Genomic DNA, 138,929 nt, shown 5'->3' on the forward strand with positions numbered 1-138,929 from the left:
GTGGAGAAGGAGGACAGTTTACTAACAAATAAGTGGTGTACAGTAATAATCCTGGTCGGTTTGATGACTTTAAAGACAGACTAACGAATGATTTAGTGTCTTTGCCCCTAGCCCATCCCTTTGGCTCAAAATTGAGCTTTTCTAAAATGTTACGAGAGCTTGACGGCAATCTTCTGCTCCTTCTTCATCATCCTCTGAGCCTCTTTCTCCATCTTCTTCCTTTGCTGCTCCATGGACCGCTTTTCTCTCTCAGCCATCTTCTGTTGTCTGGTAAATAAAAAGCAAGACAAATGTACGTTTGCAAGCCATGTCATTACAGCGCACATCAATGGAAGCTAGGTCAGCTGGGAGTGGGGAAAATAAAATCTTGTTCCTTGCTCTTACATGTCGATATAATGGCACACACTGTCACCTGCTGGCCATCATGTGAATCTACACTCCTTGAATAGAAACGCGAAAATGAGCTTCATGAGATTTTCTTTATTATCATTGGTATGGTGGCAAGGAAGCCTATTTCAAGTGTTCTTTATAATTTCTACTTTTCTGTGGGAAGAAGAGCAGACCTGCAGCTCTGGATGCTATAATTATGTTACACTGATCCTTAAACTGTATGTTTGCAGACTGATTTATGCGAATTCAGTGCTTTAAAGGGTTAGTTAGGATTCACCAAAGCCACACAATAACACACCTAACCAACTGAGGCAGTGGTAGACCAGCAACTCTCGTGGTAAAATGAAAAGTTTGAAAGACAGTGACATAGCTGCTTCAGCTCCCATCAGAAAGGGCTGTCTGATGGCAGAGTAGTCAAAATATAATATAACATACATTTAATCAAATGTTGATATTTTTAGGTGAATTTGTGGCTAACATACATTTTGCTGCTGCCTCCAGTCTATAGCACTACATTGCCGAGCTTCCTACATGGTTACTCCTGCTGCATCTCCAAACTGGGGCTGTGCCAACTATCTACTATACATCTACATCTACTATGGGTAATAACCAAATAAGACCCTCATACAACCCCACTTTAACAAATCCAAACTATCCCTTCAGTAGATTTAATTTTTCCCTTCCTCCTCCATACAACTTACATGCAATGCACTTGTTCTTATAACAGTTTTAGAACTGGGTGGTGTATTATTAATGATGAACTGAAAAATCCAGAAAAACTGGTGCTAGTGTGTACACAGCAGCATTCTTCAGATATTACCTGAGAACCTCCTCCGCCTCCCAGGCAGCGTCAGACTCGTCCTCCCAAGCATTTGTGTCCTCCTGCCAGTTGTCCATTTCTCCAAGTTCAGCCTGTACAAAATGATTTAAAAAAAACAAAAAAAAAAACAGGAATTTCTCTTTACTAGACAATTATTTTGGCTCTCCCCTTTAGCTTTACCAGAATAATTGCATGGAGGACACTGTACAATTCATATTGTAGCATCCCTACTAGTTTCCAGTTCAGTGTCTAGTTTTGTTAATTAACCCTTAACTGCAATAGTTGCAATAACTATTGACCCTTTTTTTTTTTTTTTTTTTTTTTTTTACACACACATCTCTGGTCCATTAAACGAGTATATTAGATTTGTCATTTACTATGGCCTGACAATATCTGAACATGAAACCAGAATTGAGTCTGGACAGATAGGCTGAATAAAAAGTGATATGAAGGCCGAAGGCTCACTTTGTCACTCAAGTCTTGCTTTTTGCAAATTTAACAAAGTTCTTTACACAACAAGTTTTACTTGTCTGCATTTTTACACTAAGATTGGGGACTCTACACATTGTCTATTTCAATCCATTTCTCATCTCTTTTTTTATTTTCCAGCCATTCTTACTTTCTGGATTTGCTGTCTAATTTGATGATATTTCCACATGCACATATATTATATGATGTTATTGTACAAAATGCATGGTATAAAGCTGTTACTTACTGAGGGTGGACTGAAGGTCATCATATCCTGAGAGGCTGCCAGTCTGCTGGAGAAACCTGCTGAGCCATCAGGCACAGAGTAGTTCAAAGGCTCCCTTTTCTTCAGCAATATCTGCAACATAGGAGCAAGAGAAACAGGGCCTGAAGCACTTTGTGAATACCAATGTAGGCACAGATTAAGTGTTTTTTTATGTTAAAATTCAACTGCATTCAAGCTAATTGCACTGTAATTATATCTGCCATTGACAATTGACTATTCGGACGCACCATTTTGTGCATTATGTTATGCTCTAATTTACATTATATGTATGCAATGTACATACATTATAGGCATTTCAAGTAAACCTTTGCCTGGAAAGACAAGCAAAGACAGGAGCATTGCAATAAGTGAGCCCACTTTCCTATTACACTGACGATTTGTTGACTCATCTGTTGTTATTTATTGGTATAAACTGATATTTCAATCAAGGTTTGATGAACAGAAAGAAGTTAAGTGCATTGTAGTCACAGCCATATTATTATTATATCATCTATCATAGCAGGAACATTTTAGTTTACCATTTGAATGTTTATTAATATATAAAAAAATAACCAACACTTTGGGAAATCAGGCTACTTTCTGTCTTATCGAGAGGTTTGTGAGTGAGCTGAAATTCATTTTATCATTGTGTTAACTACAGAGACATAGCAGAGGTGTGTGTTTGATGAATATTGGAAACAGGAGGACATAACTAGTCAAGGTATGTCAAAAACACCTTCAAACAACTCAAAAAAACCTATTTACACATTGTGTGTGTGTATGTATCGTAAGATTTCTCAAAATAGAAACACCACACTGCAGTTTCACAAAGATTAACCTTTAGAAATAATCATTTCAAACAGCAAATGGGTAGGTCACCACCTTGGATAAAGAATTTCCTGTGAGAAACACTGCACTGCTAGAAAGCTTAGCCCTTATAGTTGAGATCATTGTCTTAAGTTAGGGCAAACACAGCAAGGACTAGTGTCTGTACTGAATGTGCAGAGATTAAATTGATATTACCTAAATAGACAGCAAACAAACACATTTCCCAAAATGTCCTAGCATTCCTTTAATTAAATTATTAATCTCTTTAGAGATGCAATGCAATGCCAGAGACATGTAACAAATGTCATCAACTTGAAAAAAATCTATTCAGAATGTTCAGAATGTCAATAATTGTGCAGATGCTTGGTAGTGGATTAGCTGCACCGTCTGTAGACATACCTTCTGTGTTTTTCTGATGGTGGGAGCCATGTCTTTGAAGTAGTCAGGCTCTTCATCTACCTCATTGGGTGAAGGGGAAACGTTTCCATTGCCACCTTCAATCTTAATACTCGTAGGAGCCTCTTCATCCCAAGAGCTCCATTCTTCAATCTCTGGCTGTGCAGACAAGACAGTAAAATACTATTTGAACTCAAATATATACACATGAAACTCAAAGTGGGTGTTTGTGTAGTTTATCTGCATAAGCAAACACATTAAAGTTAAGTGTTCGAATAGTAAACACTAGGCTCAGAGCATCTCAGGGCGGGTGCTGTTAATTAAGGCACTACTGACCTGTTTTGGTACAGATGATGAAAAATCCACTGTTGTTGGGAGAGTTATTTGATCACCACTGAGCTTGCGGCCCCTTCCACTCCTGCAGAGCAATACAATAAAATAAGACAATTAAATAGCAGCAACTTATGGAACGCAGATAATAAACACTACTGTCAGCTCTTCTTATTGAAGAGATATTGATCTGCTGCCAATTACATTTTCTTGTAGCATCACAGATGTACGCGCCTTACAACAGGAATTGAGACCATTTCTGAATCACTAGATTCCAATGGTGCCATGCATCTGATCCACCAAAGCAATGATCTGGTTTGTTTTTCACCACCACAAACCATGGTGGGTGGTACTGAGCATGATGCACAAGTACTACAAACTCATTTAAATAAACAGCTACTCAGTAGTGGATCACAAAGCAACGTGCCATTATATTGACAAGATCTTCATCAAAGACAACAGCATGCATCAGGGGTACTGGGCATTGCTCTTTAGCAGCGTTCGGTTGCTCACCTGCATATCAACCTTTTAAAGAAAGAAAGTAAGCTGGCTAGACATGTGCAGATCTTGAAAAGACGGAACTGAGTGATGGCCATGATGAAACTGAACTGGTGGGAAAGAACAGACACAATATTAGCATTTGGATTTACAATGATGCACATGTGTGTTTCATTCTCCGAGCCGTGACACTAGCCTCTTATGAAAATGCTACACTTCTTGTGGGTAAACGGATACACTTCCAAGAGCTTGTACGCTAATTTTAATACACCATTAAACCAACCAACATCAATAAATGCAACTCTACTGGTGGCTTTAACATTATACCTGTGATTAATACGTTATTCCCAATATAGATCAAAAAGCTCGAGCTAAGGTTAACATTAACTATATAATACAAAAGATCCCATTATATTGGATTAATCAACGCAACCAAATAATGTCTTCACATTAGCTTTTTGCACCTTTTACCTTTCATACAAATAGATAGTCACCTTGCAAGATGTCAATACACCGTATGCAGAGCAGCTGCTTTCTTCTTGTACGGCAGAAGAGACAAGTTCATTTATTTGCTAACCGTTGCTTGCTAGCTTAGCCCACAGGAAAACATGACATTTCTGAATCCTTTAATTGCCTCCGCAAGACGACACATTGGCAGTGACGAATTATATCGCTGTCATGTCAAAATCATGCATATAACTGCTGTACACCCCAATACTGTTTCATGACAAAACTCTAAATTTGTGTCGTCTCTCATCTCTGTCCCATGGCTGCCATCTTTGAGCTGGGAGGAGCAGGAACAGGGAAGTACAGCGTGCTCCTGCTGCATTCAAGTACTGTCGGAAATTGAGGGAGCAACAAAACGGTCCCATGGAGTAATTCCAGACTGTAAACCTTTGAATTTGTGTCTGTTATTGAGAAATAGTTTAAATTATTTTTAGACTAACTGAATCAGATAGGAAAAGTTTAGTGGACAGCGGCAGCAGTATTGGGATGATGCAGCAAAAGACAACAGCTATACTAAATCTATAATTAACTAGGAATGGTAAGAGGTATGGGTACCAACAGGAAAGAACAAGTGACAATAACCAGACAGATAACTGGACACAGCGACCTTAACAATACACTTGTCATTATGGGAAAACATCCAACAGGCCATTATGGTCAGTGTCATGAAGAAAGAGATCTGGAGCATATTGTAGTGACATACAAAAAATATACAGAAAGAAAAACGATGATCACACTGTGTAAAATAGTGCAGGTAGAGACCAGTTTAGAGAGCGGTGATGGAAAAAGGAGGAAAGAAAATGCCTGTTTAGTTTTATGAGACCAACTGGACTAATTACATTGCTAAACAATGAACAGTGAGGAATGCTAGCGAATATTTAGAAGTAGGCACTAATGCAACATTAAAGATGCCAACAAGCTGTAAATTGTAAAAGAAGAAAAGGAAGAATGACTTCCCTTAAGCAGAATCGGTTAATCAGAATTTTCATAACAATAGCCTTATTTCCCTTCATGCAAATCCTGACTTGTTTGGCAATAAAATGGAATGAGCAAGTAATAATAAGCAAGCTGAGAACTGGGCACAGCAAAGTAGTTTTAATCACAGGAAAACATCCAATGAGTCTTTTGTAATACCTACTGTGAGGCTGAGACGGTTGAGTATATGCAGGAATTTAAGACAAACCTGTCAAAGTAAACATATTTTTTTAACACATTGTAAAGAAACATATTTGGAACAAAAAGCCAAAGTAGATTGAAATGTTCTGAAAAAATAAATGGTCCTAAAAAAGAGATTATGAACCAGTAGAATATCTCTTTACTGTCAAAGATAGAACAGATCCGAGACAAGTACAGGTTCAGTGACGACAAATTGGCAACTGAAAAAGGAAGATACAAAAAACAATTATGGCAACCAACGGAAAACACTGTTTGACAGGTGAAGTTGAGACAGAAATGCACTTCCTCCTAACATGTGAAACATTCAATGAAATAACAAACATTTACTTTTGCCAGTTCAACTCTGTAATTTCACATTTCAAAGATCTTAGTTACCTCTCAAAATTGAAAATACCCATACAGGAGAAGGAGAGAGGCCATATCTTTCTGCCCAATATGTATGAACATGCCACAGCCTGAGGGGTAGTGACACACACACACGCACACGCACACACACACGTGCACACACATTTGGACAAATTCCATTTTGATGCTTTGGCAACATTGTTTCTTGAAGCTTTCATGCCAATTAAATTGAAAAGAAATGATGACAGATTTCCGGAAAATAGGTCGGGTAACACATAAAGTTAACAGTAAATTAGAATATTAAAAAAAGTTTTTAAAAAGTGAACGGAAGCTGAGGGTGAAAAAAAACCTGAAGGTGGCAGTAATGCGCCATCGTGGACGCCAATTGTCGGAAAGCCACAAAGAGGAAAAAGAAGAAGAAGTCGCAACAAACTATCCAATCAACACGCGACTTGAACGGAAGTGGCATATTTGAAAACTGGCAGTTGAAGTCGAGCCTTTTTCCTGCCCTGCAAGTGGAAAAGGATTTATAAAAACGTAAACACGGTGAGATGATTTTGACAAGAGATGTATGGTTTTAATGTTGTTGAAGATGTCCTTATACATGTTTAACTTTATCTGAGTTTGCGTGACTCACAGGGGAACCAGTTGGCTAACCTAGTTAAGGTTAACAATACCGTTAACATGTTAGTTAGCAAACTCAGCTAACTCAGGTTGTAAACAAGAAAGTAATTCATGAATATGTCACTGGAACGCTTTGTAGCCTCGCACCAAGACATTTATACAAAACAGGTATCTTCAAGAAAGTTGACGTTTAGTCCGTGCTTTTCGTCAATGTATGTCGAAAACTCAACAAATGATCCACAAAGCTGCACATCGTTGTAGCAATGTAATTTAAGTTGCCGTTACTATTGAATTTTGGAGTTGTCCTGATAGTAACTGTTCCGTGCTTGTATGTTAAATGTCACTTACAACGTCCCCGTTTTGGTTCAGAGTCTTTTAAGGAATTTAAAAGGTCTGAAGTAACGTTAATGTGTGTCACTAATACACATAGTCTCACCAACTAACAGCAAGGAATTCTTACATCATTCTTACATGAATGTAAATAACCTTATCTGGGCTAATCTAATGTATGTACCCCTCATTTTCAGATGGAGGAAGAGGAGCATACAGACAGAAAGCAGCAGCTTGCTATGCTTTATCAAAAGCTCAACAAAATTAAAAAGTATCTCAATGAAGGTAATGGTATGCCGAGTAGTCCTGTCACAGTTAGATCTACATACATCATTATCCATATGTCCACACTTCATGAAGTCCTCATGACAACTTGCACTTGTTACAGATGACACGGATGATATTAACCAGGTTATCGGCTCCAACTCGCCTGAATCATGCCTCTCTTATTTGACGGACCTGGAGAAGAAAGGGGACCCTCACCTGGATTATAACCACCTCACTAGACTTGTTGACTTTTATACCAGAGTATTCTCCAGTATGCCACTGGGGAAACACTGTCAGAATGAGAGCTATGCCAGGATGTTGGTCAGATTTGCAGAGCTAAAAGCGTGAGTAACCAAAGTTATTACTTGTGCAAAGACCTTTGTCCTCCTTCTAGTTTTAATTCTGTGTTCATCAGTAGTACTGTAGGCCAGATTAAAAACTGTAGCTGGGCATTTAGTCTATTTTTCTTCTTTTTATTTTTTATTTAGCATTCAAGATGGCAATGAGGCAGAGGCCAACTTCAACGTGGCAAGATCTCACTGCCAGAACTTTGCATTCGTTCACATTGCACATGCACAGTTTGAACGTTCTCAAGGTAGAGAGAAGAGCTTTTTATTGTTCTTGTACATATGAACACATTCTCATGGCATGTTATTTGGGGTATTTCAGTGTCTACAATGTCATTTTATCAGGCAACACAAAGAGAGGCATTTACATATTGCAGAATGCTATTGAACTGGGTGCCAAACCAAAAGAACCACTGGAGGCAGCCTTGCAAAGCATGCAGACAGGGAAAACACAACTCCTCTGTTCTGAGGATAAGGAAAATGTACCACGTGAGTGTTCATTCATGTTTTATTCCATGACATTACACGGTTAGATTACTTAATTGGCGTACAGCAATTCAGAAAATCTTTTTACCGTTATAGTGCAGTATTGTCAAATGATATACAAACCTTTCATTGTCTAATTTTCACATTTTTTGTTTCTGTCTGCCAGTATTGTCTAACAGTAATGTGCATGATTCTGTCAAAGGCTCAGCAATCCAAAAAGTAAGCAGAACATCAGATGGGACAGGTGACTTGCAGCTCTCCAGTATTTTTGGTTCAGGGTAAGAATAAAACAATAATTTTCGATAAAGCCTCTGTCTGATTTTAGGGAATGTGACATCTTGTGTTGATCTCTGGCCTGCAGGACTGAGCCCCTCAGTGGATCATCAGATGACCATCTACCAGGCTGGAGATCTGGATCTCAACGCAAGAGAGCAGTTGGCATGGTGAGCCTTCCATTTACCCTTCTTGTGTTTTTGCACATTATGTCAACAGGCTTTATCTTTTCTCCAGAGAATGCATGACATTAATTACCAAATAGTCCTGTTTTTTGAAGTGTTCTGACCTTTTGTATTCCAGCCAGGGAGAATTCCCATAATACCTTTCTCTATCCCAGAAAACGATGACGATGACTACATCAATGGGAAGCCCTCAAAGAGAAGTGAAGCATCAGTTCACACCAGTTTGTCCAGGTAATCTTTATTCCTCTGTGCCATTTTTACAATTTGTACCCTCTTTGCGGTCTTTGTAGTCCACCACAAGCTTGCTGGTTCTGCTGATTAAGCTTCAGGTGATTTTCTTGCACCATGTGATGAAGCTCTCTATCAGTTCTCTGTACTCCGCTGGAAAAATAGTCTCTAAGTGAAGACAGCATTTCTCACTGGAAATTATTCACTGGAGTCATACATGTCAGTGTAGTGACAACTTCCATTTCACCAAATAATCCACTCAATGCCTTTTATGAAATTCCTTCAAAGTGAATCTGGACAGACAGGTTCTGTATTCAAACTGCAACTTGAGGCAAGGTGCAAATTCTAGTTTATACCAATATTTATTTCCAAATGTATTTAATTTGATTATGTCTTGAGGAAATCTTTATGAAAACAGTTTTATTATCACATTACATATGATATAGTGCATAGTATTGTACTATGTAGTATTGTACATTATACTAATGATAGGTTAACATTACCTACATTGTCATCATGCTTGGAACGCCAAAGGTCCTTTGCATGGACAGCAAGAGCGCCCTCATACACCACTAATGAAAACAGTGATGGAGAACACACAAATGGTTTGAGTTAAACAGTTGCCACACATTTTTTAACATGCAGTGTTGTGTTCACCGAGCTGAGGAAATATCTCTTCTTGACATATTCTAAAGCACTGCTGCTGTATTGTGACACCTACTGCTGAGAAACCACAGTGAACCCCATGAAAATGTACTGAATCCTGACATGACTTTTACATACCTATTCACTTTGCATGCAAATCCTTGAATATTTCAGAAATGTGTAATAATATTAATTGTTGATACTGAATTTGTTTAACTTTGTCTTAGGCAAACCTCTGGTTCAAGCATGAACCCACACTTTGGGCTGTCATCCTCAAAGAAAAATGCTGTTGATGGAGATCTTCAAGTGAGTAGAAATGAGCTACAGTGGTTTGGGTCCAGCAACATCAGAATCAACACTCAATAGAGTTCATGTTTGTCATGTTTTAGTTTTCATTTTCTGTTGTATTACTGTGTTCTCAGCCACCAGCTGTCAGCCCAGAGCATTGCTCCTGGGAGGACCAGGCCACTGTGGACTCCACCACCACTCTCCTTCACACAAGAGACACCTCGAGAATGGAAGGTAGTATATAACTCAGACAATCTATGCTACACTGAATGCCACGGCTGGGTATCAACTCTTTACAAGTGACTCAAATGAGTAAAACAAGTACTTTTATTATTACTGGAGTGGGCGCTTTTGCAAAGCAGGCAACATTTCTCTCTCACAAGCTAGCAGAAATACTTTCACTTTCCATTAATGGAATATTAAACGCATATTTAGTTTAGGAAAAACAAATGTAGGCTACACACTGTATAAAAATCTAAATCAGGTGATCAGTGGACCCTTTGAATGAGCGAGCATGGCTTTCCCTTGATGGGAATGAGCCTATTTTCTCATATTCACATTGGTTGCTATTTGTTCTATAGCGACCGTTGGTGAATTCATTAAATAGAATGTCGCCAGTAAAACTGATAGTGGCTTTCACTCAGTAGGCTACCAGTTGTGATTTATTCAATTTTTGATAGGGGGAGGTATAAATATAGGAAAATAACCAATTTGACTCAGACACTTGACCAAAGACTTAAAAGTTGACTGCAATTTGATAAACAGATCGACTCTGTGGTGAAAGGTTGCTATTTCATCTGAAGAACATTACAAAGTTCAAGTCCATCCTATCTCTCAGTGATATTAAGATTGTCGCCACCACATTTATCTCCTCAAGGCTAGATTACTGCCGCTCACTGTACCTGGGTGTTGGCCAGTCCTCTTTGTCTCACCTGCAGCTGGTGCAGAATGTTGCAGCGAGACTTCTAACCCGAGCCAGAATAAGAGGCAGCATTACACCAGTTTTAGCATCTGTGCACAGGTGACCTGTCAAATAAAAGATTAATTTTAAGGTTCTTTTATTTGTTTTTAAAGCTGTGCATGGGCTGGCTCCCCAATCTGTCTCAGAACTTGTCTACCCCTTCTCCAAACTCTAGGCCTCTGAGATCCTCAGAAAAATTGGTTTTAATTTCCACTATTGAGACTAGTGGGTAAGGGAGAACATGCCTTTACGGTAGCACCTTCAAAGCTTTGGAAAACTCAAAACACTCAAATCTTCCCCCTCCATTGACAGTTTTACCTTTGTGTACATAGTTTAGTGTTCCCTTGGATTTTATCATTGTTATTGTGCCTTTTTATCATTGATGTGATTTTACTGGATTTGTTGTATCGTTCATTTTAATTTGTACAGCACTTTAGTCAACTCTGGTTATTTTTAAAAATAAATACACTTGACTTGTTGTGATGACATTAAGTTTCTCCCTGGCAGATGTGACATACAACTTCGACCAGGTCCTCAATACAAAGTCCCCCGAGTCGTGCTGGACTTATCTGATGAACCTGGAGAAAAGAGGCAACCCTCACACAGACAACAGCCTCCTTAATAAGCTCAAGGACTGTTACTCTAAAATCTTCTCCAGGCTGCCAATAAGACAGTTCAGCAAAAACGCCAGCTATGCCAGAATACTGGTCAGATATGCAGAACTCAAGGGGTGAGTGTGGATGAAAATAACATATCTGCTTTACAGTATTGAGACTTTGTGGTGTGTGCATTAGGGGGTATTTAACTGCGAGTGTGGTTAGCATTGGGTATTGCAGGGGAAAAAAAAGATTGTGACAATATTCACAGCATTATCTTTATCAGTGTGCAGTCATGTATATTCTCCATATACATGGAGAACCTTTGACCTGTGAAGTAAAATGATTTGTCAGTGTTTAACTGGTAGCTCATCTGGTCATTTTAAATGATATACTGAAGATGCCACACTGACAGATTTTAACTAACCTATTTTTATCGTCATGACATCACTCTGCAACTAGTTTGTGGACAGAAGCCCAAAAGTGTCTCAATTTAAGTGTCTGTTGTTGCTCTGTAGAATCAGTGCACACAGCCATTCAGCCCCTCAGAAAAGGCTGTTTCTACCAGAATGTTGAATTTGAATCTCTTTGTCAGATGCTTTTTGAGTGTAACTTCATTTCTTTTTCCCTTTGAAGGATCGAAGACCCAGATGAAGCCCAAGACCACTTCATAGTCGCGAGATCCAACTGTAAAGGCTTTGCCTTTGTCCACATAGCACATGCCCAGTTTGAGGTTTCTCAAGGTACCGTGGCTTTGTATTCATTTAAGTTTCCAGAAGGCTGATATCCACAGACACAGACCAAATGCACCCATTTAAACACTTATAAATACAGAAATACATGCAGGTTTACTTTTGGCAAGATTCATATTAAGAACTCTAAAATGGATAGTGCATTGTTGTTACAGATGTGCCAGTGTCCTATACTCTTACATCTAGAGCTTGAACGATACTTGATTTTTGGGGCAGATTTCGATTTTGAGGAGTTAAAAAAAAAATTATATTGATATATTATTTTTTCCCCATGATCCATGACGACAAAGATAATGAAGGCAAGATATTTTATAGTTTACTGAAACCGTAAACCTCCCCATTACCCCAACCATATTTTTCTGGATTATTATCTGTGACGATATATCTGTGATTGGACAATGATATATTGTTCAGGCTCTACTTAAAACCTCTAAATGTGTTCAGTCAGTGAAGTCTATACTTTTCCAGCCAGCCTGTCTCCAACAGTGAAAATTTAATTTTTTCTTCCTGTTTCTTTTCAAGGTAATATTATCAAAGCGACTTCAATTTTACACAAAGCCCAGGCACTAAATGCCCGGCCAGCAGAGCTCCTGCAGATGGCCATACGTAACCTGAAGGCTGGGGAGAAACAGCTTGTGCCCAACAGGGAGGAAGAACACCCCACAGGTAGAGACTCATCGAAGAGTCTTTCACTGTTAAGGTCGAAGCACCGACTTGGACATGTTTTATATCTGAGCTTTTCCTATTTCCTGCTGTTCTCCTTGTAGATTTGCAAGCAGCCGTGCCACCAAGTGTGTCTACTTGTGGGGGAAGCCAGGAACTTCAGCTTCCTGCTCGGGTCCCTGTGAGGCGGTCAGTGGAACAGCCTAAACCTGCCAGCAGGGAGCCAGCATCAGAGTGGAAGATGCCAACTCTGGTCAACCGGCATGTTTCTCCAGAGGTCTAATGACATTCTGCATCTACTTTTTTCTCTGCAAATTTTAAAATGTGTCATGAAAAAATATTTTAAAGTTGTTGTATGATCTTAAGTTAGCGTTTTGGTAAATGTCACTATGACGACAATTTACAAAGTGGGAAATATGTACAGATAACACAACAAGCTAAATTTCCTTTAATTTGCTGTTACTATTCTGATATAATATTGTTTCTTTTCGTTTATGACCACTTTAAATGAATTATTAATTGAATCGGATTCTGTTTTTTAGTCTCAAAACGTTACTGTAATGCTGACCAAATATTCCAAATTACTTTCTTTCTAGGAAAAACGCGCAACACCCCCTGACCCCAGACCTGTTCCTCGTATGCTGGAGTCACTCTCCACTCCATCTCTCCATCTTCCATCAAGACTGAACCCACAACCAATCTGTGAGACACCAAACAGCTACAAGAACCCGTCTGCCAACAGGTATTATCTTGGACTTAGGAATTCTTTTGTTTCTTTCTGTGCTTTTTGTTTGTGCCATCATGATTTTATCTTCCTCTCCCTCAGCTTTATCACTCCTGTTGTTAAGAGAGGCCCTGAAGTGTCGTCCTCTGCAGTGGCAGCACACAGAGTTGGACCCGTTCAGCAGCCCTTCACACCACTAAACCAAGCCCCATGTTTCCAAACTCCACAGGTGAAGCACGTTCATTTCTCACACTCAGAGGACATATTGCATGTGTCGTTAAACAAGTTTTTCCATGACACCAGACACCCTTCGTAACTGGTTCAGCAATAATAACTTAACAATGTCAAGCACAGCACAAAGTGAACTGGAAAGCTTTTTTGTGTTGTGCTTTTTACTGTATACCTACTGTATCTGTACCAACATGCCACTATTGTCTGAATCTCATTTTAGGCCTCCTTCACTGCGTTGTCAAATGAATCTGTTACCATTAAGGGAAAGCAGTTCTTCATACTCAAGATGATTGGACGAGGAGGATCCAGCAAGGTAAAACATTAGTAGGGATTTCATATCATACTTGTTGCAGGATTCATACGCTTTGCTTTTGTTGTTTGCAGCGATACTTAATGGCTGTCGTTGTGTGTTTCTTTCAGGTCTACCAGGTCCTTGACCACAAAAAGCAGCTGTTTGCTATGAAATACGTCAACCTTGAGGAGGCCGATGCTCAGACAATAGAAAGTTACAAAAATGAGATAGAACATCTGAACCACTTGCAGCAGTACAGCGATCAAATTATCAAGCTCTATGACTAGTGAGTACATGGCCCGCCAAAAAACAACACATCAGTGCATTACACAGGAAACTTGAATCTTTAATGTCCTTTCAAAGATTTTTATGTCTTTATTTAGTGAAGTTAGAGGTCTACTTGTAATTATGACTTCTGTTCGAAGTGCCATGATGGTTGTATATGTGTTTGCAGTGAAATAACAAACAGCTACATCTACATGCTGATGGAGTGTGGAAACTTGGATCTGAACACTTGGTTGCGAAACCGCAAAGCTGTGAATCCGCTGGAGAGGAAGTTCTACTGGAAGAACATGCTGGAGGCCGTCCAAACCATCCACAAACATGGTTCTCTCTCTCTATAGCTCTCACTACCGTCCCCTCAATGATATTCAGTGTTTACTAAATGGCACACTAAAATGAATTCATCTCTAATAACTGCAAATATGTGTTCTGTTTGTGCAGGAATTGTCCACAGTGACTTGAAGCCAGCAAATTTTGTCATAGTGAACGCTTCGCTGAAGTTGATTGACTTTGGCATCGCGAACAGAATCCAACCAGATGTTACGAGCATTATGAAGGATTCACAAGTAAGATTTATGTTACGGCTACACTAGCTGCAACTGGTCAGTGTACGTTAACACTGCTTACTGCAGTTCAGTTCATTTTCGTGGATATGCAATGTGTTAAATATACATTAAATGTATGAAAATCTGTGGAAAGCAAAAACAGATTTTATTGCAAACATAATCAAAGGGAAACATCTGTACTTTTCAAGCTGGACCCTGTTTTCCCATGTTTTTGTGTCTAAGTGACTAATGGGGACAATGGAAATTAGTCCAGTAGTGAGCGAGAGCGCTGGAGTGGCAGCCATGAAAGGGGCTGCAATGTAAATCCTTCTTTGCAGTTGTGCACCATGACCCTACAGAGAAATAACTTTCTTTTCATCTTTAGCTTTATCTGGTCTGTTGTCCCACCAAGTCTTGCTCAAAGAGAAATCTCTTGATTTCCTGCAACAACTCAACTCTCGCAAGACTTCAGAACAAGACTTCTCCTTGAGTGAGACTTGGTCAGACACACTAACAAACAGACTTGATCAAGCAAAAGGTGAAGCAAAACATTTTGTTTCTCCGTGGGGTCTTTTCTGGAATGTTTTCAGACACTTGTCATCCCCATTAGTAACTTAACTTATCAAAAACATAAGGAAATGCCATCTAGGTTGAAATATGCCAAAGTTTTCCTTTAATTTGTGTCAGATGTACATTCCAGGTGGAAAAAGTTGTACCCACACAATACTGTTTGTCAAACACAGGTTGGAACCTTGAACTATATGCCCCCTGAAGCCATCAAAGACACTTCATCCCAGCCAGGGAAAGCACGTTCAAAGGTACTCCTACTCAGTCAGTCAAACGTTCTAATGCTTGAATTATTTCTGATTGGAGTACAGTGTTGAAAACCATTTTCTGAATTTTTCCCTAAAGATCAGCCCCAAAGGTGACGTGTGGTCCCTTGGATGTATCCTGTACTGCATGACTTACGGGAAAACTCCATTCCAAAGCATCACCAATCAGATTGCCAAGCTGCACGCCATCATTGATCCTTCCCATAAGATCGAGTTTCCTGACATCTCAGAGAAGGATTTGCTGGATGTGTTGAAGGTGAGAGACCATTGTTCATCATTGTTAAAAAATCCAAATGACATCCTGTGTTTGAGTATTGTAAAACTATGCAAAACAAAGAACAAAGGTGAAATTACTTCACACTGTTCCTACATTTAAATAATTACCGTATTTTGAAAATACACAGGATAGAAGCTGAAACATATTCCCACCGTTTGTGCACAACCATGAACAGAGTATGAAATTTAATAATACAACGAATTTTAGCATGACTGGTCACATTTCAATAAAAGTTAAACTTACACTGACGCCACATTCTGTTCTATGAATGACTCGTGCATCTAAAATACAAGTTAATCAAAATATATTTAACAAGTACGTAGATTATTGTAGAAGTGAATAAGCTGTTTTTATCGTTTAATTGTTCCAGAGGTGCCTGGTTCGAAACCCCAGAGAGAGAATCTCTATTGCAGAGCTGCTGGAGCATCCATACCTGCAGCTGAAGCCACAAGCATCACCTGAGCCAGGTATACGCTCACTCTCACACACACACACACACACACACACACACACACACACACACACACACACACACACACACACCCTCATCAATGTATGTGTACATGAAAGCCACCTTTGCTGTTCACCATGTGACACTGAACTGTCCTCGACTCACCTGTTTCAGATCGTTCATGTAACAGCGATCTCAAAAAGATCCTGACAGACCTCGCAGCCCTTCAGTCTCCAAACAGCATCATCCGAGCTGCTAATGTAAGATTTCCTTTGTATGAACTTCTCCCACAAGAAGTTTCTAAGACACTAACTGTGCATTCTGCTTTTCACAGAATCTGGCCAAAATGTGCAGCAGCGGCAGGAAGCTGGATGTTGCAGAGTGTGCAAAGTCATCGACTTAACCATCCTGGAAAATGTGATGGGATATTTGTTCTATTTCATTCTTATTTTTTATGTCATTTTACATTTTTTTTTTGACGTCATGTAACCACTACAATACAGGTCCAATATTTTCTGTAGATGTAGAACTAACAAATCAATATTTGTATGTTTGGTTCCTTATATTGCCTCATTTTTACTTATGTCTGATCATAGATGTAAGTTTACAGCATTGTTTAATATACATATTGCATCCTGAGAAGTTGTTAGCTTTTTTTTTGTCTCAGCTGATATAAAGATGTGTAACTGACAACGTATGTCTTTTTGACATGTCTTTGAGGGGACGAAGGCTCAATATAAATGAAAATACTACAAACCATCCATTGAGATACACGATTGGGATTTTTCTTTTCTGCAAGCATTTTTCAGTTGCCAGTAAGTGAATGCTTGTATGTTTTCCAATCCTCTCCATGGGGAAATGATTTGGGTTAATGCATATAAATCCCTGATATATATTAGCCTCCAGTGGTAATCACACAAAAGGGAGATAAAACTCATCTTCATCAGACTATGCTGCATATGTTGGAAGACTACTACTGTTTAAAAACATCCAGGTTTTCCATTCACATGAATGAATTTGATATCACAGTGATCTTAATATTAACCATGTCCAGTATTCATCTGAATTCCTTATAAGGGCATGTTAGATCAACCTTTTCACTAAAAGCGATGACACAGCCATGGTAATCTATCAGATCAATAATATATATATATATATATATTTTTTTTTTTTTTGCCAGCTCAGCCAAACTGGGCTTTCATCAAGACCATAAAAAGTAGAAAAGGACCATAAACAGAACAATATCATCATACCTTACATTGTGGGAGTATCTGGAAAGTCAACAAACATACCTGGAAAAAAACAGGTTGTGTTCAGTGGTGTGAAAGCTGTAGAATCTATTTTTTAATCATTATTTTACGGTAGTGTAATATAGATTAAACACTATATGCACCAATTAAATGTAAATGATGATGGGAGGGCATCTTAAAAACCTGCTTCTCGATGAGACTTGCAAGATTCCTTGTAAAAGGAGACTTCCAGCTATGACTTTTGCAGGCTGACATTGACCGACTTACAGACGTGGACTGAAGCACTTCCAGTATGGAAAATGGGAAGCTTAACTTGTTCATCTCCATGTTTCTCTGTGTATTTTACCATTAAGATTTCAGAACCCCTAAAACTTGGGGTTGATACACCAGCATTATGTTGTGAAAGCACTTTCATATATGATAGTACAGTATATGTGTATAGTAAATGCATGTATGGATATGTTATGTGCAAAATCAAAAACAAAAGTTATCTCATGGGACGTTTCGTATAGATCAGGTCTCTGTAGTCTTGAACTGCGATGGCGAGGAGAATCCCTTTGGAAACATCAGCATGTTTTGTTAAATTACTCCACGGACTGTGCGGTTTAGAGAGGCCGCCGCTAGATGGTAGTAAGACGCTTCTACTCGTCTTGTCTGCCGGAAATTGAATGGGAGAAGAAGTGCTGTTGTCGTCGCCGTTTGATGACGTGCTGAGCCTCAGTGACCGTGAGATGTGTGACATGTTAAAAGCGAAGGAAACGTGCTGACAATAAACATGATGAGTTTATCCGCTGTAGTGCACAGGCTGCGGTGCTCTTTACTCCGCATTGAAAGCGGACTTCTGCAGGCGGCAGGACTGGACAGACACCTGGGTGAGTTCACTGACCGCAGCTCAAGAAGGCAGCTACGTTACTGCTGATCATGGTACCCAGCTCTGTCTATGATACACACACACACACACACACACGTTGTGTCTCTCCTCAGTTTGATTTCATCCAAAGGTGTAACTTTTTTCTGGGTGGGCTGCATTGATGATAGTTGAATGTTTTTTCCCCCCGTGTGAAGCTCCGGCGCTGGCAGTGAACGGCCCCACCTGCCTGCCTCAACTCGACAAGAGGGACGAGCTGGAGGAGCAGCAGAGCCCAGAGCAGCCTCCCGGCCTCCTAGACAGCATCCTGTGGATGGCAGCACCCAAGAAGAGACGCACTATAGAGGTCAACCGCACCAGGAGGAGAGCTGACAGCAAGCTCCTCAAAGTCCAGGTACACTGATCAGGACCAACCCTGGATCCTCTCAAAGCATCTTTTCACCCTAACCTCACCTTAACACTAGTTATGTTCAGGATCCCCTGTTGTATCATGTGACTAATGAACACTCTCGTGTTATCCACTTCCTATTCAATACAGGGAATGACTAATTGATAAACTATATATTCATCATTGGTGCTCGGCATCCAGAGAGCCACTTAATGGGCCTCAGTTATACCTGTAATCAATCGCAGTAATCCTCACACTTCGTTGTGAACACTTTGAGAACTGCTTTGTACTGAAGTTTCTTCTCATCTTGTCTCAGAGTTCAAGGAAGTAACTTTTAATAACAAGGGGCACAAATCTCTTAGAGTTGCACGTGTCATACTCTGTATAATTGAGGATTTTTTTCTGTGTACAAGCTGGATTTAAAATAATTTTAGTCAGCAAGTGTATGTTTTGGCCAATAAGTAGCAAGAAATGCCAAAGATATGTCAGAAGTCATTTAGAAGCAGGGTTGCCATTCCACCGTTTAAGCCACAGTCTCCACTCTCTGTCTCCCTCTCTCAGAACAACACTGAGCCGTGTTTAGAGTGTGGCCACTTGAAGCAGAAACACATCTTGTGTGGCTTCTGTTATGCAAAGGTGTGCATGGAGACCGGCCTGATTCGTCAGCAGATAAACGCAATGGAAGGCGGCCCGCTGAGGGCCCCAGCTGTGGAGACTGTCGTCCTGTATGAGGGTGAGACGCCAAGCCAGCAGGACAAAGACAAGAGGATTGTGGAGAGGGCCAGGAAGAGGCCTGCCTGGTTCAGCTAAGGCTTCAGTCAGACACAGGTCTGGCCAGATACACACTGATGCTTTATTTCATACAGTAAACAGCATATTTTGTCTGGTCTGTTATTCACATGTATTCAGAAAGGTTGATGTATCAGTTTTGTTTCCACAAACAAATTCAATAAATGATGGTTTGATCAGCACTGACACCAATACCCTTGGTAAATACTGCCACCCCAAACATAAGTTTTCAGTTGTCTCTGTGGACATACTGTACTGTATCATTAATGTGTGGGGAGAAAACATCTATGAGTTTAGGCCTGTGGACTTTCATGGTTGTTTTTGTCGTTGTTCCGACTAGTTTTCAGGCTTGAAGTCAAGTCTGTCAGATTTTCAACTGAGAGAAATGTACTGTGTTATATTTGAATGTTAATAAATCATTTTGAAAAAACGATTCTTGCAGCATGTATCTACTCTGCTGAAATGGCTGTATTAGTTAAGTAATTGTCATTTAATTTTCTATGTGAAAAAAAAACATGGAATCTGATTTCCCAACATTTCATGTAAAATCTGCAGTTGATACATAACAAATGATGACTAAATATGCATGAAGAGTGTGTTGATAACAACCCTGCACATATAAAATCACGTTCATATTAGCTGCCAGCTCGTGATGATTCTGAGGTTGAGGAGATGCCAGTTTTTGTTTATGAATGTAGGTTCATGTTGCCGCAGCAACATCTTTTAGCCAGGTTTCAGCAGCAAAGTGAAGTCATGTAATACCGGCTCTTGTGTCGCTGGATCAGAGTGTTTTTGCTGGGAGGAGTCCAGCATACCTTCCACTGCCTCAGTCACACCACCAGGCACGCTCTGATTCAGTTTCACCCTCGCAGTTTGATGGAACCAGGTGTTGCCGATGTCCCCATGACAGCACAGTAATCAAGGTTTAATGTGATATTCTGTCAAAGCTTCAAATATTCAACGAGCACTGAAGTAACAGATGATTCACTTGTGAAGCGCAGCTGTTGTCTGTGGAAAGTGATAAAACGTCACAGAAATGAAGTGTGAAAGAAATAATCCTGTGTTCATCTGTCCCAGTAAGCATTTAGTATAAATGCAGCGAGGTCTTTAACTGGCCTCCCAACCTCTTCTCACATCCATCCATCATATCTTAAATGGGAACTGGGAGCACATCTGTTCTCTCTTATTATCCCACATTCATAGAGGTGAATGGTGAAGTTTTCTGAAGTACAGTCGATCACAAACATTATTTTTTCAGTCTCTGACAAGATTTTGGCCAAGAAACTGACATATCTTTGGATAAATGAGTTGGATTTGACTGTCTGTCACTGACCTGATTACCCTCAGCTGTTTCCCTCCCGCATGTGGTCTATGTGAGAGACATCTGAGGAGTGGGAGGACATTTTCTTTGACCTGATGGGATGAACCCAAGATCCATGTCATTTTAGCAGATAAGTCATTTCATATTTCTGTCAACACTTATATTATAGATGTAAACACGTGCGCAGGGCTCCAAAAACCGATACCGACTCACAAGCACATAATCAAACCCAAACCGTGACCCAAAAAATCCAAACATACATGAGGGTAAGTTGCAAAAAGATCAAGATCTCTTCTTACCCACAGATACATATTACAATGTCAATACGTACAATAAATGAAATGAGTTCACATTCAGCTTTCATCTGAATTCATCTGGTTCACTCGTGTCATGGAAAGAGCTAAAGCTCATTTTCAAATGAAAACCAACCTTCAAGATGCCTGATGTGAGGACGGTCACTACATTCACAACAAAGTGATGCAGAGGGGTAAAAATAGAAACAAGACTGGATATTTAAGACACTGCCCAACACACACACACGTCTCAGACTACTTGGTACACACAGAGACACACATCAATGATGACAACATGATTTGATCGCTCATCGTATCTGTTTCCTGTGAGTTTTATACAAGTGCAGTCAGACTGCTGAGTGAAAGAGGACGTTTGTCTTGGCGCATGCTGCCTTTTTGCATCAAAATCAGTGACGTCCACACTTTTGACGCAGTCACAGCATGCACTGTGTGAGCAGAGGAGGCTGCTACCTGGTCAACTCCTACTGTGACCTTCAGGAGGACAACCAGTGGAGGAAGGAGAGCTACCAAGCATGTTGGCTGAGCCTGGTCCTAGAGACTAGACCGCAATACAAGTAGGTCGTTCTCACTTGAACTTTGTATTGTTTTTGTAGATTTATATGGTGTGGTGGACAGCGGGACAGTTTTGACTTTTAATCCACGGTGATTCACATACAGCTGGGCTGGAAGCTGCTGCTGCGCTGCCTTGTTTGGGTTGAAACTTTGTCACACTGCATGAGCTCATCCTGATCAGTGATGTCACTGCAGGTATCTTGCCTGTGACCAGTAAAGGAAAACACCTGTATATGTCACGTGGAATGGTCAAAAAGCAACCAGTATCAAAGATTAAACTAAGCAGGAGCAGTGAAGCAGCAGTTTTCTTCAGTGTGGATGAATCCTGAAGTCTTTAAGCTATTTCAAAGAATTTGAAAGTGATAAGATGATCACAGCACCGCTCTACTTTAGTGCGCCACAGACACTGGATTAAAATCGTTGATCTGGTGTGTGTACTGTGTTCCAGGCTGACACTGTCAGAGACAGACAGCGTTCAGAGAGAGAGTTACAAGCAGCAACAGGTGGTCCACTTCATGGTCCAGAGGAGCCCCAGCCAGACACTGAGACTGGGCAGCAACAGCAGAGCCATGACAAAGCACCAGCTTCCCCTCCTCAGCGCCTACAGGGACCTACATCGTGCAACAACCACCCTTGGGCGCCCAGAACGACAGCCAGTCACATTAAGGAAGGGGAATACCGGAGTGGGTGAACAGGAAGTGACTGCTACAACTCAGGACCTCAGCAAGCCAGTCAGAGTGAACTTCAGGGCCTCGAGCCTGATGTCCTCACCGAGGGAAACCTGCCATCGGGCGCAGAGGAGGGAGTGAAGCAAGGAGGTGGTCGCTATTTAAAATTGCACTTCAGAAAATATAACATTGCCATTGTTATTGCAACTTACTTATTAATAAATTTAAAGCTACTGTATAGTGTAGAGCACTTGTGTAAACTATCTAAGCTGTAACTTTTCGTTAACTTATTAACTTTAGGAGAGTTTCACTGTTTTGTTTTTTCTCTCTTAGTTAAATTACCAAGCTATTATCTTTAAAAACAATGCTAAATTGATCATGTAAAATGCAATGACATAAAGTATTGTAGATATGAACACATTGTGGCTGATTCTTTACCACGATAATAAAGTGTTCCAGGAAGAAATGACACTTGTCACACTGTTAGTGATTTCCATGCCTAATAAAGCCTGATGAAAGAGTGTCTGGAACCTCATCCTGCCTCCTGTTTTACATTGAAGAGGTAAAGCAAGGATCTCACACTGACTCTGATTCTAACCACGTAATTGTAGTCACTTAATGTAGGAAAAAATGTTAGTGAGCCCAGTCCTTGCTGCTCTTATATTTTAAAGCAAGCGGTTGCATAGTGGTGATTTTAGGATACACTGTGTGTATCCTTGTCTACATGTAAGACTGTCTTGTGTCTTGTTAGAGAAAATACAACAAAGTACACACATGCACTACATTAAGTTTGCATTTTGAGCTTCTGTGCTTCAGCAGCATTCCCTCAGTGGTTACACAACAGCATCAGTGATCTGATATTATACTTCGGTAAATCTAGCAGTATTTTTACGAGAAAACAAGAACAACCTGGAAATGACCAAAAATTTATTAGGAGGATTTCACAGAGTGGGTAGATTTAGTACATTAGAAATTATGGCATTATATCCAGCACTTACTCCTCACGTTATGGTCAAAACAAAACATGACAGTGCAGAGAGGCATGGTAAACTGCTACAGCTTTCATTACAGGAGTGTAGTGTGTAAGTACAAAGCTGCTGTTTGACTATCGTTGCAGTATTGTGGAGGTGTTGCAGTACTGAGCACTACTTTGAGGTCTGTTCCTGTATTTCAGGAATTGTCCAACAGTAACCCTCAGAAACATTTTGTGCAGGCCCATGCATTATATTTTAATCATTCCATGTCAATACCTTCACTTTCAATAGCCTACATTTAAAACACTACTCAGCTACTGTGTCAAACTGTGCCCCCCTGCCCCCCCAAGCCTCTGTCAGGTAAAGAATGACAACTTGCACTGAGCTACTGGCTGCATGGCAACTAGTGGCACCTTGCAGGTGTGGGGGTGTGGGTTCTGTCACTAATGCTAGTGCTGTTAGCACAAGTTAGCATGGACAACTCTGCAGTTCAACATGGAGGTGAGATGGAAAAGCAACCACAGAAAAAAAGCTGGAAAAGTGGATCAACTCCTACATGGTTGGACTGCGAGGGACAGATGAGGTGATCTGCCTTATCTACAAACAGGTGACGTCAGTGGTGAAAGAACTTAATGTTAAACGCCACTGTCAGACCAGTCAAAAATCCTACGATAATTTTGTGACTTTTCCTGTGTGGCCCTCGATCATATGCTGGCTCCCTAAATTGGCACTCAGCCATCTAAACTTTGAGGACCTCTGCCTTGTTTAGATTCAGTGTCCTGTCTGCCTTACAGTGAAAAGCTGCCGCAAACTTGCATTGAATACTAGAAATGCAAAACCACTGTTTGGAAATAGACACAGTATTCTATTGGCTTTAGGCCATATGTCATAAATAGCAACACACATCAGAGTGCAAGGACAGATGCCATGTATGAAAGGAAACCCCAACATATGGACAGAAGTGTTTGTAAAAACAAGTGAAGATAAGTATCTCACACAATGCTCCATCCACACATTAATGCATGGTATCAGCACACTCCACAGAAAGACTTGACTTTTCCATCAAACTATTTTTGGAAAAATTACTTTCGACACTGTGTCAAGACAGTGTGTGAATTCCTGGCTTTTTTTTGTTCAATGCAGGACTTTTTATCGTGATTCTCATTTTTTTTCCTGAAGATGTGTGCGTGTGTTATCACATCCCATTGGGAACAGTTACTAGGTGCCTTAAATTCTTAGCCGAGAAGGAAGATTTTGCAGACGTAAGAATATACATGCACCTGGCAGAAATTCATGGCACTCCGAGAATGTGAGTTAAATTGACACAAAAATTCTGACAATGTTCTTAGGGGCTAAATGTTAAAAATATAAATACTGAAACTGTATATCCAATATGGATAACAACTCAATTGTCCTAGTGCACAGTTTAAGTTAAAGCTAATGGGTCATTACCAGGGCCTCTGAATTTATGGTAATATTGTATTTCAGCATTCTAAAACCTGACAAAGGCATTAGGGAGATTAAGGGAGGAACTTTCAGATGTTCAGCATTATGTTGTTGAGATTGCCCCTTGTGTGTTTCCATAACATCCCTATCAGGTAAAGAGAATTACACAGAGTGAAAAATGCATGCATTTTCCATTCCTGGTCCATGTACTTTGAACATTCTTCGAAATCAAATGAAAAACACCAGCTTATGTTTGGCTTTCGTCACTTTGTGTGAGACTGGATTTTCTCTCCTAATATGGCTTCTTCAGCTCTCTTGTGTTTCTGGACAGTGACCTGCAGCTGCCAGTACTTGAGGTACACCCACATGAGGCTTCCATTCTTCCTCTTGTCCATGTTTAGCAGGTCCGCACAGTGCTTATCTCTCTTGAAAATATCCTTCAGATCGGACTCTAGATCCAGTTCTGCCCCAATGGGTTCTTTGACGACCTTGACCAGCATGTTCTTCTCCATCTCCAGCCGCTGGTCTCTGGGCTGGATGAGGGAACAGTAGGCATTCTGGCGCTCCACAAGCTGAGCCTCTAGCTCCTTCAGAGTAGCATTTGCTCGATGGTACCAGTTGTTCTCTCGTTCCAGTGCTTGGTGCAGCACAGCCCCTGCAGCACCAGACTTTACCAGCCTTTGCTTCTCTACCTCTAAGGCCTCACGCTCCTTGTAAGGAAAACACAGTTTGACTAATGCGGGAGAAGCTACGGGTTAAAGGGCAAACATGCACAATAGCAAAAATGCATAGCCAATGTGGGAGGAGACATGATTTTACCTGCTGTAACTGTTTCCGTTCTTCCATCAGCTGATGGCTCTGTGAGACCAGGGCCTGCTTGTAGCCTTTGACCCTCTGTCTCTCCTTCTCCAGCTCCAGCTCTAGTGTAGCCGCCGCCCTGCGCCTCTCCGTCAGTGTCTCCCGGTACCGTGCCTCCATCTCGCTTTTTATTGTGGACACATCCTTGTCATACTGAGATTTGACCTTCTGGATCTCCCTCTGAGACTCCTTGGTCCAGATCCAACCTGAAGGCACAGTGGGAGATAAGACACAACTCAACTGAATTTCCTGAAGCTCAGAACGGTTGCAGCAACATACCTGCTTGTCTGCCAAGTTTGAGAGGGTTAAAAGTTAACACGATAACAGCTTGAAACAAAGCATGCATTTGAAAGAGAGGCAGAAGGCCATGAGGACTCTGATAAAAACTCACTCTAGTCTAGTTTAGATCTGATACAGAACTGTTTTGAAAACTTGATGCCTTACTCAGTTAAAACTTATTTTTTAGACTGCATTTAATCGAGTTCTGATTGACATATCAAATAAATCTAGGTGAATGCATGTTTATATAGATGTTACCAATACAAGAATCTACATTTCCTATAGAGTAAGCTACAATGACAAATTAATAAAAAAAAAAACTTTGCAGAGGTAAAGCAAGGATCTCGCACTGATTCTGACCATGTAATTGCAGTCACTTAATGTAGGAACAAATGTTAGTGAGCTCTGTCCTTGCAGCTCTTATATTTTAAAGCAAGCGGTTGCCTAGTTGTGATTTTAGGATTTACTGTGTGTAGCCTTGTGTACATGTAAGGTGTATGTGGGCAGTGGTAAGATGGTACGGTCCAGGGCGGGTGCAGGGAGATTTCCCTTATTTTCACCTCCCAATGTGTACAGGTATGCTTGCAGACTGTATTAACTACACACTCATTAATAAAAGATGTTCTCCACCTCTCTCTGTTAACCGGGTCCATAAACACACTTATAGAATACAGACACATCCACTTGTGTAACTTACGAAATGCAGCCAGCCCCAGCATGGGGACCAGCAGGGCATAGTTCCATTGGTTCCCATCACCGGCCGCCGCCCCCCTTCCTCTCGGGTCTGGTTGGATGTTCCATCTGGGGGGGTCATTCAAGTTGTTCATGGAGGCTGCTGGCACATACACACAGAGCAGACCAGAACAGCAGTCTTAACTGAGTCCTTTACCTGTTTGATATGGTAAATGTTCAAATATAGCGAGACACACTGAAACTTTAATTAGCGCTTCTTCCACTGATACCGCATTAACCATCAGGGCTTTATTACTGACTGCCAGTAGCTACAGTAAATGTTAGCAGGAGACGTTTCAAACATATACCGCAAGAAAGTGGCGAGTTGTAAACATAATCACATTATAATTAAGTGTGGCATTTAGAAATAGCGTTTCAATTTATATCCAATTCTCAACATTGCTGTATTGTCGGCATTTACAACATGTATACCTGTATACCTGTTCTGTGTGGAAAACCAATATATTGTGAATCATAAAAAAGAAATAGCGTTTCAAACAAGCAGTAACGCTGAATGTTAAAGTTCGTTAGCAATTTAAGTTAGCCTATTAGCATTTACCAAAATTCTGCGACAGGCAAGAACAGCTATATCAGGTTGGCATGACTTGTAAGTTTGACAGCCCAGCTAACCACAACATGCTAGCTAACATTTTTAGCTTGCTTGGTCACGCTCGCTAGAGTATTTCATATAAACATTACACGGGGCATTATAGCCTTGTAAGCTCGACTACAGGTCATTGTACGTCCATGAAAAATGCGCTGCAGCGTCTCACCTTGAATGTAAAGTCTAGGTCACTTATACATTTGCTCCTGCACAACCCCGGTTATACAATTTTTACGCTTTCGCAGTTCATCTATACGTACCGAGGGTAAATCACAGAAATGTACTTATATCAAAGTCTAAATTTATGTCAAAACCAAAGCATGTGTGTATTTATTTGGGACTACCATACGGTTAAAATCAGTTTATACTGTTAAAAAACTTGTCAATATATGTTTTACAGGATAACTATTGGGTGTAATATAACTTATACCCCCGTTTTTGGAAAGTGGTTTGGTCCAGTGCAACAGACTGGGTGAACCTCCGTCGTCCGTCTGAATCGGTCCTTCAACTGACAACATGGCGAGTGTCCGTGCTGCTTCCCGTCTCCTCTCCAAACGAGCATTGTCTAAAACAAAGGCAGTGAGTACTAACAACTGGATATTTATTTTTTCACACGTCTATGCGTGCTCTATTTATGTGCTGTGTTTGCCTTTTTACCGCTGCTCTTTCAGCTTTCGTAACCAGTAGATTCTAACTTGCGTAACCTGTGTTATGTAGCTGGTGTTTCAATGTGACACTGAAGAAAGCTACTGTGCGAGTCCAACAAAATGTTGTATCTAGCATTTAGTCCATGAATTTGTTTCACATTACACATTTAGAGCAACGTTTTCAATAAACTGTCAATGTAGTTGTGGTAGTCCAACGTGTTTATAAGTTACTTCAGTTGTCCTTGTAGCAAACCGTCTTAGCTAACGGTACTGTATGTTTGCTAGCGAAATGTTAAAGGAGACAATTAAATTAAAGTTAATCTTTAAAGGCAGTTTTAGACTAAACTAATTCAATTATGATACCGAAGGTGATGGACGATGTGCGTCATTAGATTGTGTAGTGATAAATAATTACAGATATTACCGTTAATTGTTAAATGTTACGGAGGAGTCATCGGGAATATATATTTAAAGCTGCTTTCTATATGAGAGTAAACGTAGCATGCTCATTTACACAGTTTGTTTTCTTAAGGTAGGAAGCGATCGGGGTGGTTAATGTTACCCATTGGATCAACGGTGCTGCTTTTGTTTGATTTCCCCACTCATAAATTGTGTTGTTTTCTACCAGGTCCCTGCTGCTGCAGTTCAGGGTTCCAGGAACTTTCATTTCTCCATCTATGGCAAGAAGAAAAATGCCAACGTATCAGATGATGTGAGTTGTGTTTGCCCTTTTGTGTAGAGCAGCGTTTATTGGGGTTATTAGTATGGCTGTATGGTAGGATACAGTACTGTAGATGGGTAGAAATGTGAGTCTATGTGTAATCATTTTGTTCACTTGAGCCTTGGATATCCCTCTCAAAGTTACTACCTCTTAGTATTATGTAACAATGGCCTGAAACTGGTCTTGAACTATGCATGCTCACCACACTCCCTGTCTATCGTGAGAGACTTAGTTTTGACTATGTGCAAGCTGCTCTTAATTGGAAGTTTTACAGTATCTTCTGTCTGTCATTGTTTTCAGATCTCTACCCAGTACCCGGTTGTGGATCACGAGTTTGATGCTGTGGTAGTAGGAGCTGGAGGAGCAGGGCTCAGGGCAGCTTTTGGCCTGTCTGAGGCTGGCTTCAACACTGCCTGCGTCACCAAGCTCTTCCCCACCAGGTCCCACACTGTGGCTGCACAGGTATAACAACACATGTCTGCAGGAAAAAAAAACCTAATGCTGCTTTGTTATGCAAACCCAAGCTTCATGTAAATATAATCAACAGTAGACTGTCTCTTTTTAACTTGACTGAATTGTTGAATCTTAACCTGGTTCACAGGGTGGGATCAATGCAGCTCTGGGCAACATGGAGCAGGATGACTGGAGGTGGCATTTTTATGACACAGTAAAGGGATCTGATTGGCTTGGGGACCAGGACGCTATCCACTACATGACAGAGCAGGCTCCTGCAGCCGTAGTGGAGGTAAGGTCTCACACACGTGCACACGTCAGTGGTGATGATAGCTAACAGTTATTGGCTTTTTGGCACCAAAAGAGGGAATCCATCTAATGTGAGTTGTTCAATTAGAATATGTGATATACAGTTTAGGGGAAAAAAACCTTGCCCCATTTATTCTATTTAGATTTGACCTCAAAACCTAAAATATTAGAAAAATTAGAATGATTAGGTTATTTCACATATTTTGAGTCAAAAGCACATTTTCACTTCACAAATCCTCTACCAGCATGTTGTAATGTCATTGTCTTATGTAATTTCACTTCAGACAATGTAGATGTATAAAAATTGAAGAAAATATGACACTAATTACATAAAATTGGTGGTATTATTATTTTGGTTCGGTTAGCATCTCTGTGGGTCACGTTCAACTTCAATGTAATGCTTTTTGACAATTAGTGTTATTTTTCCTTTGTTTTGTCTGGGAGATTTGCAGGTGGTTAGGTCTTGTTTTCTGTTACTTGGGTGGGTTCTCTTGATTTCATGAATTTTCATTTTTTCATTGCACCATCAAAATTGCTCTTTCCAAATACGTGCAAAACGCAACAGTAAGGCTTCACCTCAAGTTGTTGTGCCTCTTTGCCAGTTGGAGAACTTTGGCATGCCGTTCAGCCGCACTGAAGATGGGAAGATCTACCAGAGGGCCTTCGGAGGTCAGAGTCTGAAGTATGGAAAAGGAGGCCAGGCCCACCGCTGCTGCTGTGTAGCAGACAGGACAGGACACTCACTACTGCATACACTCTATGGAAGAGTAAGTCCACACACCCATTTTTCATGTTTTCTGTGAGTCTATACATAAATAAAACAGTTTTTCTGTGGAATACCGTTTAACCTCATTTCATGTGCTTGTCTGCCCCTCTGTCTTCTGCTCAGTCGCTTCGTTATGACACCAGTTACTTTGTGGAGTACTTTGCCCTCGACCTGCTAATGGAAAATGGAGAGTGTAAAGGAGTGATTGCTCTCTGCATGGAGGACGGATCTATTCACCGCTTCAGAGCCCAGAATACTGTCATTGCCACCGGGTAGGTTACGCACTCAAAAAGAGAAAAAAATAGATGCTTTGTCTTCATTTATAGTTCAATCTAGTTAACAGACATGTTGTTCATGAAAGTTTATACATGAGTTATATCTGTCCTTCCAGGGGCTACGGAAGAACCTATTTCAGCTGCACATCTGCCCACACTAGTACTGGAGATGGAAATGCAATGGTGACTAGAGCTGGCCTGCCCTGCCAGGATTTGGAGTTTGTACAGTTCCATCCCACTGGTGAGGAAAAAGTACCAGATAAACTTGTTAAAGCCAAGTCATGAAGTGAAGCACAGTGACACAGTAAAAGCAGTATCTTGTTTTTGAAAGACAGCCACTTAACTCAATATTTAACTTTTAACTCGTACTTAAAAGACGTGTGTCGATTTCTGACAGTACTTCCTAGTAGTAAAGCTATTCTATCAATGTCAGTTCAAAGTCGATTATTTTATTGCCCAGCCATAAAGGTGTGATAAGCCACTGAATAAATAGTGTAGACTGTGTTTCATTCTCAGTCTATTCGCCCTCATGTCTGGTGGTTAATGCCATTCCGTCACTCGTCACTTGCATTTACACACCTGCAGTCCCAAATTTTTTAAACTGGGCTTATGCATGAGTCTGTTAAGTCTCGGTTGTTTACGTTGAGCTCCAATAATAGACCTCACTTACATAAAGACAAGTGGTCAACTTTATTTTTGTTTCTGCTGGACATTCGACACCAGACTCTTCAGTTATGTATGAAGTAACCCAATGACGTGGCCTGTCCGGAGGGTCACTAAAGGCTGAGCCACAGTTCATTGAGTGTACCAGCTTTGCAAGTCATTTAAGTGTCTGGCTACATACCTTTTTATATAGCTAAAATATTTAAGGTACCCATAAAGCTTTTGACTGTGAAGTGTACCTCCAGAAGTATTATAGACTTTCTCATTAGCTGATAAGAGTGTTTTGTGTTAGTTCACAGCCTGTTGGCCAATACTATAATGTGATAATGTTTTTTGTTGTGGAATACAATAGAACAATAAAATCAGTATCTTCAGGTGATGGGATTGCTTTATAACACTGTCATCATCTCAAGAGTTAAATATGTGAAGGTACTTTGTTATTCATGTTTGTCTACCTTTTTGTAACTAATACATTGAATTAAAATAAACACTAAAAAAATTTAGAGTAAATGGTGTATCTATCTCGAGATTTTAGGAGTAAAATTACACTGTAAATGCCGTAGTAAAAAGACTTTTCACTGTTCAGTCAATAAAGCATACTTTTATAGTTTATATGATGCAGTTTCCTGCCATAACAATAAAGTTTTGAGGATTGTATGTTCACAGTGTTTACTAAATGCTTCATTGATGGGAATGTGTTTAAAATCTTCTCCACCAATCAGTAACTCGTTGTCACTGTTGTGTGACAAAAATCCCAGAATTATGCTCAAAGTCATCTTATCGTGATACATCTATTTGGTGTCACACTGTATCTGTTACACTTGTACACATGTGAATCTTTACAGGGATCTATGGAGCTGGCTGTCTAATCACAGAGGGTTGCCGTGGTGAGGGAGGAATCCTAATAAACAGTGAGGGAGAGCGCTTCATGGAACGCTACGCACCCAACGCCAAAGACCTGGCCTCCAGAGACGTGGTCTCCCGCTCTATGACCATAGAGATCAGAGAGGGCAGGTATGGACAGATTATGTGTGTGTGATGCAGCTGAGCATGCAAAAACTGAATAATTCACACACACACTCAAAGCATCACGTTTATTTTAAGTAAGCTGGTGCTGTCTCTTTTTTTTTTTTATTTTGTCTTTATTCCTTCAGGGGTGTTGGTCCAGAGAAGGACCACGTCTACCTGCAGCTTCACCACCTGCCTCCCCAGCAGCTGGCCACAAGGCTGCCTGGCATCTCAGAGACGGCCATGATCTTTGCTGGAGTCGATGTCACTAAAGAGCCTATCCCTGTCCTGCCCACCGTTCATTACAATATGGGTGGAGTACCCACAAACTACAAGGGACAGGTAGGTACAGTGTGCACAGCTGTCTGCATCCAGACAGATTCCCTCCTCATCCTCCTTCAAGTGCTTCACTGTGAGCCCCCCCTCACAAAGTGCCACACCCTTGTATTTTCTCATCAGGTCATCACTCATGCCAATGGGGAGGACAAGGTGGTTCCTGGACTGTATGCTTGCGGTGAGGCAGCATGTGCCAGTGTCCACGGTGCTAACCGGCTGGGTGCTAACTCTCTGCTGGACCTGGTGGTGTTTGGCAGAGCCTGCGCCCTCACCATCGCAGAGGAGCACAAACCTGGTGAGGACCTGTGTTCATGAGTTATGATGTTAGAATGTAGAGTTTCTTGAGCTCTGCTTTTTCCATGTTTGACACTTCAGCAATGAAATAATAATATAGTATATAAAACACTAAAGTCTGTATCAGAGGAAAAAAACAGGTCTCTTGGGAAACACAAATTCACCTTATGTTTTGACATCAAACAACTTCACTACTTGGTCAACATGCAGGATAATATCAGTGTTCCAGTGTTGCCTGCTTCACTGCTGACTCAAGTGTTTTGCTTTCTCTTCAGGAGAGAAACTGTCCCCTCTGCAGCCCAGTGCAGGAGAGGAGTCTGTCGCCAACCTGGACAAGCTGAGGTTTGCCAACGGAAATACCAGAACCTCTGAGATCAGGCTCAACATGCAGAAGGTACACACACAAGCATGCACACAAACACTTGATGAGACCTCTAAAATTGTGCATTAGAGAAAATATTTGGAAATGTTTTGTATGACTGTATAAATGTAGGCAGCACGTATCACTACAGATTAGATGCTATGAAGTGGTAAGCCGTATTCAGGTGTTTCTTAAGGTCCCCCATGTTATCTCTTTGCCTGTGTTGATCTGTGTTTACTTCAATAAGGCCCACAGAAAGTTGTGTATACAAACATAAATCTTCTTTCTCTTCTCACCTGTCCTTGCAGACCATGCAGGCCCATGCTGCAGTGTTCCGTACCGGCTCCGTTCTGAAGGAAGGATGCGACAAGATGGACGCCATTTACCAGACCATGGATGACCTCAAGACCTTTGACAGAGGTACTGCACCACTTTGTGTGTCAGCTTATAGCTCCTTCCTCCTCTTTGTGCAAAAAGGTGCAATAGTGTTGCAATAAAAGTAGTCCAATAAGTGTGCTGTCCTCCAGGCATTGTGTGGAACACAGACCTGGTGGAAACATTGGAGCTGCAGAATCTGATGCTGAATGCCGTCCAGACCATCCACTCAGCTGAGCAGAGAAAGGAGAGCAGGGGCGCTCACGCCAGAGAGGACTTCAAGGTCAGTTATACCATACTTTATCTGTATACATGTGTTTATTTATTCATATTCCTTGAAGTGTTATTTCATCTTCCTCTCCTTTCCGTCTGTCCATCTCTCTGTCAGTGCCAGTATTCTAATGTCTGCATGCCTTAGATAAATTATAAATTTAGTTCAGTGCAATTTGCTCTTACCTTTTGCTTTAATTAACTGACATTGTATTTCTTTTTGCATCTGTGGATAGTTGCCTAAATAAGCAAGTATAACTTTTCACTCTGTGTGTGCAGCCAGTCTCGCCTCTGACATATTTTTTCTTGACTATGTTCCAGGACCGTGTGGATGAGTACGACTACTCCAAGCCCCTGCAAGGTCAGGAGAAGAAGCCCTTCGATCAGCACTGGAGGAAGCACACTTTGTCCTACGTTGACCCAAAGACTGGAAAGGTAAACTGTCTTTCCTTGTTATTATATATTATAAGACCACTCTAGTAACCATTATTAACTTTGAAGTCCAATAGATTCAGTAATATATGATTAATCTCTTTTGTCTAACCACAGGTGACCCTGGAGTACCGCCGCGTCATTGACAACTCTCTGGATGAACAGGACTGTGCCCACGTCCCTCCTGCCATCCGCTCCTACTAAGAAGATCTCCTCTCCTCTTCTTTCCTCCCTCTCTCCCTCTCACATCTGATTCACTCATTTATTTACTATGTATGGAGATGCTTTTCCTGTAATAGAGATGACATTTTGGGACAAAATATCCTTATGGTTGCACATGTGTATCCATTTAGAATACATAATACAAAATTGTCTTGTCTTTAAACTTCATCCCTTCCTGTCTGCTTCCTGTTCTTCTCTGTAGTGTTTTGCCTCGATTTCATCTGTTTCCAGCAGATTGATTTCAACTCGGCTCTTGTGACCTCTCACTCTGTGTGAGCTGGTCTTGTATATATCATAAGGCATTCAAGACAAGTGGATGACTTCAGCCTCCAGCTTAAGAACAAAAAAATAGACAAATCGTGTGTTGCTCTACTCAGGCTTGGGCTTTTTGTGATGACACCATGCTCTCATTAGCTTGTCTTGCATTGCATTAAATACTTATATTATAACTTCTCTCCTTTGGCTGTCTGAAGTGAAGAGATTGTTCAACCGATTGTAACTTGAAATGCACATGGCGCCATCAAGCCACAGAGGGAAGTTTTAAGTATGTAAATATTGCATTAATGTACAATAAATATGGCAAGCTATACTGTATGTACTTGTTGAAGCGTAAGGTAGACACTCACTCACTATTGCCTTCAGTCTTGGATAGTACTTACTTGTGACTCTTGTGATACTTTATGCATGTGGTCCAACCTATAAAGTGCATCTTCATCCAGCTCGTGTTCAGTAAATTATCAGCTGTTTGACCTATTTGAGCTCAAGCTATTTGTAATTCTTCACTATAAATCCTAACCAAGCAAAGCAGCTTGATCTGTGTTTCTAGTTAGCCACATTATGGTGTGTCATCTGATGGAACAGTGGCTTCTTCTTAAAATTTGTCGTCACTGTTGTTTTCTCTGAAACTGAACACTGAGGATGAATTCAGTCAGCAAAGTACACAGCTGTTTGAGTTATTTGGCTTTTTAGTTCACTGATTAGTGTTCTTCCAGAAGTTTTAAATTAATTTCGAGCACCAACGTCAGTGGCAGCTCTTAAGTGCTTCAAGAGCAGCTGCTATCAGAGTGCTTGCCATCAAAACAACACAGCTGTGTGACATGTGACCGATGGGACATCTTGTAACGTTTTCTGCCAGTACACAAATGACTTTGAAGGTGCGCTTAGTGTTGTCACTGAAAGTATGGAACAAGTTCACATGCCATGTTTCTTGTACGGAAACATTGAAAGGGTGACTTAACTTATTTGCCTGTTTGAAAGAAAGTTTTAATTTTCTTCTGGTTTTGACATTTGTACTTGTTTTCATATGTTAAATAAAGTGTAGACTATGCATAAGAACAGCACTTGGTTTGTCCTCATCTAATGGGCAGTGGATGGATGCTATGCAGTCAAAGAGCCCTACACTAAATCATGTATATGTCTGTAAAATGTTTAGTTCCGGCTACGAGGTTTCCTCCACTAGGGGGCAGCAGAAGCGTATTGTTGAACCAGAAGGTCTGCAGCAGGATTACAATGTTGTTTAAGGACAGAATGTGTGCTTTTCATGGCTGCTACCTCATTATGTCAGTGTTACAGTTGAGTATCCTTCTGATGAAGGGCAGTAATGTGGCGAGTGGTGCACTTCTTCTATAAGAGCCCTACTGTTAAAAAATCTTTTATTTTACTGGAAGTTCTGCAGAGAAAGTCAATAATCACTAAACAAACACTTAAGAAACCTGAGCCCCTTTCATATCCTGACCAGCTGTAAAAGCCAAACCCGGAAAGGCCAGGTCAAAAAGAGATGGAGGTAGCTGGCATCCTCCCTGTTAGCACAAATGAAAGGATTGTTGTGGGGAAAGAAAGGAAGCACAACACTGATGCCACTCCCTGTGCGAAATCAGCTGTTTGCTACCACCTGTACCTGTATGGAACAGTTGCACAAACATGATCAGCATGTGATTTTATGAAACTATGATACCATTGGGAAAAATATCTATGTAACCCACTGTGACTTTTCATACTGTGAGTCTTTAAAGTTATGCATTTTGCAACAACAATTATCTTATTACTTTCCATTCCTGATCTTTCTACTTGCACTATATAAACAACGCATTATTGTGTGCAGATACTCCTCATTTAACCAAAGCTCTGTGGGAGGCATGCAAGAGGGTCTTGCAGATTTGCTCTTCTTTCAAAACAGTAAAGCAACAGCTGAAGAGAGCGGTGGTTAAAAGAAAGCTCCCTGCGTCCTGACAAATGTCGAAGCGAGGCAGACAGACTGTTTTCAATTTCAACAGCTAAAGGGTATATGCGTCAGTCTTGTGCAACCACAACGCCTTGCTGTTCACATCAGGAGAAGCGGGCCATCATGCATGCTCAGTCAGCCTGCGCTGGATCATTTAAGGTTAAATAACAGACATTGGCTGTTATTAATGGATTCAAGAGCAGATGATATGGGCCTGCAGAGAATTATTAATCATAGTCAACTGCACTTTCACGAAAGCACAATGCTGAAGAGATAAAAAAAAACATGTCCATGTATAGCCTAGGCTAATTTGGAAATGCTTGTCCCTCATAAAATACATACATAACACAGATTATAATGAATCCATTTCACCACATGAAATCATATGGAAAACCTAATTTCTGCTCATTTCAGGTCAGAAACAAAAAGGTCTCATCATGGTGAGGATTGTGGACAGTAAGTAGAAAAAAAGAGTAAAGAATAAAGTCATTATGCCCACATTTTTCTTCCATTTGTTCCCAAGGAAACAAAGAAGGCCAGAGGACCAGTATGCAGTGATCATGTTACATGTCAGGCTTTGTAAAGGGAAATTCAAGAGGAGAGATGCCTACAATGGAGGCTAGCATAGAGAGGCAGATTTGAGATTACAAAACGGTAAAATGAGGAAGGAATAAATGAAGGCGTTGTCGGGCCGAAGGAGAAGAAGAGAAGATGTAAGGGAGAGGGGATGAAGAAAAAGATGGGGTTGGTAAGAATGGAGCTTTATTTTGAGATTGTGGCATGGGTATAGCGATGGGGAGGGCAGAGGAGAAAGACATGACGAAAGTAGGAGAGCAAGTAAAGGAAGTGAGGGTGGGGCTGGGCGAGCAGGAAAACAAGACAAAACATTTACCAAAACAGCCCTGGAACGCTTACAGTAACTCCTAATGATTCCCAAATGCTTGACGGCGCTGATGTTTCGCCACACACGTTCTCTACTTCAAAAGTGCCACTGGCTTACTGAGGACATGTCAGTTCTTTCTCGGGCACATCTGACAGTGTGGGAAAACACTTCTGTGCTGGCACCAAGATCACTGAAGCGGTTAAAATGGCTGCACTTTTAATGGACTTTAACGTGAGACAAATGGGTGCTCGCAGCCTCAGCCTGCTGTCATGCGGGCTGAACAAAAGAAGATATCTCTTTCCATCGCAGACGTTTTAATGCCTCATAGGATCAGTTTAATACCTGCTCTAGCAGTCATACCGGCCAAAGCATGAAAGTATGACGGGAAACCAGTAAGGACAGTGAAACCTAGGATAATTTATTATTGCATTATATATTTTTCAGTACTTACCCAACAGCAATTCCTAATGATACAATTAATTAATTGATCACAACCCAGCCTCAGAAGCATCATAAAAATACATGGATTTACTAATAAATTTATATAACACATTATATAAATTACATTTCATTGAATTCCATCAAAATTTTTGCTAAAATCAAAATATGCCCATTATGCGACAAAGGGCTTCCTAGCTTTGTAGCCAGCAGTAGTGACATGCTTTCTATATAGGTCTGATGATGCTGAACGAAAATAAATTCAGTGCTTGTTAAGACTTTTCAAAACCTGCAGACACCCTGCATGCTTTTTTTTTTTCAAATGTTGAGACCACTCATCGTCAGCCAAGTGCTTTCTTTCTTATGCGACACTTGACACTCACTCATAAAATAGCTGCAAATTGACAACCATGCAGTTCTAGGAAAGTTCACCATAGTAACCTTGCCATGCTACAGAACTCTGTACATCGTCCAATTTTCATTTCAAATGTAGCATTCTGTGCTGCTTGAGACCAATCTCTGGCGGCTACTGCATATTTGACAAATGCAATGAAGTTGACAAACCTTGTTAGGCTCTGGCACTGGTCAGATAAAAATAATCTAAAGAGACCAGACAGCACAAGCACTTTTTCTCTTAATATACTTTGACTTTATTTATAAAGAAATTTGGTATACAGTAAAATCTTACTTTTTCAGCTTTGGTTTTAAAAAGAAAATACAGACATTTCATGACAAACACCACCCAGGCCAGTGACAAATAAAACACTACAGCTTTCAGAATAGGTGAGCCAGAACCACTGATTGAGCTGCGTTAGCCTTATTGGCTCCACTGTCACTACGTTTCTGCTGATTTTGTGTAAAGCTATGCATTCCTGTTCAGCTGGAATAAAGAGGACGACTTTGGTGCGATTGAAAAATCGCTGGAAAAAGAGGACTGGGTCCCCTTGTAATGTGAAGCCTCACGACATACACTTTGATGGGAAACAGGCTCACCCTCAGCATGAGCGAAACAAGTCCAAATCTCTCTCTCCTCTCAATATTTATAAAGCATCCTTGGTTAGTTTTGTATATGTTATACTATGTTAGCATAGTTTTCAGAGTGTTAGACAGTGTTGCATATTCACAGCCAACAATTCTGTTGAAGGGCATTTCACCCTTAGTACAATTTAAAAAAATCTCTTTCAGTTGCAGAACTGAACAAAACTCAAAATGAAATCAGACACACTTCAAACTGTACTGACAATCATGCGCTATTTGAACACGAAATCGTAAAAATCTCTTTGGATAACACTTGAAGTCTGTCACACACTGCACGGAGCAGAACTCCTAAGGCATCATCACAAATGCTGTATTCATGTCAAAAACAAAAGATGTTGATTTTTGATGTGATAACATAGAAAGTGATAAAATGTGAATCTTTAAAATGAATGCTTACATACTCTTCATAATAATATCAATAACTTTTCAAAGGTCTATTTGCGTGACTTCAGGATTACAGATTGTCTGATCCCCTGATGTCGAATGGGAATGGGGACTAGAAATATGGGAGAAATGTTGAAACAGATTTAGTCTGAAATCAAAGATACCACAACCACTACATAGACAATGGAGAGGATGAAGACCCCGATGCCGATTCCCAGGGCCACGTGGTTCAGTGTCCTGGCTGTCCTGCTGCTGCGCTCCGCCCCCATCTGGTCCCCCATGTGGTTGGCTTCACGGGCCTGAGGGTGAGAAAAAATATTTCAAATTAGAAATGAGAGAGGTTTGAGCACTGAGGTTAAAGCATGGCCACTGTGGTCACTAAGCGGCAAGTACAGGAAAACGCGAAAATGCAGTGTAACATTAGCACGGGAAGTTTCAGCAATCCAAAACATCAGTCATACAGCAATACCTAAGTTTCATTTGCCAACATTAGCTTACAATAGACAGTGTACTGTCATACCAGACCAAGTCAGTAAGTAAGAATTCAACACTAATTTCTTCTTTCAAAAGTTACTCACTTTAAACCTGCAGTATCTGTTTCTTTTTGTGTGAAGCAGACCCAAGTTAAGGAACAAATTGGTGAATGTAAGTCCAATATTAACTCTTCTTTTGGCTCAGTTTTTTGTCTCCACCACCTCCTGAGGGAAACAGCTGGCTCTTTAGCCGCTAAAAGCTCCACCATGTTCACCGGCTAGTTGCTCCTGCCCAAAACAATGAGCTGAAAGATGCTAAAATGCTCCATAGAACAGATGGGAACTGCAAAGTCAGGTGATAATTCTCTGTTGGTTTGTCAATTCCAGTGGCAACTCTCACAAAGGAGCGGTCATGTGATCCATCATTAATAAAAAATGATCAATTACAGCTGGTTCAGTTACATCTGCTTTACAGCCACTTAAGAGTTAAACAGATGTTTCATTATCTCGACACTAAAAAAGTGATAACCTGCAGTATTGGCAGACAAAACATGCAGGTAGCCTAATTTTTACAGTAAATCTTTAGCCAGCAGGGATATGAGGCAGTGCGCAGTGTGAGTTTTGGCAGATGAAAGAGAAATACCTTAACTGATCCAGTAAGAAGAATCCCTACCTGGCTTGGCATGACTTAGAGCAGGGGTGGAGAACCTCCAGCCTCCAGGCCGTTTATGGCCCATGAGAGAATTCATAAATACAAAAAAGCAAGTGCTTTTTTTCAGTGATAAAGAAAATAACATAAAAAGTAGACTAACATCTGAGTGGTCCCTGAATGTAACACGCACATATGATTATTTTTTGTTGACATAAAAGGCGAGCCAGTATGCCTAAATTCGTTTGTGTGGATGTGCTCTCAGTGATGAAAAAAGTTAATCTCGAGCTAAATCTCATTTGAAACCTGCTAAACTGGATGAGCTACAAGGACAAATGCACTTGAATAAAATTCTTTGGATGCCCAACAATCAGCTTTCACAAGGCCACATTCTGACAGAAATGGTGATATGCAACCAAATTTTCTGCTGAGCGAGCTAATGGCTAAGAAGCTGCAACCTCATTCAGAAGGAGACTTTGTGTTGCTGCTGAGGAGCTGCAGCAACAGACGGAGTAAAATTGTTCCAATGTGTCAGTTTGGAATAATTAGATAATAATTAGAGATGAGAGAAAACGTCTGTGTGATTTGACCTTCATGGTGGACATTACCAAGCACCTCTCAGAGCTGAACCTCAAACTCCAGCCAGCTTCTCAGCTCCCTGCTTTCAAATGTGAAATCATCTGAAGGGAAATTAAAGTTGCGGCAACTGGAAAGAGGAAACACTGAGCATTTTTCTACTCTGCAGGAACAAAAGCTGCTGTGACATCTGAACACGCAGTGTGTAAACTCCTTCGGGCATGTGGTGAGACGTTTCAGGAAACGAAATGTCAACAAATGGAAGTGAACAAGTTGAGGAGCTGTTAATGTTAACAAGTCTGTTAATGTTAACCAAGTCTGTTAATGGTAACCGCCTCAAACCCGCAACATGAAATCATCGAGCTGCAAAGCAACAATCTACTGCTTTTTTAAAAAAAATGACTCTTGTTAAGATTCAGTTCTGCTCGAGTGACTGACCCAAACCTGGAAAACCAGCTGTGAGTAGCATCATCATCATCATCACCATCATCATCATCATCACCATCTGACACCAGACTCATTGCCAAAGAGAAGCAGTTCTAGCCATTTATTTAATAATTTAGTATGACCCTTAAAGGATGTTCTAAAAACTGAAAAGGCCCTTGATAGGAAAAAGGTTCCCCACCCCTGACTTACATTATGTCCACGATAATATAGTGTGGACATGCATTAATATAAATAATGAAGTAGTATTAATAGGGATACATTTGAAATGCACCTTTTTGTCTGGACTTCAGCCTTCCATTTACAGTCTGTGTTTTTCACTTTGAAAACAGAATTTGCTGAAAACTTTCTCCAGTTCAATTTAAGTCTGAACAGTCTGAAGTTGCAGAGTAGATGTGGAAATCTAAGGTGTTCACTGAAAACAAGCTGACGATCCAACCATGTCTGCGAAAAAAGTCTGTAGCACCCACTAAACCCCCCTCAGAACTAACCTGCGGCTGTGATAGGCAGTTCTGCCCTTCCCAAAGCAGTCTTCACCGGTGATATACCCCTCTGTGTAAAGTGCACTCTCTTACACTGAGCGAATATTGTTTGATAAAGGTGGTTTCGCTGGTGTTCAGTCTCATCAAATCATATCATGCTGTTAGACTTGATGAAGCAAGAGGCCTGCCGTCCATTTTAAAAGAATGGTCTGGGGCGAGGCAGCCTTTCACATGAGACCTTTATCGAATCAAACTCTCACTCCGCCTCCCACACCCCATCACATCTCTGTGTGCATGCGAGTGTGTGCGTAGGAGTGCATGTGCGTGTGTTTTGTAGGTGTCGTGAGAAGGCCCGGGCTGCTGTAGTACAGCTGCTCATGATTAACAGCAGCTGTCTGGCTCACTCTCAGCCACGGCTCTGAGCACCGTTTCAAAAACAGTGACTGTCCTCATGGGCGTGCTGTCCCCGTAAGATTTAGCTTTTATTTTATCTGCTTCACAGAAGAAAGCTTTACGTCCTGATGTGTAGGCAACTTTTGAATCATCTCAAACCTTCAAGAAATAGGTATGTGGACCTATTGACCTATTTGAGAGACATGCTTATTCCTATTGTGTTTACTGTTATGCAGTGGTCACAGCTGTTTATCGGCTCCATCTCTGATCAGCTGTGACTGGTAACGTTGTCCCTTTTCAGGTGTGCTGATGAGGCACGTTGAAGTTCCTGACGTAATTATTGCCTGATACAAGACAGAACTGTCAACTCGTTGCACTGTTTCCATCTCATCATCATAATCACCATCATCATCACCTCATTAATGATACAAACATACAACTACACACAACTGGCAATGGAAAAGGAGTTGGTTGCCTGTTCTTTACCTGTGTTTATTTGGTATAAAAATGGTATTCGTGAACCTTAGAGATGCTAGTAGGTACATTTTGTTACCTTTGTATAGAAGCAGGCTGTACTCCTGCTTTCAGTGTTCATGCTCAGCTACTCTATTTACTGTAGCTCTGTAGTTTCATTCGTATTTCCCCAAATCAGACTATTACTTTAATACTCACAAACAGAAGTGTTTCTGTTGGTGAGTATTAAAGTTTTCCTCTCGTCTAACTTCCTCTTCCTTATTCATTAAATTCAAGAGTATAAACAGCACTTTGTTGCTGTTTCTCTCACTGCCTGTGTTGTTCACTCCTGAAAAGTGAAGTGCTCGTGGTCATGAGAAACAAGGGCTTCTTTGAAGGCTGGAACATGACAAAGATAAGATAAGATAAGATGAGATGAGATAAGACCTTATTAAGGGCTACTGGATAACATCCTCATAACATCAATGGGGTCGTGAAGTGTGTCGTGACTCCTCTGTTCTCTTCTTCTAAACTGTCAGTTGCTTCCAGTGAATTAAAAATCCAAATGTAGTTTGTGCTGTTTCAACAAGGTTGGACAGCGTGAGCAATGTGTGCAAACAACAGCAGCTCTGGGCCAAAGCCTGAATCCCGTAAAGATGCTGTCTGGAGCGTCTCCCAGTGCAGTTGTTTCTCTGTTAAATATCTACGACTGACTATTTGAAATGTCCATGTAGCTGCTTTACCGAATCTTGAGCAACCAAATGTTAAGAAAGATAGTTTATTATGTTTATACATACTGAGGTCGGTCATACCTTCAACACCTTGATTCAGCCCAAATACAAGCATCCTACTAACTATAATTATATATACTAGTAACTATAATCATATATAATCACCAACCCCTCAAAGTGGATCAATTAAATTGAATTTCCCCGATTATCCTCCACCTACATTTTGGTTTTACATTGTTTCAATATCATAACAGTCAGTGAAGATAAATTCTGGTGATGGGATTACAGTTGTCAACAGTGCCATTACTGCTACTTGAAATGTACAACTGAAACACAGTGAATGGTTAGTTTGGATTATTGGCAGTATCAGAATATGAATGATAATATCTACTACAGTTTAACGCATGACAACTTATTTCTGCATAAAGTCCCAGAAGGAAATGCATCAGTATGTCTCTCTCCCTCCCCCCACTGTCCAGAGGTCTCAGGGGTCAGCTGCTTGGCACCAGCTCGAGCTGGTATTCAGAGCATTGTTAAAGGCCTTTTCAAACAGGCTTCTTATAAGCAGGGGCGATCAGAGCAACACGTGTTGTGTTTCACTGCCTCGCGCAGTATGTGTATATACAGTGAGGTGGTGGAAATTCCCAAAATTGCCCTTACACAAGTCCATTAGTTTCACATTCCTCCATTCGCAATGGCAGGGAAGGATGTGATTTTCACTTCAGTGAGCAAATCTCAGTTTTTACTGGCACTTAATGATCTCGCAACTTCCTTGCAAAACAAGGATGGTGTTTGGACACTTCCCGCGACTACAATTGCTTCGCCGTTGAATTGCAGAAACAAAAGAGTGCACACACATGGTGATCAAAAACTTGTCCCTTTAAAAATCCCAATAGGTTATCCAAATTTACAACTATACTGGAGATTAAAACTAAACATTATAGGTCACAAGACCAATGGAACAGCTGCAGGCTGGGAACCCGGCAGACAATCGCAATCGAAAGATAAAGTGAATTTCCAACTGTCAGTTAACCCAGCTGTGCAGTTCCACTAAGTGAATTCTACCTCCTGCATCCATTACCACAACTGAGTGAGAATGAGAGGAAGTAGAGTCATTTCTTCTCTATGGCGAAGTATCTGATATCTGATATTGGTCAGAAACACAAACACACACAAACTGGAATTACCACCTCGCAGTTGTTTGCCTCCATCAACCAGTCAAGCTGCATTTTCATCCATGTCTATCCAGACTCACATATGTAGTGAAGACTTTCAAATAGAAGTTATTATCCAGTGAATAATTTCCAGTGAGAAACATGCTGTCTTCACTTAGAGACTGTTTTTACAGAGGAGCACAGAGGACTGATGCAACGACACTCACCTGAAGATCAATATCAGCAGTACCAACGTTTCAACTATGGATGTTGCTGCAAAGAAGCTACAAACTGTAAAACGTTGATGTTGACTCAGCTTCAACCCGGCAGCACAGAAGATCTCTACAATCAGCACAGTGTGAAGGTGGACGCCCAAAATTAGTGTCACCAATTCAGTATCTGATCAAATGTGAAATATGATCACAGTCTGATCCTGAGTTGTGGGGTTGAATTGCGGCTTGAAAAGTGTTTTTGAAGACCTTTGAGATGTCACAGTGCAGTTGACCTTTAACCTTTTGGATATAAAACATCATCACTTCACAATTTTTTCCTATGTCTGAATTGCGGATTGCAGATCGCAATGACCTTGACTTTCATCCATCAAAATCTAAACAGTTCATCTTTGTGTCCAAGTGAACGTTTGAGTCAAATATAGTCAAATTCCCTCCAGGCGCTCCTCAGACACTGCGTCCACTAGAACGGGACGGACGGACAACCCAAAAACAAAATGCCTCCGGTCACAGCTGTCTGCAGCACGGACGCTTAAAAATGAACGCCACATTTTAACAAGTAACTACTGCACCTAATGCAGGCCAATGCTCAGCATAAACTATAAAAGGGGAGGTCAATGCACAGCACATCACAGAATTATCCAAGCCAGTAGTTTAAATAGTTTATTTCAAGTCAATTCAGCTTTCAGATGAGATGTGGCTAAAGAGTGACTTCACATAACAACTTCAACAACAACAACAACAACTAGTTGTTATTGTTTTATACTATGAGTCCATCATTTCCTCATCATTTTCCTATGAGAAGTACACAATTGGATTATGAGACAGTGTTCAGCAGGTTGGCAAAAATGGTAACTATAGAATGCAATTCAACCTATGAAGATTTACGTTTCCAGTAGGAAATAATGAGTCCACATTAAACAGGTTTAAATGGAGCTTTTCTTCCAAGCAAAAAACATTTTTGCTATATTACATGATCATTTCACTGAAACGTCTGGGATATTATTAGGAAAAAAAGTTCTTTGACAGGACAAATAAAGTGGGAGAAAGCTCAGGAGGAACAACAGGAGGGACCCCTCCTTTATTTGCACCTCCGGTTTAACGAAGAAAACCCCAACAAAATCAAGACAATGCCTGCCTTGGAAACACACTACATGTGTCTGACATGCCATGTATATTGTAGTATTTCCTAATGAGGCTGTTTTATGCATGTTTCTTGACTGAGATAAAAGTAAAATGCTTCTTTAGAATTACTGCTCGAATGCATCTTCATGTCCTGCGAACCGACATCCTCAAATTATATTATACAGACTGATACACTGCTGCTTAAATTGCATTAGATGCCTTTTTGGAGATTAGCTCAGCTTTCCTGCTGCTGCTCGACTGGCTGCCTGTCTGTCTTCATGTCTGCCTGTCTTCTTTCTGTTGCAGCATAGTCTGTGTGGTCGCTCTCTGAGAGCGGGCGCGTCTGGTCGTCAGTGTGTCTGTCTGTGGTTTCCCCACCTTCTCCTTTCGCATGTAAGCAGCCAGAGTTATTGTGACCGACAATGGGGGTGAGAGAGCAGGGGGCTGATATTGGTGAGAAAATCGCAGAGAGCGGAACTGAACAGAGCTGATGAAAGAGAGGATGGAACAGATATCAGAAGCCTGCAGGGCCTCTCTCACACACCATGAGACAAAACAAGGTCATGACGTTCGTTGACATCTCTGTCACATGTTTTTGCTTCACAATTTTTAACATTTCAAGACACCAAGAACAAATGTCCTTCGGCCCTCCCCTTCACTCCCACAGTTTGACCCCTGACTCAGTCCTGAGCTTCCATGTGATTGGCTGACGGTGAGGTCAACAGGGGAAATGCATTCCACTCTGTGGCACTGCTCTCTGCGCCTCTGGTTGACACATGTGTACCTGTTTTCATACTGAGTACAGTTATATACAGATGCAGGGACACTGGCTCTGTGTTCTGCAGGTACTTTTTCACTAACCAGGGCTCGTGTGGCTGCTGTTGCTTATGTAGGCTAAACAGGCGTGGCCTTGAAGACGCATCCTATTTTAGGGACGCCTGCCTCCTCAAAGTGAGCTCTGTGTGATTTCCGACTTCAAAGGTCCACTAGGTGGATGCTTAAAACCTCCCGTATGGGATTTATTATAGTGTGGCTATCTGGAATGGGGCCCATAAGGGGAACAAGCCTGTGCCTAGAGCTCCTGACCAAGAGAAAGCAGACACTACATGTCATTATCAGCATGGGAGAAACACTGGATATATATAAACACTGGCCACGTCAAGCCAGGCGTCACAGTGATTCACAGCTAGGATCAGCGGATTACTCATTTCACCTTAAAGATGCACTAATCAATACTTTTGGCAGACAGTGAAAAAGCTCTGACAAACCAACTGTATCCCGCACCTGACCAGTCAAAGTCAGCTGGTGAACATACTGAAGCACTGAGCTGCTGCAAGATATTTTTCTGAAGAGCTGCTGGAGTGGACTCATGTTCAAAGTTAAACATTGAGTCCATGTCTCCAGATGAATGCTCACATTGTTTTCACTAATTTCACCATAAAGTCGCTATAAAACCAGAATATGTTGATGACAAAATGTACATTTAAAAAAATGCAGCTTTAATGAATACGAATGTAAATGGGGCTAATACTCTAAAATGGCAGTTAAACAGGAGTCATAACATAAACTGATGATTTTCAGTTGCTGAACACAGTTCTCTACTGGTTTTGGCCGCACACTTTTACTGCGAATGTCTGACACTGAGTGTGGAGTTGTGGTCAAGCCTGCATTACTAAGGGTAGAAGTCGCTTTAAAGACATTTGGAAATTAACTTAAGATAAGTTTTACACTTGTGAAATGCTCAGACCGAAACCTCAGAGCTGAGAATTTCAAACCTTCACACACACACACAAGCACACAATCAAGGTCAACAACAGCTCAGGTCAGTTAGTCAGCGAGGGAAAGCCCTGTTGGACAAATATTTACATCAACTTTGGTCACAGCTATGTGTTTATTCAGCATTTCAGTATGCCTTAAACTGTAGCATAGAACAAATACGTTCTAAATTAGACTTTTTTTTAGCCTGTTGCACGGTTGTTGTTGCTGTTGTGCTGTATTTTAGTTCAGTTTACATCACGTCCCGCGCTCCATGCTGCAGACTGCTCACTGACCTCACAGCCATCTTGACTGGCAGGCAACAGCTGTTCGCCTTTACGTTGTTGCAGCTACGCCGTGGTTTACAGTAACACATAACTGCCTCCAGTGGGGCGTGAATCCCTAAAACTGGCAGAGTAACAGCATACAGAGCTTAAGAAAAGGAATTCATCCCCACATTTTTTCATTTTTGCACTAATTTTGACAGTCAGCAGGGGAAGTTTTAGATGGCTGTATTCAGTTTCTCATCCACATGGAATTATGAAACCACATCAGCTGAGAATTGGCAAAGTGAGGAATCTAATGATGGAAAAGCTGATAATGAACAATCCCTCGAGTCATCCGGCTCAGGAGGGAGCTCTCACATGTTCATTCACGGTTCACATGTACATCACTTGTTACGATTAGTGTTAACGCGTTAAGAGGAGAAAGAGGAAACAATCTAATGTTGCAAATATGGTGAAATCAACCAGTGAAATACAACTGCTGTGCAACAATCACGTCTTCCATCATTTATAGCTTAGATGCTGTGAGGCCCTTTCAGAATTTGCACAGTTTGAATTTGCGTTGCATGCTCGCACAGATATTTCAAATTTGTCTCATAATCACTAATGCAATGCCACTGGGACAGCGTGAGGTGTGTGTAAACTGAGTTTTACATGGAGGTAACGCTCTTGGCAGTTGCAGGATAACCTTTATGTTCTTCTGCGTCTTTGTGTTATCTAATCTAAACTGTGCGAAAGCAATGTTCTGAAACGGGACGGTAAACTTCACTGTTGCTGCACGTAGTGTAGTTCTGCAGGACAGGAAGCACAAATCGCGGCTTCCCCCTCCATGTTACTGTCTGGATGTTCATCCGCTGTCAATAAGAGATAAGCTGCGAGGGAAAGGTCATGTTTCGGGACACAAAGGACCATTTTATGGAGCTGTCACAGGAGCGAGGAGTGGCTTGCCGATAGAGACAGAGAGCTGATGTCTGATCGGGACAAAAGAATCGTTTGTTTGGACACTCCAGCGTTAAGCACTGCGACTCGTCTCATCCTGGGTTCAACAGAAAATAACTCATTTTCTAGACATTATCGAATTACACTTTTTCTCAAAAGAGACAAACACGAGCTTGATTTTGACACAGACAGTGTCGCAAACAGGTTTGCTCGAGCCGTCACTTTGCTCTCTTGTCCGTCGTGGATGAAGATGCCAGAGGAAGAATGCTAAGTGAGACAGATTCCAGCAGCTGGCTCTTTATCTCTCCACCACTCCCTCCCTCTGTGTTTGTTATTTGCACTCCATCTTGTTTCTGTCTCTGCCCTCCTTTCTGTTTGGCCTTCTAGCCATAAACTCTCAAAGTGACGCAAGAGCACACATTCATACAATCCGATAAACACCCCAACCAACACACGACTGTCCCTCTTTGCCTCTTTCTTCTCTCCCAAACCCATGTCTAGGCCACTTTCTGGCACTTCATTCTTTTTCCTGTGTCTTTCTTCTGCCTCTCCCTTGGCTCCATTTCCTCCCAGTTCATCCTGCTCATCGTTATGCAACAAAAGGGGATAATAGGGACACAATGAGGCATCCACGCCCACTGATCTAGACTATGTAGCAGGACAGGAGCACACAGGAAGACTTTTTTTTTGGCTTTCAAAGGAGGGTCTCCATACTGCCAGGCCGATTAGATCCTCATGGCCATGTGATGGCCACCATTCGTGCTCCTTCAAATGCAATTTACAAATTAAGGCATTTCATAGAAGTAGCACAGCGGTTCCCAGAGCAATTACAATCCAATAATAAATGTGGCGTTTAGGAATTCTGTTCAAAATCAAATACGCTGAGAATACTGCACTGAAAATGAGGAACCAATCATATCTGTCATCTTGTGTACGTGATGCCAGAACAAACTGGGGGAGAGTGTCTCTTCCTGTTTGTCTGTTTCCATTGTCCCTAAATGACCTGATGAATTCTGACATATTTAAATCTCTGTGGTCATCATGTCAATTCCTGAGTTAGAAATGATAATAGATCAGTGGAGACTGGTGGCTTTGGAGAGAGAGATAAAGCGGCCAGTTATCTCTGCAGGATCCTTTGCATTATGTCGTCGGAATAACGATCTGAGCCTGTTGGTGGCAAATACAAACACTTTCAGTGGACGCACAATTTTTTTTTTAGTCACTTGGACACAAAAACACTAGAAAATAGGGTCCATAATCACAGAGTTCTCACATTTGTCAGGGTCATTGACCTCTTTTAGGACACCTGGAACGGCACCAACAACAGAAACCCTGGTTTCATCCCTTGTAGACCTCTTTCAGTATCTCTCTGTTTTCAAAAAGTCTAACACTCATCTGTTCTTTTGGCTGTGTGCTAAATTTGAATTTACAAGGTCATATGAACAGAATGAATCTCAGCCACGAAGAGCCAACAACAGCTTCAGAGTACCATGTTGTTGTTTCTTCAGGGATATTCTAACATTCAGGTTGCAACAGGTTGGTGTTTGTGCTCGTGCAGTGTTCCTTCACATTTCTTGGCTCGGCCTATATATATGTGTTTGAGTGGCAGCGGGCTCATTCGGATCAGAGAATGTGAGTGGGTGAACTGCCTGTTTGCCAGATGTGTTGCAGAGATAGAAGGACGGGCAGAAAGAGAGACAGACGCATCCAGAAGAGACAGGAAAAGCAAGAGAGACAGAGAAATACTACAGGAAAATAAAGTTAAGTCGCTTATGGCTGGGATAAACTGGAACTGAAACTGGAACTCAGCCTGCTAGTGTAAAACCTACAGGTTTGACTCCTCTTCATCAAAATCCTTGTGTTTCCCAAGACAACACATCAAAATATAGTCCCTTTAAGCACGAAAAATACAGGATCAGGTTTATTATTATTATGTGTGAGTTGGTGTCTTTGTGCACGTGTTTCCGCATACTGAGGGAAGAGACGCCTTCTCAAACATCATTAATGCCAACACACAACTGCTACAGCTAAATGCTTAAGTCCCACCTTCAAATACTGTTATTACAGCAAAATAGGTGGATCAACTTTCCTCCAGTGCCCTTTCGTGATAAAATGACTGTGTGGCCAGATATTAACAACACATCAAAACGGCTGAATGGGATGGGTTTCCCTTGCCTTCTGCTCCATAAAGTGATAACCTCATGTCAGAACAAGAACTAAACAGGGCAGACACTCAGGATCAGACACTTCAGTGCAGCTGACTTTATGTTTTTAGCCATGCTGCGGATGGCAACGTCAGTCGGTGCACCACTTTAGTCTGAACTAAAGGATGTAAACAACTTTTAGATGGATTGTCATTAAGTTTTGAAGACGCTCATGTTTGCCAGAGGGTGACACTGAGATACATTTCATTTCACAGCATTATCTACTGAATCTACCAAACATGTGAATGCATCATGGCAACCTCAATCAGTTACAGCTGTGTACATATGCTTTTTATAGTATGTACACAGCTTTGTACCACCTTTGTATTGTTTCTGTTCTAGTCCTGACTGGTCCATGACTTCTGCACTGTACATTTAAAAAGTGAGAGCACATGAAAGCTGATAATTTAAAATATAACACAAATGAACCCTTTGGTCACCTTTGTAACATAATACATTACACTGTATCTCTTCACTAACTATGCACGAGCCCACTCATTTCTACTTTTCACTGACCTTTTTGAGGACACGTCAGGCCAAAACACCTCAGAGAAGGTGACTGCGGGACATTCGTGCATGTTCTGTTTCAGCACTACTCTGCTATTCATTAATGCAGCTACAACCTAACACACAGGGCATGCAAAGGAAATGAGCTGTTCTCTTCAGAGAGAATAGTTTGTTCTGGGAAATGTCTCCATGTGCTTTAGCCTTTTATCCCAATATCTGACTTGACAATGAAAGAGGAACTGCCGTCATGGCCTGTTCTTCTGGTGGTCAAGGTCTTTGTCATTTCATAAATGTCAAGTTTCCTCATAAGATCCAAAGTAGGGATGACGTATGAATGTGAAGCTGTTCCTGGAGAGCAATGACTATGAGACAGACGTATTAAAGGAGTTGTGGAGAAATAAGTCTGCCTGCGTGTTACTGTAGTAAAGAAACGAGGCAGATTGCGAGCAAATACAGCAACAAATGAAGTCATACTGGGATTTTCCACCAGACTGAACTCTAACGAGCTAAAGCTGAAGGTGCACCGACGCTTCTGTCAGTTTTTAACCCTTTCAGGATCATGCTTGATCTTGCCATGACCGCTCAACAACCGTGAACACGCTTGATTAAAGATTGTGCTGCAAAGGGTTTAACATCAGATTATTCAACAAGAGTTGTGTTCTAACATGTGTGACTACACCTGCACAGGATACAGTGCTCGTAGGCGCGTGATTTCTCTGTAGGAACAAGACAACACATTTCAAACAAGTCGGGACAGGAGCAACAAAAGACTGGGAAAGTTGTGAAAAGCTCCAAAAACACCTGTTTGGATCATTCCACAGGTAAACAGGTTGATTGGAAACAGGTGAGAGTATCATGATTATGTATGAAAGGAGCATCCTCAGTCGTTCACAAGCGATTATGGAGCGAGGTTCACCACTTTGTGAACACATGATTGTATAAAGGATGTTACGACATGAGCTCAGGAACACTTTGTAAAACTGTGCAAATGACTGCGCTCTGTTTTTACTTACGTTTTACACAGCATCCAAGCTTTTTTGGAATCAGGTTTGTGCTTTTGAAACTTTGTCACAAGATCAGCCATTATAACACAATTTTATGACAAAGCACTTTAAACCTTATAACCCAACAGAGGAACTGCTGATCAGAATCATAACTGAAGACCCCACAAACTATAGTAAACCCATAAACACTGTACTGTTGAAATCAGCTAGTTTTTTCCAGTGATAGTGCTGTATCCTCTGTCCATCAAGGATAAATGATCATAAATCTTTCAAGTAAAGTGCTCTTTGCAACTTCAGCTCTTGCGTACCAAATTCAGCCTTTTTATCCAGTATCAACAGTAGTCCTTTGATTGTTGCCTGTATATCCACAGTAACAGTGCAAAAAACAAGAACTGCAGGCAACTTTAGCCTAACAACACACGGGCTGAGCTCTTTTTGGCTTATCTCAAATAAATCAGTATTAGTGTACTAGATACAACACAGAATAACAACATATCTTCCCTCTAAAGGAAGCTGGATGGACCAACATCAAATCTTTTGACCTGAACTTGACTGGACCAGCTGGTCAAAGTAAATATTCCGAGTTTGCTGACATGATCTTACACAACTTTCTATGAGTTCATGGTTTCTGAACAGTTACTTATTGCTCCCATTTGGAGCCGCAAAATGATTTTATATAGTCACCATCAACTGGAAACGACGATGAGTAGATGTACCAGTAACAATAAAGATGCCTCTTTTACAGCTTTGTGCTAAATATAGACATTACTGTACAAAGCCATGGTTTGGAACCACCGGTTATACTGATGTTTTTTCTTCCAGAATGGCTATTTTAACATAAATAAAAACTGTATAATTCAGACTTCTTCTTCTTAGTGATTCATTTACTACTGATATAATACAACTTTCTTAAAAATACAGTGGCAATACACTTTCACTAGAGATGGGATTTATGGCTCTTTGAGGGGAGCCGGATCTTGGTGAGCCGTTCCTTTCAAAGAGCCGTTCAAAAAACTGGCTCATTTGGCTCATTTTTATATTTATTAAGTTTTAAGAAGGCAGTCTGGCCTTAGCTCGTTTTATCTTGGAAATAACCACTGGGAGGAAAAAATTTAGATATCCCACCAATATGAGTTTAAATTATTCTGAAATATTGATTATAACATTATTTGACATGTGTGGATTAGATTTCTGATCTGGAGTCATTGTAAATATTCCACAGGGTGGCGCCACATTACTCTGCTTTGACGGCGCTTTGCTTTTTTTTTTTGTAACTTTTTTTTGTCACTCACGTGAAGGCAGCGTGCACAAGGTGGCGTGATGCTATTTGCATATCTAATAAGCACCGAGCAGCTGGGCAGCGCTCCTCCACATGTAACTCGGAAAAAAAAAAGAACGGCTCCCAGCTGCGACTCGGTTCCCATCGTTCATGTTAACGAGCCGTTCAAAAGAACCAGTTCGTTCGTGAACGTCACAACACTAACTTTCACTGAGTCGAACTGTTGTTGTGCGAATGTGTGTGAATCCAGTATCCAACATCCTAGAAGGCACACACAAACAAAATAGGAGATAACTGAGTTTACCATGCACCACAGTGCTGCAGCTTAGGGCTTCATACAGTATCTGTTCATTACATTACTGTGAAAGCCTTGCAAGCAGAGGCCAAATTAGGTTACTGGCTGAGTGACTGCTCCAAATTACAGTCACAGTATTCAATCTCATAATGCAGACTGGCACCAGTCAAATGACCTACTGGCCATAATTTAAGAATAGATGGCTTCCTTAATGGGCTTTTCTCTGTACACGTAAACCAGAGCCTGCTCAACAAAGAACAACAAAGAGATGCTGAATGCAGACTAAGTCTAAAAATACAGTTATCAACTGCTGCTACAGAACACTACAGTGAGCAGTTTGCAACCAGCACACACATACACACACGTAGCCTAACCACAATATCGAACACTGACTTTAAGTGAGCTAGCCAATAATGTGTAGATAATTGTACAAGTATACTGTACATACAGTATGTACCTGTGTGTGTGTGTGTGTGTGTGTGTGTGTGTGTGCAAGCAAACATCTCAAATCTCATCTCATATAGTTCTGCCTGTGTTTCAACCCAACACATTAATACAACAACTCTCAAAATCATCCCACACATGCTGCAAAAACAAGTCAAACCACAAGAAAATTTAACACATCAAAGACAGCCCCTTTAAAAAAAAAACAACAACCACACTTTCCATGTGAGAGTAAGACCCTCAGTCAATGTGCTAAAACATTATAGAGCCAAATAAATGTTACATTTGGCTTTTAATTCGTTTGAGAAACAAGAGTTTTTCCCCTCTGAGGAATAAACAACAACCACATGGAAGCATTTCCTCCTGAAGAAGTGCGTACTCTCCTTACGTCACACCGCTCTAATGACACAGCGTAACAAGAAACTCAGCACCGTCTTCAGTTACCTCACGCAACAAAAACACACGAGTACCTATAATATAGTGGTAATGTGGTAATTTTGTTGTGTGAGCTGCTCACACAACAAAAACACACGACTACCTACAAACTAAACGATCAAGGTGATGTATAATATTAAAAGTATAACATGATGTACAACTTCATAACTAGCCTTCTCAAGTGTTAAAACTAGATTAAAGGTTATATATATTTATATTTTACAAGTGCTGGAAATTGAGAGAAACACCAAGTTTGTCATAATGGAGCCCCCGTTCACAACATACATACATATTAACGTATATATTAACCTTTGACTAGATTGTGGATCTTTAATAAATGTTTGCAACAGAAGATTTTCCATCCCAGATTTTCCATATATATATATTGGCTAAACATTTTTCCAGCTGGATCAGCCCAAGGAATCTGGAATATCTGGCTAATGTTATCCTCTCAGGAGAGTATTTTGCTACGTTAGCTATCCAGGAATCTGTCCATGCTAGCTTAAGCTAGCTAACATTATCAAAATTCCCCATGCTTTGTAGTATTATTTGCTTTGGCTTTGCACTTTGTGATGGAATCTGTCGGTGCTGGTCTTTTGTTGATGTTAGCAGACCCCATTTTGAAGCTAACGTTAGCTAGTGTTGGACACTGTCGGCACTGTAGGGGAGCAGCTGAGGGGCTAGCTAGGTACTCAGACATGCGCTTAATGTCAATAATAAAATCACAATATTTCAGGGTATTTCTGGGATGACAATATTCTTGACGATATGTCAAAATGTGGACTACAACTTGACGCTTTAGCCAATGCAGTTTGTCTTCTTGGTTTAGAACTCACAATAGCTGTTGAGCTCCCCCCCCCCCGCGGGATTTCTGGCTTCCTTCATACTAAACGAGTGAAATAAGTTTGTTGAATTGCCCTCTTTTGTTTTTAAAGTCTTTTTCTTACAAATTACCGTGGTTTGTTGTATTGATCTTTAGTAACCCAACCACTTCCACACTACTTTATGATTAATACATGTAAACTGCTTCAGGTTCCTACATATAGCAGGTTTAAGTGGGATGGTTTTTCACTTGTGTTAATGTATTTTGAAACATGCATCACTCAGCTCTAGGATAGACTCTATATTCTGTTCAGAATTTAATGTCTTGGTTGGGTGGGGACTAATGTCCTCTATGGCTGTGCGTCAGTCCATAAAGAACATTAACACTCACTGAGATGGAGTAGATGAGGGCAGCGATTCCAAGAGGCAGGCAGCAGCACAGCATGGTGAAGACGGAGTAGCACATGTAGTCGTTGACGGGGTTAGCCAGTGGGCCGCGAGTCACGTACACTGTGGGCTGGACAGCGACGGCGTTCTGTGCCGGGTACTGCTGACCCCCGGGGTACGGCTGCTGTCCATATGCTGCACCTCCATACTGTGGCGGGGCTCCATAGCCCTGCAGGCCACACACATGCAATTCATTTAAAAACTCACTCTCAGGACAAGGGAAACTGGTATGATATGAAACCTAGTAAATGCCCCAAGACGGAGGGGGGAGTGAAGCATGAGGAGGCTTTACAGGAAACGAAAGCTAGAATTTGCCCTCAGGCTCCAACGATGAAATGGTTGCGTCAAATTTGGAATAAACAATATGTGGTGATTTTAGGTTGCACAAAGAGGAAGCGGAGCTGAATGGAATAAGTCTTCCTGGGGTTAATAGTAATAAAACTGAACTCTGGTTCGTCTCACCATCCGATCACATTCACAGGAATTACTACTGATTTCTTTACAAACATTGAAACTTCATGAAAATTGAACTTATATTTCAGATATTTCAATCCTTCAACCACATATGTGAAAACACAATCTGGCAATCATTTTCTGAATTATCTTGATGCACAAAATTAATTTAAATTAAATTAAATTAAAATAACGTTATGAATCTAAGGGAAATTAGGCAGGATCAATAGACTAATAAACACTAAACGAAAACATAAAACATGTTCCTGTACTTGAGAGAATATAGCAACAATTTAACTTAACATGGGGCAGAATAGAAAAACATTTCATGAAAAGACTGTTTATGACAATAATAACACAGATAAATGCATGTGATTTGGGGGTTTTAGGGTTTTTCTTTCGATATTGCACTATTTAAAACAAACTAAGAAAGGTCAGCTTACCTGCTGCTGCTGTGGGTAACCCGGGTACGGGTTGTCGTAGTAGGGCGGAGGGGGCGACTGGCTCATGGTGGACTTCTCCTCAGTCCATCCCGCTGGAGGAGCGGTGGGTTCCATAGCGCAGCAGCCTGGTTTCTGGGCTCTCAGGACAAAAAAAAACTCCCTCTCGAGTCGGGCTCGCGTCTTTCCTTCTGAAGTGATTAACGACAATTTTTTTCACCACAGATGAGTTATCATTGCTACTACCCCGCTGCCACAAGGTGTATTGTTCAAGTGCGGAGACTTGATCAACGTCTTTTTTTTCTCTAGTGTCAAGCGTTGCGGAGTAAGTAAAGAACTTCCGATTAGGCGTTTCAAAATAACAGCACGACCTCACATAACACCCATTTTTGCGAAATCGAGCGACAGTTGGTGTATGTTGTGCTGAATGTACAGTGTGTCGCAATATGAGATGAACTAAGATGAGAAAGCTCTTCTGTGAACACTGGTTCACTAATTCAGCATGGCAAAGTAAGTAGAATACCAGCAATGCAATTAATGGATTCACGCTATACTCTTAGGCACAAAGTGAATAGATTTTCTTCTGGGACGGGAAATTGTTTTAGTCTCTTTTACAGGGCTCTGGACAATGTCAGAACGGTGGGGGTAGTAAAGTACTCTATTAGTAGTACAGTGTAGAAATATTGTGTTACAAGTAAAAGTTATGCATTAAAACAGTACTTATGGCTTTTAACCTATTTATGCATAAAAAAAGGTCAGAATGTATTTGCTGGATATGTTTATGATGGTTTATCTAAGTCTGCAAATTAAGCAGCAACTAAACTTATCAAATACATGTACAGAGTGAAAAGTACAATATTTTCCACTGAAACATAGTGCAGAAGAAGTATAAAGTCACAGAACATGGGGATATTCAATTACAAGTACCTCAAAATTGTACTTAATTACAGTATTTTGTGAAAGTAGGCTTCCATATTTGCTTTCCACCAATACCTTCGTCCATTCCGCTCTATGTTTGCACTGTTCCAAGAAAGCAGGTCTTTGAAGCACATCAAAATTTTAATAAAATGAATATAAAGGAAAAACTCTTCTTAATCCTCCACCTCCCACACACCGAACTGAACCAAAAACACTTTAGAATTATCAGTCAAACATGAAATATACAGAGCATAAAAGAGCTATAAAATAATAACCCATCCTGAGAGGATTGATCTTGTGCATTTGCTACTGCTGCTGCTGCTGTATGCTGCACAGGTCCTGTCTACTGCAGAGACTGATTTACAGAATAGAGAGTCAGCTTGTGGGGAAAAGAAAAATTGCAATCTGTAAAATAAAACTTCTAAGGTCGCTTCAACACATTTCACATACGTTATCATTATTCTTCCTTGATATTTTAGACTTTTATTTTTAATGCGAATTCGTCTAATTTCTGGTCCTATTCTGGCTACCAATGGCTGGCTTGATGCTGCTGCCGCCCTCATTGTAGTCAGCCAATGAGAGAAGAGGGAGGAGCCAAGGGAGCCGAGGCTGGGCCCCTCACAACATTGAGGCAAACCTTAACCGGAAACAGCAGAAACCCTGAAAGTAATAATCCTCTTCAGTGTTATTATAATGTGGTTAAATTCACCCAAGATAAGCCACCAGTCTCTCTTTAAACGTTATGTGGCTAATTGCTGTCTTTCCTCTCTCTCAGTGCATATCTATCTCTCTATATATGACTGTGAAGAAGCATTAGAAATGCAGATTGGTTGGAGGGTTGCCTAAATGGTTGGGATAAAAATAGAACCGAAAATACGGCAGAGACGCATGATAATGTCCACTAGATGGAGCCAGACTCTCTCTGAGGAACAGTGAGGCCTCTCAAGACAGCAGATGCAGAAACTTGTCAAGACAGTGGTTTAATGTTTATAATTTCCCTTCTTTATGTTTGCAGTTCTCCAGTCTAACACAGTTTGGTCATATCACATCATTTCCAGCATCTATCATCAACCTGAGCAGAGGTCGAATCAGCTGATAACTGGAAACACCCGTGTGGCTGTGCAGAGCATTTCCTTTTTATCTCCCTATTTTTTTTTTTTAACACAAGACCAGGATATCTGAATTTCTTAACATCGACATCATTCAGTTTTTATGGATTTGTTTTGTGATCAATCAGTGATTTGTTTTTATAACTTTTGCAATAGTTCGGTTAAAAGATGTGTCTCGAGTCAGCACATAAACAATGTCCTTTCATCCACTTCACATACTACAGTTTTTCTCAATCGCTTTGGTGCTTTTCTCACATCGCTCCTAAAATTTGCACAACAGTTAGTGCATATCTCGAAACAATTAGTGCAAACTGCAAAACCTAGTGGATAACCTGCAAAAGCACATCACTTGCTAAAAATGGATAGTCAATCCCTCAAAAGCATTATGTAGTATTTATGTCAATGAAACTGTCAGTGTCATCAAAATGAGAAGTCTTGACACCATCGTGTATGAACAAGATAGTCAAATGGCTTTGTCATGTTTTCATTATGACAGTGTATTCTCTCAGTGTTTTCCAAAAAAGCTCAGAACTCGGTGACGCAACCTGAAAATGCTCGAGACAGCACTACACACTACTTGTACAACCATTGAAAAGTTACACATTGCTGTAGTTAGGGGACATTTTTACTGTGTATGTGCTTTGCAATTCTACAGCATTGTGCAAAAGAAAAATACCCTGTAGTCACTTATTTGGAACAAACATAAGAAAGACTCTTTTGGTAGAGCTGTGCACAAATGTGAACAATATAACAGTACATATTATAACTGATCATAGGTTAATCATTCTGGCACATCCAGAGGTTCCTGTCTGTCTGGCCACATAATTGTTCAATTTAGGAGACATTTCCAGGAAAAAATGATAAAGAAAGGTATAACATTTGCTTGACAGAATTTGATAACTAGTTCTATTCAGCATCCATGAGTATAGTTTATTTTGACTGACATGACATAAGCAAATGATAATGTTTAAAACAGCAGAGAATTGTATGAAAGCAACTGAAACATGTCCATAAACATTTGCAACTGCTTCAGAGGAAGGAGAAATTTCTACTATGATGTGCACAAATGACTAAATGTTGTGGAGGTTGAACTAAGAGTTATGAGAATTTTCATTCTGATCTGAGAAAAGCACCAAAGCGACTGAGAGAAACTGTATGTTCAATGTTTGCAGTGAAATGTTGAAATGATGTACTCCAGTGGACGGGCTAAAAGGCTAATGTGCAACAATAGTAATAATAATAAGAGTAAAACATAAGGATTGGGAAAAAAGGAATTTAAATAACGATATTCTAAAAACAAGAAATTCTAAATCCTGTATATGTAATATGAGTGTTAAAACTTTTGCACGCACATGCACACACTCACTCATTAAAACTCCATAGCTCACAGTTCGTTTCATTAACTCTTTTATAGAAACATGATAGAGTCTTTCTGCATCTCTGAACAGTGCAATCCACTACTTTCAACCATTACGCTAAACATGGGAATTAACAGATTAGCATGATTTATAAACACCGCTCTAAACACTCATGACTACTTGGATTTCATATACTTGACATGAAAGTTTGGACAGTGGGTTAGGTTGGTGACAACAAGCGACTAATATCTACATCAATGTTTACCTTACACATTCAGTACAGACATCAGAAGCAGCGCGAGACATTGACACAACCGACAGTATGCAGACACTTTTTTGGAAGTTTTTGGTAATAGGTTTGTGTTACCATTGTATGAATGTATGTTGCTTTCCGGCTCAATCAACCAAAACTGTCAACGATGAATCACAAAGCATTCACACTCAGTTATCGAAGGAATTGTCAAGAGGTTGGAAATGTCAGTTTCTTCATGTTAAAGCCTTATTTTTACCATCTAAATACCAAAAAATAAGTTCAAGTGACTGAAATGAAAGTGAAGTTGTGTGTAAAAGTGTGTGTAGGTCCGAGTGTGTGTGTGTGTGTGTGTGTGTGTGAAGGTGCAGGCTGCAGATCAGTAGCTCAGTTAGCAGGCAGAAAGCATCACACCTCATCGCAGGCACACACAAACTACTCTCTGTCGCTCTCTAACAATAAAACAAAAGCCTCTGGTTGGATGGTTCAGATCCCGCTGCTGCTCCTCCGTGTTATCTGGCGGCTGCAGGTTCGGGAAGTCAGCGTGTGTTCCGGTCGACGTCTAGCAGTCGCAGGAACGAGCTGCAGGCAAAACAGGAAGGCAAGTTTACAAATTCAATTCAATCAGTGATAATAATACACTGGGTTACACAAACACATAACCTACTAATTTAAGTTGCAAAATTTAAAGAACAATTCATCTGTGATTCAAACTGTGGTTCTACTATTATTTGATGCTTTATTTCTAATCTATAATATATGAAATCCTGATTAATTTACCTTTACAAGCCTTTTATATTCAAGTCAGTATAACCTCATACAGTATTCATTCCATTACAGGAATAACATGATGTTAAAATACTTTATTATTTGCATTCCTAAAACCATGCAAAAAGCCTGAGAAGATTTGTACATGTTTATTCACATTTTTGTTTTAGGCTCTGACATCCGCTAAAATCTTAGCGGCTGAAACTCGTCATGAGAAGTGGCTGTGATCATTCTCTGCATGTCGAGAACGAGATCAACAATGAACACGCGTACGCTCACTCAGGAACATGAGCAGGAGAAAGAGTGCGTGTGTGGAAACTGCCTGAGCACACAGTGCAGTATGTCCCTGTGGGCTCCTGCTGAGTTGCTTGCTAACATACTGCACACACACACAGACACACACACACAGACACACACACACATGCACAGTGTTTTTCCATATGGGCCACCTGAGTATTCTGTGTGCATCAAAGCTGTTAAAATCAAACTGGCTTGGTTTTCCAGTAGTGTCATCACAGCTTGAGCTCTGAAACTATGGTGGAAACCATTGGGTGTAATAAAAAGACAGTAGCATTATGGGAAGTGTAGCATCCTGCATATTTTATATATGCAGATTTTTATATATTACATATTCTTATTATATTACGGACTAAAATTGTTGGGTCTCTGAACTTGATGAAAGTATCTCTTTAAGTGTTAGAACCTGTGTCAGGAGCTATAGTAAAGGTCCTCCATGCATCAACAAGATCCTGGAGCAGTAAATAATGAGCCTGTAGTGTTTGAGTTTACTTGTGTTTAACCACTTGAACCTTAAGTTGTCTGACAGTCAATAAAACTTTTCTTTCTCCCATGCTAAAAGGCGTACACAGCAGATAACATGTATGCTCTTTATCTGCTTGTTCGTGGTTTACAGGAGCTGTACCGTGTTTGATTCATGTGGAATTTTCAGACCCGAGAATTCACCTCTTATGGCTGTACCGTGGCATAAAATAGGAGTTGCCTGTAAAACAAGCATTCATCTCCCTCCTTCTCTGCCTGCCAGACACCCAGAGTCCCACCACCTGTTGAACAGCGAGGTTCGTGGCATCAGAGTCCAGCACTATGGGAGCTTTCCATTCTGCGTCGGTGTTTATGTGTGTGTGTGAGACACGAGGCGGTTTACAGTGAAACAGATGGACAGAGTAAATATAACTTTAGACCTTTGCAGGATGTCAAGCCGTGTATCTTGCTGCACATGGGTCTACATACATGTGTACTACACATGCAGTATTGGGGGTGTTTTTTTAAGGTGGGGGCGAGGAGCAAAGACTGGTATATTTGTTTAGAATAAATAACTTGTGGTACTCTGCTCACTTCAGCGCTTGCCGTTGCTGCAGTCTGTCGAGAAAAGCGATCGTCTTTTCTGTTGACATTTACAGGAAACCTTAACTATAAACCCAGCCTCCTTTCTGGAGGATTTAGCAACATCTAGTGGTGAAACTGCAGATTGCAACCATCATCCACCCCTTCTTAGTGTGCAGGAGAATCTACGGTGGCTGTGAAAAACAAGTGCAACAAGTGTTGGTTTGTCTGCTCTGGAATACTGCAAAAACATGGCAGCTGATTATACACTAATGAAAACATAACTGTGAATATTATACTCCATCCCTGTCAACAGATCCCCCTACATGCGTCACACTGGTCCTTTACAAGATGTTTTAGTGGAAACCGGTTTTCTTTGTTCAGCTGTTCCAACTTTCACTTCTTGAAGGTGTCTGACACCCACGACAGTTATTAAGGTAAAGAAAGGTTTGCTGGTGGGTGAACTAACATTACCTTGGTCGGAGAGCATCTGCTGAGCATTGCTTCCTGTCCTCCGTCTGCAAAGAGAACCAGCAGGGAGTAAGAAAAAAGAAAAACAGGAGGCTTCTATGACATTTATCTGCCACTGCTCTGTTAACTAGCTTGGTCACACATACTGCTTTTACAATATATATAAGTAGGGAGCTTGTTGTTTGGAATTTCCAGTGTAATTACACAAATATCTTCCATGTTTAACTAAATGATAGATCACCTCTTGTCCTGGTTGAACTTGCACCTGCAGTGGCCACCTGGAACGAGATAAAAGAAGCATTGACTTTCTATGTGGTACCTGTTCGTATCTACCGTTGTCTGAGTCTGTTTATGACTATGTACGTCCGGATAAGGGTGTGCGTGTGTGTGCGTATAATTTGCATCTTACTGAGCAGGATGGTGATGCCAATGAGACAGAGGACAGCAGCTAGAATCAGGCCTCCAACACGCAGTCTGTGGTAGTCTGCATAAAGAGGCCATGGTAAGTAAATAAATATAACCAATCAAAAAAGCAATGCATGCAACAAAAGAAAATGCATGAGAAACACTTTTGAAAGTAAGTTCAGGGACAAACAGAGAAAGTTAATGTAATAGTTCATCTTCCTCGTTCCATTAACTTCTACATGAGAGTGAAAATAAGTCAGAAAACAATGAATTACCAAAGGTAAATGGGTCATCTTCCACTGTAGGGACAGAAATGAAGAGGGTCAGTTGACAGCTGGTTTGAACAGCAGATAAATGAGCATTTACAGACGCATCCACCTATCAAACAGTGACATAATAAAGTCAACAGTACAAAGTGAGAGGAGCTAACACAGTGGCCCAGTTTGATTCTCTCGCTAATGATTGACATAGCTGACCATCAAATCAGTACCTTTCAAACATCTCCCCCAATATGAGGCCAAAATGTAAAAAAGATGACTGTTATGGTTTGATGGTTCTCTTATCGTATTACTGTCACATCTAAATAAGGACGTTTTGATAAAAGCTATCAACCAAAATACTCAAATATTTGCTGTGGTGCACTTACAGTTCTGCTCTTCTGCAAACACCAGCGACACAACTGCAAGAGTTCAGAGAGACACACACTTAACAACAGTGCAACACAGCTGGAGGCATCTCATTTTGTTTATGAGGGATCGTTAGGGTGGAAAAGAAAAGAAAAATGTTTAATAGCTGCTGGTTTATTTGGAAGTACAGAATCATGTGGTCTAAACTGTTGAAATACTCCAAATAGTTTCACTTATATTGGTTTTGTGCACTTAAAACTGCACTAGCATTTTTTACATTTCCTGGTACTTTGGAGGAAAGGCGGGTGAGGGGGTATGTCTGTTATACTGAATCATTGACAAATGAAAGCATCAATGAATACAACGCTTCTTAAAAAGCTCTAAAATATGGGCTGTGCCCATTGAATATCCAGATCTGTTTAAAGATGTGACTGTTTAACCTATCTTCCTCCCTATCCCCCCATCGCTTCTCTTTTACACCACCTGAAAGAACTGCATTTGCTACCTTCACCTAATCAGCACCTCATTCACCATCTCACAGTGTTAGGGATTTGCTTTCTTACAGTACATTTCTATAGGACACATGATCACATCAGACGTCCAGACAGTTTAAAATGTCTCACCTCACCTTCCCACCTCAGACGTGTTAACTGACAACAGGCAATAAAAATAAAATCATTTTACTTTCTGACAGTTAAAAAGAGGAGGTTACAAACTGAGCTTCTGAGGATTTGTTCAGAAAAACTGTGATGAAAAGACTTTCAAGAGTTTTACTCACGTGTCACCAACACCAAAGCACAGATTTTTGACATCTTCAAGCTTGAGGCTGTGTACCTGCAGAGATAAATAGAGACACCGATATCAAGAACAATATAATCAACAATTAAGACGGTGAATACAAATAATATTTTTGCATGCAGCTCTGATTTCTAAGTTAGTTACCAAGCAAAAACCCTCAGAAATATTTAGAATTAAAATCATTGTCTACAAATGTCACGTCAACCGCCATTTGTGCAAAGTTCTGGTTGTATTAACATGAGGTTAATAACATTATCTCCAGTCCCAATGGCACAAATAATCCAATTGTAAAATGGGTGTGCGCACATGTTAGAAACCTGATTACTACACTCCAAACTGGCTCGTACCAGCCGACAGAGTCAACAGAGACCTTATGCAACAGTTTTATGAGGGGCAGTGAAAGGACGTAGACCCAGAGAAACAAACTCATCGCTCACACAGCACATGCATCCACACACACAAAGAAATCTGATCAAATGTAGACGGCCATAAAGTGGTCTCTGTCGTTCTCTTTCACACTCAGACGCACGCAGAAACTTGATCTGATGTTGATGGCTGCAAAGTGCTCTAATGGAGCCTTAACAGGAGGACGAGATCTCTCTGGGTAATGCATCACACTGCTGCCATGTCAAAGCTTCAACCTTCTTTTTTCTTGTTTCAGCTTTATTTCCCTACAGGCTTATTCCATTATGTGTAATGTGCGGTATGCATGTATCCATGTTGTCACCAGCTGCGACTCTCCAGACTTCTTTTAAATTAGATTTTGCATGCTGGCAAAAAAAATCCATGAGAATTTTATGAAAGTGCACTCACCCCTACAAAAGCTATTCCTGTCTGTAATGTCATTTCAATCTTATTTCCAGCGTACGTTAGTGTGTACATAGCTGCGATTTTCAAGTTCTGTCAGTGGAGATATTTGCTTTTCCATTCCATTAAAAATTGACAAAAAGATGAGTCTTAAATACTTCCAGTCAGAGTTCTCTCTCCTGACCCTGAGTCAGGATTTACAATCATCCTTAATGAACCTGTACATTTCCTGACGGCCGCAGTTACATCCCACACACTGTCTGAGCTGCTCTGCGTCCGTGCCGCGTTAGCTGCCGTGTCGAAGCAGCAGCGGAGGTAACATGTGCACGGGGAGGAGACACACCACAAGTGATTTTCCACTTACTGCTCTTTTCCACTCTGAACATGCCACAGTGAAGGGCAAACACACCCGTGCTCCTTTCAAACTGGTATTCACACACGGCGACTGAAAGCTGCATCATTTGGGTGACATCAAATTCATGTTGAGTTGACTTATTGACTGCTGTATCAAAGAGGTGATCTGAATACGAATACGTACGGTCTGTCCTCTCTGAGTGCTCCAGCCTGAGCTTCATGAAAACAATCTGGGAAATTGGAAACATTTTCTCATCTTTTATCTGAAGCTTTTCCTGTTAAGAAGGACAGTGGTGACTGAAAAAAACTCAAAAGATAAAACAGTGATGCAGGTTAAAGGCTGACGTTTTAAAAGGATCGCCATTTCAGTTATTTCTGCATTCAACAGCCCAGCACCCATTAGACCAACTGGTAACCAATGGTTAATTTTTAAGTTAACTGCCGCGCTTTTTTGGTGTAGTTGTGGACGCAGGCCATCACACGTCCACTGCATCAGTCGGACACTCAGCGAGGTTGTCTGATGTGTCATTGGATGGAGAGCTGTGAGTGAGGAGCACACTAGACTGCATCTTCCATGAAGTGACCAGCTGAGTCGTCCAGCAGTCAGTGGTCAGAGTTAGCTCGTCTGTCCTGGCTAGCTTGGCCCATCCTTGGTCTCCTCAAAGTCTTTTTCAGTGCATTAAGCTCCCGATGGCATAAAGTACACGGTTGCTAGGCACCAAATCCTCGCCCTCTACCACGCTGATTCGCAGCATATCGGTTTCAATCATTTGGCACACCAACTGGGCGATGGACTCTGAGCTGTTAGCCCCAGGTGAAGCAAAGTGCATGTGTGTATGCAAATTAACCTAAAGACTGCCATGTGTAACCTGTCAAAAATATTTTCGGTGCTTAACCGTTGAAATCCCAGAGTAGGTACTCGTTTTGCTTGTCTCATGCACAAACACGACAGCAGTAATCCACAAAGATACACACCAGTGCGCTAACTGTTAACAAGTAAACATGGATGTTTTATGAGGAAGTAAATGCATTCAGCGTGTTTGTTTGACCTCAAGGACACACACCATGCTATGCGGTGAATAACACTGACTGGAAACATTACTTTTGTTTGTTTACATGGAAACAGGGCATGGACAGACAGCATGAACGATGTTACAGTACAGACCCCGCTCCTAGATTTAAGTCGTTCTTGGTAGTTTACTTTGTAAATATCTGTAAGGACACACAAACAACAGTGACCTCTGAGACTCAAGAATGCATGTATGTAAAACAATGTGTCTCCCTCCTCTGCTGTTGATATTTGGAGTTTGGCAGAAAGGGAGAAAGGGAAGAGCAGGACGAGTGCTTCTCCCCTGGTGCCTCTCCACAGCAACCCGAGGCGAGGCAGGGAGAATGTAGAGGATGGGAAACAGGCCAACAACCACTAGAGAACCGTTTACCTCAGGAGAAAGACACACTGAGAGGAGAGTGAGGAGGAAGAGATGGAGGGCAAAGACAGAAAGAGGAGAGACGAGGACAGGGACGGAGAAGAGGGCAGGCTGATGGTGAGACTATTAGAAAAGGGAGGCAGAGATGAATGATGGGAGTAGAGACGTGGTGAGGAACAGAAAGCAGGGGAGTGTAAAAGAGGAGGCGCCTCCTTCTTCCTATCTGAAGATCATATTTTAAAGCAAATGTTGGTGTAAGGTGTGGAGTGTGTAAGACAAAGTCACAGCACCCAGGTGGATTAAATAACGTACAGTGTACACAATATGCTCGCAAAGCTGACAACGTTCAACATCAAGTATCAGTGGTTATCAGTAGTGTAAGCCTGAAAATACAGATTTTTTAGCTGTTGATCAATCTGCAGATTACTTTTTTGAAAAAATATTTCCTCTGTAAAATGAGAAAGTAGTGACAAATGATGATCACAATCTCCCAGAGCCGAGGGCAAGGCATTCACATCCAACTTGCAGTCCAAAACTCTACGATATTCAGTACACCAACATATAAGACAAAGAAAAGCAACAAATGCTCACACTGGAGCTTCATTTAGTTATAGTTTCACCTTAAACTTTTACAGAGTAAACAACGATCAGATTCAGTTGCAGAAAAAAGACTGTTCGGCTGATGCCAAAAAAAGCGTTATTACAAATATAGCCAAGAATTTCTGACGACTCATATCACGTAAAGAGTAGTCGATTTTCCCCTGAGGACAAACTTCCTGTGGAGCCTCTTCTCCAGCACCGCCTGGTCCAGGGATAAAGACTTTTCTGTTCTGGCTCTGTCACGCTACTCTGCCTGTCTCCGACTGTCCCTCGTTTTTTGTTTTCAGCTCTTGCTGCATCTCTTTCTCTTCATCTCTTTAGGGCTGTTTTTCCTCTTCTTTGTCTCTCACTGTGTCTCTACACCCTCAGCTTCTTCCTCCATGTCCTCCCTGTGTCTGTTTGATATTTTTTGCCACTTTTGTGAAAAGCTTTCCGAATGGCCCGTTTGTTTAAAACTACTGTTTCACACCGCTCTTCTGCTTTTGCTGAGCTGCTGTCTCCTCTCAAACCCTCTTCAAACCTCTTCTATACCACTTCCCTTTTCTGACACACTTCTGCACGTCCTTGCTCCTTAACCCGTCCCCTGTCCTCCCCTTTTGTTAAGTCTTTTCTACTCATTTATCCCTTCCCTTACAACCCTCCCAGGGTTTCTAGGCTCTCTGCCTGTCTCACGCTCATACAATATCATCTTCTCTTTGCCATCCCACTCCTCTTCTCCTCTCTCCACCAGTACGGTTACACAAAAGGCTGCAGGCCTGTCAAAAAAGTCTTAACTATGTTCAGTGAGTCAGGGACCCATCCACTACTTACAATGTTGTTTTGAAAAGTTTTCATAGAGACTATTTCCTTTCTAGTAAGTACTTCCCATAAAAGACAGAAATCTGTCCAGAGTATCAGGGATGAGACCTCCAACACACCGGCCAGCAGCGCACGCACACACACACACACACACACACACACACACAGAAAGGCCACCAGTTGGCTTTAAATGTGAGTGTTTACTCGCTTCTAAGTTAGGTGACAACACACAGACACCCCTGTGTGCACATACACACACAAACACGTGCAGTCAAGTCCTTTGAATAAGTGACACTTGTCTGTCCATTCTTGTAACACTATCCACTCTAAAAACTGCATATCCTGGTCAGGTGAGCAAGTGCCATATGAATCTATGACATGGTGGGGAGAATAGATACATATATATTAAAGGTTTATGTGTGAATGACAAATATCCGCTACCGCTCATCAAGTTATTGTACTGTGTGTTTGCACTGAGTTCGTAGTTACGCCGTCTCAATGCTGCTTTGTTGTTCAATCCAAAAACCAGACAGTTTGTGTTCCCTCTATTTTGTGTTAGCGTGACTTGTACGTGTGTGTCTCTTAGTCCCTGTTTTTGTTTTACCACCCCCCCACCCCCCACAACACACACCCACACCCACCCCTTTGAATGCTGGACCCCTGTGTGTGTGTGTATGTGTTCCTGTACTGCACAACAAAGACAGCTGGCTATTCTCAGTGGCATTTTTTATTCCTAAATTAGCAGCACTGGATTCCAGTGTGCAGCACATCCTTTATGACACACACACACACACACATACACACACACACACGCAGATGCACGCAGACACACACAGGAAAGACTCGTCAAGGACTATCACAACTGGGAAACAGTAGATTATTCCTCCCTTCACTTTACCAGTGCACTAAGGAATGTAATGAAATCCAATAATCTTACATCATTTTACCACTACAGTGGTCAGACATGCACATTATGTTTCTCTGGTTGATTTCTCCCTGATTGATAAAGCACATGACCTCAGATCTCAGGGTTCTTGAATTATTAAAAAGCAGACTACAAAGTGGACTTCATTGTCTTTGTCTCGTCTTTGTCTTCTTAGCCAGGTGATAACAGCTAACAGCTTCTGACCAAAGATGAGTTTCACCAAATAATACTAAAGTGTTGACTCCATTAAGGTGTTGTAGGAAGAATAGGAAAGAGAGATAAAAAGGAAGAGGGTGGGAATCCAGTGGAGGCAGTTCACTCGTGAAGAAAGGGAAAGAGGGACGGACAGGGGTGGGAAAAAAGGAAAAGCACAAACAAGATATCAAGTTTGGAAATAAGTGAGCAAGACAGGCAGAGAAGACGAATGAAAGCCTGGGGGAATGAGAGAGGGAGGCAGGAAGAGGGGAGAGAGTGCGGTTGGGAAAGAGAGGGAATGAGAGGGGACACAAACAGACAGACAGACAGAGGGTAAGAGGGAGTGGAGCATGCTAGAGCCATGAGTCACACATGGTAACCACAAGGCTAGCAGCGAGCGGCTAGCAACAGACTGCACGCTCCTCACTCTGCACTCTTAATCAGGGGATAAAAGGATGGAGCACATTTCCCTCCTTTCAACTCCCCTTCCGCCCATTAAACTTTTCATCTTGCACATATTGATTAGTAACTGCTCTAAAAAACTTTGCGAAAGACCTGACGTTCTCATTTTACTAACACTTGGACATAATCTCAGTGTTGTATTAAATGAGCTGTAAGTAAACATATCTGCACTGGTTAACAAATCAGAAATGATGAGCCGTGTCTCTGCTGAGCTGCAAATGAAAGCTGTGTGGTTACGTAGGGAACACACAGAAGGTCACAGTCACATGACCGGTATAAAATCAATGTCTTCTTGTTGAGGTTTCTAAATTTGTGTTTGTGAGCCACCGAAGCGATGTGAAGAAAGGTGAGGAGAAAGTGTGTCTTGCTCTCTCTTTCTCCCCTCCACCTCTCTCTACTGTCCTCCTCTGGCTTTCTTTTTTAAGAACTGTGGTCATGTGAGGAGGGGTGAGGACAGCGAGCTAAGTCTCTTTCACCTGAGGAAAGACAACTCTGTCTGTCGCTGCCTTTGTTCACCCTCTCTCCATTTCTGTCTGTCACCCGTTAACCTCTCTCATCTCTCCCTGCCTCATGTTACTCTCTCTGAAAAACTCATTCATATCAGGAGCATTAATGCATGTTCAAATCAGTCAAAAGCAACATGCAGTAGATATTGTCATGTAGACAGCTGAGAGTTGGACGTGTGATTTATCTTTGCCTCTCTGTGCCTTTGTTCAAAATTATCTATTGTGTTATGCACATATCGCTTTTTTTTTTTTACTGGCACAACATTTGGCCCCTGACCCTGGTGTCATCATTTAAAAATGTTGTCTATTTTTGTCACCAAGTACAGATTGCACGGCAGAAACATTTTCATATTTGTTAGTCTTGGCTGAAATCATTTTCACATTGTGTCTGAGCACTAAAATACCAAAAAAAAATACATATTTGGGACTATAGATTGAAAAAAAACTCTAAAATCAAATCTTTGTTGCTAAGCAAGCATAGTCATGTGTTGCGGGGCATTATATTGATTAGTCTGACAGAAATGTTTGTGATCCACAAGGGGACATGTGTGCAGACAAATGACCTGTTATATATACAGTATATACACAGAATTTCATTATGATGTGGAGTTTTGCAGGAGTAATTGACTTTTTGCAGATAGGTTGCAAAAGGCTACGTTAGTAAGCATTGCACATGTCTAAGGTCATGGCAACAACCCTGAAAAGACAACATATTTCACAACTGCAGTGGATCTTGTATAATTGATTCCTCCATGTATGTGGTTCAAATTTTGGTGTGAAATTCACATTTGTTCCATGATTCTGAGGAACGGACACTAAAAACCTGTTAACGTATAGCTTCTTGTTTCACCATGCATCGTGTGGATCTATAACCATGGATCATATTGTGACATGTGCATATCTGTCCCTTAATAACCTGTTAACTGCTCAAGGCATTTTGCCAACCACCTGAGTGTTCCCCATAAACAAAGCAAAAATCACTTAGAAGCCTCACTTATGTTTGTACTGAAAGAATTAGTCAATAATGAATCAATAGAAAATTGATGGATGACAATTTTGGTACCCATCAAGTGAAAACAGTTCTTTTTTTTACTATAACTAACCTAAATCATTGATTCATTCCGACAAACAATCAATATTTTCCAGTCCTTTCTAAATTACAGTCCTACATTTTACAGCAGAATTGGATGGCTCCTGTGTCTGTCCTTGTGCCACATAGTAGCAAACTGTTATCAACACTGCTCTTATCAGCTGGCCTTTTCACACACACACACACACACACACACACCAGCTTACAGTATATGTTCAATAAAGCAGTATGACAATATAGGAAAATTCCACAAGGGGAGGTCTTCAGGGTAAAATGTCTCCATTTGTGGCTTTGGATGATTTAGTTACATGCTATCTAATGCAATGAACACACGTCAGGCTGTGCCATCTGGATTTATTTTGACTGTTTTTCTCTTATCAGGTGGTTTTAAACAGAGATTTAAGATATAAACAGGCACAGTGTATCTATTTTTTAAGTAAATCGATGCACTTTAAGTGCTTTCAGTGTACCTTTTTAAAAATTAGTTTACAGTTTGTGATCAAAGCGCGTGAAGGAAGACTATCCTGGGCCGTTACGCACGTTGGCCCCTTGGGCGCGTGCCGCTCCATTGTCCTGACACCGGTCGGCTCGAGGAGAAATGTCAGCCGGACATTATGACATATGTTACGCTGGACTTTCACATTTCCAAAAGTCAGACTTTTCTCGGGAGAAATGGTTGGTTGTAGATTTCATTCGAGCCTGTTTGAGTTTTTCTGTAACCGACCGAGCCAGTTAATAAGAACTACAGTGATTTATCCGTTTTCCATCACATGCAAACCTGTTCAGAAGCTAGCGTTAAAGGTATCCTTAGAATTAGCCCAACTTAAGCTAAGATGTGCCTCCGCTGCCTACAAAGATGCTCACGGACATATTTGGAAAACTTGGACTTCATAAACAAATGTCCTCAAATGAAGAAAAGAGTTGAGGAGACAGCCATATGAGAAGTATTAGCCTCTTTTGTCCAACACTTACCTCTGACACGTTGTTTTAAGCAGCGATAAAAAGGAGGAAATTTGTCACGAGCACGCGGATGGCTGACTCAGAACTGGCGACTTTTCTCCACACAGTGCGCCAACACCCTGCCTTCAGCACTGGGACACTCAACAGGTTGGCTTGGTTTTAGAAAAGGGGGCTGAGTTAAAAATGGTCGAGTTTCGTCAGTGGGTCCTGATCCCGGGTCGGTTTCCGCGGTATGGCTGCCAATTGAAGAATGAAGACGAGCGGGGCGTGGAGGCTGATCCAGAGTCAGCGCAGGGAGCCCGGAGGAGGAGTGGAGCTTTAAATGTTCGCTTGACGACAACGAAGATGTCGAAGTTTGCCGAGTTAGGCTGATCTACTTGGCATGTGAGTTATGGACGATTAAAAGCACAAAACGACACCAGGGCTGTAATAAACATTCACTGTAATTATAATTTAGTATAGAACAGTAACAGAGCTTAATGGAAACTCCAGAAATTTACCATTTTCAGTCATAGAAGCTAAAGTCATTAAAGGTCATAAAGTAAAACTGCTTGATCTATGCATTACATTACATGTGTGAAAAACAGCACTCATATTGCAATTTGGTTTAGCATACCAATATTTATTAGAATGTTGGATGTGCGCTCCAAAGGTTTTCTATTCTTGTCAATATTGAAATGTTTGACCACATGGGTAATCTAACACTATATTTTAACATACAGCAAAACATGCAGTGAACAGCAGGCGATACTGACTAAACATCAGATTATGATCCAAATGATGCACTGTTTCAGTAACTATATGCAACATTATGGTTATGACTAAACTAAGCAGCATATGTGAGATATGCTGTGAAGGTCCATGTGCATTTACAGGGACAAACATATGTGAATATAAATGACACTGATTTCTATATCAGTACAGAGCTGGACACATTTTCAAAACAGAAACACATGAGGGGGGGGTTTATTTAATTCATCTTAGTCATGACATGTCGATCTATGAGACTGCTTTCAAATCTTGCATAATTTCAGCAGTACTTCACTTTTTATTTATTATTTTAATAAGTGGTATTTCCTTCCACAGGTTTGTGCAGGTATAATCACCTAAGTTTGTGTGTCCCCCCCCCCCCCCGCACACCCAGTCTCTCCACCCCTGCCTGTCAGCTCCTCTTCCTGGCCGAAACCGGTTTGTCAGGCGCGATATCAGATTTCACTGTTGTCATCTTCCACTTTTCTACAAGGTAAGAGACGAGGGCGGGGCGGCAGTTAGCGTGGCAGTTTGGGAAGAAGACAGAGAGACGACAAAAGGGGAAGCAAGTCACATGTTAAAATTCAGACACAGACACAAGCATGCGCAGACATTTTTGTTAGGGAGTCTTAAGAGAGAAACATACTTGGCCTTTCCGGAGCACCTGTTATCTGTGAAGGCAAAGTAGGATGTGTTACTGAGGTTACACACACTGTTCTGTCCTTGTCACTATTCAGATATTGGCATCACTCTGAGATTTCACTCAGGATTTAAAGAGAAATTATGCACACTAAACTTTTTACTTATAACTGTGGTTCACATGACTCAGTATGGGTGGCTAATGTCTTTCATTTCAATCTTAACTCATTTGCTGTAGATATTTCCACAGGTTTACCAAACAGGCATAATAATCTGTGTGGTTTCAGGACTTACAAAGTATCACGCCGAGTCCTCCAGCCACCAACAAGCAGGCACAGATCAGGCCTCCGATTCGTAGCCTTTCATAGTCTGTAAGACAAAAAAGTTAACAGTTGATCTTTTTCATAATCCATACAAACAAATGGGAGGATAAATTGTGTGTAGTGGATTTTCAGAATTAGTGGGTCAGCGTGTCTGTACTTACTGTAAACAAATGGATCTGCCAACCCAACACAAAAGGAGGAGGAGAAATAACGAAGGAAAAGAAAAATCAGTGACAAACAATTACACAACTTGACAGCAGACTCACATCAACTTGCTCAGTCTGTTAAAATGGATGATTCAAGAATTGAGTATCAGTGCACTCTGTAAGGGACTATCAAGATATCCAGAGGCTGACTGCCTCAGCAATGCAGAAGACACATTTTCAAAATAAGTAATTGCTTTGTTTAGGTCATTGTTATGGCTACACAAAGAAAATAATGTATTTGATTTCTTCCTAAACCAGTTTCTCAACAAACCAGTCTCAGAACAGGATGAGGTGGCAGTAGAGTTTTGGCCTTACTTGCTTCAGTTTCCATGAAAAGGGTGAAGAGCACTGCAGGAAAGTCAGACAAACAAAATGTTAATGTTGTTGTGTGGGCGTTGTCTTTAATGTGTTCAGTCAGCACTCGGCTAGAATATGTCTCACCACAAAGTCAGCATTTTTAAGAAATAAGAAATGAAGGATGAAAAAAAAAAACAAGTTCAATTTTGCTGTGTGTCAACAAGTGAGCTTTTGTATGCTCATAATTCTACTGCAAATGAAATATCTGGAATGCTTTGTTGACTTTTGCTAATTTGCAGGTTAATCCATGACCTTGAGACCATTAGCCCTTGTTCGTAGTCAACAATCAAAAGCTTTTTTTCTCTGTTCCTGACGAGATGTGTGGACATATGTGTTACGTGTTTTCTATTTGTTTTTACCTGTCAAAACAGCCTCAACAGTGAAGCGTCCCATCTTCAACACAACTAAGAGTCAGATAGAAAGTGAGACGGGTAAAGATGGAGAGAGAACATGAAAAACAAAAAAATTCCCATCATTTTTCCCTTGTTTCTCACACACATGCAACAAAGCTCACACTTCTCCCTCTCCCCAGGCAGAATGTCCTTGTTGTGTGAGGGGTCAGTGTCTCGTCAGCAGGGATGCATTCTGGTTGTTTGGAGAGTAAACAGCGGATCATTTTTTGCTTGGGGCAAAACCCAGCAGGTTTCCAGACAATTTTCCTTCAACCTCCAGTCAGACACTGTCATGTGCTTTACAGTATCCAAAGATATTTTCTCAACCTGTCTCAACCTCTCAACGGCATACGAGCAATTAAATTCATTACAGACTTAATGAAATTCATGTCTTATGAGGAAATATACAGCTTTTCAGTGATGTCATTGAGTTTTATAATATGCATCTCAGAACTGATACATGAGTATTATAGTTAAATTGGCAAACTTAAGACCATTGCAGATCAACAAATGCCAAAATCTGTTTTTTACCCTTTTCTAAAAAACATAAAAAACATTTAGCTCAGTATAATATTTAGTTGAGTTTACTGAAAAAGTAGGCGCACAAAAGGACTCTTCAGCGACCTCAATGTAACCTCTAACTGGCCTTGGACACCCTTCAGCCTCCATGGTGGTTAGATTCACTGCATTTTGGGAATTCAGTGCCTTTCCTCTCTGTTGCCCTGCTTCCCTCTGGAATGGCTTTACATTCACAGGTAGTTTTCTTTTTTAAACACCTCTGCCTGCTATTTGAACCTTGCAATCCTGGCAAAAGCACAGCGAACCCACATGTAGCATTAGATAAAACATGTTTCATATTTCTTGTTGTTTCGTTAGTCCGTCACAAAGACCAAATACTGGCTTGATGCATTTTTTCTCTTTACAGTGTATCTTCTACACATAACAGCTTTTCAAGAAATGGACATCAAATGAAAACAAAGATAATACAGAGACTTCTTATCATGCATTTTTTGTTCACATATCTTAAGTCAGACCTCAGTCCTCAGTCATAAAATGTCATTGCAGCTATCAGTCAGCATGACATTAGTGAAGGTCAAACTGTGGACAGGCCTCTGTCGTTAAAGTCTTGTGTATCAAGGTAGAAAAGAGAAGAAAAGACATTGTACTTGGATTTAAAAATAATAATTAGGTTTTGCCTACTCTAATGTGGACATTACAGTTGAGTGTCCTTCACATTTTAGAGCTGTTCTGTCAGCATCAACTGCATCCTTTACTCTTTTGCTAACTGAATTCATACTGGCTGTCTTAACTGTTTATAAATCCTAATCCAATTTTATTTTTCTCTCTTGCCTAAGAAAAAAGGTTAATTAAAAGAGAATAAAGTGCTGCATTCGTTAAGTCGAGACTAACCAGAAATCAGCCCCCCTGTATCATGGGGCTCATCATGTATGGACATGGACATAATGTCATAAATCATAAAGAGAAGGCCCACATGCCCTACACGAATGGAGAGAAAAACCATGAAATTCACTTTTCAGCACAGGCATGTTTGCTATTCAGTTAGTTTTCATTTTTCTCCCAAAATCTAATTTAAAAGCTCATCTTTCAGTAGATTCCTCCAATGGCCTCCACCCACCACCTGTTTTAATCTGCCTTTGACAATGCAAAACATTCAGCTCTCACACTAAAACCTAAATGATAATCACACAAGAATCACAGCCCTTTCAATCAGCTTTTTCACAGAAAGGTGACCTTGATCCCTAACTCTGACTCATCCTGCCTCGCTCCACCATACAGTACCTGTGCTTACCTGCGCTGACGGTTCAGGAGCGGAGGAGTGTGTGTGAATGTTCCAAGACACTGCCTGGTCAAAAGTGTGCATTTTCTATTTTACCTGAAGAAGTGGCGCCCGCTCCTCCTCTTTGTTTTGGATATAAACTCAAGTGTGTGCACATGTCCAATGTGAGCGTGTGGTGGTTGCAGGGGTGTTGCATTTATGTGCATACGCATTCAAGAACAGTAACAGTATTATTCGATAAACATCAGTGTGTGTGCCTGTGCACGATGGAGTGAAAGCCATTACAAATACAGTAATTAACACACTGTGCACTTACTACACCCTCAGTAAGACAGATTCAAATGTTTAATGTTTTCATGTTGAATCTACTTTACACTCTCATTCGCCAGTGAGACTGCTTTCACACAAAAGTAACAGTCAGTGATGCCTCTACACTGTTTTTAAACAAAAAGTAGCAAAATCAGTCATGGAAATTATGAGATGATAAAAAGAAATTATCCCAACTGTACAGATATCTCAGTAACTTATAACTTGAAGTTCAGATGAGACAATGACCGAATGAAGAAGTGAGAGTGTGTGTTGTGTGTGTACAGTGCGTTATTTCTGTCCTTCCACAGATTCACTGTTGTCTCTCTGCTCTGTGGGGCCCTGTCAGGTATCCCAGGTATCTCCCCAGTGCTCCTCTCTCTGTGGAACAACTTGTACTGTGTTGGTCTTATGGTTGACAGGCATTTTCCTTTTTTACTGAAGCTGGGCAGGAGGGAGAGATTTTGCTTGATTGATTCAAACCGCTTGCATAAAAGAGTCAATTTTTGAGTTGCTGCTTGTTCTTGCATATATCAATTAAATTTCCAACCAACCCACAGTTAAGCAGGTAGAATTTGCTTCTGGTGCAGCATCTAACACCACAGTTTCATACATCCCATAATGTACGTTGGTGGGTATCTGTAGATTTGTTGGTGATAACCGAATATATATGTATACAATACATGTGTGCAGAAATATGTGAGTGCATGCATGTGTCACAGTGGTGACCTGTAACTATTTATACTGTTTCCTGTCACACACTGACAAAGCTGAGGCATGCAGCAGCCTCTTAACAAATGATAATACTGTGAGGAGATAAAGAATGACAGAGACGCACACACAAAGGGACATACTTCAGCTGACAGTGTGTGTGTGTGTAGTTGTATGTATGTGTAGGTGATGATACAATAATTTGACAGCAGATATAGTGTCAACTGGTGATGACAAGACAGAGAGCGAGAGAAAAGAGAGGAAATATACAGTGACTGACTCCCATTTAATTATTTACATTAACTTGCATGGACTTATTTTCCTGGATTGCTTAAAATACTTTTGTAGCATTATTCTTCACAGTATCCAATTATTATGCCCAAAATTTAAATGCATAATTGCCTCAAATTTATTTTTATGGGCTCTATGGCCACACTGTATCTAAGTGTTGTTGCTGGTTTCTATCTGCTCAAAGTACCAGTTGTCTGTAACATAATTTATGTTATGTTTAATAAAAGTTCCCTAGTTCCACGTGTGACAACACCTTAAAGCAACATTAATGTTTAAATACATGTGAAATTACCCAATATAACTTGTTAAATTGCTATCCTTTGTCACTTGCTATTTCTCTGACGACAGGCTGAAAGCACACTGAAGTCCTTCCTTTTTGTTAAAAACTGTAGACGTAACACAAAATATGAACTAATCAAATTAAAATGGAAGCTTTCAAAGATGTAAAGATTCAGAAGATTCATCACATTTTTACACAAAGATGACCAACTGCTGACATTTTGCTGACTTCAGTGCAGTCTTGCTGTCCTGCTTTTGTCATACTTTCTTTTTGGATTAAAAGCTAATATAGCCTTGTAAAGGAGACAAAGATCAGATCTCACAGGTGTACCAATATGGCTCTGTCTGCTCAGGATCTGTGCTGCAGAGCATAAAACCACATCTTTTAACATTCATCCAGTTTCTGTCTCATTTGTCCACCATGAATGTCGTAAAAATAGAGGTTAGTTGTAGGTCAGTGAAAATGTTCTAAATTCTGTCATCGGCTCTGCTCCTCACTTGACCAAGGAAGATCGACTTGTTACTGTTTAACTTTAATTGTAACTGTTTAACCTGTGTTCCACCAGGTATTGATAGATGCAGCAAGATAAACCCATTCATTGTCAGTTAAAGGTCATCTTAAGAACACACAGAGAACAATGTAGGTTATCAGTACACACACACACACACACACACACACACACACATATGGCAACACATGCATCTCTGTTATGGTGGTATTCAGGTATGTTTGTCCATAAACAGTAAAACTAAAGGTCTAAGAACTGGTTAGCTTGCATAGCAGTGAGCGAGATCCAGTCAATGAAGAGATAAGAGAGCTGCAGTTTAACCTCTATCCAATGGAACTAATTCATAATCTTGCAAAGTCATATTTGGAAAAGAATGTAGACCCTTGACATTCAGTGGTGGGTCCGCACATGATGAGAGTGTTTTGGATTTAGACAGATGTCATGCACATGGCAAATGTGTCCGATCATAGTTTAGCTGTATAAGACTTGTGGAGAGCATTAAGAAATCAGACACCAGAATATGGCAGAAACCTATCATTGGTGAACTGAAGTGAAGCTGAGCAGCTGAGTCAACACGTTGTTCCATACTGCCTCTGTTGTATCAACTAAAAGACTAGGCAGAATTCTCTCCAGCTGATTGTCCTGTGTTTGTGTGTGTGTGTGTGTGTGTGTGGACGTGTGTCTTGCTGGCTGTCCAAGCTGCTCTATCAGGTGTCACAACACAGAGTCAGGGGGCCAGTCAAAAGCATTCAAATACTACTTGTCATATTAGTGTTCAGTTGAATTCTAATATAAAGCAGCGTGTGCTCCAAAGTGAGAAAACACAACCAAATACAGAAATGCAACAAATAGCAGAGTCGACAAAGGAAAATGTTTCTAGAGGACACTATAAAGCTGATTTGTTTTTTGTTGATGTCATGGTTTGCGACCCAGCTTGTCCCCTGTAATGTTCCAGTATCGATACTACCATACTCTATAGTATTCCACAAAAAAGATTTAGTAAAGATTTAGTCGTCCAATATGTCAAATGCAGCATGCCAAAAATACCAGGGTGTCCTACTGCATCTGGTCATATTTTGCGGTATCCAAGCCAGCGTAATTTTCTGACTATTCTGACCCACAATCCTCTGCACAGTGGAAGATACGTTACATCAACTGGAAGAAAAGAGCAAACTGCAGATTTCTTTCTCTTTGCTTCAAATTTTGCATTACAGACTGTGACAGATGTATGAGCAAGAAGATCAAAGTTTAACGTTATGATGAAGTAGCATGTCCTAATTGCATTCATACTACATGCAACAGTTGTGTTTGGTAAGGGCAGCTGCAGTACGTACTAACATTAAAAAGAAAAAGTATACCACCAATACAACAGAATAAAGACTGAAGATAAAGGACAGCAACACCAAAGGCCTGTGGAGCTCTAGCTCTAGACACAAGCAGATGTGTAAGGAGTTCACCATTAGGGGGAAGCAAGAGACACACCAAAGCTCAGATCATACGGGCACAAGTGGACTGCTGCCCAGTGTGTCTCTCTAGCAACTTGCACATTACAGTAACTGCACTGTAGCAGTGACTATGCAAAATAGCCAAACGAGTTATTACAGCACATAGCACAGTAGCAGCGTCAGTGAAAAATCAGCACAATGATGGTGCTCATGCAGAGGACCCCCAGTTTCTAAAGAGGAGGTGATACAGAAATAAACATCCAAGTCTTGCATTGAAGTACAATTTACCAGTCCATGTTTGAAATGCCAACTGGCAGACAACAAGCTGTCAGAACCAGTTGAATGCTGCTGAGTCCGGCTGAAGGGCAGCTGGTGCAGTGTGACAACTCTTATAATTGCAGTAACAAAAATCTGTTAAGAGCACTGCAACTTAATAAAACTCTGCATGGCTAAATGAGTGCAGAAAAAAGACACATAAGCTTTTGTTTTGACATCATTTATCTTTAATTTGGTCGCAGGCCACACACTGGCAGCAGTACAGAACACTCCGTAAACAAGGGCATATTGTTATCCTAAAAATATCAAAATTAAAAGACAGAATAGAGTGCACAACAACAAACATCAGCAACAGCATAAGAAGAACTGCATTCCTGAGTTTATCTTTGGTAACTGTAGAACTAAGAGCCACTGCACTTTGCCTTTATACAAAGACAGTGGCTGAGTAACCACATCAAAAGCATCTGGACAATTTACTTCAGAATGCAAATATGTAAGAACACTTAGCATGACAACATTACCACTTTGAACTCACTTCACTGACTAAATCCCAAATAAAGGAATGACAATTGCCTGATTAGAGAGTCAACTGAATAATTTGACAAAAAAATATTCTGATGGAAACAGAACTTGTTGTTTTAGTGTTTGGTTTTTACAATCAGTTCTTTTAAAGTGAATATATTTGTCTGTAGTAGTGCAACAACAAAATGGCTTGTTACCTGTGGAGTAAGTGCTTCCCTCACATGGACAAACTGTGCAAGTGTAGCTGACTAACCCTCTATTACAAGAACAACTAGGACCCCTGTCAGTGAGTTTCTTACCTCAATATTTTGCTGAACAGCTATATTATACACTGTTAGTGTTAGGCTGTGAGTAAGTACAAGGTCCAATTACTGACAGCAAGTCTTCTATTCCTCTTTTAAGTGTCTCAGGGGATCTGTTTGTGATTGCTTTGCTCAGCACTTTCACAACATCTCTGTGACGCTTCAGTAGCTCAACCTGAAGGAACACAGACTGTACAAAAACAGTCTGACTACTGCTTTCTACACACATGCTTCATTGTTTTGGCCACATCAGAGGACACAACAGCAAATGTTACATATGATTTATAAGGTATGTACCATAAAAGTGTTGCACATTGACACATATGACCCTGCTCAAATGGGTTGAAGTGTTTGTTTGAAGTGTTCAACACTATTAGGCTGTAAGTAATGCGTGCATGCTACAATTATTGAGGGCAGAACAAGGAAGTGAAGATATCGGGGGTCAGACTGGGTATGGCCTCAAATAGTTTTCTCTTCACTTAGATTAGTCAAAGGATCTCAAATAGAATCAGTTCCTTTTTGTTTTTGCATTAGGAGTTGAATGGAGCCCAACTCTGGATACGTTTTACAAAGCAAAATCAAGCAAAAAAAAAAAAAAAAGCTTCCTGGCTTTCTGTCTCCTTTTAGTCCTTTGTGACTATTGTGGACATGTCATCTTCTGTTTCTTTTCCCCCTGAGAGCACAAAGACATCAAACATTACTTATCAATTTTCAATTTGTTGTCAGTGCGTTACATTTTATGCCAGTGACTGAAGCAGTGTACTTACTGAAGCACTTCTGGAGGGTCTCAGATCTCTGCAGCATGGTATACGATAAACCAGCCACCAACAGGACGCCAAAGAAGCCCCCAATGGTACAACCAATGAGAGTGGCATAGCTGGTGCCGTTATCTAGGTGTGAAGATAACAGTGAGGGAGATGAAAGACAAAAAACAAACAAAAAAGAAAGAAAGAAAGAAAGAGAGAAAGAAAGAAAAAGAAAAGCACAGGAAAAGAAGATACAAAAATTATGTTTGAGATGAATGGGACATCCACACATGATTAAATGTCCTTCATGTTTTCAAAGTTATTTTTGCTGAGAAGGGGAACACATACAGTACTTTTTAACAAATGTAAAACATAGATACCAAACTGATGATGCAACATCCACAAGTGATATTGACAATCATTTTGACAGGTCAGGACAGGGGCAAACAGGCTATATTAAATCTTCAAGACCTTGCCTTTCATGAATCTAGATTTCATTAACACAATCCAAAGGATTATGCGAAATGACTGCATAGATATATGTGACTGAAAAAGAGTCTTTACCATAAACATGTAGGTAAGCAGCAGGTGCATCAGGATTCTCTGCCTGCTGACAAACGACTCTTGTGCCGTTGTCGGAAAAGGAAGTTCCCTTGAGGGTCCACACGGCCAGAGACTCACCTTTCTTCATATGGCAACTTCCATAGAGAGCCTGAGGAGAGAGACAGGCAAGAGAATGAAGAACCATTGAGAAGTTCATGCACACAATATTTCTGTGACTCACTTCTGCCTGGGTATGCTTTTAGAATCCTGTGCGGGAAAGGCGGACTCCGCCACTAAGAATAAAAACTACTATATATATGGACAAATAAAAAATGCAGATATTCTGAATGCCTCTTACAGCAGAGGCATTCATCCCAGTTATCCTGCTGAGTTTTTGACCTCTAGTTGTGCTATGAGCAGTTTTTCTATCAGGGACTCCCTGTTTTGTTGTGGGACAGCGTGTGTGTGTGACGCTGCACACAGCAACATGCCAGCAAAGCCAGGAAAGACCAACACAGCTTGCTTGTAAATATAAATGTGAATATTTCACATTTTCACAACACGTGATGTGTTTTGGTCAGTAATGCTGAATGTAAAACATGACTTTTGATAATTTTCCAGAAAACTCCACAGGACCCCTTCAATCACACTTGTGCTGTCACACTCTGCTCCTTCTTCTCCTTGTGCTAGACCACAAACCAGATGAAACAAAATGCTTCAGAAAGTTGCTGGTTTAGCCGTTGATTAATGTGGCACAGTGCTCCCTCTACAATGTTAATAGTTTATGAAATTTTACATAGTTAGTTATCAAAAACAAATCAAAAACTTTGTGTCTGTCTGCAATGATACAGTAATGTTACTAACGGGAAGAGGGAAAGAAAGTGAGGATAAAGTGCTAGAGTTAAGAGGTGACTATCTCACCTGGGGGATATCTTCCACGTGCCCGTAAGGGCAGGTGAGGCTGTAGTTGCCGTGACTCCCGTAGTAAGTGAACGTAAGGTTTGGAGACTCTTTTGGCACTCCACAGTGAAACACTGCAGGGTCTCCCACAGCCACTGAGACGTCAGCTGGCCGTGTGTGGTAAATGAGAGCTGCAGGGTTCGGTGCACTGGTGTTTTGAGCTGGAATAGTGGTCAAGTGTTGACAATGTGTGTTTATGTGTGAGAGAAAGATAAAGAGGATAGAGCAAAACTGGAAATAACAGAATGAAATCACTGATAAATCTAAGATAATTACAGATAATTTATAGATAATTAAAACATATTTATCACCTGGTGTAAAATCTACACCTAAATTGTTCCATTTATTAAAACTGAAAGCTCATTGTTTCTGAAATACAAACAAACAGATGTTTCAGTCACATTAGAAACAACTGAAGTACAATTTGCTTGGACTACTCTAGGCCTTTTTGTCACATTTGGTTGAGCAGGCACTGCAAACACACAGTCTGAAAAACGAGCAGTGTTAATGACAAGCAGATCACACATCAAATGAGTCTGAACTTCCACAACACACTGTGCAACAACATTGATTGTTGAGTTGAGTTGTCATGTCTATGCAAAAGCAAATATCTATCCATCCTTGTTGTGTGTAGTTAATCAGGAACTGAAGAATTCATGCTAACTAATATGTGACCATAAGCAAAGTCCCTCCACTGCCCTCATAAATATTTGAATATTCTAATGAGTGGAAACTCATGTTTCCCCGGAAGATTTTCTTGGTCATCTCTGGTCTTTCTCCAGTGACTGAAGTTCAGCTGAAAATCTCACAGACTGCAGAACAGTCTGTGAGAGCAGGGTGTGGCCTGCCTGCCCGCTGCAGTGGTCAGTTTGACAGTGGCATCCTCATCCTACACTTCATTTCCTTTTATGACTTTTTATTTATGGCAACATCTATGGATGTTGATATTTTTGATGTTTTTGTGTCCTTTTAATTGAACTTGGACCAGGGTAAGGCTTCGTGCTGTGGTCCCATTGTGTTTTCTAGCTCATAAGGCCCAGATCGAGTCATCTGCAGGCATCTATTTGCAACAAAATATTCATATTCAATATTCTACTTCAGTGTGCTCAAACTTCTATTACTCAATGACAGAAGCACTTACAATGATTCTGATAAAGATAAAGTTTACCGTGTTACCTTTCAAAAGAGACCAAAACCATACATGTACTCCACATGGTTCAAGAACAGCTATCAAACATTGGGTATGTCTTTGATAGGTGTTTTAGGCTCATTTTGACTGCAATGGTAATGTGTGTAAGTCCTGAAAACTTCAATAAAATCGTATATATTGAACGTGGATGGATGTGGTTAGCTACCTGAGGAGGGTGTGGTGATTTGGAGGACAGCCAGCAGCAGCAAGCAGATATGAGAAACATTCGTCTTCTTCCTCATCTCTCCTTCCCTCCTCTTCTCCATTGTTTCCTCCACTCAGTCCCTCTTATTCCATAGATTACTCTGCAAAGCTTTGAACAGCGTAGCTTTACTTTACTACAACAATGAAGGAATACAATGCGTGTCATAGCACAAGAGTTCTTGTGTTTGTGGTTTCATTCAGATTTAAAAAATAGAAGTTGTTAATGCTTGAATGATTTTTGACACAGATGCAATGAGTCACTGCTTCACACGAATAGGCTGCCAGTATTTTGTGAGATCAAAGTGAGTTGGGAAAGAACCAGTATCATCTAAATTTGAAACACCAATTACCATCACATCCCAAAATGATATAATAATATTAATATGAACTGTGAAAGTCTTCCTTCACTTCAAGAACTCTCTACTGAATCAATCTTATGACTTATAAATAAGCAATGGTGCCTTTAGTAGGTAGAGAAATCAAAAATTTAGAATTTTCGCATTTCAAACTTGTTGGATTCAACAACAGTACTGGGAAAATTTAACAAGCACAACTATACTGTATTGTCTCCCCTCTAACAACTTCTTTTTTTGTATATTTTCTGTCATGAAGTTTACTAATGTCACGGTGCATTTAGACAGCTGACATGCCTAGAAACATACAAGCATTTTTTTTATTATTTTCCATCCCAAGTTACTTTCAAATACTGTTTCTTTTTTGTTGTATTGTAATCCTGTTCATAAGTGTGATTCTTTTGTCCCAAAACGGCCTAGGTTTTTGTAAATATGAGAAGTAAAATAAAATGAAAAAAGTACCTTGAAATATGCACAAAGTCAAAACTTGCAGATTAGTAATTCTAACCGCAGAGTGAACTGAAAATCCCCAGCAGCTCTGCAGGTAGCTTCCTCATTTGATGATGGTGATGGTGCTCCTTTCAAAATAGACCCTATTTATTGTCAGATGCCTTCTCTAAACTGTCAGTCTATATCTCCTGCCAGTGTCTCAATAAAGAGTGCCGAGGCTGTCAGCGCCTCGACATACTGCTGACTCTCCCCTCACCTCTCTCTGTCTCACTTCATCCTCCCACTCTAACTAGGTGGCAAGTTAAGAACAACAAGGCACCTGAAGGCATGAGGAAAATCTTCCTGACTTACTAGAGGGATTTCTGAGAAAGACAAACAGGTTGAGCAAGCCTGGCCTGAGCCAATAATAGCTGTGGGGACAAATGTCAGCGAATCATGCAAGGCTTTTCTTACTGCGTCATTTACTCTCAATCTCGACACGCACAGACATACACACACACACAAATCTGTTATCCATCCCTCCCTCGCCCCCTTTCAGTCTCCCTTACTTTGCCTACCGTCTCTCAGTCTTGGAGAATGAGCTTTAAATACTTTGGCAACAAAATTTTACTTTCAAATAAGTACCTTCTTTCTGAAGGACAAGCAGCTTGACCTGCTGCCATCTCAGCAGAAATGGCATCGCCGCACTGCTCTTGCACTTTAAATCCCCAATGGCAGTTAATTATAGTGCTCTGTTTATCGATAGATACAATGAGACGTTGAAAGAGAGCAATTACATTTAGGCAGCCATGCTAGCAGCTCTGTGAGGCTGTGCTTAGAGCTAAATGCTAACATCAACATGCTAACAAGCTCACAGTTTAAATGCTCTAAAGGCTCTCTGTGTTAGTTCAGCCTATTAGCATGCTAACTTTTGCTAATTTGCAATAGGTTAAATGCATAATACAGCTCAGGAAAGTCATTAGAATTCATCCAATAGGGACCTTGAATATCTGCAGTAAATTTCAACTCAATGCATCAAACAGTTGTCAAACTACAAATCAGGAATCATGAATGTTCTGCATTAAATCTTGTGCCAGTCCACTATGTAAAGACTTGTTTCACTGAATATCTGGGATCTTAGACCTGCTACCAGAGGAAAAGTCAGTGGCTCTGAAGGGGTCATGGCTGTGAGAACTGTTGAAAGTTTCAATATGTCAAATACTAAATAACTGTGCAGGAAACCACCAAACTGAGATGACAAGTAGTGATAAACACCTCACTGATGATTTTGAAGTGGATGTTCCAGTGCCAGACATTCTCTTTTTGTGGTTTTGGGGAAAATACTTTTTTTTTATTAAAAAAAAATTAAAGTCGTCACATTACAAAGAAAATACATTTTTAGAAGAAAAGCAACAAAACAGCATGCAGCAGAGAGCTAACCACAAGTTCTGCATTTACAGAAGACTATGTTCCGTTTTACTGGCGTTTTTCTACTGCTTTTCTCTGCATTAACTGCCATCTTCTGATCTGTGCCAAATAATTAAAGACAAAGACACACACACACACACACACACACACACACACACACACACACACACACACGCACACACACACATTTAACTTTCTTGTAGCACATTTACATCTTTTACACTCACTATGGCTTACAAAAATCCAATAGTTTGGGGGGACCACATGGCCCCTCCCAGCATATAATTATCTGAAGAGATGTCATTTGTCCAAAACTCTCTTACATTTCCATAAGCACACAGCTCCTCCCTGCCTCCACGCTGCTCGCTGTCACATCTATTTCTGAATGCTTCTATTTGATGTGACATTGGTGTGGAGAAGATGATCATGCTTTTGCTTCTGATACTGAAATCAGGTGAGTAAAAATTAGTTTTCAATATGGATTACATTTTAGGACTCTGTTCGAATGTTTAAGCTCTAATTGCCCTCAGGGGCGTAGTATAGACAGTGCAGACTCAATGATGACTGCTGGGTAATATGTTGTTGTCCAATCTTAGGTCTATATGTAATGTAACTATTTAGAGTGAAGTACACTAGGCACTCCAGTCCAGCGTTTTGAAGCTCTGTCCTTTAATGTTTTGCATTGTAAATGTTTAGCCGTTGTTTTTGTCTGTCTCTCTCTCTCTGAAACTCACAGAGTTTCATTTCCCACAGAGTGTCAGAGAGAGAGCTGTGCGCACAGGCGCTGTATCCAGATCCGCTGTCCTCTGCTGATGCGCGCTCAGAGTGCAACAGTTTAGATCCTGCATCTGTCAGCTCCAGTCTTTTTCTACAAAGTGCAGCCAAACAGCAGCTAAAAGACAGTACAGACCTCCACATGTGGACCGATGTTCTGTTAGAATTCACTGTTGCTTTATGAAGGGAAAAGAGGGAGAGAACGCTGTTGTGTGTCTGTTCTGTTATAGTTTCATTTTCACAGGGGATGGGGTTGACAGACTAACTCCCCACTCTCTGAAAACCTAATATTAATTCCAACTCGAGCAAATCTTTCAGGTTTCAGTTTGGTACGCCCTCTAAAATCTCATGCAGCCAAGTGACAGAAAGCAAACAAACAAACAAAAGAACAAACAACTTTCCCATATCAACTCAAAAGTGAATGTCAGTGGTGTGTTTAGAGCCTGTTTTCACTGCCCACAGGGCCAAACAAATTTAGATATATATATTTCAGGTTTAAGAGGGAGTTTAAACAGAATTTATGATTCTCATATTATATCATTCTATTCTATTTTCAGTTGTTTTTCATTTTTGAATAACCTGTGATTTCATTTTGCCACCCCCTCCATATATAACATCAAACTCATAGTCTTGACTTTTTTGATGAGCTGAGGAGTTTACTTCCTTTCATTGCCATCCTAAATTAAAAGCATATTCATTGTTTCAGAGCTGTATGTTTCCATTTCCTCTACGGCTTCTTCTTTTAGTCCTGCATATACAGGAAATCAGTCAAACTAATAAAACACATCATGATCTCTCTGCAGGAGCTGTGAGTGCTGGTTGGTCAGTGACTTTTGAAAACCCAAACCCTTGCGCTATAAAAGGATCATCGGTGGAGTTCAGGTGCTCATACAACTACAGCGATGGGGGAACTGTTAGGAAGACTGCATGGTCGAAAGGGGAGTTAAAAGATGGCCGCTGGAAACGCGTTGCACTCTCAGACCTTCTCTCATATCAGAATCGTTCTGAATATCTTGGTGACCTGCAGCACGACTGTAGCCTGGCAATTCATGACCTGCAAGATAATGACACTGGATATTACTACTTCAGGTTTGACACGGATATGTATGGATGGCGTAGTAGAAGTTCTGTATATCTGACTGTAACAGGTATTGAGCGCTATTCTTCAAGTTTAATAATTTCAGCTTTTCTTAATATCATGGTCTCAGTTTCTTTAACTGCTTGATGTCCAGAGGTGAGTGCCATGGTGTACCCTGACAGTGTGAGAGCAGGAGACAACGTGACCCTTGAATGCAAAACATTCTGCCAAAATCCCAGCATAGTTTGGTTCAAAGATGGCCATCAAGCAGCCAAACCAGAGTTCCAGGCTCAGAGAGAGGATGCAGGGAATTACGTATGTGCTGTTGAAGGACAGGAGTGGGCGCTATCGGAGCCTGTAGGTCTGGATGTTCAGTGTAAGTATCTTTATTATGATATCACTGGTTAAGAGGGGTAATAATAAGCAAACAATTCTTCATGTTATTTCACTGTGTGACGCATTCCAGATTCTATGAGTACAGGCATAGTCCTCTTAGACCTGGCACTATAGCGTTTATTTCTGCACTTATTCACAGTGGTAAAGATTTTCTTTCCTGCCATCGTACACTGTCATTTTAAACCTACTTATGTACAAAAAATACAGTCTGTAAGTGAATGTATACAACAGCAAGGTGATTGCATTTTTAATACAGATCCTCCTTTGAACGTGTCGGTTGAGGTGAGTTATCCTGGCCACCTGACAGCGAACAGCAGAGTGAATCTGACCTGCAGCTCTGCTGCTAACCCTGCAGCAGACAACTACACCTGGTACAGGATTACTGTTTCCAGTTTCAGGGTCCAGGTGGGATCAGGACAAGTGCTGTCTATTCCCTCTTTGGAGATGTCCCCTACTGGACTTTACTTCTGCCAGGCCAGGAACCGACTGGGGGAGGGCAACTCAACTGAGGTGCAGCTGATAGTGGACAAAACAGACAGTGAGTGTACAGCGGAGATACTGCAGGACCTGTTGTATTGATTGTGTCCATTAACTCATAGTGGGGAATGATAATCCAAGGATTTTTAGGGGGATTGAAATTTAAATTCTATTCATTATTCATATTCATTATGTGTAACCATAAATCCAGAACTGTGTGTAAAATGGGCTGATTTCAGTAACATGGAATCTACACAAACATCAACTACTGTATATTTTCACAGTATATTTGTGGAACATTTGTATTTGTTTGTTAATAGAGTAAAATCTCAGATTCTGTTAGTGTAATTACTCACACAATTTTTTCTACCTCTGTCTCCACAGTAAACCATTTTATCATCTGTGTTGGTATTGGAGTCAAGGTTGTTATTGTGCTGTTGCTTATACTGGTTATTATCTGGGCTTGGTAAGTTATTTTATACACAATATTGGACACAGTTCATTTTATTCTGACTTTCATGAAATGCTGAAGAGTTCAGTTTGCAAACCTTTGTTATTGCATTGTTTAAGGAGGCAGAGACGTAGATCTGCTGTGGACAAGGAGGTAAGGAGGACCCCGCTCTGTTAAAATAAATTAACATGACAGTGTCTCACAAAGTGTCTAATGCTGCCCTTTGTGTTTCAGGAGAAGAGCCATGATTATGAAAACATCAGCTCAATCTAAATGAGTAAAAAAAACAGGGTTACACAGAAGGAAATGTCTGTTTACAAAAACTAGTGAAGCATGAAGACATTTTCTTACGCTCAATGAGGCACTTGGCACAAGGATCTGTGTGGTTTGTGTTCTGCCTGCATCTGAACTGAGCTCAATCACAGAATTGCTGGACTTGTTAGAATCGGAAATCCTTCTCATGTCTCTCTGTAACACTGGAGACAGAAAGGTTGTAACATTATCAAGAAACATGTTCCATCAATGAAACACCTACAACCTTAAAAATCCTATGAACGCAGCCTCTCTTGGCCTACTTGCAGCAGTGATAATAGTAGTAACATTGTATCAATGTTAAACTAGGACATGCTGCCCCCTTGAGTTTAAAATACTCATGTACATTCTGTTCTGGTGTGCTTTTAAGTACTTATTAGTATTATTGAGATTATCCTCAATCCTTGGCTTTTGAAGGGTGGGGTTGTGGTCGGTTAAGGTTTAATAATATTCAGTGTTTTTGATTGCAACAGAAGCGACATACAAAGGCATAACATTTATTGGTCAATGCAGAAGGTTCTTTGTTTCTCAATGTAAACTGATCTGCCTGACTCAGATAGACAGGCAGATGGCAGAACTTTGGTCAGTATGGTAGTAATCAGTGATCTGTTCAATAATCTTTTTATTGACCTTCAGATGAAAACTACTGGCACTCTGATTATTTTTGTGCTTTTAAACAATGTGGTAGTAGCATGTTTTGCTGTGCAGTAAACTCACTGTCTTGTTAAATGTCGGAGAATGGAAATTAAAAAGCTGTTTGATATATCTAAGATGTCGAACATTTTGTAAAACATGATGTCACTCTCTTCAGTATGCTAAATACATCACCCTGTAGCTTACAGCAGTTGTGTGTGCACCACTAATAATCTCTCTTTCCCATAAAACACCATATAAACACCATATAAATGCAACCACATGATGTGAAACCACATTTTTAGCTGTTTGGAAAAAGAAAGAGTTTACACTGTTTACTTAATTAACATTTCAAAGAAACAACATTTGTGCCCAACTTTACTCAGCTCTTCTCACTTAAATATGATAAATATTAAGTTTTTGTTAGGCTAAAAATAGCCTAACAACATGAAGAGTTGTGATCCAAGTACATTTTGTAAAAGAAAGAAAGTTCTGGTGTCAGAGTCACTGTCCTCCTGGTTTTCAGCCTCCACTTCTCCTCAGGCTCTGGTAAGTATCTGTTAGTGACTTATCACACTGAAGAGTTTACTCAAAACCACACTATGTGACCCAGGACCAACTGCTAACTGCTTTTAATTGGATCATTATGACTGCATTTTCCATCGTCATCCTCATGCACGAACATGCTTTCAGTAATAGCTGCTTCAGTGTCTTCTGTTTTGGGGCTTTGCTTATACAGCGCAGTGAGAGTATCAGTGCTAAATGTCATCTGTGGTCGTCATACGTGATAAACCGCCAAGGGTGTATTCAAATTCTGTTCCTGCGACAGTTTAACCGACTAGAGCACAAAATCAAAGATTAATTCCTGACAGCAACATTTAGCTCATCTCACCGCACAGCTGCACTGAAGCAAATGGAACAAATGATCAGAAAGCCACGAGTGAACAGAATCAACACAGTCCAACAGTTTTTCCTTTGCTTCAGTTCTGTTGATTTTGAAATTAAGCAGTTAGTCTCTTGTAGACCAGGTTGGCCAAGTTCATCCTTGTTCAACTCAGCGTATTGAAATCCAGGATTTAAGGCCTTCAGTGCTGTGTCCTGTTTGCTTGGATGTATATTGATGACTTTTGTATGATTTTCAGGTTTTCACAGTCTGTGTGAATTGGCAAAATCTGCTATAGGTTGCATCCTGTGCAGTTCCTGCGGCCCACATCTACCCGAAGCTGCTAAGTTTTTTTTTTGTCTCTGAAGTAAATTTAAATAATCAAAAATATTCTGGCCAATTCCAGGCTCTTGCACGTGTGGGGCCCATAGAGTGCAGCCTAAGCCAGCATTAGTGATGAGGCTAGTATTGAGAAAAAAAAATCTACCTATCTTGGATTACTTGAATATAATAAAAAGGTGTTTTGTGGCAGTTGTGGGGTGTTTGCACTTTGTTATGTACTTGGTGCAGAATTAAGTCCTGCTGAGTCCTTAAGGTGCTGTTGCAGTTGTCTCAGTGAGGACATACGACCGATGGCTGGATGACTTCCGTCTCCTAAAGGAACAGACAAACAACTCATCAAAAAATTATATAAATTACATTTAGTTAAGTTTTTTCTAGTCTTTGTTTCGCTTGATGTTTTGTTTTTATATAATAAATAATTTATTCATGCAACACTGTATTTGACTCAAACCCAGGCACTGTCCAACTATACTACTGCTGAAGATTCTTGATGCCGAAGTGTTGATAGATCAAATAAATATAACAGGAAACTTTATGAGAAGCAAAGTACTCGCCTTGCCATGACAAAAGCCACTACGGCTACAACAGCCAGCAGAACACCGACGGTCACTCCTATAAACACCAATCTGCCTCCTGAAGAGTCGGACGGAGTCGTTGCTGTAGTGGACAGAAAAGTGATGAGAGCTTACTGCTGGTCAAAATGTCTCAGGCAGTATTTTTAAATACAATGTGTGAATGAATGTCCAGACCTTGGACCAAGAACACCCTGGTGGTGAGTATGTGTAATATAAAGGTATTTCACAATGTGGGGCTTTGTGGCAGCAGAGCCTGCCGGTGTTTATCTGCTTCATTTGATTGCAGTTTGCTCATTTGCACTTATGAGCTGGTTGTGGATTATATAAAATGGGTTGTATAAAGAAGCTGTTCCAAAGTTTGGCCAGGTGTTACTCTGGGACTATTTTCTGCAGAAACAGGGTTGCCACTGAAAACTGTAAACCTCAGACCCTGTGAGGGACAGGCTCTTCATTCGCCTACCAGAGCTGCCGAGTGTTACGCTGTTAGTCTGTGATCCGTGTCTGTTGCTCGCCACACAGCAGTGCTGCCCATATTCCTCAGCGGTGATGTTGGCAGTGCTGAGTGTCGGGCCTCTTCCTGTGGGTGTGGCCAGGGATTGTCTCGCTGGATGAAAGCTTTTGTCTGCTGTGGGGAGACACGCTGCACCCCGGTACCAAGCGTACGTGTGGACAGGTGGGTTAGCATCACTGCTGCAGGTCAGAGTCACAGGAAGCTCGTCCGGTAGCTCCCCAGTGGGAGACACTGAGACAGCTGTGTTTCGAGGAGAGTCTAGAGAAGAAGAGGATGAAAGGTCAGTCACAAGTGCGTTGAGTCATAAGAGATTCTGTCAAAAATAATGACTGCTCTTAAACCACTTAGACAACTGTATTTTAACCCAGTCACTAAACTTTGTGGCGAAGTTTCTTCATTCATTTCTCAGGAAGTTGTGTTAACATTCTCTTTCTTTCCTTCTGCTTGTTGAAGTTTACATGTATGGCAGAACAAAGTGAGATGTGAATGAATGAATAAATGAGTGAATGACTTTGTAGATGTCTGTTTCTCCTATCCTGAAGACTGTGGATTTTCCATATTAATAGAATTCAAATCCGGATAAAACTTCACTTACACTCTACATCAATGGGCAGCATCGTAGAGTTCTGCACTCTGTCTCCAGTCTGTATCTGACAGTAGTAGCTGCCAGAGTCATCTGATGTAACCCCACTGATGTGCCACACCTGTCCGGTGTGTCTTGGGCAGGTGCTTGTGCTCTTGTACCATCTGAAACTGGCCTGTGGACCAGCTGCAGGGCTGCAGCAGGCCAGCTGTAAGGCCCCGCCCTCAGTGATGCCACTGGAGGGACTGGATGACACCGTGACTGGAAGACTGGACGAGTCTGGAGAAAACAAGGATTTGGAAAATATGGATGTGGTTTGATTACTTACTGCAGTTATTCAAGTAGACAAAATTCATCATTTCACTGGTCACTCAATCTAATGTTTGAGCAGGACAAAATCCTATACTTCTTGTCATGATGTTTCTGCAGCTTTGAATGATTTGTGAGCTAAAATCAGCAATGGTATGGTGCTCTTTTTCCAGGGATTTTAGAAATACTGACTAGTCCAACCACCTGCCATGTCTTTCATTATTCTTGGCTTACAATCAAACTTAGGGCCAAAAAATGTTGGCATCCAACTTTTAAAAACCATTGTGTGTAATATCTAATTACGATCGTGGAAAGGAAAATCTACTTCAGGTCCATTTATTCTCAGAAAAAAAAACAAATTGAGGCCATGACCTCTCTGGGGACCATATGACCCTAGAAAACAACATTCTGGCCTCCAGCTTGATTTCCAGAAGTCATTTCATTTAAAATTCACTCTCAAAGGTAGTGGTTTTACAACATTTTTGCCAGTAATGGTTCAAAATGGCTTTTTGAATTTCCACTCTCTGACTTCTGACCTACCTAACCATACTTCCAGTAATTCATTTCCATTGCACTGTATTCTACCATTCTTTTTTTTTTTTTTTTTTTTTGGGGCATCCCACAGGTTGACAGCACGTAATGAGCTTTTGTGAATCACAAAGAATGACACAGCAACAGAGAGGAACAGCGAGAAAACAACAACCTCACACGGATGTTTCTCAATAATTACTAACCACTCTACACACAACATGAGATCGCTCGTCTGGAGGCTCTAATACCTTAAACTGCCATAAATCCCCTTTTTTAAACTTGTCAGCAAAGAAGTTAAAGTTTGTCCCAGCATGTTTGACTGTGAGTGATGTTGCTATGAACATCAGTGTAGGACTTGGTTAGAAAAACGACACATGACTTTGACCTTACGGCTTTGATTATTATGCCAAGATGAGTTTATACAGTGTTTATATGCAGTCAGTGGTCAGTTTCAGTTCTACTTCTCATAAATAGCACTAAAGATTGAACAAAGGAAGTGGTTACTACTGACTGCGAAAACATGAACACTTGTTATCCAAGTATTAAAGTACAACAAGTGGACAAAGTGCAGATATTCTTAGTTTTATGTTTGTTTCTTGAACAGTTAGTACTGAACAGCTACCACGCACAACTGCTACTGTCAATGGGCAGTCACTCCCAGGCAGACAGCCACGGAGCAACAGACAGACAGAGAGGTTGTAAGGAAGACAGTGAGTGAGACAGAAAGGTGGACACAGCCACAACATAGAGGAAGTTGTTTATGATTGCGATACGATTATGAACTGCGGGTGAAACTCATGGCAGAACTGCTAGAAATCAGCTGAACACTTTGCATTTAGGGTAACGACTTGGTGATGAAGAGCTGTTTGAGCCAGCAACAGAAATTCTGTCACATTTAATTCCAGTTTTAACTGCTGCAGCCATTTCTAATTTTAGCTTCAGGTCTGTTTTCTTAAATATTTTGCAGCTCTACAAATAATGAATTAGTGACTGATGATTGTGATGGTAATGCTTTGATGAAGAGGACGGTGCTTGCATCATTATGATGATGGTGGTGATGAAGATGATGATGCTGTGTAAGATCTGTTGTAACATAAGTTGTAAATGAAATATCCCCACCTGCCACCAGCAGCTGTATACCGCTCTGCTCTGGCATCTTCTGTGTAGGGTGGCCGGTGACGAGGTAAAACACGTACGCTCCGCTGTCCGACTGCCTCAAATCAGAAATCCTCAGAGAACAGTTTCTTGTTCCTGGCTGTCCCAGGTACTCCACCCTGTTCTGGTAGGCTGGATCTGAGAAGATACCGGCACTGTGGAAGACATATCTGAGACGGACAGACGGACAGACTCAGAAACCTCCTTTGTCTAAGCGCTGTGCTGTGAGCTCAAAAATGAATCACACGTCTGGTTTCGTGTGTGTTTCTGTGTGTCTCAAACAATACCTTGGTGTGATACAGCGGCTGTCATCGAGACACCACATCTCAGACAAAACTTTGTACTGTTGTCCTCCTCCACCCTAATGGAGAAATATAAACAGAGTTGCTAAAAATAGAAAACAATGAGCTTTTGAGCAAGGGGTAAGGTTCTGTAAAATAGCAAATGCTATGTTTACTGTATGTTAACCTGACTGCTGAATTCACTTCTGGCAGAGGAAGTCTTCTGGATAAAGACACTGCTAACAAAGCCTTCTTTATTGAATTACCTGAGCAGAGAGCTGGCCCTCCTGCTTGTTTTCATTAGAACTTTGGGGGTAGTCATAGGAACAAGGGAGAACCACTGAGGAACCAGTCACGGCACAGATAGGACTAGACGGGAGACGAACTGACCAATCACCAGCAAGAATACCTGAAGGGCAGAGGAAAACATATGATAATAAGTGGATAACTGTAACATTAAAATGGCAATTCCTTATGAATTGGTTTACAGATTAATAGTAAAAAAAAAAAAAGAAATCATAGTTGCACTGTGCACTGTAATAGTACATTTAAAACTGTAATACATATAATTACAAAATAATTATGATGAAATATTTATTTCATGATGTAAAGCTATTAGTGTCAAACCTATCAGCATTAAATAACAATATCGAGAGACAGGGTGAAAACATAATTAAAGTAAATGACACATCCTGTACCCACATTACAGCTGTTGCTATAATTCCCTTGTATTTATTGTATTTCTATGCATTATTTAGGCTTATTTGAGCCTTATCAAATACTTGAAAAGAAACAAGGAATGTTTCTGCTCAGGCTGCACTTGGTCTCCACTCACTAGATTCTCCAAACAGGACCCGTGCAAAAAAAAGTAATTAAAGTAAGTCAGAGGGAGAACAATTAAAATGTTTTAGTGCCAGCAGGAAGATAGAATATGCATATAGCTGTGGATGCTACCACAGAAATGTCCAAGGCAGCTGCAATGTAGCATGACACTAAGTGAAGATGTAGTACATCTGCCACTGAAACAGCCCTCACAAGCAGTTGTGACCACACATCAGCTTTTAATGATATCGCTCCATGAATGAACTGTCAAGCTCCAGCATTTGGTGGATATGAATGCGGATGCCACCATTAATGCTGCCGGTGCGTCCATGCAAGCTCTTACCTTTCAGAGAGAGTGTGAGCAGCAGCCAGCAGCTCTGTGCAGCTCCTCCACCCATCCTCATCTCTTCCTGCTCTGGCTGTTGCTTGTTTGCCGCCTGCTCGCCTCCTGATGCTTCACCCTCTCACCCCTCTCCGTGATCTACCCTCCTCTACTGCTTGGTCAAGTCAGTGATCTGCGTGCTTCTCTTCTTCCAGAACGAGCACTTATAGCCCAGATTGTCCAACTTCCCTTTTATTTTCTCTGCTAACAAGGAACTGGGGTGGTGACTGGGCCTTCAAGCCAGCAAAGGGAACATACATAAGTGTGTGTGCAGTATGCATGCGTGTGCATGCAGGAGGGACACTGTATGAGTTTTCTGACTCAACTACACCAACAGGGACAGGAGGCATCACCCATGCTGAGAGTAATATACCAAAACAACAGCTCACATCCACACACTCTAACTCAATATTAAGTTGTGTATTATATGAAGCTTGCAGGACAGTGTTTTCACCTGCAGCAGGTGCGCGCACTCAAACAGAGCACTCGCGCCCCGTTTGTCCACTCAGAGGCGTGCTGTTGACGTCACTCGTGCCCCTCTCGTGCGCGCAGCTGACCGCTCACAGGGCGACCACTCAAACCGAGAAACTTCGCAGAAACTTGCAGTGACTTCGTTGCACGCAGTCCAGTCTTCCCAATGTGTCTCTCTCCTCTGTTAGAAGCGGGCGCCGGGGGTTTCGGTTGATAGAAACGGTCGTTTCAAGCTTTGCTAGCTTTTTATCCTCGTCTTCTTTCTTCGGGGTCAGTAACCTGTGAAGAGAGGGGGAAAAAAAGGATTTTCTGAACACTGGGAATTATCTGTGGTGGCGTTTAAACAGTGCTCTCGTGCGTCTTCGAGGCAATTTTGTGCTGAAAGAAAAAGAATAAGATATTATAGTCACCAAAGGAGAAGGCCGGGGCTCCACCTGCTGCGAGATAGGACAGGTGAGTCACTTTCTGGAAGGCGACTCTAAGTCTATTTGAGCTATTTGTAGTTTTATGCTAACAATTAGCTTGGTAGCAATCTCCTTTTGGTGTCATTAGATTATTATAACCTTGCCGTCGGCTGTACTGCTAAAAACTAGTTGGTCAGTAGCTTTTTGAAATTGAATATTTTTTTCATTACAAGAAAGTAGACTGTTTGCATATTTGAATTATTTCTACATCACAGTTTGGATATTTTTAATACCCTTTGATCTGTTGAACCTGTTGACACATGATGTAACCTCATTAATCAGAACAATAAGCAGTATTATTAGTTAGGGTGTGACATGTTAAGTATTATGAGTCAGGATTCTAGTTCTGTGTTTATTAAGAAAAAATGTATTACCTACATTTGTTTGTCACTTAAAACACTCAATATTATGTTAAAGGAACAGGTGACTGCCAAGGGCTCGGACCACCTGCCCTGAGGAGTCCAGGAGAGAAGGAAGGAAAAAGGCAGATCATCGCCTGTTGTTGCCCTCTGCTTCCTACTGTGTACAGATGTATGCTGAGAAAGTTGTGACAGAGGGGAAGATGGGTAAGTGCAAATATTACATACATAAACTGCTGTTTTTAGATTGCTGTCGTTTTCCCCACCCATCCTTCCACCTTCACACTCACTCACTCACACACACACACACACACACACACAGGGAGACACACACACACACACAGATTAAAATGCTGTGCTGGTCATGCTGCCTGTTTTTTTGTATTTGGGACCAGAAATCAGTCCACTTGACAGTTAACCATTAACCGGTTTGTTCAAAGCTGGCTGGCTGTCTCTCTTATGTCCACTGGATTTATGTTTGATGTTTGGCTTTCATCTTGGAAAACATATACTTGTTGTAATATTTTTTCATCAAGGAAGATTAAGTTCTTACTCAAATAGAAATGTGATCATGATGTTGATTACTGGGGCCAGAAATAACTACCAGTCTTTACAGCAAATTACACTTAATTGCAACACATTATATTTATGGCAATAACAACACACTCCCCTGGTGGTCATAAACAAACAGCTCGCTGTACCCTCATCACTGTCAATATGCAGCTATCCTGCCTTGGGAAACCAGAGAATCTACATTTGCTGTCATATTGCTCAGCAATAGCTGTAAGGCAGGTCTGTGGCGTGGAAGCTTTATGGCTCCTAATGATTTCACTGCCAGTCATATGATGCTGTATAGACATGAAGATAAGATAACTTGCTGTGTTATGCTGTTGCTAGAAAATATGAACTGTGGAACTGTGATGTGTATAATATATTAGAATAATCTATGTTAACCATGCATTTTCCTGTGGTGTCTTGAAAGCTTGCGTCTACTTTTTGGATTGCAAACTTTTTACAACAGTTCAAATCTTGAAACTTTATAGAAACAATAAATTCAGCCTTTATATGTTTTACCCCATGACCCTGCAAGACAACAGTATACAAGTACCTACCTTACATTGCAGGGACAAATTGAGAGCCAGTACAATGAAGCTGCTAGTCTTCAGTTAAGCCAAGTATTTAGTTGAAAATCGACAACATCTCCACATGTTCTGCTGCTCTCATCAACAGATCTTCTTGGTCGTTGTGTCCTTGTCGTGCTGTAACTTACTCTCTGTGTCTGAATATGGTCAGCTAGATACTTGGTTCTGTAGTTTCTGTTTCCAGACTGAAGGGAGTCCACCCAGATACAGTTAACCACGCTCTGTCTTTGGTGTGTGTAATTATGAGAGAAACACAGTCTAGCCAAGGAGTGGCACATATGGTGTGGCTTATTTTGCGTATGACTGTGCTTAGATTAGGTGGCACAATATCTCTTTTCAGAAACAAGCAGTGGTTACCTTAAACATAACATGCTCATACACTATACGTGTGTGGACATGTAGAGACAAACAAGCATGCATATTCACACGCAAGCACTTCTATCACATATGTGTTTATTTATGGTTTTACGCCATGACAGCCACAATAAGTATGAGTCACAGCTTCTGCTGTTTCTTTATCTGTGTGTGTGTGAGGTCTCCTTCTACTTCTGCATTTATCTTTGCTTCATCCACACCTACAACATTCCTCGGTATTAGAAAGCCTTTAAGCCCTTTAAACCCATTGTCCTGTTTAATGTGGAGTAAATGCATGTTGAATTAAGCTCAGTTTTTGATGGACCAGATACATCACAATCTGGTCTTCCTGTTTTGACAGTAGATTCAGAATCAGTTTCCCAAAGTCCAAATGTCAGTGCCTCGAAGAGGACAAAGGATAATGCAGTAGATGCTGACTATGCAGTCAGGTAGTAAGTACATGAACCTTCAGTTGGGATTATTTTGTTTTCAAGGCCAAGAATGAACTTTCATGGCTAACTTGAAGCCATAAAAGAGATTCATAACAGACACTGTGCTTGCATGACATTGTGTTATTTGTTACATAGTTTAATTTCAGATTAACTATCATTTAGTAGAAAACTTGGCTGGTGACAAAAAGGAAAAGTTTTTCTTCATGCAGAATGGGTTGTCTGTGCATTTTCATGTTTTTCTCTCAATTTTGGTTTGGTGGGGGTGTGGACAGCGTCTCATGTGGTACACAGCTGTTGCTTTTTACCCAACAGTGAGGTGTTAGGTGGGAGGGGCATGATGGGTGCAGATCTCAGGGTATCCTTCCCAACATCCGAGTGAATGAGTTATAAAACCTTTTCCATCGCTTCTGGCTGGTCATGTGAAACATGTATGAGGAGGATAGAATTAACTCAAAATAAAATGGATGTGTGTTCAGTATGTTTGCGTGTCTGGGTCATAGGCACTAAGTGATTCATTCTTACCTCTCGTGCCAGCCTGGTTTACCGCAGTGGCAACAAACTGTCCAGTCACACTTTGGGGAAGCCATGAATGTTGGCTGCATTGGGAAACAATCACGCACAACAGCAGTGAAGGGCTGCGCCAGTTTAGCTGTTGAAAATGCTTTTTTTGGTGAGCACAATACTATAAACTTAATCCAACTTCACAACTTTGTGTTGCTATGGAGAACTCTCTGTCTGAATCTTTGAACAGTTCAGCAGTATTTGTATTATTCTAATACAACATATGAACTGCACTCACAACTGTCTACCAACCTTTCCTATTGAAGTGCACTCATCAGCACATAATACCACAGTGGCTTCAGAAGAACCCTGCCTCACACACACACACACACACACACACACACACACACAGAGAGAGAGAGAGAGAGAGGAGACCGTGGTCTCAGGTACGTAGAAGTAGACACAATAGAGTGCTTGTTCTGTCCTGCAGTGTGATTGTGAAGGGCACTGTGTCGGGGGGCAGAGAGCAGGAAAGAAAGAAGAGGAAAGGAGTTGAGGTGTGTGGAGGAAACATTGTGGTATTTCCTGGAAAACACACTCTGATAATACGTCCAATGACATTGATCAGACACTCATCATGTTCTTGCCTTTTTGTTTCTCGCTTAAATTTTAGTCCTCACTGTTTGAACTTTTTACACCAATTTTACAACGCAGGGAACAATAACACCATTATCATGCTGACTGGGAGTTTGGAGGGAAAGCATGAGGAAGGGAGGGGGAAGAGAGGACAGGTACGGAAGGGGAGGAGGAACAGACATGAGGCACAAAGAGGGGAAGACAGGAAGGAGAGAGATGGGTACAGAGGGAGGTAAGGAAAGAGCAGGAGGAGTTGGTCAGGGAGAGGTTGTAGTTAAGAGGGAGGGAGCAGATCTGAGGAGATAGCTGGGAAGGAGGTTAAGGTCAGTGGATTAGCAGGTCTACACAGCTATCACCTTTCATGATAACAACGTAGAAATCCGGCAACTGTGGGACCAAGTAGGGTAACTGGTTCTGTACTACACTGGTCCCTTGTCATTCCTCGTTTACTTCCACAGATCAAGACACGAGACTCAGGAGTCTACACAAAAGCTAAGGAATTGACTTTAAGTTGGTAACTACCCTGGGATATTGTCCAGCAGGGCTCCTTGGTAGCTCACCTGCCCCGTGTGCACAGAGTCTGAGTCCTGTGGCCCTTTGCTGCATGTCCTCACCCCTCTCTCTCCCCATTTTCTTGTCTATCTCTGGCTGTTCTATCAAAACAAAAGCTGGAAAAGCCCCAGAATTATCTAAAAATTTAATTGTCCAGCAGCACAAAACACTGTCCCCACTGACAATTTCATTTGGTGGAACTAATGTCACAATTCCATCAAAACATTTTAATGGAAATGAACTTTGTGAGAAAACTTGAGATAAGAGAGAATCGGGACATGTTGGAGTGGGACAGTGGCAGGAAGGAAACTAGTCATGTAGAATGTTTTCTCTGATTTGATAGGAAGTACCCATACACTTATAGTATCTCCAGTTGTTTCCTGGCACACTGATGGAAAGTATCACTATTACAGTACGGTCTGTCTCATGCATTGTAATGAACAGATAATCCACTTAATAGCTCACCTTTCCTCCTTTTTCAACAAATAACCACAGACACAGGCTGTAAATATTTTTGTACTTGAGTTACATTTTCCTTTCAACACAGACAACTTATGTTCTCCTTCAGCTATTACTATTGATAAAGACTCAAAATGATTTTAAAAAGTTAATAGACATGACAGATTTCTGAGTAATTCTTATAACACATTCTCACCAAAACTAAGATCCACTTCTTCCAGGTTCAGATTTTCACCCCAGCGGGTTTTTTCTATAGCAGAAGTAATGACATGTCATAGCTGCAAACACACAGGTTTAATTAATAACATAGTGATGGCTACATTATCCAGATCCAGGGCTCTACCATTGTGCATTGTGTTCATTGTCATCACTTAAATGTAGTGAGGCCATTGTTAATGGTATTAGTAACAACTGTTTTTCCTGTCATGACTAGTGAAACATGTGTTGTGAACAATGTCTTGTGTCAAACACTGATAGAGGGAATAGAAGATTCGATGTTTTACACAGGTGCAAATACTATAATTAATGATGGCTGGATTTCATTTAGCTGTAGTTGTCAAGATTTACAGCTTTGTGATCTGATTTGATGTGTCTGTGCCAAGAGGTTTTGCCCCAGCTTCCTGCTTTTGTCTTCACTGTTGATCTAACTTTGATGATGATGATGATGGTGACTGTAGGTTTGTGTCAATGGTTGATGGTGGAATTTGCAATGAACTGAGCTGTATTTAATGATTCTGGATATCCTTTGCAGACTGAAAGTTCACATAACAGTAATATTTGCACTCTAAATCTCTTCTCCAATAATGACAGTAAGTCACTGGTAAAACAAAACAAAACAAAAACAGAGAGGGCAAAAAACAAGAAAAGAGAGACAGGAGAATAAAATATCAGCAGATTTTTTTTTTTTTTTTTTACAGCAGACTTGTCAAAGCAGGAACAGGAGAGTCAAAACTAAAATGACTAATTATGGCTCTGTACCATCTATACCAAGTGTCCTAGTAAGCCATGATAGTGAGTCAGCACGCACAGAGCCAAGACTCTGGAGCTGGCTCACCTGAATGGATTTAATAATGTTAATAACTGTACTTGTATTTTTCATTCTCTTGCATGCCTGCAATGAAAAATGTGGATTAACTCTGAGGGTCAAGTTGACAAATTCTGCTCAGATCAGAGCCGAGGATAAAAAGGGCAGGTGCACGCACACACACATACTGTATGTGCACAGGGACATGACATGGCACCATATCCTAGCTTAAGAGTTTGTTCTTGCTTTGTGTAGAAATGCTAGACTTTAGACTATTGATCTAATCAGTGTCATTTGTTCTTTTCAGTCTTTGCCAGGAAATGTGCTGCATGCCCCTTCACATTGGGACAGCGTGCTGAAACCGGTCAATTTGCTGATGTTTGTTATAGGGTGGCTTATGAGTCCAAAAAAGAGCCCAAATTAAACACTGGCAGTCTGAACTTTTTTTCTATTATTTTGTGAAATATCATGCTCTCTCTCTCTCTCTCTCTCTCTCTCTCTCTCTCTCTCTCTCTCTCTCTCTCTCTCTCTCTCTCTCTCTCTCTCTCTCTCTCTCTCTGTGTGTGTGTGTGTGTGTGTAGGAGGTGTTTTATATTTATTTTTTACAACACAACACAATTAACTTCAGCTCACTGTTGTAATATTTTCTCTTGTTTATGGGATGTAATGTAATGTTAAAGGATATATGTGCACTGTCATGTATGCATTCGTGTGTGTCAAATGAGTATACTGTATGTACACTAATCTGTGTGTGTGTGTGTGTGTCTGCAGGGAGCAGGGGGATCTCCCTGACCTGTGTGTTGACCCCCTGCCGTGTGATCGGAGTGTGTGTGATGCTGATGACCTTGGGAGCCATTGGAGCAGCCGTCTGGGCCGTAGGTCAGACCACATGTTTTCACACACACACACACACACATTTTTGTCAGACAAACTGTGACATAACCTTAATCTGTTGTTTTTGATTTCAAGGTGTTTATATTCGATAGTTCTCGCTTTAAAAATTGCTTTGATTCAACAGATGGCTCATGTTTTTTTATTTTCCTTCTGTAGTTACGTATTGCACAATGGAGGAAGACACGGGACTGTATGATGGTGAGTGGAGGACACGGTGATGTTTTCTAATAAGTAGTCTTATACCAGATTTTAAACACAAGTGTAATAAAAATCATGTAACACTGGGAATCAGTGGAGAAAAGAGCTACGTATGTGTTCTGATTATTGTAATAAGAGAAATTAGCTTTAATTTATTTATTTGTTTTCTGCCGTCAAGGAGGATACTGTATGCTTTTGGTCCAGTGTGTTTGCTAGTGGAAACAAAAGAAGAGAAAAAGACTTTCTTTTACAGTTTTTTTGTTTGTTTGTTTGTTTTTAGGGTAAAGCTGCAGTTACTTGAGTGAAAAAAACAAATATATCTGATACATTTCTATTGATACAGTATGTATTTTGATGCAGATTAAGGTCTAGTTGCATTAAAAATGTTTGTTATTGAAATAAAATAACACATTTAAAAAAAACAGAACATTTTTATAAACAGAAGCTGAAACTGAAGTAACTGCACTCGAGATAAGAACTGAACTGAACTCACAGCAAGAAGAGGTTACATCTGTGGTCACATGTTGCCCAATAGAAGCAGGATATATAAACAAAAAAACAAACAAAAAAATATATATAACCCAAACAAGCATCACAATCACAATGAGAAAAAACACAGGATTGTGTTACAGGTAGGTGGGAGTGTGTGCTATCGTATATTGTTCTAAAAGTATTCCCGTATCATTCCCTGCAGTCCAGGTGAATTCTGCTGACCAGCATCTCAGAGTCTTCGACTCCGCCCAGAGGAGGTGGCGTCAGGTGTGTTCTTCCTCAGCCAATGAGCTGCTAGCTAGCATCAGCTGTGAAGAAGTGGGCTTTGTCAGGTGAGATATTTCTACAGTTTTATGTCCATGTTTTCATGCAGCATAGTATGATACATGACTGAAGTCTGTGTGTTTGTTTCAGTGTGGTGAATTACTCAGTCACGTCAGTGCCAGAGGCCAGTGGAGATGGTGGGGAGTTCTTCTGTGTCAGACAGGAAGAGCTCAGCTACGGCAAGAAAATCAAAGACTCATTGTTCCCATGGTAACAAACACCTGTCTGTCTCCGCCTGTCTGATTGTGCCCCCGTCTCACAGCAGTCTAACCTGCTACCACACTGTCCTCTCTGTTGCTCCTACTGCCTTTTATTTTTCTAGCCTACTCAGTTGACATCGAGAAAGCTGGGTGACTTAGTTTGGATGTTTTTTTTTCTCTGTCAGGCTGATACTGACTCTGTCTTTGTTGCAGTGACTGTGAGAGCAGGGAGGTCCTCACGCTGTTGTGTCAAGGTGAGATGTGAGCTCAGATCTGCACTCGTTCTGTATGACACACTGGCACACTTTGTATCCTGATACCTTACTCTCAAACCATGTCATCCTCCCGTACACCTTATTATTCACGCTTCTTACTCTGCCCGATGTACTGCCCTCTCTGTCTCTGCTCATTTTTTCCTCTCTCTATGTTTAGTTCTTTCACCCACAGCTTACCCTCATCCTCTGTGTCATTCTCTCTCTTTGGCAGACTGTGGCAGGCGTAGTTTTGCAGCAGACCGTATAGTTGGTGGTGTGGATGCCAGACAGGGCAGTTGGCCTTGGCAGGTCAGCTTGCAGTACGATGGAGTTCATCAATGTGGAGGATCTATTATCTCAAACCGCTGGATTGTCTCAGCAGCTCACTGCTTTCCAGAGTAAGAAGTCAAACCTGAATTTATACAGAAATTGTGTGTTATTTTTAAGCACATGCTGGACACTGTGATTGTTTTTTAGATTCTCATAAAAGAGAAAAGGAGGTCAGACTGTGTTTATGATGTTGTATTTGTGAAAAATGTAACATATTTGCACAAAAACTGATGAAGCTTTCCATGCTAGGCGGTATCGCTTTGTTAATCGCTGGCGTGTGCTGCTGGGCTCCATCTATAATAAACCAGTCAACGCTAACGTGGCAGAGGTGAAGACCATCGTTTACCACAGCAGCTACCTGCCTTTTGTAGATGCTAACATTGATGACAACAGCAGGGACATCGCCGTATTGGCCCTCACCCAGCCCCTCACTTTCAACGGTAGGGCACACACACACACACACCTATTCATCAAACAAGAAACACACTCATCTACACACACACACGAGTATTTGATTGCATAAGGACAGTGGTTAGAAATGAGAAAGAATGGAAAAGAAATTGAGAGAGCCAGAGAGACACAGAAGGTCAGTCATTATTGTAATTTGCCTGCTTTAGGTTTCCTGTTTCCCGGATTTGAGGCAGCAAGACAAAAGTTCTTTTATTCAACATAATCATATCAGCACTGAACAGGATGAAACAACCATTCCTCCTGTGTCTGATGCTCTCTTTCTGTCCTGGAATCCCATGAGTCCTTTTATAAAATATCCACAGTTTCATAACGAGAAAGCTTTAATGTTACTGTTATCTGTTGGGGCATGAAAAAGGATGAGCAGAAATACAAGTGTGACCTCCACTGGCATTGTATGTTTGACGGCGACAGAGGTTAGCTTTATGTTATGTGTATGTCACAGCTGTGCAACTAAATAAAGCTGTTTCAACATACTTAATGGGTTCTAGGGAAATGTTTTGAGGAAGTGACAAAGATCTAAATGCACACATACTGTATTAACATTATTTGTACTGACCAATAAGAGGATTGGTAACGTGTTCTATTAATGCAGGCAGAGAAACTTGTGGTAGGACTCTAAAGGCAGTGTTTCAGTGGGTCATGTCTGACACCTAGTGGTTATAATTGCAACCACAGTGTGAAAATTACACACAAAAAGAGAGACAGTTCAAGCTGAAATAGCTCTCTGCGAAGTGTCCTGTTTTTTCATGCTGTGGATCATTAATTACCTGTTTCACTCATCTGTTGCATATATATTTTTGTTTTTATATTCGCTCTTGACTTAAATAGCTTGTTTCGTCAACAGATGACAATAAAAGCAAAGATGGGAAGTGGGAGTAAGAACAAGACAGGAGCTAACCCAAAACTTATGCTAAACCTAAATCTACAGTCTGTATTGCTCCAGTCTCCAATATACTCATTTGTCTCTAGTGTTACTTATCATGCTTACACTATAAATCACTGATCAGATATGTTGTATTTCACCACTTCTTGTCTGCCTGTCCTGACACATGTTGCAGTGGTTCTTTCGTATTTTAAACTTTGGATGATTGTGTGTGTACTGGATGGCATTATTATGTACATATGTTTACTTTTATCTTAACCCATGTGTTTGTGTGTAGAATACATCCAGCCCATTTGCCTGCCAGCGTACGGTCAAAGGCTGATAGATGGGCAGATGGGAACAGTAACAGGCTGGGGAAATGTAGGTTACTATGGTGAGTCTGCATTTCATTACAGCTGTACTGTCATTCACTAGAGACAGCTCATCCTCCTTTTCTTCCCAGAAGTTGTTATTTGTATTTAAACGCATCAATGTGCTCAGTGTGCTACTAAACCAAATCAGTGTACACTACATCTACATCTACATAAACACATCAACATTTGCAATACTTAAAAGGACAGATAGCAGTTGATACATAAATGCTTCTCTTTAGATAAAACCTCTCCATAGTATTGTTGTTTTGAACTGTTCTTGATATTTTTCACTCGCAGGTCATCTTGCAGATGTTCTCCAGGAAGCCAACGTCCCCATCATCAGTGACACTGTCTGTAACGCTCCTGATTACTATGACAATCAGATCACCACCAGCATGTTCTGTGCTGGTTATGAGAAAGGAGGCACTGATGCCTGCCAGGTCAGGGTGTGCCTGTGTTGATGTATTCTGATGCATAAAATGTTCAATGTCTGTTTATGCTTGGTTAAAATGGGTGGATATAATGTGTGTGTGAACTGCTTTAATCCTTTGTGGTTTCAGGGAGACAGTGGCGGCCCTTTTGTGGCAGACGACTGCCTGTCTAAGACCAGTCGGTATCGTCTGCTGGGGGTGGTCAGCTGGGGAACGGGCTGCGCCATGGCCAAGAAACCTGGTGTCTACACCAGAGTGTCCCGATTTCTGCCCTGGATATCTACGGCCATGAGGGTGAGAGACTGGACATGTTTTATTTGTCTGTATTCCTCTATTTCTTGTATTTTGTTTAGATAGCTGCCACCAAATAAACTGACTGCCAGTAACTACACAAGCAGAACAGGAATCATCTTATAAACCAGTCAATGCCAATATATGGACTCACTTCCACACACTCTACGAATAAAGCACACTTTAAGGATTTCTACCTTTGTGAAAAGAACGTTCCACTTCCAAAACAGTCACTTTTCCACTTTTATGATTAACAAAATATCATTTAGTGTGTTAAGCTGTAGCATTTGTAAAGTCAAAGCAGTTGGCATTGCCTTTCCTAACTCACGCACATGCACACAACGCATGCACCTGCTAAATAAGGGAAATGAATGTCTTCATAAAGCATTGTGCCACCATCTAGTGTGCAAACAAATATGCAGAGAGTTGTGAAATAAATGCTACATACATGATGCAAGACAGGAGCGGAAGTTTCAGTTATCTGCATCTATTTCTTTTTCACTTTACAGATGTGTTTAACGATTTCTGCTCTCACCTGTCTCCTCCAGAACTATCACAACGCACCGGGGGTTCATAAAATGGCCCGGACATGAGAGTCCTGCTCCCGTGTTTCTACTTTTCTACTCTCGGATGAAAACAGACCTCGTAGATGTCAGCAGGGACTGTTCCACAGGGGTCGAGAGGCTGTGAGGTTTCCCTCATGTCATGATTCCAGATATCTTTTTAGTGAGGATGTAACCACTTCCTGAACCTTCTCACATTACATGTCTACCAATACCAAACTTGCTAATAGATACCCTGTTCCTTCGTTGAGATTCCCAGACAGAGCTCTTTAAGAGACTTGATATTTGAACTCATCAACAAAGAGTTGTTGAAGTTGACTAACTTTGTTCTTATGAAGTTAAATATTGAAAAAAGGGCATAATACTAGTATCACAAACTGGATTTAAGAAGCAAGTTTTGTAAAATATAATGAGATTATTTTTCTGTGATGAATTATTTTTCTGCTCTTGGATTTTTTAGCTGCCATCACCAGAATCACTATCACTGTAACTTATGAGCTAAATAAGGTGAAGTTAAATTTAAAGGCTCAGGTTCATCTTACGCATTGCAGATGTACTTGCAAGGATTCAAACAATAAGTGCCGGAGTGCAGCCAGTGTGCACAGCGAGCCATAATGAGTGCAGACTGCAGACTCAGAAAAAATCTTGTGCAAACTCAACTCTTAAAGTACTCCTACATCAACAACTAAGACACACACACACACACACACGCACGCACACAGGCATACACACAGGCATACACACAGGCATACACACACAGACAGTTAGAGATGGGAAATGTCAGTAATTCATGAGTAATACTTATTGATAAATAAAACATTCCCAGCACACATCAAACTTTTATTGTTAATCTCTTACTTGTGTGATACATGTCTGCACTTTTTATATGCAGTAGCCTGAGGTTTGTATGAACAATAATTATTCATGCAAGTTCTGTCTGATGAAGATGATGCTTATATTGAAATCAGTATTTTGTTGTTGTCTTGTAAATATTAGTCACTGTCTTGTTTATGTAGATGTTTATTTTAGACGTGTTACAGATGTCTTCATGATCCACAGATCTTAAAACCAAGAGTGCAATAACAACCTAAATCATCTTCATCGTCTTTTTTCTGCAACACATATTGATTCCAAATGTCTCATCACATTAACTGGCATGAGTGTTTGGTATTACATAGTAAAAATCTCCCTCTCCTCCTGCAATCATATTTGCCAGAAATGATAAATGGCCACAAAAAGATTTCAGCGATAGATTTTGGATTGTATTTCTTTTGCATGGCAACTACACATTAAAGGAGGCTGATTTTTATTATGTTCACTTGCAAATAATAGATATTTTTTAAGGACAAACAGAGGACATCCTAGATGGAAATTCTCACGATTTTGCTCAGTTATCAAAAGGAATTATTTCGACTGACTCTGGTCTTCAGGCAAACGGCCGTCATGACAAATGATAAGCGAATACAAAATGTATACATGTAGAATACAACCTTCAAGATACATTATCGGTAACATGATATAGAATTCTATCACTGTAGATATCACTGTATCCTGCACCTGGTCAAAGTAAAGGATGGAATGTGATCTCAGCTAACTTTGTGCAAGAACACCTCTGAATGCTTTCTGGCACTGATTTTTAGCTCTTGACTAAACAAAATGTAATGTGCATTCATGAATTCCTCTACTGCTCAGCACCAGTTGCCCTCTGAAACAAAATGAATGTATGGACATTTATAGCAGTTATGTGTGCAAGAGAAATAAATACTGTAAAATATAAATTGTTGCATTGAGTCTTGCATTGAAATAAATGCCCACAGTCATTGTGTAACAATATCCCATTTCTTTTTCTAAATCTTAACTGTACAAACTGCAGTCAATCAAAAATCATCCGAAACACAACAGAAAATAAATACAGAAAATCTGGTGTTTCAAGAATCTTTTCCCAACCATCACTATAGTATATCAAAAATATTCAGGGTAAAATAAAATACCTACATTGGTATTTAGTAACTATTTCTGTACCAAACTATAAAGATAAAAAAGCCTTGTAAAAACTGTAGCTTACATAAATAGAATAAATACAAAGAATAACAAAATATATATTTTGAACACTTGTGAAAGCAAAGTTCTTGCTCTGAGATCTCAGTTTCACACTCCTGAGAGGCTGAGCTTTAAACTCTCTGAACAGGAGGACGCCACATGACCTTCAGCATACTGCAGGTCTCTTGGTGATGATGAAAGTGCTCTCAAAGGAGGGAAGGGTTGTAGTCACACTCAGCTGGATTTAGCCACTGTAGTGTAAATCACAGAGTCATCATTCACTCCTGTTTTGGACCTGAGGAGGAAATAATGTTACTTGTAAATTGGATTCAAATTGTAGCCAAAGCAGTGTCAGGGTCGCGTTTGGAAAAAGGTCAATTATTACACATTCGAGCACTAATTGCAAATGATTTGACTGAGAGAAAGGTCTTCAGTGGTTTAGGTTATGGGAGGATGGAATTTGCACTCTTGACCCCACGCATTGTAAAATCCTGTCTACAGCCTTAGTTATCAACAATGGGAATTTTTCATGTTTCTCAGTGAAGGTCAAAGGTCACAAAGTGTTCTTTTTTTTACATCACTATCATGCATTTTTTTTATTATGATTATTGATTATATGAACCTGACCGTCAGTGAGTAATGAAGTATGACGTGCAGTGATGCTGTAGCACTGTGATCAGGTCAGCGTCTGGACAGTGAACCTACCAGGAGTCCTGTCTGGCTCTGCTGTTGTTTATGCTGTGTGGAAGTCTGGGGTTTCTGGGTTTGATGGACACTGTTGAGTAGGTTACCTCGTCTTCATTAGACGCAGGGGCCTGAGGGGAGAGTTTGATCAAAATCTGCAGACATTTGATTGAGTGGAGGTGATAAATTTAACATTAGTTTGTGTGAACCATATTTACGTCATGTTCATGGTGTGAGATCCTCTGTGAAAGAGGAGTGGTGTCAGTAGCAGGTGGAGGACAGGATGGTAGCGTGTGGATGTTGACATAAACATTGTCGGACTGCTCTTCAGTGGCCGAAGAGCTCGAGCCTCTCCCACTGAGCCCGAAGTCCGACACAGTCTGCTGGAGGCGACGCAGCACAAGTCAGATTAGGCTTTCTTTCTATTTAGTTATTTAACAGTAGGTTCATGTGTTTTTGTTATGAGTTTTGGCTCCACCTAAGTGGAGCTGCTGTTTCTGTATTGCAAAATAATGCAAAGTTCCTGTTAGAAAGAAACATTCATAAGAGGAAACCACCACAGGAAAATATAAGATATTTTACTTCTTTAAATAATTATTTGGACTTTTTATGGGAATCTTTCATCATTGACACTCAATTACTAGAGTTTAATCAGATTCGTGAGTTATTTCATTTTCACTTACATTAGATGTAGTCACTTGTTTCTCTGCATGCGTCCTATGTTTTCTCCTATGAAAGACAGCAACAAAACTAAAATTAACCAATAAAGAAATAAACCTGAAAAAACATGTTGCTCAATCTTTGAATTCACATTTTCGAGAAGTTGTTCTGTAATAATGGAAAACACTTCTGGCTTGACACTTCTGTAAACTGCTGCTGAGTACACACACATTTGCATACTGACCATCACTTTTTCCACAATGTTAGAAGTGAGCTGTACAAAATGATTTGAGGAAGGAAACGTTTCTTTATCCCTCAAAGCTCAGGAAATAGCACAGAATATATGAAACTCTTATATCCATAATATTGGTCTAGATGCTAATGACACTAACTTCAAAACCTACATATCATTCTATATGTTAAAACAAAAGACAGAGCTACAATTTTGAAAAGTACATATTCAATATATGCGTAGAGATACCTCAGCCAGTAGCATGTATAAAAGCTGAGTAAGTGGTTAAAAATGGCCACAGGGTGAAAATAAGAGATGACACACATGCACGCCATGACAGCACGGGGTGAAACACGTCAAAAAAGAAGCAAATGCAATTCAGAGACGGACATGTCAGTCAGTGGTAACAGTGGAAATGACATTATGATTCATTCAGTCAAACTCTCTCTCTCTCCATTGTTCATTGACACACCAGAGCAACAGAAGGGCGAACACAAGCGTCACCAGTAGAGCGACACTGATCCCAGCTATGACAGCGAGGGGCTGGCCTCCTGAGGACAGACACATGCTACAGTTAGACCGCTATTGGTAGATTGGAAAGTTAACTACCTGTGCTGCTTTAAATACAAAATAATGTGTTTTTCTAGATAAACAAATTAGAAGATTAATATAATGATAAATTCAGGAAGTTTTAGCAGTCCATCACTTTAAATGATTTTTCTCGACAGTAAAGTGACACAAACCATGCTCCTCTTCCGTCGTGGCCAGCAGCACCTCAGTTGAGTTGTTTTCCCCCAGTGCGTTCCTGGCCCGGCAGAGGTAGAGTCCAGTGTGGGATGCGTCCACAGAGGGAATGGACAGCACCTGCCCTGAGCCCACCTGGAGCGTGGAGTTGGGAGAAGCTGTCCTCTTGTACCAGGTGTAGTTGTCTGCTGCAGGGTTGGAATCACTGCTGCAGCTCAAAGTCACGCTGCTGCCCTCTAAGACACGCAGTGGATTCATTGAGATGGAAATGTTGACTGGATGGTCTGAAAAATGTAGAAACGCTGCACATGTTAACAGTTTGATGTGACATATTTCGTGAAATGTGTGTCTTCTAAAGTGATCACCATTATGTCAGTCGTTCAATGTTGCCAGGATGAACATTTTATCAGCACTTATAGCAATAATCAAACAGAAGAAGTCATCATATCAGCTAGTTTCCTACTATGAGTTGACCCTTTACTGACTTTTTGACAGCTCTTGAACGCAGCGTGAAAACCTGCCTACTTGTGTGTCTAAATAGTGTGTTTGTGTCCAGAAAACACAGACATTTGAAAGCAAACTTGTCAGTGTGACGAGTCAACATGCTTACACCGGACATCGAGGTGAACCTCAGTGGAGTTAATGAAGTCGATGCCCCTCCAGCTGATGTTATTCCAGGCCTGACAGGAGTACAGTCCACCCTGGCTGTGCTGGATGTCAGCGATGGTGTGATTTTGTCCTAAACCGATAAAGTGGCCGTCTTTATACAGCCTGTATCCGCTTTGTGCCACAGGTGGTCTGGCATCACTGCTGCAGGTGAGGGTCACCGAGTCTCCTTTGACGACGTCTCCTGATGGGGTCACTGACAACGTGACGTTCTCGGGAGCATCTGATTGAGAGGAGAGTTGGATAGAAAGAAGACCAGATCAGAGCAGCTGTGTATGAGAATTTTTTTTTTTTTTTTTTTTGTCATATTTTTTGTCGAAATATTTTAAGGATTTCATCCTAGACACTCTTTAATTTCGCTTATCACTTCCATGTTTATTGAAATGGAAACAAAAAGGAAATGTCGATGAAACAGAGGAGACAGATTAAAGGCTGACTGAGACACTGGAAAACTGAGCTAAGCTGAGCTTTGAAGAGTTTTGAAAGTGTTGCTCCTGCACTTACATTGAACATTCAGAGCCACAGCGGCAGATCTGATCGTCTCTTGACCCAGGACGGCACAGTAATACCTCCCAGCATCCTCTTTCCTGGCCTGGAAGACCGGATTTAGCACACGCTGTCCATCTCTGAACCAGACTACGTCTACAGGTGTAAGACAGCCTGACACACAGGTCAGACTGACATTCCCTCCCTCTGTCACAGTGCTCGGCTGGCCAACAGCAGTCAGCTCTGATCCAAAAACAGAAGAAGAAGCTGGTTAATTTTACTAAACCATATTTGGTTAATGACAAATTCACATCTTTGCAATACTTTGTTGTCACCTCTCACGGACAAATGAGCGTATGATTTGCTCGTCCATCTGTTCAATGTTGTCACAAACTTAAAGAAGTAAAATCCGTCATCGCTGTGCTGTACGTCGTTGACCTGCAGGCTACAGTCCCTCCAGTAGTTGCCCACGTATCTAAAGTGGTTTGGGGGTGACGGGAGGTTGGACAGGGGGACCAGACTCCACCTGTCAGATTCACGCTGGGCTTTAGACCAGCTAACTGAGGTGACAAAATGACCAACAGGATAGTCGTACGTGCACTTTATAACTACTGACGTCCCTTTCAAAGCACACTGACTTTTGAAGGTCACCCCCCAGTCTGCACTCCTCACACCTGTGGAAAAAAATGAAAATATCAGTCATTTAAATTCAGTCGCAGCTCTTTCCCCCACAGTAACATCCAAAAAACACTCAAATTGGACTGTGAAATGATCTTAATTGTATTTAAAAGTTCTAAGCAGAAGCTGCACAATCATTTGAGTGTTTTCTTACCGGGAATTATTACCAGAATTATCAGAATCAAGCTTCCCATGATTCAGATCCACCTGCAACATCATGACACAGGGCGTAGATTAATACACAGTGTGTGCAGAGCAGAGCAAAAAAAAAAAAAAAAAGAAACGCACACAGTGGATCAAAGGTAGTTGTACTCACCCGACTAAAGCAAACTGATGCACTTTGTACATTGCAGGAGATTTTGTGTAGTGAAAAGCAGAAGTGGGCTTCCCTGCTTCCTCTCATATCATCACACATTCATGCCACCCAACCACACCCACCCCACAACCCCCCATCCCCCGAAACACACACACACACACACACACACACACACACACACACACACACACACACACACACACACAGGTATGTGAAGTGAGCTTTCCTAGTCCAAAGTAACACCTGCACAAGCTGAGGGTGGAGCTGTCCAGCCATGTGTGTCCAAATGTCCCCGAGTGTCTGTTGGAAATGTTGAAACTTAGCATGAAACATTGTGTACTGGTGTGTCACCGTCAGATACAGTGATGGTGCAATAAAACACAATGCGACCATCACAATACTCAATGCAATGCCTCAACATGGCCCCTGTGGTGATTTAGATATTTATTCTGACAGAGGGTCTCTTGTTTAAAAGCTGGTTTTTAATCTGGCCTGGAACACAGCAGAACACTGGAGCTTTCTCAAAGTGGCAAACATGAAAAAAAGCTGTTCTCAGCGTGATCTGTCCTTGTCCACAGGGTGGCGTTACTGCACCATCTAACTGATGCAGGTAATGCAACTCAGGGGTAGGTTAAAATGAAAAACTGGTGACTAAATACAGATGGGGCTGAAACCCCCAAACCTCTAACTGTAGCTACCATCGGTGATGTCTATGCTGCGTGTATGACTACATCAGCAGCGGTGGCCTGCTTTTGGTGAGAGTGGATAAATTGTCACCCCTGAGCCTCCGCTTTCTTCTCCTCTCTGCTCCATTCATGTCCTCACCACAACCTCATACTGTATGAGGTGGCTGCTGATGAGAGAGAGAGGGATGGAGAAATAATAAGTGTGGGTCCCTATTGACGTCTTATCACAACTTTAAGCACATTACCCCACCAAATATTTCCACCGCAGCTTCACATCAATGGAGGGAATGTCACAATAAGTGCATGATAGGGACATGTTTATTGCACCAACCATTTCCTCTGTACCACATGGGTTAGAGAGGAAAAAAGTAAGTAAGTTCAGTAAGTGACTGTGATGTTGAATAGTACGTAATGTTGTGGCAAATATGAGTGGCAAATACCAGCATTTCAAAAACTATCCTCATGTTTATTTCCCAACATTTTGTAAGAACATGTTCGTGGTTCAATGTTGAAGTGAAAGACAGAAAAATGAACACAGCAGCTTTGTAGCAACATGAGCTGATTAATATCACAGTGAAAAATCTCTAATGTGTTGGTAAAATAATTCAGTCCACTGTTCTTACCTTTGTAATCGCAAAAGGATGAAATAACTCATCAATAAACAGATCAATAAATAGAATATGTGTAATTTTGTGAGACTTCTTTGCAGTTGATTTCTTTTCATTATAAACTGGTCAAATAAAATTCCATTACAAACAAAGAGTAGACAGAATACAGTGGATAGGACAAAGGAAACCATTTACGTGCAGGTAATGTTTCTCATAGCAGGCTTTCATTGCCACTATTTTTGTTAGCAGTGCTTCCTCACACTCAAGACTCCCCCTGTTTGTTGGAGTGGGTCTGCTCTGCAGGTAGCAGCTATGCCCCGCCCACTCACTCCACCTGCTCATCTCCTGATCTTCAATCATCAATCAAGACTCACCTGTCGTCCGCGGTATATAAGCACCACCTCTCCTGCCAGTGTAGTCTGTTATGCCATGTGGTCATCTAGTCTGTCAGTCTGAGTGTTGGCTCTGCTTGTTTGCTACCTGCTTGGTTCTGGTCTATTGCCACCTGTTCCAGGTGATCAGTGTTGTTGGTTGTGAGTACTCTGTTTGGATTTCCTGCCTGCTCACTCTGCCATCGAGCTCTCTGTTGGATCATCTGTTGCACATTTTTTAATTGATCATTAAAAGATCATTGTTGATCCCCCCCCACCTCTGTCTCCATGCCTGAGTGCTGCCAAAAAAAACAAAAAAAAAAAACAAAAAAAAACAAATTACTCTCGGATTTCTGGTTTTAATTCATCCAAAAACCATTTATCGCATCCCTTATCATCATGCTGACATACACATTCCTCACTCTTAGCGCCTTTAGAATTTGTCCATGCTGTCAGATGTTTGTGAGCTGGAAAAAAATCACAACATACATTGAAGCTACGATTTGTTCCCTTATAATTGTTTTATTTTTCTTTAGTGTAGCAAACCGCAACATGTAATTTTGCGTTATTACTGGCTCTGACTGATTAAATGGGAAGCAAGCTGTATCAATGGAATAAATGTTGCAGCATCAGCAAAATAAGCCAACAATGCTAACAATTCAGAACATTGTTGAATAAAGTGTTAATTATGTGCAAAATATTGCATATTCTTTACAGATGGCAAACAATTTCCACAGCTTTTTTCCACTAATGTCATCTGTATTGGAGACAATGTTGCAATACAAGTGATTGTCACTTTTCCCTGGTCAGGATACAAAAGCCATCCATCCAGCCATCAACTAAAAGGCAGCGGTAGATGCAGCCTGTACTGTTAATATGAATGCAAGCGAAACGACCTCTCTGCTTCATCAGGCAGCACACAGTGGGAAGATGCTTAGAAAACAAAGGGAAAGACATTCCTGGTCCGCATTCAGGACCAGGACCACATGTTGTCCTCATGGTCTGGTGAACTCTGGAGCAGTGTAGGGCATTGTCAGAGTTCACAAGGAGCCGTGATCCTGTCCCACAATCCTCTGTGGGTGAACGGGTGTAAAGTGATTGGCTCACATGAGGAAGGCCAGTCAGCTGAGGAATAACAGAACAAGAGCAGAAACAGGAGTAAACTTTGAGTCGAACAGAACACGACTGAGTGCAAGTTATGGGACACAATTGGATCATTCAGCTGTTGCACCACTGAAACTCTTCATATTTTGTACATTACTGAGACAAACTCTGAACTTTAAACTTGCTTCTTTGGCATTTTTGTCTGTCAGGGGCACAACGTCCTACTGTCTATGGCAGGCATCTCAAACTGAGGCTGGAATCAATTAATCAGCTGATCTGAGTCTTCAGCTGACAACTAAGTGATCCCCTGATCCCGGCCTGGTGTGCTCCTCCTCGCTTGGAACGAAAACCTGCAGCCACATGGCCCTTTATGGAATCAGTTTGAGATGCAGGTCTATGGGGTGCTCATTGTAATGACACATCTCCATGTTATATGATATATACAATCATGCAGGGACTTTGTAAATGACAATTTACCCCTGTAAACTGACTGTTGAGAGCTGTAGGGTCTCATACCTGGTTTGTCAGTGGCGAGGCTGGTGCAGTAAAGTGTAAACAGCTTTGGAGGAATCCTTCGGCTTTTTATCACCACCCAGTGGCAGATTGTGGACCTGCACCTGGTCCGCGCTGAACCAACATCAACAACAAACAGAAACCATATGAGTTCATCTGGACATCTGACTCAGATCAAAGCATAAAAAACAGGTCTTCATTTTGCTCCAGGACCACTGAAATGTTTTTGACATCCAAAAGTGGGATGAGAAATTTATTGTCCTCTCGTAAACAGGAGAAGGTGTTGGATATCATAGGAAAAGGCAAGGAGTGGAAAGTGTAGATGACAGGAAGATAAAGAAGAAAGCAAGAGGGCCAGTGCAGTAAAATAAAATCTGCAGCATACAAGACATGAAACAGTAGATTGCTGCTGTGGTCAGCAGCTGTGCAGGGAGACAGATGGTGGAGGTGGGAGAGAGAAAGTGTCAGATTGTTGCAGAAAGAGAGAGATGGAAAGCAAAACAGACAGAGAGAGGGGTGAAGTTCAGATGAGGAGAAGAAGTGACAGATGGAGGACGATGGAGTGTACCTGGATAACTTGGAGTAGTGGACAGTGATGTAGTTGGGGGCGGGGCTGTGACTTTCAACTTCTGTGATTGGTGGAGCATCTTTCAAAGGAACAATGGCAGGGTGGGAGCTGTCACTCAAGTCCTCTGGCTCCTCCTGAGTGTGCACGTGCACACACACACACACACACACCAGAAAATCTGAGAATTTGTAATATATCGTTCATTCATTCATTTCCAGAGCTATATAAGACTCGCAGGTTGTGTACTGAGTTGTGTACCGGTATGTCGGACATCTTGCCCTTTCTCACTGGAAAGGTCTGCTGGGCTGACTCATAGAACATGGTGTCAGCTGTCAATGATGGCCGCTGAGGTCACACACACACACACACACAAAACAAAGGAACGAGCAAAACTGAGGGTTGTTTTTAAAGAACAGTTTTCAACAGCGGAAATTACAGTGGCACGTCATCACAGCTATCCTGTGGGATGTTTCATCACTTAAAAGCAAGTTTTTGAACTGGCCACAGGTTAAGACGTTGAGAAAAAGATGTTTAAAATGATACAGCAAGTACTGTACCTTGTTTGCTACTTCTGACTCCATGTCTACTCTGTGCATATTCTTGCTATAAGGACAAAGGGACAATGTCATTAAGCCATAACCAAGTGATGACTCCTACCACAAAAATAAGGCAAATAAAGCATTAAAGCAGCTGTTTGAAGATCAACCTTCTCCAGAAATTAGTAAAAGATAGTATAAACTAATTTTGAACTCTTGAATAAGCTGCAATACAAATGAAATGGTTGCATATTGCTCCCAGAATTCCTCCTTCCAGAACAGAAATAGTCTCGCAGTGAGTAAATAACAGTGTGTCACCTGATCATAATGGCCACTGTGAGAGTGATGAGCCCAGCAGACACGCCTACTGCTGATGCCAAGGCAATGACCTTAAGGCGACCTGCCAGGGGGAGGATAAGACCGATTATTAGCATCACCAGAAACAAGGAGAAATGAGAGGGAACAAGGGTTAATGTGAGATGAATAAAAATAGAAGCGCAGCAAACTAAAAAAGACAAAAATAGAAAGAGAGAAAGTGAATACCAGGGAAAGAGCTCTGCATCATCTTGCTGGCGTCTAGACTACAGACTTGTGTTTCCAGTTCTGATTTCCAAACCTTACTCCACTTCTTCAGCTGTCTAGACTCAAATAGTAGTTTTCCACAACACCTCATCACCCCTTCCCCTCCCCTCATAGCGAGCGGGCTTTACATGACTCACCATGACTCATAGAAAAACAGCCAGAAACCATGAGACCGTACACAATGAGGACGAGCGCCCAGACCTCATGCTGCGATGGTGACAGGGGAGGTTTCATCACTCATCATTTCAAACACACAGAAACCTTTCCAACCGCCCCTCGTGCTGCAGTCTCCGAGAAACACTTTTTTTGGTCATTGTATGAGATAATCAGAAACATAGATGTAACAGTGGGGCAGGGGTGTTTCACCAGCCTTATCAGTGACACCTCATCTCTTCCATTACACCTTTAAAAGTGACAAAAGCATGCACAATGACCCCAGCACCCTACAGTAAACACAGGGGAGTGTCAGGGAACAGTAGTCAGCAGAGATGGACCGCAACGGGCCCTCAGACTGAGTGTGACTGTAACTCTGACACCTTCACAACTCAGGAAAATCACCGTATTTAAAAATTCCATCGTTCACATTTTTAAGGCCCCTCATAAAATACTTCATTAACATTTTTAATGTACGCTACTTTTGCTGGTCTACATAGTGCAGAAAAGCTATTTCCATGAAAAATCTTCTAGTGTTCAGCCGGTATTTGCTTTACAAGGGTCTACAGCCAGGCTAATGGCTCCATGAGGCTGTAATTAAGATGTATTTAGACGCAGTTTGAGCTGAAGGCTAACATCAGCATGCTAATGTGCTCACAATGACAATTCTAACTAATGTATAGCAGGTATAATGTAAACAGTGTTCAACATCTTAGTTAAGTGCATTAGCATGCTAACTTGCTAATTAGTGCTTAAAACAATGTCCTGCTGAGGCTGATGGGGATTTAGTTGGTTTTGCAGGTATTTTGTAGTAAACAAAATGACAAATTTAAAAAATGTGTTAAAACATTATTACAGCTCATTCTGGGGGAGCATGTAACAAATATCATAGCAATCCATCCCACAGCTGGTGCAACATTTTGCTGTAGGAAAGGTCAGAGGATCACCAAAGTCAGTGGGAATTCATCATCTGGAGAACATGAATGTCTCTGCAAAATTTAATAGGAATCCATCTGATAGTAGTTGACATATTGAAATATACTAACAAATAAAAAATGCTTTCTTTCTGGTGTTTTGCTTGACAGCAGCGTGAAAGACAAAGTCCATGCATGAATCATTACGTACCTCTGACTCGTACGGTGAGGACAGGAGAGCTGTGGACTCCAATTCGATTCCTGGCCTCGCAGTAGTACTGGCCGCTCTCTCCAGGGCCGACCTCTGAGAAGGTGAAGACAGGACCGGACTTGGTGCCCCACGCTGCACAGAAAGGGACAATTTCCACTTAGTGTTTCAGAGAAACGAGCCAACAGATAGTCCAGAGACACACAGAGCATGACACCTCACTGACCACAAGCATTTACCACAGGTTATAGAGTTAGGTATTAATGATTTTGTAATGTTAACCTTGAGTGGAACCACATTTTTACGATGCTAACATTGTACAGAGCCCCCATCCAGAGTTAAGCGGTGCCATGTGAAGTTGTCCACTGCGGGGTTGGCCTGACTGCTGCAGGTCAAGGTCAAAGGTCGGCCAGCATCCACAACACTGGAGGGACGAGCCAGAACCGAGGTGTTCTTTGGAGGGTCTGGAGAGAGAGAGAGATTCAGAGGGTTAAGAGTAACAGTAAATGATGACCTGCAAAGCATTTGAAACAGGGGTATGAAGAAGGTTAGGGGAAGGAGAGAAGGAGAGAAACTTTAGAGGTATTGATGTGTAGAGGAGAGGAGAGGCGAGAAAGGGAGGGGTGAGGAGGGGAGAGGAGACACATCCTTTTTAACACTGTCATAGTAGCATTTAGAACAAACAGGCAAACACATGATGAATAATGATCATAACCCAGAAGAAGAACCCAAACAACACACCCACTACTTACACAGTATAGTGAGCGTGGCAACAGGGGAGGTTTGGTATCCTAACCGGCTCCACGCTGTGCAGTAGTACTGACCCGCATGCTGTGCACGCACTAAAGGGAACGTCAGGTTCTGGAAGGTTCCTTTAACCAACACCTGGTCACCTAGGATACGATACCAAGCATACCTGCAGGAGAGAGGATTGTGAAGAAGATGATGATGATGAAAATGATTATCGGACTGGACAATGTGCAATTCCTTGGTCCTTGATAATTAGATTATACAACACTTGATTTTATTATATTATATTTATATTTGATTTTTTATTATATATTGTTTTAATGCTTTTTTAAAGATTGTCCAGTCCACGTTGAAGGAAATGAAAGCCTGAATGAACAAAGTTAAGAAAAAGAGAATTTCAAGGTAACGGTGAATGCAAGATGATCATTGATGATAATGATCACAAAAAGAGCAAAAAAGACAAAAATGACCATAGTCAGAAAAACAGTAACACCATCATGCTCATCATGCTCAGCCTCCTCTGCTGATAAGCCTGAAGCAGAAGTATTCCTCTGACCTGCTGGCAGGAGGGTTGGCGTGGCTGACACAGCTCAGGTTTACATATGAGCCTTCTCTGATGTCACCTGGAGGGCTCACCAGCACACGCGTGTTCTTTGGAGAGTCTACCCAGGCAAAGAGACAGTGACAAAAACAGGAGCATCATCGCTATGTTCATGTTTTCATTTAATGTGCTGTGCAGCTGATAAAGTAAAGTCATCTCAAGCATAAAAGTAGCTATGACATACACAGCTGTAGATCCAGCCTGCAAAGCGTTTAGAGTTAAGTGTGAAAGAAATGCAAGACAGGACCAGAGTCAGGAAAATCCAACAGTCAGATATAAAAAAAATATTCAGTTATTTATGACCAGCAGCAAATCCTCACATCCGAGTAACCGGAGAATGTCTGATCACTCTCGCTTCAGTTGTACTGCATTTTAATGTATGTTCTTAGAAACAAACAGTGAAGTAAAAGTGTGTAAGATCAGCAGTTTGTGTGACTTCCTGCTGAATCCTCCGCATGATCAAGTACTCACATTATGACTCCAGTTTCAGATAAAGTTGTTGCCTAATCAGTTTAACCCAGACTAACCTTTGACAGATTTATACAACAGGACCTAAGATAGAAACCTCCTTGTATGGGGTTACAAAGGTTTTTTTGCTGTCTGAACTGTGCAGAGTGTTTGAAGTTGGGAAAAGACACCCTGCCTGTAATAAAAAATGAAAACATCCAACAAACTTACAAGTGACGTTTAGCAGAAGTGGTTTGGAGCGGTCCGTTCCCAGCGAGTTACGTGCTACGCAGAAATACTCTCCTCTGTCTATGTATTTGAGGTGCGACAGGTGGAGCTGAGGCCTGAAACTGTCTGGGATGCTGCCACTGTCCATGTCTGGAGAGCAGACAAAGACACGCGTGTGCATTAGCGCACACATTAATTTACATCACAAGCATAAAAAAAAGATTTACGCACAGTACTTGAAAAATAACTTTTTTTTATTCAAAGGAACTGCAATTCCAGATAAAAAACATGATCCAACTCTGCTTCAACAAATCATTAAAGAGCTGCACTTCCAGCTGCAGAAGGAAATTCACATTGCAGTGTGTCTCACTGTCATCAGCCCGTTAGCTCATATCCACAACACAGCCAGTGAACGTGCACTCTGAACTGTAAGTGTGACCAGATGCTGTCCTGTACCTTTGAACCATGCAAAGCTCTCTACAGGTGGAGCTGCATCACTAGTGCAGGTCAGCGTGACCGACCCCCCCTCTGACACCTCCCCTGCTGGAAAGACTGCTATTGAGGTGGAGTGAGGACCATCTGGAGGGGAAGAGAGTCAACATAGGAGGTGGAGATCAGAAAAAAGGGAAGTGGAGATGAAGTAAGTTCAAAGTTAATTTAAACCTTTTGTTACCCGATAAAAATATACCAATATTTGTATCCAATTAACCCTCTGAAAGCATGTGTGAAAACGTTCTGCTTTGGTCCTGAATGGTTGATTGCACTCACGTCCCAGAGCCAGGGAGAGGGATGGTGACTGGACATTCTGTGGTGGGATTGGTCGACAGGTGTAGGCTCCAGCGTGCTGCTGGTCAAAGCGGTTGATAATCATCCACTTCTCATAGGACCCAAGATTTAGCCCGTTCCTGTGTGCAGAGCATCGCATCATATCTGCAGCGTAGCAGATCAACTACAATCCACATGCTCTGAAACGCTTTCTGGGTGACCAATAACACACTCACATGTACATTAAACACACCTGTACAGTGCAAGGCTCCTTCCTGGAGCAGCACATCCTCTGGCCTGGCAACCTACAAACACAGTCTCTCCAAAGCCGAACATGTTGGCGGGCCTCGCTGGATGCACCTGGACCTGGAGGTCTGAAGGACATGGCTGCATGAGTCCACTGCAGGACTGATATGACCAAATAGGCCTACATCTTTGTCATAGCAGAGATGTTGCGGCAGTTGTGGTTTGTGTGGACCCACCTGTGACGTCGAGAGTGATGGTGTTAGGGGAGGTCCATCTCCCCAGTGGTTGGTCTGTCTCAAACCTGAAGTGGTACTCGCCTGCATCACTCAGCTTCACAATCCGAATCTGGACTGAACAGCTGGAATAGCTGCCCCCGATGTAGCTGGAAGCCACGATTCACATGTCATACATTTATTCATTATTTTACATTTACCATTTGTCAGCTTTCAAAAGTCACTGCGTGCCCCTCCTACCGAGTGCGTCCACGGTACGACAGGCTGATCTGGTTTGGGTCAGTGTGGTGAGCGAACTCCCTGCGACCTTCTGCGGACACACGGAACCACATGACCCGCTTCACAGTGTGACCTGGCAAAACCACAGCAAAACTCCACATTCACACTCATTCAGAATTATCGCAACTAATGCAAAGAACACTGGACTGATGATGATGATGATGAAGAAGAAAAATTATGCCTTATAAGGCTTGAGGTTTTTTAGCTTTATTAATTACCAAAATGAAAAGACAGATTAGGATAGAGAGGGTTTACACACTGGTCTGATACCTGATGGGTAGTCATAACGGCAGGGCAGAGTGACGGTTGTTCCTGCCCACACACAGATCTCTCTCCTAGAAAATGTCACACTCCACCTGCCCTGGATACCTGCAGGACAATTTAAAGGCACGAACATGCAAAATCATAACCGGCAAGAAACAAAAATGCAGCAAGTACATTCATGTGTGCACAGTTTACTTGCATTAAACTTAAATGCACATAGAGGATTCACAGGCTTCCGGCTTTTCGCACCATTTGTTTTCATGTTTACATGAAGAATGGTTCAGGGTTCAGTCCATATAAACATCCATAACCACTGGCTGTCACATCCACAGATTGCTTGCCATATTAAATAGGCTACCAAAGGTTTGGGGAATACGTACTTTAAACTAAAACAAGTGCAAATTTCAGCTGCCCACAAAGTCAAAGTTTTCCTTCAGCGTGGCTCCTCAGAGAAAAACTTGTCAAACCACAGCTCTGATCAGCTCAGAGAGTGACACATAAAACTGAAGCAGTGAGAATGAGCCCTGATGTGCAGCCGTGGTGTCGTCCTGTGCTGCTAGCTGCCTGCCTGGCTGACTACCTTGCACAAAAGGCAATCAATACTTATAAATAACTTGAGCGTAAAGGCAAGGGCACCTGGCTGCAGGACCTTATGTGCATAATGAATCCAATAAGTCAGCCATTCATTTTTTTTATTCTGTTTCACAGTATGTGTGATACATTTATGATATATCTGGAATACATAACAAAAATCTGACATTTAAAGAACCTGCCAATTCATCTCATCCCCTTTAAGTAATAAGAAAACCCTCATAAAATCCTTGTTCAGTTAGCTTTTACACCTAATGATGAAAATTAAGCTATAATTTCTGCTGCAGTTTTGTGTTTTTCTCTTACCTGGTAACGCTGTAAGGATGGCACCCAGAACTAACGCACCTGCCAACATCTCCGCTGACACAAGCTGTGGAATGTCACCGGCGGAGGAGAAAATCACAGGGAGACGAGGAGGTGAACAAAGCATTTATCAGGATAAACAGCATCCAGATGAATACATGTGAAGCACTCACCCTTTAAAGTCTCTTCATTCAGCTCAGTCGGTCAGATAGAACAGGGTTTGGGGGATACGTGCCACCTGAACAGTGACGGAGATGATGCTTTTAGAGCGGTGGGAGTTGCATGATGATCGGGTGGTAGGAGACGGGAGGAGGAGTGGATATGACGGAAGGAGGAGGATGAGGAAGTATATGAGTGTCCTTAAAGACGCTTCTGCTAACTTCATATATTCCACCTCTTAAACTATTTTCACTTGTTCCCACTTCTCCCTCTGAAACTGTTTTGAAGGTCAATGATGTGATGAGTCTGGTTTCCTACATAGACTTACTGTGAAAATGTGACATCCTTGTGATCTGTCACTTTCACAATTGTCTCTTCTAGTTGAATGTCATTAACCTGTAGTCAGTAAAATGTTCAATGTTCAAATGATCAAGCATTTTCACATTACAGCTGAAAATTCAGCGCTGCTTTGCTTGAGAGTGGGTCTGAGAAACATGTGCTGTGATTGGAAGATGAGAGCGGTGTAAAGTAAAGATGCAGTGTAAAACCAAAACAATGAGCTAAAAGATGCTAAAATGCTTCAGAGAGCCGAGGAAGTTCACCTCTCCAAGCGACACCTTCCACATTACACATAATGATTTCATCCATTGTCCATACAGAGTGCAGCTTTAACTCAATGTTCATCCTGATCAAGAGACATACAGAGTATTCAGTGATCAAATGTATCGCCATGTAAAAGTCAGTCTTCGCTCTTGTCTCACATTGTCACAATATTGTTGCAAACTTTGACCATCATGATTGACTGATTGTTCAAAAGATGTCTGGTTCATTTGTAAAATGAATTCAGCCCTGTTGGCGTACATTAATATACATAAGTCAAGCAGACATAGACTCGGCAGCCCAGATGTCCTCTCATCCACTGCTCTAATTGAGAACTGTTGGCAAAGAAAACTACCCACAACCAGACGTGGGGAGGTTCGAGACCTCTCAGTCAACTGTGTCCACTTAGCCTGATGAGTCTAAATGACTTTAACATCCCACCCTGCCACAACTTGGCCAATAGATGTCAGTTTAGCGTCATGATTCGGCCAATTGGCTACTTACCCCAGCTTTGACCCAGGAGTAATGATGATGTACAGTTTAACATTTCAGTCAATCTCGATTCAAAGGCATCCAAGTCAGAGAATGAAGGGGGAATTAACTTTCAGAGAAGGTATCTTGATCTACATCTGGAAATAAATGCTGACGTTTTACTTATTAGCCGTCAAATATGACAGGGTGGGGGTAACATAAGGGACCTGTGCTGATGTTAGGAAACATGGATGTATATCCGGCTTACATCCTGCTGGATTTTAGGATCTGCAGGTCTCTTTGTTGTTGGTCTTCACATAAAAACATCAAGAATCTCAGTAGTTTTAATTAGCATTAGGCTAATATACTAATAAGACTCAATATGTTCCTCATGTTGAGTCTTAAACAAATACTATTTTTCAAAGACATTTTTGTGGGACATTTTTGCATTCATTAGATGGGACAGTGTGGACAAGGGACAAGGGAAGAGATAGGGTTACAAACACAGATCCTCAGCTCGAGATGAAACTGTGGACTTTGCGGTCATGAAGTATGGGCCTTAACCATTAGGACCATCAGGACGCCCTCTAAAAAAACATCATTTTGTTCAAGAGGTCTGCGTTATGTTTAGAGCTGAATCTCATCCCGACTTTAAACAGCAACGCTAATAAGGAACAGAAATTCTCCATTTGGGAAAGTTACCTTCAAAATATAATCAAAATCCTCAGGATATGAGGTTAAATGAACAATATATTCCAGTTCACAGATTGCTTGGTTGGATTATGGGTTGAGACCCGAAATGGGTCGCAGGCCCTCCTCTCCACATGACAAGAACTCGTGTGATTTAATGATCCTGGATCCCTGGAAAAAAAAAAAAAAAAAAGTCATTTTGGACCCTGGCTGAAAAGTTTAAGAACCTTCCCCCTCCAAATACTGTCTGTATTATGTTGAGTAAGAAGAGTGGTGGGCTTTGAGCTTAACCTGTAACCACAGAATGACTTCAAAAGGATCACGGCACACTAATAGGTCAAAGCCTGATGTAATCTTAATCGAAAACAGAGCAGACTAAACGAATGAAGAGAAACAGATGGATGGAGCTAGATTAAGTGTGACTGACCACAAACAGAGAGAGAAAGAGGGTGAGAGAGGGAGGAACGAGAGAGTTTGAAGGGTAAGGTATAAGGTATAGGGGGGGGGGGGCAAAAACACAATGAGGTCGGGTTGCTAAGGAGAACAGAAAGAAATGACGTACGGGAGATGAAGCAAGAGAAGCAGAGGAAGCTGAGAGGGAAAGGAGGAAGAAAGACTAAGAGAGGGCAAAGGTTTGAAAGAAGACAAGTGTTGGGTTAGTCAGAGGAGCGAGGAAGAGGAAGAGGAATGGAAAGAAAGAGTGAGAGTGAGCAAGAGACAAATGTATGACAGTGTATCCAACCCTTACGGCAGGAAAGGTATCCGTCCACTGACCGCAGCCTCCAGGCCAGATGAAGTGTGACCGTCTGGTGGTCAGACTGGACCTGAAGATTTTCCGCTGTTGCAAAACACTTCCTGCCTGCTGTTTTCATGTAATGTGACCGCTCACAGTTTGCTCCCCTGCCATACTTTAAGTTGTACAATATGTTATTTCTATGTTGCTCCTTATGCCCACAGATTAGACTCTTGGCTCTACAGGCCCTCCAGCCTTGGACGGACTCCACATAAGCAAATAATGATTCGACTGTCCAACATGTGTTAGTCTTCAATTTGAGTGGTGCTCTCCACGGGGGGAAGTCTGGGCAAGAATGACGATGATCAGAGCTACAATCACATCTGACAAGGTGATGTGTTGTTCCTGTGCTGTCTTTTAGGAGCTCTGCTTGATGACTTGATGAGCAGGATGTTGGCCAAGACAATCACTGAACCAACAGGGAATTAAATAAGAGAAGTAAAAAGACACTGCGGGAGAGAAAGAAGGAGTTCCTTATTTCTTAAACCGATACACCTTATCAGTAAAACACACAGTATTTAGCCACTTAGGCACTTGACTTTCATAAATAAGCCAAACCAAACACTTGATGAGTTTTTAAAACTCCTAAATCTTTGAAACCTATTGGAGCTGTATTAAATTTACCCTGGTTTTTGCTCATTCCTGTCCCATTCACAAACTCTGCTGCAGGGTCGGATTTCTGCTCCTCGTCTGCCAGAGACCTGTCTGTGGCTGCTGTGGTATTCCACGCTGAATGAGTCATGTCTGGTGGTTATTATGGGCAGGCGTTTGGCTCCCCCGTCTCTCACCCCGTCTAGTGGCAGCAGACAAAATTACATCCTTTTTTGAGCCTCGTCCAACTGCGCTGACGAAGATGAGGGTTCTCAGTTAACCAGGACAGATGAGTTAAGGACACATTTTTGGTTAGTGGTGTAAGACTACATCGCTGTTTTGACTTCAAGGGTTTTTTTTAATGGTTATATTGAGGCCAAAATAAAAGAGAGCAGCAGGATTTAACTCTGAGTCAAGAGAATCCTTTGTCTGCTATTCAAACCTTGAGCTGTAAATCAATAATAATTGAGGTGTTTGGTGGTCAAACACCAGCAGGTGCATGTCTAGATTCAGAGTAACAGTCACTCTGCTGGTTACCCCGGGGATGGAGTTTAAAGGTGTAGGAGGTGTATTATTCATTGTGTTGATTTGGCTTTTGATGATCTGCCTCTCTTGTAGCAATCGTGCCACATCAATCCGGTCAGCTGTAGGTTAGCTTACCTTTGCATAGAGACTGAAACAGGGAAACAGCTGGCTGGACTCTGTCCACTGCACAGTTCTGCCTACTAGCATCTCTAGAGCTCAGTAATTAACACATATATTTCACTATATCTCACAGTAACTTCCTGGAGTCCTGTCATCGCCATGGGGTTGCCAGGCAACCAGCGCCCCGCCAAGAAATAGTCTGGCATATGACCCCGGTAAAGCCACAATGTGTCTTTTTAAACTTAGGCTTTTTTTTGTAAGGATCAAGCAAACGAGAGATGAAAAGTGCAAAGAAGTGAGCTTAAGAAGTGCGGGTAGATGGATTTTGTTACTTTTGGGCAGAGAACTGTTTCCCCATGTTCAGTCTTTATGCTAAGCTAAGACAACGGCTGCTGGTTTTAGCTTCACATTTATCACTCAAACAGTGGAATCAATCATCTCATCTCACTCTCTGAAAGAAAGTGATAAGTGAATTTCCCAAAATTCTGAACTACCCCTTTAATATTTAATCATGATGGCTATTATCCCCTACATTTTAACTAAGTGTGTTATTTGCCTGACCACAAACACATGCTGTAACATTAACCTAAAAGTAATTAAGCAATCCATTTTTCATTTTTTGCAAAATCATCAACACTTTGTTTGCTAAGTACTTTGAACTGTTCTAGGTGGGATTGAGACAATGAATTTGCAGACCAGGTGAGTCACTGGACTCACAAACAGCAGCTCTGCACAAATAAAACAGTTTGTTCACAGACAGCAGATGTGAGGACATGAAGGACAGACCTCATTCACTTTGACTGTCCAGGTTTCCCAGATTTCTCCGTCTCTCGCTCTCGCTTTCTGAATTTCTTGTGTTTTCAAATATGATTAAAAGCCATTTCCTGGTTGAGAGCGAGCGAGAACATGTGTGTCCTCTGTATGTATGAGAGAGCGAGGCAGTGTGTGGGAGTCTCTGTGTGTGTTCGTGTGTGTGTGTTTTGTGTGCCTGTGATGATTTTACCATGTGCAGAGTCCCCGTATGGGACTGAATGAAGTCGGATATGAAGGAAACTGTCAGGTCTGGGCTACTGTCGGAAAACCTCCTTCTATTACCTCCTCCTCCTCTTCTTCCTCTTCCTCTTTATCATACTTTCTACATGTGAAGTTCGTACAAGACATCCTGGCTATATATCATGTATTAAGTTAATATGTTACACATGACTTTAAAGTTGCATTTAACAAATGCTTTTTCTTTTCTTTTTTTTTTGAATCTCTCCAAAGGCAACGTACAAGAGCGTCATGGTAAGACTAAGACAAAAAAACCTCAATGAAGACTAATAACTAAACTAATAATAAGAGTCATGTTCCACAAAGGGAAACAAAACAAACCAGTGCTGAACACATCCACTGTCGCTGGACAGACTTAAAGAAAATAAAAATCACTCGCCTAAACAGTAGCACCTCAACAATGGAGCTGGTGAGTAAAATGTTATAATTAATGTGGCTGAAAAAAAGCATTTTTATTTAATAACCAAGTGACGTTTCAGCTACTTACGTTCTTCATTTGAACCAGAAACACTTACTAACAGCCACCCGCTTCGCTAACTCTTCCTCTGGGTTTTATTTGGTGCCAAGTTTATTTTCTGGGGAATACTGTCTATGTAAGGCTTTTAAGAACAACACACAATTATCACAGCCACAAGATGAATTCTCAAGACAAATTGTTCCCACTGATAATCACTGTTTGTTTAGTCGCTTTGGGCACAAATGAGTATGTAACACAAGTAGTGTTAGAATGGTGTAATGAGTTATTGCTCACATCTGAATATAGTGTGAAGACTCTAAGAAATCTTCTTACGTTCCATTATTTTGTTGAGTTTTTGAACTCTCGTCACTTTTTAGGCCATAAATGTTGGAGAAAAAAAATAATTAGTAATTCAAAACAATGCAATCTTTTAGTTTGGAAAACCCCAAATATCTAAAGATCTATTTCAAAACCTTTGGTTGGTATAGAGGGGGAGCGATCAAATCTGGATGGTGTCCAGTCCCACCCTGGCAGTCCTCTGGCTACGCCCCTGGTTTCACGTCGTCCACATGGAACGAGCTCAGTCCAGGACTTTCCTGCAATCCCAACCCCAATCCTAACCTTAACCCAAACCCTGTAATTAGTTTTTTTGGAAAGAAAATGGTAGACACAAGTCATTTTCTGGTAATTGACTGCAAGTAGAATTTAAATGGACACAGACCCTACACACACACACATACATACACACGCGGGCGGCCTGCATGCATGCACACACACACCGACACAGTTACTCATATACACGGCGGTTGTGCAGCTGTGGCATGTGTGATAATGAGACAATCCTTGGAGGGACTCATCTGGACTGTGTTATATCATCTCCCTGGAAACGATCCACAGCTCTAAAATAGGAGTGTTTGCTCCCAGTCAGCTGCGGCATGATGTCATCCAATATAATTCCTACAATCGAGGAAAAAAAAAAAAGATATTTGATGACATGTGAACGTGCAAAGAACGGTGGTTTCCTTAAATATGGAGATTGTTGTGGTGCAGACTAATTCGGAGCTCTGTCTGCATCTAAAGTGTGGCTACTCAGAAACGTGCCATAAACAGAGAGACTTGTTGCCTGAGCCCTTGCACCTGTCTCTTATTTTAACAAAATGGATGAAAAAGGAGAAAAAGCTATCTTTTAAAGGTGCAGAACACGTCACCAGTCTGTTTACCTGTTCCTTTATCAACCTTGATGCACAGACAGAGCCGAAAACATACCAAATACTTAATATACATGAAAAAATGTGTCCTTGGCTGGTATTTCACAGGCTCTTCCAGGTGTTCCACTTTTCTAATGAGTTTCACTGAGCTACTGACTTCATAGCACTCACTAGGTGTTCCCCCCTGCTGTGGCTTGTATTACTAGCTCCACATCTGGACGGGGCAGTTGTACAGTACATTTACAGTTTTACAGTAGAACCATATGCAGACAAAATAAATTGCACACAGCGATAAAGAGACGTTCACAGCCTTAATTTCAATATGTCCGCCACTGGTCTGTCATATTTTTTCAATTGTCTTAGAAACTGCTGGTTTGTGGGTATGAAAGTCAGAATAATGAGGCTCTTCTGTCATTGTTTCTGGCTGAGAGGATGTGAATCTACATGAACGTGAGCATGACCGTGTCACTCTCGCCTTAAAAGAGCCTCAGATTGGCCCGGGTCTGGTCTGTTTCCCGAGCAATAGCTTTATTAAAGACTCCATCTGTGTGTGTGTGTGTGTGTGTGTGTGTGTGTGTGTGGTTTACTAGCTGGCTGCGGTGGTTCTCAGGGGACAGCCCTCTCCAGCTGCTGCTTTACAAGACTGTAACATCAAACACACACATACGCACACACTTAACACAAAGGTTAACTTCACACATCTTTCACTTCAACCCTCAGCCTCCCTTAACAAGTTCATCAAATGAGCTCTTCTCCTCACTTCTTCCATTCTCGACATACCGCTGAGCTTCACCCTCACACCTCCCGTGACGTCTCGCCTTTCTTTTGAGATACAATGAAATGCACAGGCGGTACGAGAACTGATATTTAAATGGCTGTTTTCCTGTAAGATGGATGTAGCGCAATATTCCAAAAAATCCCTTCAGTATCAGCTCAACAGGTGTAACTCTGTATGTAATCCTGACCTTTGACCCACTGTGGGACAAGCAAAAAGCATCTCTTCTCCCCCCTGGTGCCCAATAATCGAAGTGATACTTTTAAAGCAGGGTTGTTTTTCACTCCTCGAGGTCTGGTCTGTGAACGTCGCTTCACTGCTGCACCACAGTAGTGCAGTCATAAAATGCCGAATGAAGTATGAAATGTTTGGACTTGACCCGACAATAAAACTGCTTTTGCACTTTTATATTTATTTGTGTTACACCTCCACTTCAGCTGTCTGAAAACCAGTGCGCTGGAAATCTGTCAGTGTTGACTGACAGATCGCTACTTAAGTGTTCGGTACATTTCTTTGGTCCTCAAATAATGCTGCTAGTGCGTACCCATACCTGCTACAAGGGCAGCCTCGAAGGTGTCATCTTGTATGTGTAGTCTGTGTTGGTTATCCTGCAAGCGCAGCACACAATCCCTTCACTCTGCTCATTTTGTACCTCTGGGCAGAGGCTGGCTGTTGTCCACTGTGTCCAGTGTGTACAGTAGCCAGTAGATGAAGTTTTGAGATGAGAGGTTTTTTTTTTTATGTCTGTCTCCTGTTTTAATTGATGCTAAGTTATTCACTCTCAGTAGTTTTTTGTCTACTGTATCTCTGCTTCTCTCCCAGTAGCTTTCTTTCTAAATGCCAGTGATAGGAACTGCTTGTAGTGTTCAAGCTTGGTGGCTGGTTTCAGTGGGCTCTTTACCACCTCCCACCCCTGTCTCTCTCTGCTCCCCTTTTGTTTCCCCCCTCTTTCTCTGTCTGTCTCTCTCTCTTGGTGATGTGAGCTCCCTGGCATCTGAGGCAGCCAGTCATTACACCATGGAACGTAGCGGAGCCAACCAGAGCCTTAAGGGTTTGGAAAACCATAGTGTGAACCATTTTATTTATTGTTACCTTTCAGCTAATGTCCATTTGTCATGACCGACTCTGTTAACTGAAGTTATTTCTTCCTCAAAGGGACCAGATTGTTGATTAAAAGTTTAGACTCTGTGGACTGCGTTCAAGGAGCTTTTGCTTTGAGTTTTGTGTTTGTCTTAGTACTGTCTAACTGCTGCATTCAAGTGTGGCTCTGGAAATGATTGCAGCCAGGGCACACTAGAGAGGGACGGCCTGACTAAGCTCATATAACCAGTCGGGGAAAACACATCCCAGCAAAAAAAAAAAAGAAAACACGAGTGGTAGGCAGAGATGGTGGCAGATGGAGGGAAGAAGAAAAAGTGGGTGAGAAAGTGATTGGGAGAGTTTAAGAGAAAGTTAAATATATAGTAAGAGGTGAGCTGGTGAGTGAGTCAGGTGGTCAAACTTATTCCTCCCACCTCATTAGTGGCGATGACATCACAGCTGATTTCTCTTTTAGTCCGCCACTACCGCTCCACCACTCCTCCGTCAGAGGAGAGGCAGAGCTGCTACCGGCCAGAGCCTTTAGCAGCAGAGTCTGGGGAGCTGCTTTTATGTCGTCAATAACTCAGAGCGAGTAAAAAGCAGGCTGGATCTGATTGGAGAAGCCATTTCTGAGCCGAGTAATCACAGTTCAGATTTTTTAATATCAGTTACTCCACATCATGAATGGAGTGCAGGCAAGCTGCAGCTGTCTGTATTGAACTGATTTAGTTGCGTAACAAAGCCTTTAACAGTTTCCCTTGACGATATGGCTCACGTTAATGTCTGCAGAGAGCTTTCAAAATTGTTTATACTGCAACAAAGCAAATACCTCACAGGTGACCAGCAGTTCTTCCAAACTGGCATTCAGTCAAGTCCCTATACCTTTGTTAAAAGTCTCTACATTCATCTTCTGAGGCCAACATTCATTCAACAGGAAACAGAGGCCTAATAGTCGTAAGAGGAGAGTTTTAAGTGCAGCTCAGGGTCTGATTGGTTGCAGAAAACTGAATGGTGTCTTGAATTTTTTTTTCTTCTTTTTTTGTATCTAGTGACATGAACCAGACCTTTCACCTACACTGGAATAAAACGCTGAGGGTAACAGAGTGTGGAGAGCGGTTTGGCTATGTAACGGGCTTGGCACTAAATTACCTTAGCATAATTTACTGTGAGATACTCATGAGAAAAAGCACAAAACATTAAAGTGCATTAAGGTGTAGCTACTGAGCCTACATACGTAGACAATAAGCTACACCAGAACTAATGTGCACTTCCTGGGGTCGTGGTGGCTGAGGGGACACCACGCGGAGGTTGGGATTGGTCAGTTTTGGCTGTTTATTCAATGCTGAATAGCCAGTAATGATAGTAAAACATGACAGCAGAATTTCATTCTATCATCATTCATGATTACATTTGTACACTTAAAAAACCTCACTTTTGCCCCAGATCCAGACTGTCGCAGACCACAGTTACATTAAAAAAAGGGACGAAATGTTTTGCACATTGTTGTTCTGGCACATCCATATAAGACAGACAAACAGACAACCACATTACATTTGCGTTTGAATCTAACAGCTACTGAGGAACTCCTTCCTGACTCTCGATATGTTCTGGAGGTGAGATGGCCTTGAGCAACATGCGTCATGCTCAGCTGCCCGAGTGGAGCAGGTCAGTGGGCAGTAGCTGTTTGTGGAAATACACAGTGTAGGTGTGAATGTGTGTAATTACGTATTCGAAAGCAGAGAGCATCTGTGGCAAAAAAAAACAAAAAACAAACT

At 41.2% G+C, this 138,929-nt stretch overlaps 14 protein-coding genes across 21 annotated transcripts in view; 6 read left to right on the forward strand and 8 right to left on the reverse strand.

The window, feature by feature from the left end:
• ebag9 (estrogen receptor binding site associated antigen 9) overlaps positions 1-4,785 on the reverse strand; it is a 7,840-nt gene extending 3,055 nt beyond the window's left edge. The window contains exons 1-7 of one of the 2 annotated variants that reach the window (XM_041942711.1): positions 4,490-4,785; positions 4,011-4,100; positions 3,504-3,585; positions 3,171-3,326; positions 1,926-2,036; positions 1,211-1,302; positions 1-267 (exon numbers count right to left, since the gene is read on the reverse strand). The exon at positions 1-267 is cut by the window's left edge and continues 3,055 nt beyond it. In XM_041942711.1, coding sequence (XP_041798645.1) covers positions 150-267; positions 1,211-1,302; positions 1,926-2,036; positions 3,171-3,326; positions 3,504-3,585; positions 4,011-4,093 — 642 coding nt within the window. In that variant the 5' untranslated portion in view covers positions 4,094-4,100; positions 4,490-4,785 and the 3' untranslated portion in view covers positions 1-149. Of the gene's footprint in view, positions 268-1,210; positions 1,303-1,925; positions 2,037-3,170; positions 3,327-3,503; positions 3,586-4,010; positions 4,106-4,489 lie in introns of both variants that reach the window. The other variant, XM_041942710.1, reaches the window with a different exon arrangement.
• A 1,728-nt stretch (positions 4,786-6,513) lies between these two features.
• ttk (ttk protein kinase) lies at positions 6,514-17,062 on the forward strand. Its single transcript, XM_041942843.1, has 25 exons — positions 6,514-6,569; positions 7,175-7,262; positions 7,366-7,588; positions 7,733-7,839; positions 7,937-8,080; positions 8,280-8,355; positions 8,439-8,520; positions 8,654-8,766; positions 9,636-9,714; positions 9,831-9,930; positions 11,165-11,387; positions 11,890-11,996; positions 12,528-12,671; positions 12,773-12,945; positions 13,265-13,410; positions 13,495-13,621; positions 13,844-13,936; positions 14,044-14,201; positions 14,370-14,521; positions 14,639-14,763; positions 15,486-15,560; positions 15,655-15,831; positions 16,223-16,319; positions 16,478-16,563; positions 16,638-17,062. The coding sequence occupies exons 2-25, from the start codon at positions 7,175-7,177 to the stop codon at positions 16,704-16,706; spliced, it is 2,964 nt and encodes a 987-aa protein (XP_041798777.1). The 5' UTR covers positions 6,514-6,569; the 3' UTR covers positions 16,707-17,062.
• A 1,202-nt stretch (positions 17,063-18,264) lies between these two features.
• On the forward strand, positions 18,265-20,021 carry mrpl32 (mitochondrial ribosomal protein L32). Its single transcript, XM_041943190.1, has 3 exons — positions 18,265-18,425; positions 18,619-18,815; positions 19,371-20,021. Exons 1-3 carry the CDS (start codon positions 18,329-18,331, stop codon positions 19,617-19,619), a joined length of 543 nt encoding a protein of 180 aa, XP_041799124.1. The 5' UTR covers positions 18,265-18,328; the 3' UTR covers positions 19,620-20,021.
• A 1,464-nt stretch (positions 20,022-21,485) lies between these two features.
• On the forward strand, positions 21,486-22,976 carry zmp:0000000930 (telethonin). The gene is made up of 2 exons (XM_041943321.1): positions 21,486-21,787; positions 22,234-22,976. Exons 1-2 carry the CDS (start codon positions 21,654-21,656, stop codon positions 22,592-22,594), a joined length of 495 nt encoding a protein of 164 aa, XP_041799255.1. The 5' UTR covers positions 21,486-21,653; the 3' UTR covers positions 22,595-22,976.
• Positions 22,977-23,379: 403 nt separating this feature from the next.
• ccdc127a (coiled-coil domain containing 127a) lies at positions 23,380-27,580 on the reverse strand. Of its 3 annotated transcripts, none has more exons than XM_041942847.1 (4): positions 27,516-27,580; positions 26,708-26,842; positions 25,693-25,937; positions 23,380-25,583 (listed from the first exon to the last, which is right to left on the reverse strand). In XM_041942847.1, the coding sequence occupies exons 2-4, from the start codon at positions 26,835-26,837 to the stop codon at positions 25,137-25,139; spliced, it is 822 nt and encodes a 273-aa protein (XP_041798781.1). In that variant the 5' UTR covers positions 26,838-26,842; positions 27,516-27,580; the 3' UTR covers positions 23,380-25,136. The 3 variants fall into 3 exon arrangements, with proteins under 3 accessions (XP_041798781.1, XP_041798782.1, XP_041798783.1); XM_041942848.1 differs by having other exon boundaries at positions 26,708-26,845; positions 27,516-27,567; XM_041942849.1 differs by lacking the exon at positions 27,516-27,580 and adding an exon at positions 27,302-27,428.
• Positions 27,581-27,807: 227 nt separating this feature from the next.
• sdha (succinate dehydrogenase complex, subunit A, flavoprotein (Fp)) lies at positions 27,808-35,805 on the forward strand. The gene is made up of 15 exons (XM_041941832.1): positions 27,808-27,925; positions 28,622-28,705; positions 29,015-29,176; positions 29,316-29,459; positions 30,079-30,243; positions 30,366-30,514; positions 30,634-30,758; positions 32,026-32,194; positions 32,335-32,530; positions 32,648-32,819; positions 33,094-33,212; positions 33,488-33,599; positions 33,707-33,837; positions 34,146-34,259; positions 34,374-35,805. The coding sequence occupies exons 1-15, from the start codon at positions 27,863-27,865 to the stop codon at positions 34,458-34,460; spliced, it is 1,992 nt and encodes a 663-aa protein (XP_041797766.1). The 5' UTR covers positions 27,808-27,862; the 3' UTR covers positions 34,461-35,805.
• Positions 35,806-38,646: 2,841 nt separating this feature from the next.
• si:dkey-33i11.9 (synapse differentiation-inducing gene protein 1-like) lies at positions 38,647-57,738 on the reverse strand. Its single transcript, XM_041942842.1, has 3 exons — positions 57,464-57,738; positions 56,512-56,736; positions 38,647-39,741 (listed from the first exon to the last, which is right to left on the reverse strand). The coding sequence occupies exons 1-3, from the start codon at positions 57,575-57,577 to the stop codon at positions 39,586-39,588; spliced, it is 495 nt and encodes a 164-aa protein (XP_041798776.1). The 5' UTR covers positions 57,578-57,738; the 3' UTR covers positions 38,647-39,585.
• A 2,653-nt stretch (positions 57,739-60,391) lies between these two features.
• On the reverse strand, positions 60,392-73,790 carry LOC121611058 (phospholemman-like). The gene is made up of 8 exons (XM_041943437.1): positions 73,641-73,790; positions 65,485-65,540; positions 64,727-64,759; positions 64,356-64,379; positions 64,085-64,159; positions 63,917-63,953; positions 63,679-63,722; positions 60,392-61,677 (listed from the first exon to the last, which is right to left on the reverse strand). Exons 2-8 carry the CDS (start codon positions 65,516-65,518, stop codon positions 61,658-61,660), a joined length of 267 nt encoding a protein of 88 aa, XP_041799371.1. The 5' UTR covers positions 65,519-65,540; positions 73,641-73,790; the 3' UTR covers positions 60,392-61,657.
• An 8,330-nt stretch (positions 73,791-82,120) lies between these two features.
• LOC121610563 lies at positions 82,121-87,482 on the reverse strand. The gene is made up of 6 exons (XM_041942739.1): positions 87,192-87,482; positions 86,339-86,485; positions 84,945-85,144; positions 84,045-84,192; positions 83,502-83,624; positions 82,121-83,407 (listed from the first exon to the last, which is right to left on the reverse strand). The coding sequence occupies exons 2-6, from the start codon at positions 86,436-86,438 to the stop codon at positions 83,358-83,360; spliced, it is 621 nt and encodes a 206-aa protein (XP_041798673.1). The 5' UTR covers positions 86,439-86,485; positions 87,192-87,482; the 3' UTR covers positions 82,121-83,357.
• Positions 87,483-88,914: 1,432 nt separating this feature from the next.
• Positions 88,915-92,872, forward strand: LOC121609971 (sialic acid-binding Ig-like lectin 10). Its single transcript, XM_041941813.1, has 7 exons — positions 88,915-89,040; positions 90,164-90,508; positions 90,593-90,814; positions 91,091-91,372; positions 91,696-91,777; positions 91,882-91,915; positions 91,997-92,872. Exons 1-7 carry the CDS (start codon positions 89,007-89,009, stop codon positions 92,033-92,035), a joined length of 1,038 nt encoding a protein of 345 aa, XP_041797747.1. The 5' UTR covers positions 88,915-89,006; the 3' UTR covers positions 92,036-92,872.
• On the reverse strand, positions 91,711-101,679 carry LOC121609970 (sialoadhesin-like). Of its 2 annotated transcripts, XM_041941810.1 has the most exons (9): positions 101,488-101,679; positions 99,043-99,831; positions 98,144-98,286; positions 97,884-97,957; positions 97,561-97,766; positions 95,614-95,880; positions 94,968-95,276; positions 94,487-94,589; positions 91,711-94,244 (listed from the first exon to the last, which is right to left on the reverse strand). In XM_041941810.1, the coding sequence occupies exons 2-9, from the start codon at positions 99,101-99,103 to the stop codon at positions 94,181-94,183; spliced, it is 1,227 nt and encodes a 408-aa protein (XP_041797744.1). In that variant the 5' UTR covers positions 99,104-99,831; positions 101,488-101,679; the 3' UTR covers positions 91,711-94,180. The 2 variants fall into 2 exon arrangements, with proteins under 2 accessions (XP_041797744.1, XP_041797745.1); XM_041941811.1 differs by lacking the exon at positions 101,488-101,679 and having other exon boundaries at positions 99,043-99,846.
• Positions 100,500-111,271, forward strand: hpn (hepsin). 2 transcript variants are annotated; one of them, XM_041941808.1, is made up of 12 exons: positions 100,500-100,582; positions 106,267-106,374; positions 106,546-106,587; positions 107,282-107,411; positions 107,494-107,613; positions 107,817-107,857; positions 108,090-108,255; positions 108,437-108,627; positions 109,819-109,914; positions 110,192-110,334; positions 110,455-110,619; positions 111,165-111,271. In XM_041941808.1, exons 1-12 carry the CDS (start codon positions 100,546-100,548, stop codon positions 111,207-111,209), a joined length of 1,284 nt encoding a protein of 427 aa, XP_041797742.1. In that variant the 5' UTR covers positions 100,500-100,545; the 3' UTR covers positions 111,210-111,271. The 2 variants fall into 2 exon arrangements, with proteins under 2 accessions (XP_041797742.1, XP_041797743.1); XM_041941809.1 differs by having other exon boundaries at positions 100,546-100,586; positions 106,271-106,374.
• A 740-nt stretch (positions 111,272-112,011) lies between these two features.
• LOC121609968 (B-cell receptor CD22-like) lies at positions 112,012-117,769 on the reverse strand. Of its 2 annotated transcripts, none has more exons than XM_041941807.1 (11): positions 117,686-117,769; positions 117,524-117,576; positions 117,027-117,365; positions 116,710-116,934; positions 116,150-116,428; positions 115,539-115,823; positions 115,268-115,346; positions 114,587-114,632; positions 114,122-114,283; positions 113,925-114,034; positions 112,012-113,514 (listed from the first exon to the last, which is right to left on the reverse strand). In XM_041941807.1, the coding sequence occupies exons 2-11, from the start codon at positions 117,561-117,563 to the stop codon at positions 113,454-113,456; spliced, it is 1,626 nt and encodes a 541-aa protein (XP_041797741.1). In that variant the 5' UTR covers positions 117,564-117,576; positions 117,686-117,769; the 3' UTR covers positions 112,012-113,453. The 2 variants fall into 2 exon arrangements, with proteins under 2 accessions (XP_041797741.1, XP_041797740.1); XM_041941806.1 differs by having other exon boundaries at positions 114,122-114,286.
• A 2,057-nt stretch (positions 117,770-119,826) lies between these two features.
• On the reverse strand, positions 119,827-128,927 carry si:dkey-33i11.1 (B-cell receptor CD22). 2 transcript variants are annotated; one of them, XM_041943182.1, is made up of 19 exons: positions 128,809-128,927; positions 128,639-128,702; positions 127,748-127,846; positions 127,439-127,508; positions 127,202-127,347; positions 126,973-127,093; positions 126,723-126,859; positions 126,411-126,533; positions 125,958-126,104; positions 125,235-125,340; positions 124,681-124,844; positions 124,243-124,392; positions 123,932-124,063; positions 122,390-122,471; positions 122,093-122,138; positions 121,794-121,880; positions 121,536-121,669; positions 120,971-121,081; positions 119,827-120,475 (listed from the first exon to the last, which is right to left on the reverse strand). In XM_041943182.1, the coding sequence occupies exons 2-18, from the start codon at positions 128,685-128,687 to the stop codon at positions 120,979-120,981; spliced, it is 1,896 nt and encodes a 631-aa protein (XP_041799116.1). In that variant the 5' UTR covers positions 128,688-128,702; positions 128,809-128,927; the 3' UTR covers positions 119,827-120,475; positions 120,971-120,978. The 2 variants fall into 2 exon arrangements, with proteins under 2 accessions (XP_041799116.1, XP_041799115.1); XM_041943181.1 differs by having other exon boundaries at positions 127,439-127,550.
• Between the last annotated feature and the right edge of the window lie 10,002 nt (positions 128,928-138,929).

This window comes from Chelmon rostratus, chromosome 8 (assembly GCF_017976325.1).
Source record: "Chelmon rostratus isolate fCheRos1 chromosome 8, fCheRos1.pri, whole genome shotgun sequence".
In the NCBI taxonomy this organism is placed as follows: Eukaryota; Metazoa; Chordata; class Actinopteri; order Chaetodontiformes; family Chaetodontidae; genus Chelmon; species Chelmon rostratus.

What these genes read in the sequence shown, in the direction of transcription:
- ttk (XM_041942843.1), top strand. Translation starts at nt 7,175, where the DNA reads ATGGAGGAAGAGGAGCATACAGACAGAAAGCAGCAGCTTGCTATGCTT. An exon ending in GCAAGAGAGCAGTTGGCATG is followed by an intron (nt 8,521 to 8,653) that starts GTGAGCCTTCCA and finishes TTTGTATTCCAG; the next exon opens with CCAGGGAGAATTCCCATAAT. An exon ending in CCAGTTTGAGGTTTCTCAAG is followed by an intron (nt 11,997 to 12,527) that starts GTACCGTGGCTT and finishes TTTCTTTTCAAG; the next exon opens with GTAATATTATCAAAGCGACT.
- mrpl32 (XM_041943190.1), top strand. Translation starts at nt 18,329, where the DNA reads ATGATGAGTTTATCCGCTGTAGTGCACAGGCTGCGGTGCTCTTTACTC. An exon ending in AGGACTGGACAGACACCTGG is followed by an intron (nt 18,426 to 18,618) that starts GTGAGTTCACTG and finishes CCCCGTGTGAAG; the next exon opens with CTCCGGCGCTGGCAGTGAAC. An exon ending in GCAAGCTCCTCAAAGTCCAG is followed by an intron (nt 18,816 to 19,370) that starts GTACACTGATCA and finishes TCCCTCTCTCAG; the next exon opens with AACAACACTGAGCCGTGTTT.
- zmp:0000000930 (XM_041943321.1), top strand. Translation starts at nt 21,654, where the DNA reads ATGCACTGTGTGAGCAGAGGAGGCTGCTACCTGGTCAACTCCTACTGT. An exon ending in GAGACTAGACCGCAATACAA is followed by an intron (nt 21,788 to 22,233) that starts GTAGGTCGTTCT and finishes ACTGTGTTCCAG; the next exon opens with GCTGACACTGTCAGAGACAG.
- ccdc127a (XM_041942847.1), bottom strand. Translation starts at nt 26,837, where the DNA reads ATGAACAACTTGAATGACCCCCCCAGATGGAACATCCAACCAGACCCG. An exon ending in GCTGGGGCTGGCTGCATTTC is followed by an intron (nt 25,938 to 26,707) that starts GTAAGTTACACA and finishes CTGTGCCTTCAG; the next exon opens with GTTGGATCTGGACCAAGGAG. An exon ending in AACGGAAACAGTTACAGCAG is followed by an intron (nt 25,584 to 25,692) that starts GTAAAATCATGT and finishes TTTCCTTACAAG; the next exon opens with GAGCGTGAGGCCTTAGAGGT.
- sdha (XM_041941832.1), top strand. Translation starts at nt 27,863, where the DNA reads ATGGCGAGTGTCCGTGCTGCTTCCCGTCTCCTCTCCAAACGAGCATTG. An exon ending in CTCCTGCAGCCGTAGTGGAG is followed by an intron (nt 29,460 to 30,078) that starts GTAAGGTCTCAC and finishes CCTCTTTGCCAG; the next exon opens with TTGGAGAACTTTGGCATGCC. An exon ending in CGCAGAGGAGCACAAACCTG is followed by an intron (nt 32,820 to 33,093) that starts GTGAGGACCTGT and finishes CTTTCTCTTCAG; the next exon opens with GAGAGAAACTGTCCCCTCTG.
- si:dkey-33i11.9 (XM_041942842.1), bottom strand. Translation starts at nt 57,577, where the DNA reads ATGGAACCCACCGCTCCTCCAGCGGGATGGACTGAGGAGAAGTCCACC. An exon ending in GTTACCCACAGCAGCAGCAG is followed by an intron (nt 56,737 to 57,463) that starts GTAAGCTGACCT and finishes TGTGGCCTGCAG; the next exon opens with GGCTATGGAGCCCCGCCACA. An exon ending in CCCTCATCTACTCCATCTCA is followed by an intron (nt 39,742 to 56,511) that starts GTGAGTGTTAAT and finishes TCTCACCCTCAG; the next exon opens with GCCCGTGAAGCCAACCACAT.
- LOC121611058 (XM_041943437.1), bottom strand. Translation starts at nt 65,518, where the DNA reads ATGTCAAAAATCTGTGCTTTGGTGTTGGTGACAC. An exon ending in TGCTTTGGTGTTGGTGACAC is followed by an intron (nt 64,760 to 65,484) that starts GTGAGTAAAACT and finishes GAACTCTTGCAG; the next exon opens with TTGTGTCGCTGGTGTTTGCA. An exon ending in GTTTGCAGAAGAGCAGAACT is followed by an intron (nt 64,380 to 64,726) that starts GTAAGTGCACCA and finishes CTGTCCCTACAG; the next exon opens with TGGAAGATGACCCATTTACC.
- LOC121610563 (XM_041942739.1), bottom strand. Translation starts at nt 86,438, where the DNA reads ATGGAGAAGAGGAGGGAAGGAGAGATGAGGAAGAAGACGAATGTTTCT. An exon ending in TGCTTACCTACATGTTTATG is followed by an intron (nt 83,625 to 84,044) that starts GTAAAGACTCTT and finishes CTTCACACCTAG; the next exon opens with ATAACGGCACCAGCTATGCC. An exon ending in GACCCTCCAGAAGTGCTTCA is followed by an intron (nt 83,408 to 83,501) that starts GTAAGTACACTG and finishes TTGTGCTCTCAG; the next exon opens with GGGGAAAAGAAACAGAAGAT.
- LOC121609971 (XM_041941813.1), top strand. Translation starts at nt 89,007, where the DNA reads ATGATCATGCTTTTGCTTCTGATACTGAAATCAG. An exon ending in TGTATATCTGACTGTAACAG is followed by an intron (nt 90,509 to 90,592) that starts GTATTGAGCGCT and finishes CTTGATGTCCAG; the next exon opens with AGGTGAGTGCCATGGTGTAC. An exon ending in GATAGTGGACAAAACAGACA is followed by an intron (nt 91,373 to 91,695) that starts GTGAGTGTACAG and finishes CTGTCTCCACAG; the next exon opens with TAAACCATTTTATCATCTGT.
- LOC121609970 (XM_041941810.1), bottom strand. Translation starts at nt 99,103, where the DNA reads ATGAGGATGGGTGGAGGAGCTGCACAGAGCTGCTGGCTGCTGCTCACA. An exon ending in GCTCACACTCTCTCTGAAAG is followed by an intron (nt 98,287 to 99,042) that starts GTAAGAGCTTGC and finishes TCTGCCCTTCAG; the next exon opens with GTATTCTTGCTGGTGATTGG. An exon ending in AGCCGCTGTATCACACCAAG is followed by an intron (nt 97,767 to 97,883) that starts GTATTGTTTGAG and finishes TGTCCGTCTCAG; the next exon opens with ATATGTCTTCCACAGTGCCG.
- hpn (XM_041941808.1), top strand. Translation starts at nt 100,546, where the DNA reads ATGTATGCTGAGAAAGTTGTGACAGAGGGGAAGATGG. An exon ending in TGTGACAGAGGGGAAGATGG is followed by an intron (nt 100,583 to 106,266) that starts GTAAGTGCAAAT and finishes GTGTGTCTGCAG; the next exon opens with GGAGCAGGGGGATCTCCCTG. An exon ending in AGCAGCCGTCTGGGCCGTAG is followed by an intron (nt 106,375 to 106,545) that starts GTCAGACCACAT and finishes TTCCTTCTGTAG; the next exon opens with TTACGTATTGCACAATGGAG.
- LOC121609968 (XM_041941806.1), bottom strand. Translation starts at nt 117,563, where the DNA reads ATGGGAAGCTTGATTCTGATAATTCTGGTAATAATTCCCG. An exon ending in GGTTCACCTCGATGTCCGGT is followed by an intron (nt 115,824 to 116,149) that starts GTAAGCATGTTG and finishes TACATTTTTCAG; the next exon opens with ACCATCCAGTCAACATTTCC. An exon ending in TTCGCCCTTCTGTTGCTCTG is followed by an intron (nt 114,633 to 115,267) that starts GTGTGTCAATGA and finishes TGTCTTTCATAG; the next exon opens with GAGAAAACATAGGACGCATG.
- si:dkey-33i11.1 (XM_041943181.1), bottom strand. Translation starts at nt 128,687, where the DNA reads ATGTTGGCAGGTGCGTTAGTTCTGGGTGCCATCCTTACAGCGTTACCA. An exon ending in AGGAGCCTTGCACTGTACAG is followed by an intron (nt 126,860 to 126,972) that starts GTGTGTTTAATG and finishes CTCTGCACACAG; the next exon opens with GAACGGGCTAAATCTTGGGT. An exon ending in ACAGTGGCCATTATGATCAG is followed by an intron (nt 122,139 to 122,389) that starts GTGACACACTGT and finishes TTGTCCTTATAG; the next exon opens with CAAGAATATGCACAGAGTAG.